This window comes from Diceros bicornis, chromosome 17, assembly GCF_020826845.1.
Source record: "Diceros bicornis minor isolate mBicDic1 chromosome 17, mDicBic1.mat.cur, whole genome shotgun sequence".
Lineage (NCBI taxonomy): Eukaryota > Metazoa > Chordata > Mammalia > Perissodactyla > Rhinocerotidae > Diceros > Diceros bicornis.
In genome coordinates this window covers 1,751,330-1,895,508 of record NC_080756.1, presented here as the reverse complement: position 1 = coordinate 1,895,508, position 144,179 = coordinate 1,751,330, and the positions used below count along the sequence as shown (strand labels likewise).

Below are 144,179 nucleotides of genomic sequence, written 5' to 3'. Positions count from 1 at the left end.
AATTAACAAAACTAATAATAATGCCTTCGTATCATGTAACAGACCACATTCAAATTCTCCCGATGTATTTTACAGCTGTTTTTTTCAAGACAGAATGCAATTAAAGACCACACGTTGCTCAGGTTGTTGTAGGGCTTAATTCTCTTTTGATTTCAAAAGTGCTCCCCGCCCTCTTTTTTATGTCATTGAATTGCTGAAGAAACCGAGCCCATGGTTCCTATTGAACGGCTCACCTTCTGGATTTGTCCAATTGTTTCTTTTTTGGTGTCATTTAATATATTCATCTACCCCTGTATTTCCTATAAACGGGAGATGAGCTATAAAGGCTGATTTCAATTCAAGTTAAGCATTTTTGTCGGACTATTCATAGCTGGTGCTGTGTGCTTTATACTGCATCAAATTTTAGGCACATTCCTTCTGATTGTCCTACTTTTCGTGATGCTAACATTAATTACTGAGTTAAAGAGGCAATAGCCAGATCTCCCCACTGTTCAGTTACATTTTTTTTCACTTGCAACCAGCAAATAACCCATGGCCTGATACTTTGGTATCATGTAATGCCAAGAATTTTTTTAAGACTCGTATTGCTGCCTCTTATCCCATTCCCTAATTCTTCTTCTTCCCCCACTAGAGTGAAACTCTTCCGTAGAAGGTCACTAGTGACTTCTTTATCATTAAAACCAAGAGCCTTTGGCTTTTCATGAAGATGGTGCTGAAAGCACAGAAGCAAGTTCCTGCTCCTCACCCTCTCAAAGCCAAAGCCAAAGCAAATGCTCTGAAGGCCAAGAAGGCAGTGCGTCCACAGCCGCAAAAAAGAGGACACCTGAATGTTGTCCACCTTCCAATGGCCCAAGACACTGCAGTTCAGAAAGCAGCCCAAATATCCTCGGAAGAGTGCCCCCAGGAGAAACAAGCTTGACCATTGTGCCATCATCAAGGTCACCCTGACCACTGAGTCTCCATGAAGGTGATAGAGGATAACAACACACTTGAGTTTGTTGTGGATGTCAAGCACCAGATCAAACAGGCTGTGAAGAAGCTCTGTGACATTGACGTGGCCGAGGTCACCACCCTCATCAGGCCTGATGGACAGAAGTAGGCACATGTTCCACTTGCTCCTGACTACAATGCTTTGAATGTTGCTAACAAAATCGAGGTCATCTAAACTGTGTCCAGCTGGCTAATTCTAGATATAATTTTTTCACCATATTAAGAAAATAAAACTAAGAGCCTTTGCTCATCTTCCTCGAGCTTTCCGAAACATTTTATATTATTACATCTTTTTTGAGAATCTCTTTTCCTGTCTTCCATGAAGTTTTCTATTTCAAGTAGTTCTTCCTCCTCTAACTACTTATTTATATCTTTATCGAATGTTTTCCTTCATCTGACCCTAAAGGGTCAAAGTTCTATTCTCGGTCTTCAACTTGGTGTCTACACTGCCCTTTAGTAATCTCACCCACTTCCACAGCTTGAGCAGATCGCTCAAAAAATGTGTCTCTCTAGCTTGACATTCTGTAGCTTGTGGCATTTCTACCTGGAGTCCCCTCAGGTATAACGCAAACTCAACCAGCATAAAAGTCAAGCCATCTTTCTCCGTACCTCCGTCCTCCCAATAAGGGAGTTTTGATTAATTCAGTGTTCATGTTTACATTGTTTTGCTCTTGTAAATATTGTTCACTGCTGAGACATACAGTGTATTATGATCACACTTCCTTTTAGATAAGAATGATTATGATAGTAATTGCCTTGTTTTTCTTTTTGCTTTGTTTTCTACGTACTTGTCATGATTTATCCTTTTCCTCTCCCCACAGCTGTAAAACTCCTCTCTATATGGTAAAACACATCAGGTAATGGACCAGTTTCAGGGTTTTTGTCCTCCTTACAGCTAGCCCTTCTGGAGGCCTCCATCCTCCTGTTCCACCCATGACTGGCTGCCCTCTAGGCCTGCTGCACGGCGGCCACCTGGACTTCTGGTAATTCCTTCTCCTTTCTCGCATAGGATCTTCCTTTCCTGGATTCACGGTGACTCTTTCCTGGTTCCTTCCTCTGTTTTGGTGGAATACTTTCTCCAATAGCTTCCTAAGAAGGGGTGCCTGGAGGTAAATCTTTTGAGATCCTGCATATCTGAAGTGTTTTTATTCTACCCTTACACATGATTGAGAGTTTGTATAGACTTCTAGATTGGAAATCCACTTTGCTGACCATTTTGGAGTCACTGTTTCATTATCTTCTAGCTTCTAGTATTGCTATGAGAAGTCCAACACCATTCTGTCTCTCCTTCCTGTATGATCTATTTTATTTCTCTAGAATATTTTAAAATCTCATGTTAATTCTTGTAAATTTTCTTTAATTATGTGTTTGATTTTTACTCTCAGTTTTTCTCTATTTTCCTTCTGAAATTCCTTTTAGCTGGATGCTCAATTTCCTCTGTTGATTTTCTAATTTTATTATCCATTCTTTCCTCTTTTCTCCCTTTAAGACATATTTTCAACGTTATTTTCCACCCCTATTGAATTTTCTATTTCTGCCATCACATTCTTAATATTTGCAAACTTTTATATTTCTATGAATATTCTGTTTTGATAGCATCATATTCTTGTTTCAAAGATGCAATATTTTCTCTTACCTTTCTATGAATATTAATTGTAATTATAACATTTATGCTTTCTTTTGCTCCATGTATTGTTTCTATTTCTCGTGAATTACTTTTTTTAATGTTCAGGAATTTTCTATCTTTTGTGTTAGAATCTGCCAATGTCTGGTGACCCTTGGTGGTTCCTTGATGTTTAAGAGTGAGGCAATAAGAACCCTTTTGGTGCCTCTGTATGTGGGTGGGTTGATTAGGCTCTGGATGTGTACTGCTCTCTTCCTACAGGCTTTTCTCCTGGGAAGTCAGTGGCTCCAATACCCTAATCTTCAACCTGAGGATGAGGTCCTATAAGCCCGTCAGCCTCTGTCTAGAGCCAATGCTATGAAAGGGCCAGGACCTTGTTGTTCAATATGTAGACTGTCACCAAATCCCAAGTAGTCTTGGGTTCAGAGTCTTTCTGGTTCAACCTCTCCAGATAGTTGAAAGGATGAGTAATAGCACTCATCGTTCATTAAAGGAAACAGAAGCCAATCTAGATGTTTTTTATCAGAAATAAATTTAACTCAAGTAATGAAGAGTTTCCAAATTCATTGGAAAGGCAGACTAAAGTACCTGGGTTCCCAGGCTCATGAAGCCACCACTGCCCTTCTGTAGCTGCAGCTCCACATCCTCACGTCTAGAACCTAGAATTTAGCAGAAAACCTCGTTGTCTCCATACTCATGCTGGCCAGAGCAACAGTCAAAGGAACAATAAGATGGCCTCCACCCAGCTTCTACCTTCCAGATCGAATGCAAGTGCATTTCATTCTTGGAACCTAGTTCATATCCCCAAACCCTAGATGTAAAGGAGTCTGGAATTGTTTGTTTGTGTAACTTTCTAGCCAGCCTCTGCACACCAGAAGGATGAGAATGGTTGTTGATCAATACAATCCAGGAAATCTGCCACAGTAGGTGAGGGGAGCAAGGGGAGCTGGAGTGCTAGCCGTTCTGTATACCTGGGACTCTGGGGTTCTGGGGCAGGAGTCAGAATGCTTCTCCTAGGCCCCCCTCAGCAGGCCCACTGCAGGATGAAGAAGGGGAAACCCAACTCCTCTGTATGTTTCTATCTCTTAAGATTTTGTTGATATCTCTCATCTGTTACCTCGTTTTATATTTTGGTGTACGGATCGGTGTGTAATTTTTTTTCAAAGAGTCTGATAGCATTTTTTTTTTTTTTTGAGGAAGGTTGGCCCTGAGCTAAAATCTGTTGCCAATCTTCCTCCTTTTATCCTTTTTTCTCCCCAAAGCCCCAGTAGATAGTTGTATGTCATAGTTGTAGGTCTTTCTAGTTGCTCTATGTGGGACACCGCCTCAGCATGGCTTGATGAGTGGTGTGTAGGTCTGTGCCCAGGATCCAAACTGGTGAACCCCAGGCTGCCAGAGTGGAGTGCACAAACTTAACCACTACGCCACCAGGCTGGCCCCGGTGTTTAATTTTTTTAATTCTCATTTTTATTCGAGTTTTGGGAGGAAGAAGAAATAAAGACCTTTTCAAATCTCTTAGATGACTCTCAAACTTTGTTCCACAGACACATCTGAGTGATGGGATATTCTCCTACGTCCCTGTGTGGAGGGTTAGGGTGACACTGAGGTAGACTAGCGAACCAGAGTTCAGGTACTCATAATATTTAAAACTCCCCTAGATAATTCTGATAAACTCACCAACACCAGCATTGTCGTATTAGTTATCCATTGCTGTATACCACATTACTCTAAAACTTGGTGGCTGGAAACAACAAACATTATCTCACAAACAACAAATATTATCTCATAGTTCTGCAGATCAGCAATCTGGAAGCGGATTACCTGGTGCCTCTGGCTCAGGGTCTCCCACGAAGCTATAGTCGAGTTGTTGGGTAGGGCTACAGTCTCAAGGCGTGACTGGGGAAGAATCTGCTTTCAAGCTCACTCACGTGGCTGTTAGCAAGCTTCGGTCCTCACTAGCTGTTGGCCTGAGAGGTCAGTTCCTTGTCACGTGGATCTCTCAATGGGGATGCTCACAACATCACAGCTAAAGATCCAAGAGAGAGAAAGCTTGAGTGAGTCCCAAGATGGAAGCCACAGTCTTTTGATAACCCAGTCTTGGAGGTGACAGCCCATCACCTCTGCAGTGTTCTCTATTCACTAGAAGAGAGTCACTAAATCCAGTCCACACTCAAGGGAGGAGATTACACAAGGACGCGAGTACCAGGAAGCAGGGATGGTTGAGTCATCTTAGAAGCTGCCCACCACATCCATATGCATCAATACTTTACTCCAGTTGAAAAATCACCATTTTCAATGTCTGCTTTTGCCCTTTCTGAAGTAGTACTCCTGGCCTCAACCACCTCAGATCAGATGCAAATCGTCTCCTCCTTGGCAGTATTATAGTTGAGGCAGTAGAGCAGAGTTGCAGTCCAGTCTTTGGAGAAAGGGAGACCTGGATTTGGAGGGTGGTGCTGGCTTTTCTCTGCTGCATGACTCTGTGAAATGATATACTCTCTCTGCACTTCAGTTTTCTCTCCTAAAAAATTAGGATAATAAGACCTACCATATAGAGTTATCGTAAGGATTAAATGAAATGGTGCATATGAAGCAGTTCACATAATCTCTCTTTTTGTTTTTTCTCCCCAAAGCCCCAGTACATAGTTGTATATTCTAGTTGTAAATCCTTCTAGTTCTTCTATGTGAGCTGCCGCCACAGCATGGCTACTGACAGACTAGTGGTGTGGTTCTGCGACAGGGAAAAAACCGAGGCCACCGAAGCAGTGAGAGCACCAAACTTTAACCGCTAAGCCATCAGGGCTGGCTCCATAATCTCTTTTTCTTAGTAAGTAGACATCGTTTTCCAAGATAATCTGCATCACCACTACCACTTTATTTCTCTGTAACATTTTTTGACCAAATTATTCCCATATCAAAACCTATTAATTGGAAGTTAAAACTTCTTAGCATCTGTTTCAAGATTCTTCTGTCTCTAATCTCAGCCTCCCTATGTTCCTCCCTTTCCCTGTTCTTCCTGCATTTTTCCTGTGCTTCAATCTACTTCTACTGGATGCCCTTTTCTGAACCTCTCCGACACTCTCTGCCATCATGACTGATTATTTGTCAGCTCTTCTCTAGGTATGCCTGCAGAAACTTTACCATCTTCTAAAATAGAGTTGAAATTCTACTTTTGCTGGAAATCTCCTTGTCTACTCAGTGAGAAGCAATTGGTTCTGGCCTGGTTCCCCAGGGTGCTTAGTATACTAGCTTATGATAGTTTTTTCTTAATGAGCAAATGAATATAGCACTTTGCCATTAATAAGTATTGTCCTTGAAACTAGCTTCCAAACTTGCAAACACAGAGTCCACGTCTTACACTTCCTTCTATCCTCTGTAGCACCTAATACACTACCTGATAAATGAAGGAATGATCAGTGGAGTGGGGGAAAAGAGAGAGAAAAGAGTGACAGGGAAATATATTGTAGAATGACAAACAGTTTAATCCAAAAATGATTCCAGGAGCTCATTCTGGATGGTCTGGACCCCCTGGCCCTTCCATCTCCCCATAGAGGAGCTGCATTCAAACCCAACTTCCTGGTGTTCCTGTCAATGTCCTGTTTGCTCTCAAAACCGTCCCTACCCTTTCCCTGCTCTGTGCTGTATCACAGAGAACTACACCTTGCCCTTTGGCTTTCAGGTAGTTCCATATAGCTTTCGTGTTGTTGGGCTGTGGTAAACAGCCATTAAAATATTTTCATTGCTGTAAAATATTCCATTGTATGCATGTACCAAATTTATGTACTTATTCTACTATTAATGGATGTTTGAGTTTCCAGTTTGGGGCTATTACTAACAATACTGACGTGAACATTCTCTTACATCTCTTGTAAAAAGACATATTAGTACTTCTTTTTTGGGTTTATATCTAGGACTAGCAATCCTGGGTGAAGGGTACGTGTAGTTCTAGTATTTACTAGATATTTCAAATCTCCAAAGTTGTACCAGCTGTGTATGAGAGTTCCTGATGCTCTACGTCCTCGTCAATGCTTGGTATTGTCAGGCTTTTAAAATTTGTGCCAATCCAATGGTTATGTAAAGATGTCTCATTCTGCTTAAATCACCGATTACTAGTGAGGTTGAGTTCCTTTTCTTAGGTTTATTGATTGTATGTTTCTTCTGTGAAGTCATTATTCATATCCTTGGCTAATTTTTCAGTTGGCTGTCTCTATGTTTCCTTTGACATGTCAGTGTACTTTATATATTCTGGATGTTACACTTTGTTAGTTATACTGATTCTCTCAACAACATATATGCTCAGAGGATATGGCAGCGAAGAAGACAGACCAAAAAAACTCTTCGTTCATGAAGCTTACTTTCTAGTATAGGCAGAGAAACAATAGACACAATAAATATGGAAAGTTGGTGGTGTGTTAAATGTTACATGCTCCGTGATAAATGCTTTAGAGAGAGACAAAGCACGGACGAGGGGTAGGGAGTTCTGGGGAAGGGCTGCCATTTAAAATAGGATGGTCAGGAAGGTGTCACTGAGAAGGTGATATCTGAGTAAGACCCTGAAGGAGGTCGGGAGCCAACCGAGAGATATTTGCTGGAAGAGCATCTTCGACAGAACAACAGACGCAAAAGCCCTGACGTGGGAGCATAAATGGTGAGTGCAAGGAACAGCAAGGAGGCCGGTGTGGCCAAAGTTGAGTGAGAAAAGTGAGTCATAAGAGACGAGATCTGGGCAGTAAGGTGGAGAAGGTGTGTGTGCTCAATGTACAGGATGTTGTAGACCATCATAAGTGCTTGACTGTTACTCTCAGTGAGGTGGGAAGCCACTGGAGGAAAGGAAAGATTTGGGCAAAGGAGCGACATGATCTGACTTACTGTTTTAGAAGGCCCATTCTAGCCAGCCCCGTGGCTTAGCGGTTAAGTGCGCGCGCTCAGCTACTGGCGGCCCGGTTCGGATCCATGCGCGCACAGACGCACCGCTTCTCCAGCCATGCTGAGGCCACGTCCCACATACAGCAACTAGAGGCATGTGCAACTATGACATACAACTATCTACCGGGGCTTTGGGGAGAAAGAGGGGGAAAAAAGGAGGAGGATGGGCAATAGATGTTAGCTCAGAACCGGTCTTCCTCAGCAAAAAGAGGAGGATTAGCACGGATGTTAGCTCAGGGCTGATCTTCCTCACAAAAAAAAAAAAAAAAGAAGGCCCATTCTAGCGGACAGGGCAGGGGTAAACTGAGTGGCTTCCAAAATAATCCAGGTGAAAGATAATGGTGGCTTGCACTACGGTGATTCTGAGGTGGTAAAAAGTAATCAGAGAAAATTAAAAGATAACCCGTGAGTAACTGTGACCCAGCTGAGGTTGAATGGCATTTGTAGGGTAGTTATTGATTAATTTTTGTTTTCCTACTCTGGAAGAACTTTCTCTAGTAATGTTTAGCAGCTGAGACTGTGGACGGAGAATGTAAAGGTGACCAGCCCATCGCTGGGAATTGGAATGGCTATAACAGTAAATAGGCAAAAACGATAATGGCTTGGGCCAAGGTGGTACCAGTGAAGGTGGGGAGAAGTTTTCAGAACCTGGAATTATTTTGATAGTAGAACTAACAAGATTTGTTGATAAATTGGGTGTGGAATATAAGCAAAAATGAGAAATCAGGGGTGATTGTAGGGTTTTTTGTTTTAGAAGGTTAGAGTTTCTGTTAGTTGATAACGGAAAAACTTCAGGAAGACCAGATTTGGTAGAGAGAATCAGGAGCTCATTTTTGGACCTAGTGAGTTTGAATTGCCTTTTAGGCATTCATGGGGAGGTGCCCAGTTGACAACTGGATATATGAGCCTGGCATTCAGGAGAATTTAAAGGGAGTTGATTAGTCAACATCGTTGATGTAACAGACAACCCACAAATCTCAGCAAGAAACATTTATTTCTTGTTCTTGTTACTTGTGGGCCACAGGTTGATTACAGCTCTGCCTTAGGCTGTGGGCCAGCTCTGTGTCTGATCCACCTGTTTTCTGATTTGGGGCCTAGGCTGAAGAAACAGCCACTGTCTGGCACATGGCGCCCTCACAGTAAAGGGCAGGAGCGAGAGGCCAAACTCAACAACGCAATCCAATGTCAGGCTTCTCCTTGCATGGCGCACATACCACATGCTTGCACGCCATTCCGTTCCATTGGCAAAGAAAGTCACAGGGCCCAGTCCTTATGTTTTCTTCTAAAAGTGTTATAGATTTGCTTTCCACATTTAAGTTTCTAATTCCTCTTAAAGTTATTTTTATGTATGGTATGAGATAGAAAACAAATTTTATTTTTTCCACGTAACCTATCTTCTTTTTTTTTTTTTAAAGATTTTATTTATTTATTTTTTCCCCCCAAAGCCCCAGTAGATAGTTGTATGTCATAGGTTCACATCCTTCTAGTTGCTGTACGTGGGACCCGGCCTCGCGTTGGACGGAGAAGTGGTGCCCTGGGGTGTGCCCGGGATCCGAACCCGGGCCGCCAGCATCAGAGCGCGTGCACTTAACCGCCAAGCCACGGAGCTGGCCCGTCCACATAACCTATCTTCTAAAGCACAACTTGTTGAAGTCACTGTTTCTCATACTGTTACCACCATCGTATTAATTTCTCTAATAGCTTTTGAAATTAGCTCTTTATCCCAGATGATTTTCATTTTATTATAATGTATATAGTTGCAGACTTACACCAATTTATCCTGCTTAGTACTTAGTGTGTGTGTTTCAATTCTATAATTACTTGGTCATTATTTCTTCAAATATTGTTTCTCCACCATTCCCTCCATACTTCTGGAACTCTTGTTGAATGTGGGTTGGAGCCTCTCAATCTGTTTTCCATGTTTCCTAATTAACTACTCTTTCATATATATATATATTCACCTCTTTGGCTCTCGGTGCTGTATTCTAGATGAATCTCTCAGCACTGTCTTCCAATTCAGTAAAGTCACTCTTCAACTGTATCTAGTCTAGAGTTTATCCCAACTATTAAGTTTTTAATTGCTATAAAAATTTATAAATTCTAATGGTCACTAGTTGCTTCTTTTTTATATCCAGATGTTTTTTATTTTATTTATGCTTATTTTTTCATAAATTCTTATTCATTTTAATGGAAGTTATTTCTTTCTTTACATCTTTGAACATCCTAAAATATTTATTTTAAAATGATTGTCAGGGGGCCAGCCCTGTGGCTTAGTGGTTAAGTACACGTGCTCCGCTGCTGGTGGCCCAGGTTCGGATCCCGGGTGCGCACCGACGCACCACTTGCCCGGCCATGCTGAGGCTGCGTCCCACATACAGCAACTAGAAGGATGTGCAACTATGACGTACAACTATCTACTGGGCCTTCGGGGAGAAAAATGGAAAAAAAGGAGGAGGATTGGCAATAGATGTTAGCTCAGGGCTGATCTTCCTCACAAAAAAATAAATAAATAAAATAAAATGATTGTCAGACTGTTCCATAAAATTAATTTCAGGGGCTGGCCCAGTGGCGTAGTGGTTAAGTTAGGCACACTCCACTTTGGCGGCCCAGGTTTGTGGGTTTGCATCCTGGGCTCAGACCTACACCACTCATCAAGCCATGCTGTGGTGGCGTCCCACACACAAAACAATAGAGGAAAGATTGGCACAGATGTTAGCTCAGGGCCAACCTCCCTTAGCCTTACTTTTGTTTTCATGTGTTTCAGAATTCAGGTTTTCAGACTCATTGTGAGTAAGAGATTTCTTTGTTTGTCTGCTTATGTTCTTCCTGTACTTCCTACCTATGCTCACTCCTCCTTATGTGTCAGTTTTGTGGCTGCCGCCACTCAGACTGTTCCCTCAATCCAAAATCAGGTCCTGTAGGGGCACTTCAGAGTTCCTGTGATAGCTTTGGGATATCAGGGACATTGCTGATCCAGTCACTGAGACAGTGGTCACCTCTGTTCAGTGCCCAGCTTCTGTGTCTCTGGCCGTCTACCTCCTCAGGGTCACTGCTGTCTATAATGCCATAGCCCCAGGGAGAGGGTTGCCATCAGCTTTGTTTTTTAGCCTCCTATCATAAGTGGGTGGACTACAGATTTGGAAGAGAGGGAGTATATCAAAGTGTCATCTTAACCAGAAATCTTCTGATAGTTTTATAATGTCATTTTATAAAAACATTTAAATCTTTATTGATCTAGAGTTAATTTTGACATAGGTTTGAAGTAAGGATCTAACTCCTTTCCTCCAAATGGCTAACCATTTGTTCCCACATCATTTATCAAATTATTTAAGGAATTGCTAATTTTGGCCACTGCTACCTTTTAAAAAGCCTTCAAATCTGTCCCATTCTTTATATTCCCATTGTTATTTCCCTAGTTTAGGTCACTATCATCTTGCCAACTTTCACATAGATTGCTGCCATAGCCTCCTAACCCTGTCTTGGTCTTCAATCCCTTACACTCACTGCAGACAAAATGACCTTTGTATAACAGAACTGATCGTGTTACTCCCACATAAAACCTTCCAATGAGCATCCCATTCCCTCAAGACAAAGTACAAACTGTTCCGTAAGGTTGACCATACATCAGCTTATTTCTGTAGCTTCATCTCTTGCCATGCTTCCTCCTCACCCTCATCTCTACTTTCCTACCTCAGGCTCTTAGACCCCTCAATATGCCACGCTCTGCCTCATTTCCAGGCACACGCTGTTCTTTGCCTCTGCCCTACCGTACTACGTCTTTGAGGACTAACTCATCTATCCTGCAGGTGTCACTACGATGTCACATCCTCCAATAAGTCTTGTGTGAGCTTCCTTGAGCCCAGATTAGGCGTTTGTCCTATATGACACTTTCCCCATGACAGCACTCATCGTGCAGAATGGCAATTTCTTGTTTACTTCCCTTCGAGATTATAAGCCATTTGAGGGGATTGTGTGTTCTCTTTCTGAATCCCTAGCACCTAACATATAGTGGATTTCTACAAATATACTTTGAATTCTGTAAGAATTTGTCACCTACATGGTACTTAGCAGGCACTGTGCTAGGCTGAGGGAATACACGAGAAGACAGGAAAGACAGGCTCACTCCTCTCCACACCTTACACTCTAGTGAGAGAGACAGACAATAAACTGGGCAAGTAAAGGGAACAATAGCAGCTCGTGTTAGGAAGAAGAGAAACGGTTGGCTCTGATAAGGTGTAACAGAGAGTCCTATTTAGATGATGGGATGGCTGAGAAATTCTTCTTTGAAGAGTTGACATTTAAGCTAAGAACTAAAGAATGAGAAGGAGCAAATCATGTGGAAAGTGGAAAGAAGAGCAAGTGCAAAAGTCCTGAGGCAGGAAAAAGCTCTGTGTGTTCTAGGGACCTTGACTACAGAGTTGTAACTGGTGGGGTAAGGGGTATGGTGTGAAGTTGGAGGCCTTAGGCAGGTGGCCAGGTCATGCAGGGTCTTTTTGGTCATAGCCAGGCACTTGGATTTGTTCTAACAGACTGGAAAATCATAGAATAAGGGTTTTAAGGAGGAGAATGGCATGCTCCAGTTACATTCTAAGAGTTCACTCTGGCTGTGTTGATAATGGAATGCAAGGAGGCTACTGTGGAAGTGGAGGAACCCCTTAGAAAGCTATTGCAGTAATCCAGGAGAGAGAGAATAGTGGCTTAAACTAGCATGTCACGAGTGGAGATGGGGACCAGTGAATGAATCCAAGATCTATTTTGGAGGTAAAACAATTTGGACTTGCTCATGAATTGACTCTGAAGGATAAGGGAGAGGGAGGAGACTAGGATGATTCCCCAGCTTCTGACTGAGTGAATAGTGTCACCATTGGACAGGGGACAACGGGGAGGGATGTTGGGGAGGATAAACATGCTATTTTGACTCTGTTAAGTTTGAAATGTTTGTGAGATGACAAAGTAGAACTGTCAGACCAGCAGTTTGAATATATTAATCTGGGGTTTAGAGGAAAGGTCTAGTCTTGACATACAAATGTAGGCGTCATCAGCATGAAGCCTTAGGAAACAGAGGAGTTCCCCAAAGAACAAAATCCATGTGGAGAAGAGAAGATGGTATTTAGAAACCAAGATCTAGGCACTGGGTCAGTCACTAGGGTGTCCCTGCTCCCAGTCCTTCTCATTGGACAGAGCTAGGAAATATATGTGTGCATATACATACACACATAGATATGTATTTTCATGCATGTATACATACACACATTTACACCAATGTTCATTTCTGTATCTACCTGCCTATATTGAAAACCATGGGTTCACACTGGCACGTTCCATTCCAATCCATTTCCCCAGCTCCTGCCAGCTTTCCTCCATCCATATTTACACCTGTCTTCCCTCACAGTGAGAAACTTGACTGTCATTGTCCTCAATATTCTACTAATTTGCTTGTTCTCCCAGTGTGTAGCCAATCTTCTGACACTGCAAGTCTCCCACCAGGCCATAAGACCCTCCCTGCCCAGGCCCTGGCCCTCACGAGGCTCTTCTGGCCAGGAAGGAAGGAAAGTTCATTTTCTTTATTTAGGTTCTGCACATGTCTTATTATGTATATTCTTTGGTATTTTATTTGTTTTGTTGCTATTTTGAAAAAATGCTTTTAAAAAATTACATTTTCTCTTTATTGCTACCATTTTAAAAGGTTACAATATATAGTTTCATTTTTTCATATTTGCCAATCTGAAGTGAAAAAAATTGTTTCTATTTCATTGCTTTTATTGATTATTAGTAACATTGAACATTTTTCAAATGTTTACTAGCCATTTTAATTTATGTTCCTGTGAATTGTAAGAATGCTTTGTTTTTTCTATGGGAATCTTAGTGCTTTTTTTTTTAAAAAAAAATCAACTTTCTTGAGTTCTTTAAAAATTCAGGAGAATAATTGCCTGTTTGTTGCAACTACTTTCCAATATGTTTTGAAATTTTTTTTAATTTATGGAATTTAAAAAGGTTTATATGGCCAAATATGTTGATTTTTTTCCTAGTTATTTTTAAGCTTCAAATTCCCTTCCCTCTCCAGAGATCAGATATTCACCTATACTTTATTTTTGTTAAAGATTTTCAGAAATTCTACAGTTTTAGAAATTTTGTTACATATTTCTTTCTTTATCTGGAATTTATTTTGTTATATTTTAGCCGATCTGTAGAAAATTCTAATACTAAGAATATTAATCTTTTACCTGTCAAAGTTGTCATTAATATTTTCCCGGGCTTTTCATTTGCCATTTAAATCTATCTTATTTTGATTTTTGACACGTAGAAGTTTTCATTTTTTTGTAGTTAAATTTACTAATCTTTACTCTAGTGACTGTTCCCCTTGCTTTTAAGCTTAGAAAGAGACCTCCCCTACGCAGACAAGCAATAAACTACACTTGTATTTCCTTTCTTCTCTTCCTCTCCCTCCTCCTCCCTCCCCTTCCTCCTCTTTTTCTCCTCCTTCTCCTCTTTTTCCCTGGAGTTTGCTTCAAGGCCAGTTTTAAGTAAAATGAACCACTAAGCTAGCCCCAGTCACTGTGGTCTCTCGGGGATCTTGTAGACCAAGAAAAACGTGGGATTGGGATGGATTTCTCTACAACACAACCCCCCCCCCCCCCCCCCCCCCGCCTTCCTTCCTATAACAAGCAGTTCAGTGTCGAGCTCCCCAATGTGTGTGTACATCTGACAATTCATAGACTGCTGAAGTGAAAGGTGGCCTTTAGATATTCTGTCTATAAATTTAGCCATTTATACAGAGAGAATGAAAAAAATATGGCCTGATTCTGATCAGATGCTGCTTGTTGCTCCTTACACCGTGGATTCTGTTCTACGTCATTTCCTTTGAAGTCAGTGGGAGCTCTGTGCAAGACGGCGGCGTGAACACCAGCCTCTGCACAGGAAGGTGAGAAGTGCCCTTACGATAAACTATCCGGCAGTGTGGTGGAGGGAACACTGGTCTAACACACTTGGTGGCTGCACTGCCGATCCCACTGTCTGTGAGAGCTTTGTTCCACCCGAGCAAACAAGACCTGCTTGAATCTGGACACACAAGGGCTCATTCAGCAGAGCGTCCCCTGTATGAGAGGAGGCACAGTGCTGGCAGACACTGCAGCCTTCAGCCAGCACACTGAGGGCATTTCTCTCACATTCTCTCCATCTGAAACGAGACTGTTCCCAAGACCCCAAAACGGTTTTCTACAGATTGGAGAGATGTATAAATATTTTTACCTGTTTGTACTCACATATAATGGGGGACAAACTACAGTCGTATCAAGGTAACCAGACCTTTTCAATACGGAAAGAAAGAATTCTTTGCAAATTTTAGCTGAGGGTGTTCTTTGGTGAAAAACAGAGCTTGTAATAGAAGCAGTGTAAGAAACTTTGACATGGAGAAGGTATTGGGAATTCAGAATCATATAGGTTTGCTTTCTCTCTCAGGAGCAGTATTTTGTTAATTAGCCCACAGAGACTTTCTCCCCTCCCCACTTTCACAATAAGTTTTGTAGCATTTTTTAGGAACCCAAATCAAATGATGGTTTCAGGTTGTTATTCTACAAACATCAAAATAAATAGAAGTCAAAGACCAAATTGCCCAAATTGCTGGGTGACTTTTTCCACCCATCCCATCCCCTGACTTTGAAAGAGTGATGTCCTATCATTCTGCTCCTGTCTCCAGGCCCTTCCTTAAGCTGTAGCATACACCCAACTTCAAGGCCCTTCACTGCCAACAAGCCCTCCCAGAGCAGGACACCAGCGTTTTGTATTTGTAATTTCTCCTACTGGATAGCATTGGAGTGGAGCAGGGATTTTTTTTTAGTTACAATTTTAATTCTTTTTCAGAAAACTCGTATCCACGGCTGCATATAGAATACCCTCTCTGTCCACAGGCCATCAGGGGGTTGACATGTAGACAATATTTAAATCCTTGGGCCTGGATGAGATCATCAAGGCAGGAAACGTAGATGGAGGAGAAGAGGACTGAGTCCCGGAGCACTCCAAATTTAGAGATTGGGGAAAAGAGAAAATACATCTGGGAGATCACCCCATAATAGTTCACAGGGGCCAGCATCATTCTTTGAAATAATAGTTATTTTGTAATATGGTAGTTATAAACAGTTCCAGTGTGTAAAGATGCCCTAGTTTATATAAGCAATGTCAATGCCAGCTTCCTGACTCCTCCTCCTGCTCTCAGTTTATTCTGACTCCAATCTACCCTACATATTGCTACATAACCTGGGATTAATTTTAGTTATTTGTGCCTGGATGAAAAATGGGAAATTAGGTAAGTACAATATATTACATTTATATGATGAAGTACAACGCAGTTATGATTTTTAACAAGAAAATACTTGCAAAATAATGTTGAGTAAATAAAACATAATTGCAATTTATGTACAAACACACAAAAATATATGACTGGAAAAAAATGCTATAAGTTATCCACCAAAAGTGTAACAGATCTGGATGGTGGGTTTCCAGGTGACTTTTATTTTATTTTTTATGCTTTTCTGTGTTTTGCAAATTTCCTTCATGTAAGGAAAAGTTTTTTTAAAGCGCACTTGAATTAGTTGCTCCACAGGCAGGAAACCAGCTTTGATTATTTATTGCCTAAAAAGATAATGTCCAAATATCTTAACTTAGTAGTCAAGACCTCTCAGACTAGAAGCCCAGCCGGCTTACCCAAACCCCTTGTTTCAGTAAAAGGATCTGCTCAAGGTCTTCTGGACGTGCTCTGTACTCCCTACTTCTGTACCTTTCCGAAAGCTGGGGTTCTTTGTATTTCCCTCCTTGTCCTATAATTTCTACAAATCCTTTAAGACACTATTTAAGTCCCACCTCTTACTTGGCCCTAAGACCACGAATGATGGCAGAGGTCTCCAAAGATCAGGGGCCTCTTGTTCATTCAGCATTTACCACTGGATGCTTGGCATTATTGGGGCTCTCTTTCCATGGTCCATAACTATCTCCCCAACTGGCATTTTGATTCTTAGAAGGCAGGCTCTGTGACTTAGAGTTCTTGTATCCCTGATCCCTGTGTCTGTTCACAGTAAGTGTGTAATAACATTTGCCGTAGTTTAGATCCAGGATTATTTTATAAAATCTGAAATAACTCTGGATCTCACTCTCTCTCTCTTTTTTTTTTTTGTGAGGAAGATCAGCCCTGAGCTAACATCCATGCTAATCCTCCTCTTTTTTTGCTGAGGAAGACTGGCTCTGAGCTAACATCTATTGCCAATCCTCCTCCTTTTTTTCCCCAAAGCCCCAGTAGATAGTTGTATGTCATAGTTGCACATCCGTCTAGTTGCTGTATGTGGGACGTGGCCTCAGCATGGCCAGAGAAGCGGTGCGTCGGTGCGCGCCTGGGATCCGAACCTGGGCCGCCAGTAGCGGAGTGCACACACTTAACCGGCTAAGCCACGGGGCCGGCCCTGGATCTCCCACTCTTTACAAAGGTGTTTATATCTTCTAAGTGCATTGAGCTTATTGAAGGAATAATAAAATTTCAGCAGTTAATTTACTAGAAGGGAAACATTTTAAATACATGTAGCTATAAACTATTGCTTAAGCATTCTTTCTTCCTTCACAAAAGGTCGTTGGTCTTCTCCTCAGGGAATGTTCTCTTCTTACACTCTCCTGAAATACAGTGTAGCTTTACTTTCCTTCTTTATCCCCTGGTCCCAAATATAATCTCCACATGTGCTGTATCTCTGTAGGTGAAACACTTCCTGCCTCTGTGAAATCCAGCTCCCAGACGAATTTCTGTTGGTTTAGAGGGCAACTTGAGGATTCTGCATTTGGCACCTTCGATTTCCTTGGCATCTCTCCACAGTCACCATTTAGAAAGCTCCTGCTCAGCAGCATTTTGCTCCATCATACCCTCCATGGAGATTAAGAAAGGGTTGTATTACATTAGCTTGAAAACGTGATGGAAAATGAAATTTGCTTTACCAAGAAAGGAAGCCTTTGAATCGCAGATTGTTCTAATAGGTCCTTACACAGGGAGCGTTCTTAATGGGGTAAAATGGAAGATATGGTGCAAGTTCCTTCTTACTTAGATTGCCACTAAGTAAATATCACTACGTTTAAAATCACTCACACAAATAAAGCAAGTTGCAAAACAATATGATTATATTTATGGTCCAAAAAATATGGGTGTATATATACTTATAAAGCAAGCTTGGATTAAGATCTTAAGAAAGGTCCTAAGCATTGAAGAGTTTATGGTGCATATGAAATAATATCCTATTATTTACTTTAAGATTAAAATCATGTTAAAATTAAATAAGGATAAGGAAGTCCCAACAAGTTCTGATTTTTTATTTCTATGCATTTGTAAAAACTTGAAATTCTTTACAAAAATTTTTTTTGGTCCTGGCTAGCTGGTGCCTTAAGCACATACTTCATCTGCCTATTGGGTAGTTCTGTTTTGTTTATATGAATGTAAATGCACAGAAAAAGGTCTGGAAAGGAGCACATTAAATCATTAACAGTGGTTACATCTGCGGAAAGGATTGGCCTGGGGAATGGGGAGCGTTGTACCTTTCCATTTTACTCTTTATTTTTTTCCCTAATCATCTATACCCAAATTGTAGTCATTTATTACATGCACAATCATTAAAAATGAATGAATAAATAAATATGGATACACACACACTGAGAAAGTATAATGCCTCATTTTTCCTTTTTTTATCGAAGTTTAAGTTTAAAGTGCTCATACTATTTGATAAAAGTTAACATAATCTAAGGGGCAGCTCAAATCATCCTCCAAATGGAGTGTATTGCTTTTCGTTTCCCTTTCATCCAATGAGACGTTTAGACAGCTGTCCACTATTAGTTGTTTTTCAGATATTGCTGCTAGTCATCATCGCTAACGTTCGTGAGCTCTTACAGTCTGCCAGGCTCTACGTGGACTAATTAGTAGAACTCTCGCAGCAATCCTGTGAGGTGGTATTATTATTACTGTGATTTTACAGTTGAAGACACAGAGGCTGGAGAGGTTTAACTACCTTGCGCCAGCTGGGTCACACAGCTAGCAAGTGATGGAACTGAGACACGTCTCGAGCCAACTGACTTCAGAGTCAGCAAAGGAAAGAGGAAGGGAGTAGAACTAGTCTGTAGTTTAAGATTTTTACTTTATTTCATAGTTGGCATATACACTTTTGTCTAATTGGGAGGAGACTAAAGGCATCTGGGTCTGGTTGATGTGTTGGCTGAAAATTACTATTATTATGAGGATGATTATTATAGTATTTAGTAATTATGCAGTGCTTTCTACTTCAAAGAACTGTGCTTTATAATCATTTATTAGCTATGCCTCACAACAGCTCTATGATATAAAGATGCACTTATCATGCATATTTTGCAGAAAGAGAAACTGAGGCAGAGTAAGGTGGGCCACATTTTCATAAGAAAGAGTGAAGGTGGAATGTAACCTCTTAAATTCCTGAGACTCATAAACAGCTCAATCTGGACAACAACAGACGTTTAGTTCTTTAAACCTTTTAAAGGAAGGTGTCAGTTCCAATATTTTTTCTCGATATTTAATTAAAAATTGAATATAAAATTGCTAAAAATTGATGACCATTCCCTCTTGGGTCCTCTGTTTTTGAGCTTTTACTGCATTTTTGTCAATGTGACATTTTTGCTCAAATTCCACCTTGCTATCTCCCATTTCTCCATACAAGCACAATTTGACTACAGATATTGGTTTCCAGTGTCAATATTATATTGCTTCAGATTGCTCCCATTGTCTTTAAAAGGTGCCTTTTGCTCACCACATGTATAGGACTCTTCACGATAACTTGCAATAAAAACAAACTTCGTGCAAGAATTATATTGGAATTAAAGTCTCAGATGTCCGGCAGTTTGTACACTTCAAAAATGAAGGCTATTAACATGTCAGTATGAGTTGGGGTGGGAGGGGAGGGGAGGGAGATGAGGAGGATCTGTGTAGTTTATTCCAGCACCCCATAAAAGGCCTGGAAGAGATACTCGCATTCGTCTACACTGTGGGCGATCCTTCAGCGGGGAGGCAGTCATGGCTCTAGCACACTGGAAAGGTTCAATAAACGTTAGTTCAGTGGTTAAGACCATGTCTCCAGAGACAGACTGCCTCGGCCCTAATCCTGGCTCCATCACTTACTAGCTACCTCACCTAGCTGTGCTCGTGTTTTCTCCAATCAGGAAAAAAAAAAAACCAGAAAGAAAAAGAGATCAAGATCACTCTATAGAGTTAGTTATCATGAAATTTATTCACGTATTTGCTATTATCTATCTTTTCTATTTCCAAGGTAGTTGACGAATAACATTAGCTACAACTCCGTTAAAATATTGGTGGTACTGATATTTATAATTTGATGTCTGCACTTGCGAGGCTTGTTTAGAAATGATACATGGTATCTCACAATTTTCTACCCCAGAAAAACGATTTAAAATTAGCTTGAAATACATTGGAATAAATAGTTATGAGCACATGTAAAATCTATAAGGCAAAATTCTATACTTGTTTCTCCAAAACACCCACATGGTCCCCTACCCTAGGGGATCCAGGCTTGGTGCTGCCATGGAGAGTCCACACGTGAGTGAGGCCAGCTCCCCCTGAAGCAGAAGCTGCATCGCAGCCGAGACGCTGACGCCCGGGGGAGGCACGCCCACTCTGCCAGCGTCTAACTTTGCAAGAAGTGCCAGAAATTGGGATTTTTTCACATGACATTTCCCAATTTTAAAATTTTGGCTCAGTTTATTTCTTGGTACGAACCTCTGTGGGTCAAACAACACATTGGAGGGCCATTTGTCAAATCTCTGCCAATTACACTAGCACAGAAAGAGGAGTACACTGTGCTGGTTTTCAAATCAGCAAATGCTTTTCAAGCACCTGGGCCAAGGCAGGAGTAAAAGGTGAGGAAGACGAAATATGACAAAGTCCTCACGAAGCTCACAAGTCTAGTGGGGAGGTGGGCAATGATGTCACAGAAGAAAGTGGAAAATGCCATGGCAGAGTGTGGGACCCAGGACCCAAGCCTGGTGGTTTAAGTATTGGATCAGGGCCACGTTAAAACAAACAAAAACAAAGAACCCCATTATTGGAGAGCTTGGGAAATGGTGGACACCCAAGTAGATGGCTCTTTTGTTTAACAAAACACCTTAAGGGATTTTTGGGGTGGGAGCTATGCATAGACAGGGCCTCAGCCTTGCACACTTCCAGGCGGACCTCTCCTGTTGTGGCCGGTGCAATGGGCACCTCCTGGACCACCATTCAGGTTGTATCCTTTGTGAACGTTGCCCCCTGGAACTGTGCAACCTGCGATTCTGTTAACAAAGATAGGCCTGGAGTCAGGCCTGAGAGGAGGATTGAGAGCTAAATCCTTCTACATAATAAAGTCAGAGGAATTGAACTCTTCGCCCAGTGGGTGGAGGCAGGAGGGTGGAGGGGCGCCTGTAATAGGGAGAAGGGAAGGGTTTGGAGGAAAGATCTCTAGGATGAGGATGCGCCAGCAGTTTGGCAACAACCTGGAGCCTATGAACCCGGTGAGAGATTCCCTGTAACTTTTAAAAGAAACCCATAAAATCCTCTGTCATCTTCTTTAACCTACAGAAGACACTGACAAATGAAGTCAAACAACTTTTTTTCCCGGCATCAAGTATAGCCTTTGAACCTCTTCTGTATGAATCAGGAGATAACCAGGAAAGATTCAATGCTCAGGCTCACATAGCAACACTCGGCTGAACATAAAATACTACAATAACTTGCCTTTTTACTATTTTAATTCAAAAAGCTCAAAGCACTTACACTTTTATTTCCTCATTTGTTCCAACATTCCAGCGTGGGAGGGGCAGATTTATAATAACATTATTTATAGACGGAGAAACAGAAACAGAGATTAAATCGCTGACTCAGTGTTGCACAGTTGGGGTGGTAGGGCCCACTCTGGAATTGGGTTCTCCAGCTCCTGCCACGAAGTGGAGAGATTGTGAGTTTTGGAATTAGAAAGATCTTTGTTTGACCCTGATTTCTGCCCCTGAATAAGAATGTGGCCTTAAATCAATTATTTCACCTAAGTCTCAGTTTTTCTCTTCTGTAAAATTAAGACCATAAAACCTCATAGTAGTGTAATGAAGATTAACGTAGAAAATGCATGAAAGTCCTGGCACAGAGCGGTTCCCAAATAAGATTAGTTCCACCCCCAACCCAGAATTATCTTGTTAAATTTCAACACAAAGTAATCAAAAAAGAATCCTCCATTAATACTAAGTTTTTTCTAGCCTTATCTCCCACTGAGAGCAAAACATGAGTAAAGATGCTTCAGTCTGTCATTTAGTTCAATGGGAAGAACTCTGCTTCAGTAGAGTGATTCCTGTTGGGGATAATTCGAGAGAAAGAAGACTCTGGGAGGCGAGAGTAGAGGCAGTGGTTCTCACACGAGCATGACTGAGTCACCCGGAAGGCCTGTTAAAGCAGAGTTTCTGATTCACAGGTGTGCAGTGGGGCCTAATAATTTGCATTTGTGACAAGTTCACAGATGACGTTAACTCTGCTGGTCCAGGGACTACATGTCAGAGAAGCACGAGAGTGGTTTAGTGAAATTCTGGGGGTGGGCCCAGCCATCTGTGTTTGACCAAGACCTCCAGGTGATTCTGCTGACTCTCAGGTCTGAGAACTACGGGCACAGCGGTGAAAAGCATCCGAGGAGACAGACCCACATTCAGATCCTGGCTGCACCATCTACCAGTTAGATAACCAGTTTTAGTGACAAACTTCTAGCACTTCTGCGTCCCGCAGGGAGCCTGACAACATCTGCCATTCACGGTTCCTCTCATTATCCCTCCGAGCCCGTGGTGGAAAGAGAAGTTAGTGAGTCTTGCCGACCCAGGCTCTGTTTTTTACCTCTTCACACTCTGAGGCACGAAAGGCTGCTTAAATTGGGGTATTAGGGAAGTATTTACAAACACTTCTGTAATCACAAAAATAAACAAGACAGTGCTGTAAATAAAGCCAATAGCAAAGGCATTGTTTACGTCTTAAAAGCGTAATAAAGCATTCTGAATTATTTCCATTTCCCCTGCCTTTCTTAGCAGAAAATTTAAAAACCTTCCTCCCCTACAGTTTTAAGAGATGCTTGTAAATTTGTTTTGCAGATAGTATGAGTGCTAAGAGGCTCCCCCAACCCCCGCAACTCCCACCCCCAGTAGCTGGCCTCAGTTACAGAATCTGCCTCAGTCGTTCAGTGCCTTCTTGGTTTTGTGGCTGAGAAATTCCTTTTTCTTTTTTCTCCTCCTTTCCCTGCCTCTGACAGGGATCTGTCAGACTCTGTGGGCCCTCATACTGTCTCAGCTCACAGAGTCACAAGTATCCAGGCTGGCCCTACGACATTCTTTTTTCCCATTGCAAAAATGTCTACTCTTTCCTTATTTCCTTAGCTAACCTTTCTATTGCTCTTGCTGGCCCACCTTACCATCTGCTAGAGTGACTCCACTGGAGGAGAAATAGTTTCCTATTGTTGATGAGGTATGAGAACTGGTGACTTTTACCCAGTGCTGCGTTGGTACTAGGTATACTGGAGGCTCATCATGCATTTTCATTTTGAATTCCTACAATGATACACAGATGATTATATATGTACCTGTACACACACACACATTCATCAAATATACTACAAATGAGGAATCTGAGGCTTAGAGGTCAAGCAACTTGCCTAGGGTGAAAAAGTAAATGTAAATACAGGATCCAGACAATAAAATTCCAGAGCCCCCAGCTCTTGGCCTCTGCTGAAATTCCAAGTGATGATAGAATACATACAGGAGTATAATTTGGTTCCTGCCCTTCAAAAATTTAAGACTCTTGTTAGGGGTAGATGAGATTTATACACACGACACGAGTTAAAATAAAATCGGGAGCCGACCTTTGTGGTGGCATTGGGCTTGGTACCTTTGACAGGTTTCCTTCTCCCAAGATGTAGAGACCAGGCCAATGTCAGAGGATTTGGGACGGTTCCTTATACAGCGCCTACCCGTAGGAAGCGCTCAGTAAATGTAACTCATGATTCTTAGAGCAGGTGGACTGGAGCGGAGGGACACTGGAGTCAGGAGGCCGGGGTACGCGCAGGGCCCCGCACCTCAATTCTCTGAGCCTGGGTTTCCTCGTCTGTCAAATCAGGCGGCCGGGTAGATGGGACAGGCCCAGGGGCAGGGGCGGGGCCGCCGCGGCCGGGGGCGGGGCCTCGGGGTTGACGGGCAGCCGGGGGCGGGGCCGCGGGACAGCCGGGGGCGGGGGGACTCGGGGCAGCCTGGGGCGGGGCCGCGGGGTTTGACGAGCAGCCGGGGGCGGGGCCGCGGGGCAGTCGGGGGCGGGGACTCGGGGTAGCCGGGGGCGGGGCCGCGGGAGTGTCAACGAGCAGTCGGGGGCGGGGCCTCCGGGCAGCCTGGGGCGGGGCCGCGGGGGTGTCGGCGAGCAGTCGGGGGCTGGGCCGCGGGCGCCGCGCGGAGAGGCCCCGCCCCCGGGAGGCCCTGTCAGCCCCAGCCCGCGAGCAGTTCCGGTGCCAAACCCTCCCTGCCCCGCGCCCCCGGAAGTGCTTTTCCAAGGTTCGGGCCGGAGAGGCCTTGCGGGCACAGCGGGGGAGGCTGGATCGGCTCCGAGCGGGGTTCCTGCCGGGTCGGAGCCCGGGGGCCCGCGCGCGCCCGCCCTCCGCGCCCGGGCCGACGGTGAGTGGCCGGGGAGCCGACTGCGCCGGCCGGGGCCGCGTCGGGCGGGCGCCCTGGGGCCCCGCTGCCCCTCCGGGCTGCGGGCTCGGCTGTCGGGTTCGGGCAGGAAGGGGCGCGGGCCGCCGCGGTCGTCGCGGACCCGGGGCGGGAGGAGCCGGCGGCGGGCCGCGGGTGGGCGGGGCGGGCCGGGGAGGGGGCTCCGGGCGCCTTGTGGCTGTGGGACTCGGGGTGGGTGGCTGGGCCTCCGTCCCTCCGACCCCTCTTCTGCGCCCGGGTCCTCGCGCCGCCTCCGGGGTCTGGTGTCTGGGTTGCCCTGGGCTGGGCGCCGGAACAGCGGACTCTGCCCGGGCCCAGGTCCGGCTTTCGCGCGCCGCGCGCTGTCGGGGGCTCGGGGCTGAGCCGGGGTCCCGGGGTCGCCGCTCAGCCCGGGGCGGGGCGATGCGGGGAGGAGGCCGGGATCTTCGGCAGGCTCTTCGTCCATACTCGCTTCGGGGTTGCCCGGGATCGGTTTGGACTGCGCTGGGGGCCGGTTCTGGATACGTGGGTCGCTGTGGCACCAGCGTGCCTCCTGCTGTCTTTACTCCTTGGGAAGCTCGCTCAAGCTGTTGTTGAAGTCGCTTCTTAAGAAAACAACTTGCTAGAGGAAAATCAGTAGTTCAGGTAGGTTCCCTTATTTTCTTGCAGATTTAAAAGAATGATGCTGTTCTGTAATCTGCTAATCTCCAAATTCCTGTGGCTCTCTGAGGTCATGCTGGTTTGATGAGTTCAATCTGCGGTTGTTGCACGAATGGGTTGTAGATTGTTGGAGAATTATACTCTCTGTGCCCTGAAGTTTGTATACTTTCATAGTTAGATCTGTCATTTTCCTTAACTTTTAAAGAAACATTGTTCTCGGTAACCCCTAAGAGGCCCCGTGTACTGTTACAGCTGTTGCTGCAATGCAGAGGTTCACATAGGTGGGCAGAGGTGTTTTGTTTTATGTTGTTGTTGTTGTTTTAACTTATGAAGTGTTTACCTTGGGTAAATTGAACATTTCCTAGTGGAAAAAGTGGCGTGTAGTTATTTTTAGTGAACAGATTTTAGGTAATAAACTGCTCCTGAAAGGTTTGTAGAAATGAGAGTTTTCCGCTTTTAATAGTGATTTTTTGTGGGGAAGATCAGCCCTGAGCTAACATCCATGCCAATCCTCCTCTTTTTTTGCTGAGGAAGACTGGTCCTGGGCTAACATCCGTGCCCATCTTCCTCCACTTTTTTTTTTCTTATATGGGACACCGCCACAGCATGGCTTGACAAGTGGTGCGTCCATGCGCGCTTGGGATCCGAACCCCAGGCCGCCAATGGCGGAGCGCGAGCACTTAACTGCTACCCCTCCGGGCCGGTCCAAATAGTGATTTTTAGGATCCTAAGGGAATGCAGTCCCTGCAGGTGGTGACTCTGGGCAGGTGACCATTGTTTTCGCGTGTATAAAGTACACACAATCACCGTTGTGAAACCAGTGACATGTTCCTGCACTTCTCATCTGGTGCTTATATTAGGATTCATACTGTAGTTTTTTGAGTACTTATCTCATTCTCTCTCCTCCCACCACTGGAAGGGGAGGTAATACGGTGAATTAGGGAAAATAGACTGAAGTGACAAGTTCAGTGAGCTGCCTATGCAAAAGAACATTTATTTCAGGGTTGTTGATCTTCAGCAGGCAAAGGGTGGATGATTTTTAAAGTCTCTGGAAAAAGTTGTGGAGGAAGATTAGTTGCCCAACTTTTAGATTTAGGAAGAAAATTTAGATTCTTAGCTGTTTGAAGTGCTTCATTGTTTAGAGCATAAGGTTGGAATATTGGAATTTAGAGAATCTGGAAAAGGAGTCAAGTTAGATATGGTTATAGATCCATTACTGAAAGTATGGTGTAACAGTGGTTTTGAAGGAAAACATTTCAAGAATTGTAAGAACAGAAAAGGTACTTGGGGAAAATCGGATATGCTTGGGCATTGTATATTTTATTATGTTCATGTCAATTCAACAGATATTGGACATTTGCTTTCTTCGGCATCAAGCTACGTTAGGCAACCATGTAGGAGCGTATAAAGATACAGCCATAGCATGTTTTGGCAGTAATTTTCTAAGTTGTGTCAGAAATCATGAAGAGGTGAATTGTATTTAAGCATATTAAAATTTTTTTCTAATTGGAAGGTGGTGTGTGCTTCATGAAAAGCACTGTTAGGCATTAGGGGATACAAAGATTAAGTCTTTGGTCTTTAGAAATTTGAAATCTAGAAGGGGATGTAAGATGTTTACATAAAAATTTACAACATAAATATATGTAAATACTTAATATGTGAAGGTTTGACCTAAAGTTTGGAGTTGTAGGAAAGGAAAGTGGGTTTATTTTTAGCTGGAGTGATCATGGAAAGTGGTGGAGGTATAGTAATCCATATGAAGGTGGCTCTGAAGCTATTATTTATTGAGCACCTAGCACTACGCTCTATGCTAGTTGCTTTGCATACATTTTCTAAGCTTCACAACAACATATAAGCGTCTTAATAATGAGGACACTGATGCTCAAATATGTTAAGTAGCTTGCCCGGACTATGTAGCTAGCCGGTAACTGAGCCCCAATTTGAATCCAGATCTGCCTGGTACCAAAGTCTGTGCATTTCCACTACATCATGCTACCTCCCAATAAACTGGTAACCTGCATTCAGCATTGCAGAGGGTAAGACTTTTCTAAGACAAAAATTTGCGCGTTGGGAGTAGGTGGATGAAGGTTTTTCAAATAAAGGAAATGATGTGTGCACCAGTGTGGAGGTGGGAAAGTTCACTGTGTACTCAGAGAAAAGTTAGTGGACCAGATTACCTAGACTATAGGTGCATTTGGGGAATAAGAGATGAGGTTTGAAAGGTAAGTTGGGGCTGGATCGTGGAACATGTTTGAAAGCTGTCTTTAGGAATTCAGCATTTGAGAGGTAATGAGAAACTACCAAGGTCTAATGGTGTAGTGTGTAGAATGATTTGTTGTAGAAAGCTGACTTTCGATATAGTTTAGATACTGGCCAAGGCAAGGCACTGGAATGATTTAATAGGTGGATGGGAGGAAGGGTTATTGGGGAAGGTTTGAAGGAAGTGGAAGTTGAAGATGACACTTCAAGTGTGGGTGATGGTGGTGGTGGTACTATTACTAGAAGTATGGGCAGGGAGGTACGTGATGAGATCAGTTTTGAAAATGTTGAGTTTTTATATACTTGCTAAACATGGGAAATGCTCAGAGGCTTTTAGAAATGTGGGTTTGTAGTTCATGAGAGAGGTCGGTTCTAGGCATACATTAAACATGGGGGGCCGGCCCGTTGGTGTAGTGATTAAGTTCATGTGCTCCGCTTAGACGGCCCAGGGTTTTCGGGTTTGGATCCTGGGCATGGACATGGACCTATGTGCTGCTCATCAAGCCATTGTGCGGCGGTGTCCCATATACAAAATAGAGGAAGATGGGCACCGATGTTAGCTCAGGGCCAATCTTCCACAGCAAAAAGAGAAAGATTGGCAATGGATGTTAGCTCAGGGCCGATCTTCCTCACCAAAAAAAAAATAAATAAATAAAAAATAAACATGGGTGTAGGGAATAATACAGATAGGTGGACTAGTTGAATCTGTATACAAGGAGATGAAAGAGCCAAGGGAGAGGTTAGAGGAGAAAGAAAAAAAAACAACCTTTTATTTTAAATGGCATCTGTTTACAACAGAAGGAAAAGACACTAAATAGATAATTTTATACAGAGGGTAAAAAAAGTTTGATAGTGTGCATACTGCTCCCTCACGTCGCAGATTCAGATGGAGCAGGAATAGTCTGATCATTGAAAATCCGCTTGGGAAGTAGATTTTCCTGCCATTGCTAGCAAGAACACTGTGCTGTCATTACTCTGGGTCAGGGCGGACGGGCTGTCGCAGAGTCATTGGGTCCAGAGTGTCAGACTTTGGTTACTTAAGAGCTGTTCCGTCGCTTCTTTTGGCTATTTGTTGGCAAGTGGTATGTGAGGATTTGGAAGCAAATCTGTATACAGTATTCTATTTATTTGTATGTATGACTTTCAATTTTGGTTTTAATATCAAGAACCTCTGAATATTCAAAGATAATTTTTGTGCCTCCTATTACTGCTGGCTGTGAATATTGCCTTTCATAGAAAATGGTATTTAATTACATATTTTCTTCCAACTCTTTTTTATAAGTACATTGATTAGCATGAGTAGTTTTGTTTTTTTTTATTTTTTAATTTTTTTTCCCCAAAGCCCCAGTAGATAGTTGTATGTCATAGTTGCACATCCTTCTAGTTGCTGTATGTGGGACTCGGCCTCAGCATGGCCGGAGAAGCGGCACGTGGGTGCGCACCAGGGATCCGAACCCAGGCTGCCAGTAGTGGAGCGTGCGCACTTAACCGCTACGCCACCGAGCCGGCCCAGCATGAGTAGTTTTGTCTCTAATGTTCTGATTATGCTAGAGGGACAGAATGATAAGATACTTTTATCCATCATATAATGATACATATATAAAAACTATATATTTTAATTGGAAACTATTTAAAAACTAGTAGATTTATGGAATTTCATGTGGTTTTCTGTTGAGATATTTAAATAGGGGGAACCTGTGTTTTAATATGTAAAAGATTGTAGTATGCAGAATGAGGTTTAGAATTGTAACTTTTTGAGAGCAAGTTTATTATTTTTAGACCGAGTTACCATGGAAGTGTTTATTACCTTCTTGAGAATTAACACATTCCTTTTGTTTTTCAGGAATATGTTTTTTGCTGTATCACAGGCACTTGGGAATGTCCTAAGACCCCTGCATCAGTGTTGTTGGAGGCGGGGATTTTGTTGTGCTTTGTCTGGGCTGGTTGGCTGAGTTGCAGTGAGCCTGGTATTAATGAGGCAAAGGTCAGGAGTTCCATTTAGCTTCAGTCTGAGTGACGGCCAGGGAGTACACCTCTCACTCCCACCAGCTGTCTTGGAAACTCCTTGGTTGTCATTGGTCGCAAAGGTGACGGAATTAGGATGGATCTTTATACCAGTGGAAGAATATTAGAGGAAATTTAGCAAAATGGTTAGGAACTCTGACTCTGGAATTAGACAGACCCATGTCACAATTCTTGCTCTGTGACCTTGGGAGAATCCCTAAAACCCCCCAGGCCTCTGTTTCCTCATTGCTGAAGAGGTTACTGTTTGGTTTGGGCGTGTCCTACCCTTGCTTTTTTTTCCCAAGTGGGAGTTAGCCACTTAGACCTGTGGTTCCCAAATGCTGGACCCTAGAGTGGCGTCAGCCCATGACAAAGTTTTCACTTGTCTGAAGTGAAATGGGAATGAGTTAGCTTCTCGTAAAGTTAAATCTATTGAATTTACAGGATAGTATTTTTTTCTAAAATTATCTTTTACCCACTTTTGGTGTATTTAGTTCTTTTATGAAATAATGGTGATGGTAATTGGTAGTCATTTTCTTTTTAAATGTCCTTGGCCAAATAAAAGTTGGCAACTCTGCCTGTCCTCCCATTTTTTTTTTTTTTAAGGTTATGGTTCTGTGAAATCTGAAAATCTTGGCTTAAACAGAACCAGAGGATTGGGGGAGAGTACTCATCCAATACATTTACGCATATTCAAGTTTGGTTTGTGGTACCCTGTACCCTTCAGGGACTATATTGTGATTCTCACCACCATTGAATTGAATTTTGTCACGTTTTACTTACAGCACATTTCAAGCAGCAGTTCAGATTGTTTTCAGTTGAATTCGAATAAATTGCTTCAAATTATTTGTTTAAGGTTGTGTTTCTCAACCAGAATCCCAGGAGGAAACTGGGAAACTGGGGGCTGTCTGGGGGTGCTGCTGTAAGTCATTGTTTTGTTGATTAGCCAACAAGATAAATAATTCGCCTCTAACATAGTGAAGTAGTAGAAATTGGCTTTCCTTTTCTGCAGAAAAGATCGTTGAAGCTACAGCAAGAAAAGCTTTTTTATTTAATATAGCAAATAAACCTTGTACAAATATCAGTATTCATAATGCTTTATACAGAAAGAATAGTTCAGCACTTTGCATAATGGGTTGTGTAAGTGGAGCCACAGAAGTCCTCCTGGGGACACAGACCAGTTATTAGCAAGAGCGCTTAATGAAATTGCTTTCAGTTGTCTAGATGAGAAGCTTGTTGACAACCTGGTTCACTTAGAGGTGGGGACGGAACTTAAGATGCAACCTAGCCTAAGTGGCTGTAAATTAAGGCTTAACATTGTTTTCTTTGAGTGTTTTTAGTTAGGTAATTTAAAAAAATTGGGAGTGCTATAGAAATCCTTAACATATATTAAGATGCCGAAAGCAAAGTGTTCAGGTTAAGTTGAAATAGCTTAGGCCCTCTGTCCTTTAATTTTAAAGAAAACTGGACGTTTGCTGCTTTAGATATTAAGGATGTTATTGTTTCATAGAGTTTTGTTGTACATCATTGTTTCTGGTAAATAAAAAAGTCACATAGAATTCATTTATTTTAACAATGCTTAAATTTTTCCTCTGAAGTACCCCTAATGGCAGAAATTAATGGTATGCTCAGAAGTCTAGAGATGCACCCAAAGTATCCTGCTGTAAGTAGAAAATTTTATGATGCCTGTACGGTTTCATTTTTAAACATTCATATGAATTTTGCATTTTGCTATTATATATGTATGTAAACAGTTTTAAAGTGCTGTTAACTAAGAAAGGGTAATAGGTTCATCCTGGGGATTTTTGTATCTCTGTGACGTGGCTTCTATTACAGTTTAGTAACACTGTACTTGACTATTTAATTGTGCCTCATTTTTTAAAAAAGATCCTGTGTTCTGATGGTTTTTGGTGGGACACGGGGTGGTGAACAATTCCTGACACTTTCTATATATTTTTAATAAACAGTAAACTGTTTTAAATGCTACTGTGGAGCTGTAGTTTCATAAAAGTAAAATGCCTTTAAAAGGAGATTTAATCAATTTTAAGATGTTCTTTTATATTTAAGATTTTTCAGTTGTCAGTATATTTCTAGTGTTCTAAAAATATAGCAACACTGTCTAATAGAACTTTCTCCAATGATGCACATGTTCTTTATCTGTGCTCTTCACTGTGGTGGCCCTCATGGCTACTGAGCATTAAAATGTGTCTAGTGTTACAGAGGAACTACATTTTAAATTTAATGTTACTTCGTTTAAATGTGAACAGGCACTTGTGGCCAGTGGCTGGCTGCTGTACTAGTGCATCTCTAGGGTTAGGAGGACAAGAGGAAGAGAGGTTAGAAATCTTCATGCTACCCCTCAGCTTAGTTAGAGGCAAACATTAGGTACTTAGTAAGTATTTGTTGAATGAAATAATGAATCTTTTTATTGTTTCAATTTTAAAGACGAAGGTTTGTAAAGTAGTCTGGATTTTTAGGGAGTGATCACTAGTCTTTTGATTCTTCTGTGTTGATTTTGAAAATTTACTTTTATTACAAGAGCATACAGTATAATAAATGTACAATTTAAATAATTATAAAATGAACTACCATGTCCCACTAACTAGCTTAAAAAAATAGAACGCTGCCCACATCTTTGAAGCCCCTCAGTGCTCCTCACTGCTTGTGGTCTCTGACGTGCTTCCTATGTAACTGCCACTGAATTTTGTGTCCCTTGCGTTTCTTTTTAGTTTTTTTTTTCTTTTTATGTGAAAAATATAATCTTGTTTTATTCCTTTCTTTTTTTTTTATTGATGTTTTAATAGTTTTTAACATTGTGAAATTTTGGGTTGTACATTTTTGTTTGTCCATCACCATATATATGTCTCCCTTCACCCCTTGTGCCCACCCCCCACCCCCATTGCCCCTGGTAACCACAATACAGTTCTCTGTCCATGTGTTGGTTTATATTCCACATATGAGTGAGATCATACAGTGTTTGTCTTTCTCTTTCTGGTTTACTTCACTTAACATAATACCCTCCAGGCCCATCCATGTTGTTGCAAATGGGACGATTTTGTCTTTTTTTATGGCTAAGTAGTATTCCATTGTATATATACACCACATCTTCTTGATCCAGTCATCAGTTGAGGGACACTTAGGTTGCTTCTGCTTCTTGGCTATAGTGAATAATGCTGCAATGAACATAGGGGTGCATAAGCCTCTTTGGATTGTTGATTTCTGGTTCATTGGATAGATTCCCAGTAGTGGGATAGCTGGATCATAGGGCATTTCTATTTTTAATTCTTTGAGGAATCTCCATACTGTTTTCCATAGAGGCTGCACCAGTTTGCATTCCCACCAGCAGTGGATTAGGGTTCCCCTTTCTCCACATCCTCTCTAGCATTTGTTGTTTTTTGTCTTGGTGATTATAGCCATGCTAATGGGCGTGAGGTGATATCTTAGTGTTGTTTTGATTTGCATTTCCCTGATGATTAGTGGTGTTGAACATCTTTCATGTGCCTATTGGCCATCTGTATATCTTCTTTGGAGAAGTGTCTGTTCATTTCCTCTGCCCATTTTTTGATCGGGTTGTTTGTTTTTTTTGTTGTTCAGTTGTGTGAGTTCTTTATATATTATGGAGATCAACCCCTTGTCAGATGTATGTTTTGCAAATATTCTCTCCTAGCTGGTGGGTTGTCTGTTCATCTTGATTCTGGTTTCATTTGTCTTGTAGAAGCTCTTTAATCTAAAGTCCCACTTGTTTATTTTTTCTTTAGTTTCCCTAGTCTGGGTAAGCATGTCATCCGAAAAGATTCCTTTAAACCCAATGTCAAATAGTGTTTTGCCTATATTTTCTTCTGTGAGTTTTATAGTTTCAGGTCTCACCTTCAGGTCTTTGATCCGTTTTGAGTTAATTTTTGTGAATGGCGATAGCAGATGGTCCACTTGCATTCTTTTGCATGTGGCTGTCAAGTTTTCCCAACACCATTTATTGAAGAGACTTTCCTTTCTCCATTGTAGGTTCTTAGCTCCTTTGTCGAAAATTAGCTATCCGTATATGTGTGGTTTTATTTCTGGGCTTTCAGTTCTGTTCCATTGATCTGTGTGTCTGTTTTTGTACCAGTACCATGCTGTTTTGATTACTATTGCTTTGTAGTATGTTTTGAAGTCAGGGATTATGATGCCTTCTGTTTTGTTCTTTTTTCTTAGGATTGCTTTAGCTATTCAGGGTCTTTTGTTGCCCCATGTGAATTTTAGTATTTTTTTTTCTATTTCCGTGAAGAATGTCATTGGGATTCTGATTGGGATTGCATTGAATCTGTAGATTGCTTTAGGTAATATAGACATTTTAACTATGTTTATTCTTCCAATCCATGTGCATGGGATGTCTTTCTATTTCTTTATGTCATCATGGATTTCTTTCAATAATGTCTTGTAGTTTTCATTGTATAGGTCTTTCACCTCCTTGGTAAGATTTATTCCTAGATATTTTATTCTTTTTGATGCAGTTGTAAATGGTATTATCTTTTTGAGCTCTCTTTCTGTTAGTTTGTTATTAGCATACAGAAATGCAACTGATTTTTGTAGATTGATTTTGTACCCTGTGACTTTGCTGTAGTTGTTGATTATTTCTAATAGTTTTCCAACGGATTCTTTCGGGTTTTCTATATATAAAATCATGTCATCTGCACATAATGAGAGTTTCACTTCTTCGTTACCTGTTTGGATTCCTTTTATTCCTTTTTCTTGCCTAATTGCTCTGGCCAAAACCTCCAGTACTGTGTTGAAGAAGAGTTGCGAGAGTGGGCAGCCCTGCCTTGTTCCTGTTCTCAGAGGAATGGCTTTCAGTCTTTCCCCGTCGAGTATGATGTTGGCTGTGGGTTTGTCATAAGTAGCCTTTATTATGTTGAGGTACTTTCCTTCTATTCCCATTTTGTTGAGAGTTTTTATCATAAATGGATGTTGTATCTTGTCAAATGCCTTCTCTGCATCTATTGAGATGACCGTGTGGTTTTTATTCTTTGTTTTGTTGGTGTGTTGTATCACGTTGATTGATTTGCTGATGTTGAACCATCCCTGCGTGCCTGGTATAAATCCCACTTGATCATGGTGTATGATCTTTTTAATGTATTGCTGTATTCGGTTTGCCAATATTTTGTTGAGGATTTTTGCATCTATATTCATGAGCGATATTGGCCTGTAATTTTCCTTCTTTGTACTGTCTTTGTCTGGCTTTGGTATCAGGGTGATGTTGGCCTCGTAGAATGATTTAGGAAGTGTTCCATCTTCCTCTATTTTGTGGAATAGTTTGAGAAGGATGGGTATTAAATCTTCTTTGAATGTTTGGTAAAATTCACCGGAGAAGCCATTTGGTCCTGGACTTTTATTTTTTGGGAGGTTTTGGATTACTATCTCAATCTCTTTACTTGTGATTGGTCTATTCAGATTCTCCATTTCTTCTTGGTTCAGTTTTGGGAGGTTGTATGAGTCTAAGAATTTATCCATTTCTTCTAGATTGTCCAATTTGTTGGCATATAATTTCTCATAGTATTCTCTTATAATCCTCTGTATTTCCGTGGTATCTGTTGTAATTTCTCCTCTTTCATTTCTAATTTTATTTACTTGAACCTTTTCTCTTTTTTTCTTAGTAAGCCCTGGCTAAGGGTTTGTCGATTTTGTTTATCATCTCAAAGAACCAACTCTCTGTTTCATTAATCCTTTCTACTGTTTTTTTGGTCTCAATTTCATTTATTTCTGCTCTGATTTTCATTATTTCTCTCCTTCTGCTGACTTTGGGCTTTGTTCTTCTTTTTCTAGTTCTGTTAGGTGTAATTCAAGGTTGGTTATTAGGGCTTTTTCTTGTTTGTTAAGGTGGGCTTGTATCGCTATGAGTTTCCCTCTCAGGACCGCTTTTGCTGCATCCCATATGGTTTGGTATGGCATATTTTCATTTTCGTTTGTTTCCAGATAGTTTTTGATTTCTCCTTTAATTTCATCAATGATCCATTGGTTGTTCAGTAGTGTGTTGTTTAATCTCCACATTTTTGTCACTTTCCCAGTTTTTTTTTCATGGTTGATTTCCAGTTTCGTAGCATTATATGGTCTGAAAAGATGCTTGTTATGATTTCAATCTTCTTAAATTTATTGAGGCTTGCTTTGTTTCCCAACATATGGTCCATCCTTGAGAATGTTCCATGCGCGCTTGCGAAGAATGTATAGTCAGCTGTTTTTGGATGGAGTGCTCTGTATATGTCTACTAGGTCCATCTCATCCAGTTTTTCATTTAAGACTACTATTTCTTTATTGACTTTTTGTCTGGATGATCTATCCATTGATGTAAGTGGGGTATTAAGATCCCCTACTATTATTGTGTTGTTGTTAATGTCTCCTTTTAGGTTTGTTAATAGTTGCTTTATGTACATTGGTGCTCCTATGTTGGGTGCATATATATTTATAAGTGATATGTCTTCTTGGTGGAGTGTTCCTTTTATCATTACATATTTCCCTTCTTTGTCTCTCTTAACTTGTGTTATCTTGAAGTCTACTTTGTCTAATATGAGTATGGCAACACCTTTCATTTGCCATTAACTTGGAGTATTGTCTTCCATCCTTTCAGTCTGAGCTTGTGCTTGTCTTTAGAACTGAGATGTGTTTCCTGGAGGCAGCATATTGTTGGGTCTTGCTTTTTAATTCATCCTGCCACTCGGTATCTTTTGATTGGAGAGTTCAATCCATTTACATTTAGGGTAATTATTGATATATGAGGGTTTAATGTTGCTGTTTTGTCAGGTTCTTTTGCATTTCCTTTGTTTCTTGTCCCATTTGTTTCGGACTGCCAATTCAGTTTGGTTGTTCTGTCTTATGACTTTTCTAGTTTTCTCTTTGTTTATCATATGTGATTTTATTTTGATTATTTGTTTAGTGGTTACCTTGAGGTTTGTGTAAAAAATCGTGTATGAGATAGTCCATTATCTGATGGCCTCCTGTTTCCTTATACTAAGTCAATTCAGTCACTTTCCTCTTCTCCTTCTAAGTCGTTCTTGTTATACCTTATTCTATCTTGTGTTGTAGGTGTGTGTTTACAGTGATGAGGTTAAATTTATTTTTGGTGAATTCCTTCCTTTGATCTTTGATTTTGGTATTTAAGTGGTTGCTAACCTATTCCAGTAAAGATCTACTATTTTTCTGAGGTTGTCCAACTATTTTTCTCCTTGCTCCAAGCTTTGTATTCCCTTTCTCTTCTTTTTTCAGGCCTGAGGGCCTTCTTGAGTATTTCTTGTAGTGGGGGTCTCGTGGCCATGAAGTCCCTTAGCTTTTGTTTATCTGGGAAAGTTACTGTTTCTCCATCATATTTGAAGGATATTTTTGCTGGATAGAGTATTCTTGGCTGAAAGTTTTTGTCTTTCAGTATTTTGAATATATCATTCCAGTCTCTCCTAGCCTGTAAAGCTTCTGTTGAGAAATCCGCTGAGAGCCTGATGGGAGTTCCTTTGTACGTTATTTTTTGTTTTTGACTAGCTGCCCTTAATATTGTTTCTTTGTCATTGACTCTGGCTAGCCTTACCACTAGGTGTCGTGGAGAGGGCCTTTGCCTGTTGACGTATTTAGGTGATCTCTTGGCTTCGCTTACTGGTATTTCCTGCTCCTTCCGCAGATTTGGGAAGTTCTCAGCTATTATTTCCTTGAATATGCTCTCTGTTCTCGTTCCCTCTCTTCTCCCTCAGGAATACCTATAATTCTTATGTTACATTTCTTAATGGAGTCAGATATTTCTCGGAGACTTTCTTCATTTCTTTTTAGTCTTACTTCTCTCTCCTCTTCCTTCTGGAGCATATCGGTATTCTTATCCTCTATAATGCTACTTTTTTCCTCCATATTGTCAGCTCTGTTCTTTAAAGATTCCGGATTCTCCTTTATCTCCTCCATTGTGTTCTTCATCTCCATCAGCATGGATTGGTTTTTCTTTATGATTTCAATGTCTTTTGTGAAGAAACTCCTAATCTCATTGATTTGTTTGTCTGTGTTGTCTCGTATTTCATTGAGTTTTTTTATGATAGCTATTTCCAAATCTCTGTCGTTTAGGTTATGGATTTCTGTGTCTTCAGGGTTGGTTTCTGGGTGCTTGTCATTTTCCTTCTGGTCTGGTGATTTCATGTACCTTTGCATTGTGGTTCTTGTATTCGCTTTGTTTTTCCTCATCCTGGAAATACCTGGTTGCAATTTCCACTCGCCACCACTGTGTGGGGGTAAAGGGCTGTGTAATCTGAGCCCCCTGCACTCTGTCCTGGCTGTTTGCTGCGATTCGCCGGCTGGCTGGTCTGGTCTGGTCGTCTGAGCTGCAGGGCCTGGCTTGTGGGGGGTGAGGGGGGGAGGGCTCTTTCTTTTGCCTGCTGGGTCCCTGGTGTGGGGGGCTTCTCGCTCGCTTCTCGTTATCTGCTCTCCTGGGGTGCTCAGATGTTGATGGTACCCCTGTAGCAGTCCTGAGTCCTCTGTGTGGGAGTTTCCCACTGGCTGAGAGAGCCCGAAGAGCTACGGTTTCCCCACAGAGGGCGGCCCCTCCCTCCTCTCCGGGAGCTGCGTGGACTGGGATCACTGATCTGATGGGGAGGGAGAGGAGTTCTCCTTACCTCTCCCCACTTCCTCCTGGGGCCCAGCACGTTCCACTCTCAGATGTGCAGCAGTGTGGATCTTTCCGATCTGCTTTTCGCTGTCTAGGGTTCCGTTGTTGGTCTGTGACTGTTCCTTTTGTTGTATCTTATCTGGGGAAGAGTTTACGGGAAAGCTCACTCCGCCAGGACGCTGATGTCACTCTGTTTTATTCGTGTCTTAAGTGTAAATTTCGGAATTCTGGTAGTTTTTGTCCTCAGATAATGTATGTCCCTCAGTCCTCACCATAGAGTCGTGTCTTGTCCTCACAGTACTGGAGGCAATCAAATAGAGCTGTCATTCAAGGGTTGTGTCACAGGAAGGACCACCCACCAGTTCTCCCTGCATGAATTTTCTTGTCCCGTGGATCCAAGATGGCGACATATCCACCCTCTTTTTAGTTTTAATAAATCTACTTTAAAAATTCCATTTTCCTCTGTCTTCCAATTTGGGAGTTAAACGCTATGTAGTTTTGCTTTATTTTAGTCCTCCCTGACTCACAACAAATTAGGTATCGTTGTTTTAAACACTGTTGCTTTGATTTGCCTATATATTTACAAGAGTTTTTGCTTATCATTTCTATTTGCATTTCAGACCTCCTGTCTGGGATCTGAGATCTTTTTCTCTCTGCCTGAAATACGTCCTTTAGAATTTTCTCTAGTGAGAGTCTGTTGTTGCAAAACTTTTTATTTGTTTGAAAATATCTTTATCTTAGTCTCATTCCTGAAGATGGTTTTTCTGAGCGTGCATTCTATGCTAGCAGTTATTTTTTTCTTTGTTCATTAAAAATCTTATTCTATTCTTTTCTGGCTTTTATTGCTGTTGAAAAATCTGCAGTCCATGTAATTGTCATTCCCTTACAGGTATCTATTGTTTCCTTCCAGTTAGTTTTAGAATCTTTTCTGTGTCCTTGGTGGTCTGCACTTTCATTTTGATATATCTGGAAGTTGATTTCTTTTTATTTATCATGCTTGGAATTCACTAGGCTTTGCAATCTGAAGATTGATGTCTTTCACCAATTTTGGAGAACTTTTGGCCATTTTCTCCTCAAATTTGATTTTTCTTATTTTCTATCTGGAACTTGTATTTGAAGTTTGTTAGATCTTCTTACTCTATCCTCCATGCCTCTTAACCAATCTTTCGTATTTTCCATTTCTTTATCTTTCTGTGTGGTGTTCTGGATAATTAGTGTCTTTCCTTCCAGTTAGCTAATTCTCACTTCAGCTGTGTTCAACCAGTTTATTGAAATTTTTAAATTTTTTTTCACTTTATTTTAATTATTATATCTATTTTTTTATTGTGGTAAAATATACATAAGTAGAATTTACCATTTTAAGCATTTTAAAGTGTACAATTCAGTGACATTAAATATATTCACATTGTTGTACAATCATCACCACTCTCTGTCTCCGAAACTCTTTTTCATCATCACAAACTGAAATCTGTACACATTAAACAATAATTCCCCATTCCTCCCTCTAGTCAGCCCCTGACAACAATTTTACTTTCTATTTCTATGAATTTGACTGTTCTAGGTACTTTATATAAGTGGATTATATGATATCTGTCCTTTTGTGTCTGGCTTATTTCACTTAGCGTAATGTCTTAAAGGTTCATCCATGTTGTAACAGGTTTATTGAGTTTTTAAAAATTTCTTTTACTGTATTCATTCCTAGATGTTTCATTTAGTTCCTTTTTAGGATTGCTTTATATCTTTTTTTTGGTAGTGGTATTCTTTTTCTTGGTCATGTTCTTAAGATATCTTTTACTTATTAAAAACCTATTAAATCTATTTTATATTTTGTGTCTGATAATTCCAATATCTGAAGTCTGCAGATGTGATTCTGCTGTTTGTTTTCCTGGCTGTTGCTCATGGTGCCATGCTTTCTTGTCTGTTTTGTGATTTGTGAAGTTCTTTAGAACTTTCTCTGTATTAATTTTGCAGTGAGTTTTTTTTTTTTTTTTGCTGAGGGAGATTAGCCCTGAGCTAACATCTGTGCCAGTCTTCCTCCATTTTGTGTGTGGTTTACTGCCACAACATGGCTAAGGAGTAGAGTAGGTCCATGCCTGGGAGCCAAACCTGTGAACCTGGGCCGCCGAAGCAGAGTGTGCCAAACTTAACCACTACGCCATGGGGCTGACCCCACAGTGATTTTTAATAGTACTTTAAAATTGTATAACTTAGAGCTTATAAGTAAATCTCTGGGGGTTAGTATCCTGTTTTCTGAAACTTTATTTTGAAATAATCAAATTTATAGAAAAGTTGCAACAGTAGACTCTTGTATACCCTTTACTCATATTCACCCATTTTTAACATTTTGCCGTATTTGTCTTATGGCATACACACACATTTATTTTTGTGAACCATTGAAGAGTAGGTTGCATGCCTTTTTACCTCTTAATACCTCAGGGTGTATTTGCTAAGAATAAGGATATTCTCTTATGTAATCATAGTGCCATTATCACATTCCAGAACTTTAACATTGATAAATACCGTAGTCTACACTTTATATTCTGTCAGTGTGATTACATATTGTATTTGGTTGTCATTTCCCTTTAGTCTCCTTTAATTTGGAAGAGTTCCTTAGCCTTTCTTTGTCTTTCATGCAATTGAAGAATACAGGTCAGTTATTTTATAGAGTTTTTCAATTTGGGTTTGTCTGATTTAGTGTGATTTGCCTCGTGATTTGATTCGGGTTATTTATTTATCTTCAGTGAGACTACTATGAAAGTGATGTGTCCCTCTCAGGATATCACGTCTGGATATACATAATGTCCATTTGCCCATCATTGGGGATTTTAGTTTTGGTCAAGGTGTTGTCTGGTTTATTCACTGTATGGTTACTATTTTTTCCCTCGCAACTGATGTCTCTTAGTGTGTTGTTTTTTCTTAGTGAAAAGCTAAGTATGGTAATAATATACCTTACATTTGTATAAAATGCTTTCAAGCATTTTTATATTTTATGATTTTGTTTTAATTTTTATGACGGTAGTACCTGCTTTATAGTACTGGAAATTAAGACTCAGAGACATAGCTAATAAGAGGTAGTATTTCAAACCCTGGTTTTCTTAAGATTCTTTTTTTTTTTTTTCTGTGAGGAAGATCAGCCCTGAGCTAACATCTGCCAATCCTCCTCTTTTTGCTGAGGAAGACTGGCCCTGGGCTAACATCCGTGCCCATCTTCCTCTACTTTATATGGGATGCCGCCGCAGCATGGCTTAACAATTGGTGCATCAGTGCGCGCCCGGGATCCGAACTGGCGAACCCTGGGCCACTGCAGCGGAGCACACGCACTTAACTGCTTGCGCCACCGGGCCGGCCCCCTTAAGATTCTTTTTACTAGCTGTAGCTGCCTTTGAAGTCACAAGGTAGGCTGTAAACTTAGGGCATGATCCTTAACATTATGTTAAGTATTTGCTGTGTCACCATCATACTTAATTTTCACTGCTACAGGAAATGTTGCAGAAAACACCTTTGAGCATATAGATTTCTTTATGTCTTCTTGTTCTTTGTCATATTGTCAGTACCTTGGACTGTTGAATGAATAAATAACATACAGACATGAGTCGCTATCTGACCTAACTGTCTTACAAGGTAGTATTTCTATTGTAATTGTATGATTTCTGTATTTTATATTTATATACGAATATAGATATATAATATATGGTGTATGAGTATATATATTATATATATAAAATATATAGCTGCTGAGAGCTTAAAGCTTGTGAGGATGGGGTTTTTGATGCTTTGCATAACTCTAGCTAAGCCTTTTCAGATCAGAAAGTTAATGGATTTGCACATAGCAAAGAAAATTTGGCTTTTTCGAAAGCATTAGGTAATAAAGATTAGTGAGGCAGATTTTCTGACACTAGTTCAGTTCTTTTTCTAGTTATTGAACAAGTCCTTAAGATTTGGGTGATCAGAGGAAACGATTTAAAGTTTTCCTAAGCTCAACTTTTGTACTGATACTAGGATGTAGTGTTGGTTAATGTCATCTTTTCACCTGGTGAATTAGTAGAAGCTAGGCCCTATCCACATTCATCTCTTTGTTCTCTTACCTCCTACCTTTTACCTGCCATTCTCAGTTAAAGCTGGAGGGACTTGGACATTGAATCTTTGCTAGAACATGAATTCATCCATTGGTTCATTGATTCAGTAAATAGTTATTGGGGGCCTGCTAGGTATCAAGAACCATGCTGAGCATTGAGGTTAAAATGGTGAATTAGGAGAGATGTGGTTGTTGTCATGTAGCACAGTCCAGAGGTGCTGAATTTTATATCCTTTGTGTGTATTAGTCATTTATATATTTAAATTGAATGTATGTAAGAAAATCTTATTTATATCTGTTGAAACTTTTCTGGCAAGGCAGAAAATTCTGAGGGCTATTGCTTAATGGATTATGTAAGTAATCCATTAAGGGTTTGAGATTTAAAACTGTTCAGTTTAGCAAATTCTGAAAATTGACTGGTGCTTTCATTTAAATTGAACCCTTTTATTAAAGCTTGACCTAAGTAAATTACGTTCAATCTAAAGACTACCATTTGCCTCTTACAGGGTTTTGTGAAGTGAGTAGATCGTAGTGCCTTTCAAGTTATATATTACATGGCTCCTTTTACATTCCCTTATCTCCAATCTCCCACCCCCTCAGGAAAAAAAAGTTTAATATTATACATAAAAGCACGTGTATTTTTTTTTTTTTAATTTATTTGGAGGTCGCAGAAATAGCAGGGTCTTATCTACTCTGCACTCAGTTCCGCCATGGTGACATCTTACATGGCTGTCCTGCGATATGAAAACCGGGAAATAGATATTGGTACATTACTGTTAACTAGACTACAGAATGTATACAGATGTCACCATTTCTTAAAACTGCGTTTGTGTGTGTGGGTGTGTGTGTGTGGGTGTGTGGTTCTGAGCAATTTTATCTCGTGTATAGTTTTGTGGAAGCACCCACAGTCAAGATACAGAACTGTTCCATCCCCGTAGAACTCTCTAGTGCTACCTCTATGTATTTACAACCTTCCCCAACTAGTTTTGTCATTTTGCGAGTGTTATATGAATGAAACCATACAGTATGTAACCTTTTTAAAAGGTTTTAAAAATATAATTGGTTTTAATTCTAGAAGTAAAGTAACATTTCAGAAAGGTTAGACAATGGAAAAAACATTTTGAATCCACCACTTTAATACAGTCATCATTTTGGAGTTTTTTTGCAACCTTTTTAATATGATGTTTTATGTCATATTTATAGTATATGCTTTTTTTGCTGCTTTTTTTAAACTTAATATTATGTATTTTCTGTGTCACCATCATACTTAATTTCAGCTATTATAGGAAATGTTGCAGAAAACACCTTTGAGCATATAGATTTCTTCATATTTTTAGTTATTTCCTTAGGGCAGGTTCCCAGATGTGTGATATTGAACCAGAGGATATGAGAATTTATTAGTCTTGAAACATTTCGTCAAATTACTTCTCAAAAGGATGGTATTATTAGTATTATTTCACTGTGTCCTTGTTAGATTGGATATTAGTGTTACTTTTCCCCCTAACTTAATAGATGAAAAGATATTTCATCGTTCTAATTTAGAGTGCATTTCTTCATGTAACAGTTTTTCCATGAAGAGGAAAATTGATTGTAGTGTCAAAATGACATGAAATTTTTAAAATGTGATTTTGCTTTTTTAAGTAGTTTGGAAAAGCACTGTAATATCTGTGCCAGTGTTGAGAGTTCTGAGCAAGAAGTTGAATCACCAGATCCTTCTCTTTACCTGTCACCTCTTTAGTTTGCAGGTTTGTTACCTACAAGATGATTGCCAGTTTCTGCATTGCATCTCTCTTGGTCTCTGCTATTACCTCCCACTCACGCTCCTCAGTCTTTTCCCTTGTCTCTTCCCTCTTCAGAGAGCGGCTGCTCCCTCCTCCCGTGCCACACCAGCACTGCCTTCAGTTTTCCTGTGTTCCTATCAGCTGTTAGTGCCAGGGCATGCTGACGTGTTTATGCATTATCGTAATGCTATCCTTGTCATTAAGTATAACCCTGGGAGACTCCAGTCTCCTGGGGCTCTCAGGAGCGTTGGACATCTTCGCTTTTTTGATGGCCGCCTCACAAGTTATATGGCTAATAATGTACATGAATACAAAAAATAACAGAATAAGAAGGAAATTGTGTACCTTTTACTTTTCTGTATGTTTTAGAAGACAGCAGTAGTGTATTCTTAGAGCAGTACACCTTCAGGGTAATAACAAAACCTTTATAGTAAAACAGAAGATTTTAATTGAGTATTACTAAGTGCCAGGCACTGTGCTGAAGTAGTTTATTTTATTTGGTCTTTGCAACATTCCTATAAATTTTTGAGGTAGCTACATATGAAGATCTCTTATGTGATGTTTAGTAGATAGTTCAAAAAGGTGGTTAACAGGGAATCACAAAAAAAGGATACATATTTTTAAATTTTAACTCAAATATACATTTCTTCACCATTTTTTCCCCCATAGGGTCAAGGTTTTTCTTTGTGGATGGGTCCTTTGATTAGAGTTCTGGATTGTCTTTTTAGCATAATCCACACCCATGAGGCATTATCTATTAAATATTCTAACAGTATTCCTTTCTTATAGAAGAGAGGATTTAAAGGCACTTTCAGTGTATTATATAAAATCCTTCTACAGTTTTATGCTTTTCCCCCCATTCTTTTAAAGCTGTTTTACATATACCTAATTCCACAGTAACTTCTTAAAAAATAGTTAGCTTTTGAATCTTTTTGAACTTTTCAGCATAATTTTCAGAGAAACAACCCCTTTCATACTCATAATTCATCAGTTTACATAGTCTTAAATTACATAGTTACAATAACAAGTACAGTTGGCATGCACTGGTTTGGGAACAACAGCTGGCTCTTGTTAAGTGTCCAGCTCATTTGGTGAGAGCAGAGGGTGGGGATGTATTAAGAAAGTGGTCTCCTTAGCAGACTCTCCTGGGTGCAAGTGGTCAACCTGTGGTGGGCCTCAGGGGGTGACTGATGGAGGGATTGAGAGCTTTATTTCTGTGAACTGATAAAGTAGGGGTCTGTTAAAAGAGGTTCTACTGCATTATTATTCTTTTTTCCATTTTCTAGGTGAGGAAACTGAGGCTTTAGAGAGTTAAGGAGCATTCCCCAAGTCAGGCAGGTAGTACGTGAGGGAGCCTCAGGGTTTGTCCCTGGAGCTGTGACGGTTCACATAGAGATTCCTCTCTCCTGCTGTGCAGGTGCTTTACCTGGTCCTGAAGTGCTCTTGAGTGGTCTTCAGGTCATGTTTGGGGGTGGTGTTCTTGAGTTATCTCACGTCGTGGGTCCTAGTTTCATTTGGCTCCTTATTGTTTCTTTTGTACTAACTCTGTCAGAAATGAGGGGGCATTCCAAGGTGAAGACTAGGCTTGTCGTTATTTGCTTTATTTCATCTTGGATATGTATGTGTGAGAACGGTGGCTAAGATGTTGCAGTGTCGTAACTGCTGAGGCAGTTGGGAAATGAGAGACTGTAAACGGGAGTGATGGGGTGGAGAGCACAGACATAGACTTTGCTCTCCCTCCTGTTCAGTTGCCCTCACAGTTGGGGTTCTGATCAGTCATCTGTTTCCATGTCATTACTTGTTATTTCATGAAGCGTCAACTGAGCCATTAGGATTTAAAGAAAAGGATTTTTTTTTTTGTAATTCATAGGTGTCTTTCTGTCCTTACCCAGAATACATGAATCTTTTCCTGATAAACGTTTTGTCGATATTTAGAGTCTGGTATGTATTTTTAGTTTGTATTTTGCTTTTCTAGAACCTTAAAAAAAACCCTGCGAACCTCGGGCCGCCAAAGCGGAGCGCTGGAACTTAACCACTACGCCACTGGGCCGGCCCCTAGGCTATTTTGAATCTTGAAAATAGCTTAAGAAACTCTCAGTTCTACCTTAGGTGGTCCTCAACTCGGGATTGGAAACCATTGATGTGAATTTAAATGTTCATTTGTGTAGTTGTTAATCCCTGACTTTGATATGATTATAATTAATATTATGACTAGTAGTACTCTTTAATTGAGTGTATCAAGTACCTCAGACGCTCTTGAGCCATAGTAGTTTACTAATAAATATGAAATCATCATATTTAAAAATGAAAATTATCAGTTGATATCATTCTTGTCCTTTTACTCTGTAAATGTCGAGATATGTAAACTCCACATATTAATTCTGAGGCGCTTTTGACCTCCTGCTGTCTTAAGTACACCTTTATTTCATACGTTTTTTCTTTTGGCATTAGTCTGAGTGTTTGTATCTGGCAAAGGATTTTTTGATATGCCAGCTAGCATCTTTCATTTACTGAGATATATTCTAGATGTCATAAGACAATTGGTTACAAACCTTTGGGCTATATAGTTTGATTTTTTTTTTTTTAACCAGGTCATTAAATCTGTAAAATTTAAAATTGTATATAGTGATATAGCTGTGTGCTTAGATGGCCAAGTCATAATGTTGTTAACAAGAGGCCCAATAAAAGGATTTTTTTTTTTTTAACAAAAAACAAATACAGTCCTCTTTCTAAAGGTTACCATGTTACATGCTTTCCCCTCCTTTCAAGATTTTTTTCCTAGTTTTCTGATTTTATAATTGGTCAGATTGTAATAAACTTTTGAATCAGAGGAAGAAGAGGAGACCAGATTAGTATTAGCTGCTGTTGTATTCATTGTTCTCCTTATCTACTAGCAAAACAAAAAATCATATTAAATAGTAACATTTAAAAATTAGCTTGAAAAAGAGATTGAATTCTTTCAATTTTTTGAGTTTTAATTAGTAAGGAACGACTTTGTTCAATCTTACTTGGAATGTAAGAGATAAAGAGAAAAATTCTGTTAGAAATATGGTATCTTGAAAGTTTGTTCTTTTAGCATTTGGAATTTATTGCCCATGACTTTGTCCTTCCCTTTCCCCTTGTTTTTAACTACCTTTTGGATTCGCATGACTTGGGCATGCGAAGAACTCTTCGGTTCTTTACAGAATATTTCTGGTGCATGTAGCCATTTGACATCTAGACCCTAACCAGAAACTCCAGCCAGATAGTTTTTTCCCTTTTGTTGAAGTATGGTTTTTAGAGTGCTGACAAAATTACATTGCATCCAATTTTATTTCTGTAATAAAGATTGCTTTGGGTAAGATAAATTTTTCACCTGTTATACTTTGTTTTGGTTGATACAGAGTTGCTGCAGCTGTTCTCACGAAGGAGGAAGTGAGCCCTCTACTCCGGTGTGTTGGTTATTGGTAACCTGTGGTGGCCTAGATTCTCAGTCCTAATTAGTATTGCTGGCAGATGAGGACGTAGAACTATTTGTTCCTCAGAGGATTGGAGAGAATGGTCTAAAAACTTTGACAAATTTTTAACTTATTCATTTTTAACAGAAGGTAATATGTCTACATGATCCAAAATGTAAAGGTACAAAAGAGTTTATTGTGAAAAACAAGTCTCTTTTCCCACCTCCTTGTCTGCTATGTCCCTCCCCTCAGGGAACTGCTGTTTGTAGCAATTTTTTTGTGGTTTTCTTCTTACATTTACAACCATATCCACTCTTTTTATTGGCTGCATAGTATCCATTGTATTGAATATACTATAAATTCCCTTTGGAGTGGACATTAAGCTTGTTTCCTATCTTTTGCTTTTATAAATAATGCGGCAATGAGTATTGTATGCGTATTTCACACTTGTGCAAATATATCCGTACTTTAAATCTTAGAAGTGGAATTTCTTTGCCAATAGATACGTGCATTAAAAATTTTGATAGATATTGCCAAATTGTTCTAGGTGTATTCATTTCTAAAGTTAGAGTATTAGTTTTATAAGGTACTTTTTGTGAGAGTGTGTTCACTGGTTGGTTATATGCTATTTATAACTAGGTTTATTTCTTTGTTTTTACTAATTGTGGTGTTGCAATCGTGGATTATTTATGTCGCACAAGCTATGGCATTCACTTATTTACTTTGTCAAAATGTATTGTTTTAATTACTAGCGGTCACTATAATTTTAATCTTTTATATAGGTAGCCTCTATCTCGGAAATGAATTATTTAAAAAGGATTTTGGCTAGGGGCTGGGAATAGGGGAAGTGAGGAGTTAAAAAAAATGAATTTGGAATTAGGAGCCTATTTTTCCAGTAAGTCATATAAAAATGGTGTAACCCATTATATTGCAATATATTCAAACTGCCGTTTATAACACTGGTGGAAATTTGTTCATCCTGCTGCATTCCTATCTTAGGGAACTGGGTCTACCCAAAATCTAGGCCCTTGATTGTGACTTCTGTTCCCCTGGCAGGGAAGTAGGTGTTAGACAGAGTGATACCCGAATAGCTGAATGCGTAGAGGGAGCAGGGAACAGTGAATGAGTTTGGGGTAAAAGAGTGAAAAGTAGCAATAGAATGCACTTAACGGTGGTTTATTCCTTCCCTTGGTTGCTACTTGGCAGTGCACAGTGGCAGTGCGTGGACAGGGTAGGGAGGGAGCAGCCTAGTGGGGAGATGGGCTTTCCTTCCTAGCGAATTGCCTCTTTTCCTGGTCCCATTCAGAGGTCCTGATAGCTGGGGTTCAGGTGAGCTGAGATGTAGTAGGGCTTGAGAGAGGTGATGGAGGGCGTGAAGAGTGAAAACGTCTGTAATTGTCAGGAAGGATTATAGTCTAGGAACAGGGAGTAGAATGGAAGAGAAGATGTCTCGAGACAAAGACAAAGAACCAGGTGTATGGTAAGCATTTATAGTGCTTTTTAAAAAAATTTTTATGTTTTTTTGGAGGCAAGTGGGTGGGCATTGTTGAGGGCATTTTAAGCATTGTTTTAGGGGGGGAGGATAGAAATGTGGCTCCCCGTGGATTTTTTAAGGGTATTCTAACCATTCTTCCCTGAGGTGAAAACATATACAAAAGCTGACTTAAAGAGAATGTTCTGTCTGTTATAGCCCAGTTGGTTTAATGGGGTCTGTGCTGGTCTCACTTAAGTGGTAGCAATAATTCTCTTTCTGTTCGGTTCTGCGTGGAGCAAAACAGAGTTGACTGTACAGCTGTTGTCCTTCAGACGCGTCAGAATTTCTCAGTCTGTTTATGAGCATCAGCAAACACTTTGTGCATACTTCTGCCATGGGTTGAATGCGTCTATTTTCCTTTAATTTAGCTTAAAACTAGTAATGGAATTCCTGAGGTTTTGAGAGGAATAGTGTTGGCAAGCTTAGTTTTGAAACTAAAGGCAAATTAAGATACCAAGCAAAACAGAAGGAGACTATTACTTTAGAAAGGGATCTTAAAAGTCTGCTGACATTTGCAAACCCAGTGTCTTATATTTATATAAGCTTTAGATAGGAACTGCTATTTTTCTAAAATTGTTGGTTTAAAAATAATGGTTACATTTGTGCATTTTCAAAGTTGCTTCTAACACACTTTGGCTATGCTTGAGCTCCTCCTTTTCAGCAAAGTATTCAGACATTTGGGCATCAGCCCTTTTGGTCTTATTCTGTCTCAGACCATTTAAGATAATTAAGATGGATTCTGGATGTCAGGAATTTGATAAGCTTCCATTAAAATCTAATGTGGTTTAAAAAATTCCTTAAAATGGCCTTTGAACCTGTTAAAGTATGCGACCATCATTTGAATTATCAAATTTAGCTGAGTACTACTAAAATGACAAAAGATAGCACTTGTCATTTTGATGTTTGTTCTTTAAGTGTGCTGTTTTATTGCCTTTGGAAGATACTAGCTGCATGTACTCTGAAGGATTATACTAATTAAAAATAGGCCTTTCCTTGATTAAATCTTTTTTACTTCTAATCTTTGTGTGCATCCCATTAGTATTCATTTGTGGCCTCAGCTATTTGTGTGAATTTTACCCATCAATCCATGAGCTTTTTCTGAGTGCCTGCCGTGTGTTAAACCTATCTGTATGTTTTGTTTTGTTGTTAGGTATCTCTTACTATTTTTTTTTATTGAGGTAACACTGGTTTATCGCATTATATAAATTTCAGGTGTACATCATTATATTTCGATTTCTGTGTAGACTGCATCATGTTCACCACCAAAGACTAATTACTATCCATCACCATACACATGTGTGAATCACCCCTTTTGCCCTCCTCCCTCCCCCTTCCCCTCTGGTAACCACCAGACTAATCTCTATATCTATGTGTTTGTTTATTGTTGTTGGGTGTTTTTTTTTTTGCTGAGGAAGATTCTCCCGGAGCTAACATCCATGCCAGTCTTCCTCTTTTGTATGTGGGTCACCCCCACACCATGTCTCCCACCGAGTGGTGTAGGTGTGCCCCTGGTAAGTGAACCTGGGCTGCTGAAGCAGAGCGGGCCGAAATTAACCACCAGGCCATGGGGCCAGCACTGTTGTTGTTGTTATCTTCTATTTACGAGTGAGATCATATCGTATTTGACTTTCTCCTTCTGAATTATTTCACTTAGCATAATACTGTCAAGGTCCATCCATGTTGTCGCAAATGTTAAGATTTCATCTTTTTTTTTTTTATATAGCTGAGTAATATTCCATTGTGTATGTATACCACATCTTCTTTATTCATTTGTCTCTTGATGGGTACTTTGGTTGTTTCCAAGTCTTGGCTTTTCTGAATAATCCCACAGTTACTATAGGGATGCATATCTTCACTCCTTCGTGTTTTCATGTTCTTTGGATAAATGCCCAGAAGTGGAAGCTAGATCATATGGTAGATCTACTCTTAATTTTTTGAGCAATCTCCATACTGTTTTCCGTAGTGGCTGTACCAGTTTGCGTTTCCACCAGCGGTGTATGAGAGTTCCCTCTTCTCCACATCCTCTCCAACACTTATTATTTCCTGTCTTGTTAATTATAGCCATTCTGATGGGCATGAGGTGATATCTCATTGTGGTTTTGATTTGCATTTCCCTAATAATTAGTGATGTTGAACATCTTTTCATGTGCCTGTTGGCCATCTGTATATCTTTGGAAAAATGTCTGTTCAGATCTTTTGCCCATTTTTTAATTGGGTTGTTTGTTTTTATGTTGTTGAGATGTATGAGTTCTTTGTATGTTTTGGATATTAACCTCTTATCAGATATATGGTTTGCAAATATCTTCTCCCAGTTGTAAGGTTGTCTTTTCATTTTGTTGATGGTTTCCTTTGCTCTGCAGAAGCTTTTTAGTTTGATACAGTCTCATTTGTTTATTTTTTCTGTTGTTTCCCTTGCCTGGTCAGACATGGTATTTGAAAATAGGCTGCTAAGACTGATGTTGAAGAGCATACTGCCTATGTTTTCTTCTAGAGGTTTCATGGTTTCAGGTCTTACATCAAGTCCTTAATCCATTTTGAGTTAATTTTTGTGTATGGTGTTAAGATAATGGTCTACTTTCATTGTTTTGCATGTGGCTCTCCAGTTTTCCCCACACCATTTGTTGAAGAGACTTTCTTTTTTCTCTTTTGTATGTTCTTGGCTCTATTGTTGCAGATTAGCTGTCCATAGATGTGTGGGTTTATTTCTGGGCTCTCGATTCCCTTCCATCGATCTGTGTGTCTGTTTTTGTGCCAGTACCATGCTGTTTTGATGACTATAGCTTTGTAGTATATTTTGAAATCAGAGATTGTGATACCTCCAGCTTTGTTCTTTTTTCACAGCATTGCTTTGGCTATTGGGAGTCTTTTGTTGCTCCATATACATTTTAAGATTCTTTGTTCTATTTCTGTGAAAAATGTTGTTGAAACTTTGATAGGGATTGCATTGAATCTGTAGATTGCTTTAGGAAGTATGGCTATTTTAACTACGTTAATTCTTCCAATCCAAGAGCATTTCCATTTCTTTGTGTCTTCTTCAGTTTCTTTCAGCGGTGTTTTATAGTTTTCAGCGTACAGGTCTTTCACCTCTTTGGTTAAATTTGTTTCTAGGTATTTTATTCTTTTTGTTGCAATTATAAATGGAATTATGTTCTTAATTTCTCTTTTTGCTACTTCGTTGTTAGTGTAAAGGAATGCAACTGATTTTTGTATGTTGATTTTGTATCCTGCAGCTTTACTGTATTCATTTATTATTTCTAAAAGTTTTATCATGGATTCTTTAGGCTTTTCTGTATATAAAATCATGTCATCTGCAAATAGTGACAGTTTCACTTCTTCCTTTTCAATTTGGATCCTTTTTATTTCTTTTTCTTGCCTGATTGCTCTGGCTGGACTTTCAATACTGTGTTAAATAAGAGTGGTAAAAGTGGGCATCCTTGTCTGGTTCCTGTTCTTAAAGGGATAGCTTTCAGTTTTTCTCCATTGATAATGATATTAGCTGTGGGTTTGTCATAGATGGCCTTTATTATGTTGAGGTACTTTCCTTCTATACGCATTTTATTCAGTTTTTGTCATAAATGGATGCTGTATCTTGTCAGATGCTTTCTCTGCATCTATTGAGATGATCATGTGATTTTTATTCTTCATTTTGTTAATGTGGTGTATCACATGGATTGATTTGCAGATGTGGAACTATCCCTGCATCCCTGGAATAAATCCCACTTGATCATGGGGTATAATCTTTTTACTGTATTGTTGTATTCAATTTGCTAGTATTTTGTTGAGGATTTTTGCATCAGTGTTCATCAGTGATATTGGCCTGTAATTTTCTCTTTTGTTTTTTGTTTTTTTTTAAAGATTTTATTTATTTATTTATTTTCCCCCCAAAGCCCCGGTAGATAGTTGTATGTCATAGCTGCACATCCTTCTAGTTGCTGTATGTGGGACGCGGCCTCAGCATGGCCGGAGAAGCGGTGCGTCGGTGCGCGCCCGGGATCTGAACCCTGGGCCGCCAGCAGCGGAGCGCGCGCACTTAACCGCCAAGCCATGGTGCCAGCCCTCTCTTTTGTTTTTTGCTGAGGAAGATTCGTTCTGAGCTAACATCCGCTGCCAGTCTTCCTCTTTTTTTGTGTGTGTGAGCTGCCACCACAGCACGGCCACTGACAGATGAGTGGTGTAGGTCCATGCCTGGGAACCTAACCTGGGCCGCCTAAGTGGAGCATGCCAAACTTAACCCCTAGGCCACTGGAGCTGGCGCTAATTTTCTTTTTTTGTGTTTTCCTTCCCTGGTTTTGGTATTAGGGTAATGTTGGCCTTGTAGAATGAGTTAGGAAGGTTCCTCTCCTTTTCAATTTTTGGAACAGTTTGAGAAGGATAGACAGTAAGTCTTCTTTGAATGTTTGTAGAATTCACCAGGGAAGCTGTCTGGTCCTGAACTTTTGTTTTTTGGGAGGTTTTTGATTACTGTTTCAATCTCCTTACTGGTGATTGGTCTATTCAAATTCTCTATTTTCTTCTTGTTTCCGTTTTAGAAGGTTGTATGATTCTAAGAATTTATCCATTTCTTCTAAATTATCCAATTTGATGGTATATAGCTTTTCATAATATTCTCTTATAATCATTTGTATTTCTGAGGTGTCTGTTGTAGTTTCGAAACTCTTTTGTTTCTGATTTTATTTGAGCCTTCTCTCTTTTCTTGGTGAGTCTAGCTAAAGAGTTTGTCAATTTGTTTATATTTTCAGAGAACCAGCTCTTTCTTTTACTGTTTTTTACTATGTTTTTTTTAGTTTCTATTTCATTTATTTCTTTTTTTTGTTAATAATTTTATTTATTTATTTATTTTTTCCCCCAAAGCCCCAGTAGATAATTGTGTGTCATAGTTGCACATCCTTCTAGTTGCTGTATGTGGGATGTGGCCTCAGCATGGCCGGAGAAGTGGTGCGTCGGTGCACGGCCGGGATCCGAACCCGGGCCGCCAGCAGCAGAGTGTGGGCACTTAACTGCCAAGCCACGGGGCCGGCCCTATTTCATTTATTTCTGCTCTGATTTTTATTATTTTCTTTCTTCTACTGATTTTGGGCTTTGTTCTTCTGTTTCCAGTTCCTTTAGGTGCATTGTTAGATTGTTTGTCTGAGATTTTTCTTGTTTGTTGAGGTAGGCCTGTATTGCTATAAACTTCCCTCTTAGAACTGCTTTTGCTGTATCCTATAAATTTGGCATGTCATATTTTCATTTGTCTCCAGGTATTTTTTGATTTCTCGTTTGATTTCTTCATTGATCCAATCGTTGTTCAGTAGCATTTTGTTTAATGTCCACATATTTGTGGCTTTTCTGGTTTTCTTCCTGTAGTTGATTTCTAGTTTCATACCATTGTGGTCAGAAAAGATGCTTGGTATTATTTCAGTCTTCTTAAGTTTATTGAGACTTGTTTTGTGGCCTAATATGTGATCTGTCCTGTAGAATGTCCCATGTGCATTAGAAAAGAATGTATATTCTGTGGTTTTTGGAATGGAATGTTCTGTATATATCTACTAAGTCCATCTAGTTGAGTGTGTCGTTTAAGGCCAATGTTTCCTTATTGATCTTCTGTTTGGATGATCTATCCATTGATGTAAGTGGAGTGTTAAAGTCCCCTACTTTTATTGTGTCACTGTCTATTTCTCTGTTTATGTCTGTTAATAATTGCTTTATATATTTAGGTCCTTCTATGTTGGGTGCATAGATATTTACAAGTATTATATCCTTTTGTTGGGTTGTTCCCTTTATCATTATTTAGTGCCCTTCTTTGTCTCTTGTTATAGTTTTTGTTTTCAAGTCTGTTTTGTCTTATACAGTATTACTTCCCCAGCTTTCTTTTCATTGCCTTTTGCATGGAGTATCTTTTTCCATCCGTTCACTTTCAGTTTGTGAGTGTCTTTAGGTCTGAAGTCTGTCTCTTGTATGTAGCATACATATGGGTGTTGTTTTTTTATCCGATTGGCCACCCTCTGTCTTTTGATTAGAGCATTTAGTCTGTTGACATTTAAAGTAGCTATTGATAAGTATGTACTTACTGCCATTTTGTTACTTTTTTTCTGGGTGTTTTAGTAGTTCTTCTCTTGCTCTCTTCCCTTGTGGTTTGATGGCTTTCTTTGGTATTATGTTTGGGTTCCTTTCTCTTAATTTTTTGTGTATTTATTATAGGTTTCTGGTTTGTGGTTACCATGAGGCTCATATATAATAATCTATGTAAATAGCAATCTATTTTAAGTTCATGGTCTCTTAAGTTTGACCTCTTGCTAAATGCTCTACTCTTTTACTCCCCTTCTCGCACATTTTGTGGGTTTTTTTGTGTGCGTGTGTGAGGAAGATTAGCCCTGAGCTAACATCTGTCTCCATTCCTCTTTCTTTGCTGAAGAAGACTGGCCCTGGGCTCACATCCATGCCCATCTTCCTCTGCTTTATATGGGTCGCCACCACAGCATGGCTTGACAATCGGTGCATGCCCCGGATCCAAACCCCAGGCCACCGCAGTGGAGCTCACGCCCCTAACTGCTCCACCACCAGCCGGCCCCACATTTTGTGTTTTTGACATCATATTTAACTTCTCTTTTTGTGCATGTATATCTGTTAACCTCTTATCTTGGAAATAGATAATTTTAGTACTTTTGTCTTTTGACCATCATATTAGCTTCATAGGTGGTTTATCTGCTACCTTTACTGTATAGTTGCCTTTACCAGTGATTTTTTTATTATTATTTTTGATAGTTTTCTTGTTCATATTTGTGGTCTTTTCTTTTCCACTTGAATAAGTCCCTTTAGCATTTCTTGGAAGGCTGGTTTATTGGTGATAAACTCCTTTAGTTTTTGCTTGTCTGGAAAATTCTTTATCTCCCCTTGCATTCTGAATGATAACCGTGCCAGGTAGAGTATTCTTGGCTGTAGGTTTTTTCCTTTCAGTGCTTTAAATATTTTGTGCCACCCCCTTCTAGCCTGTAAGGTTTCTGCTGAGAAGTCAGCTGATAGCCTTATGGGGTTTCCTTTGTGTGTAACTTGTTGCCTTTCTCTTGCAGCTTTTAGGATTCTCTCTGTCTTTAGTTCTTGACATTTTAATTATAATGTGTCTTCATGTGGCCCTCTTTGGGTTTATCTTGTTTGGTGCTCTCTGTGCTTCCTGTACCTGGATATTTGTTTCCTTCCTCAGGTTAGGGAAGTTTTCAGCTATTATTTCTTCGAATAGATTCTCTATCCCTTTGTCTCTTTTCTCCTTCTGGGACACCTGTAATATGGATGTTAGTAGCCTTGGTGTTGTCCCAGAGGTCCCTTAGACAGTCCTCGTTCTTTTTAATTCTTTTTTATTTCATCTGTTCAACTTGGGTGATTTCCTCTAGTCTTTCTTCCAGCCTGCTGATCTGTTCTTCTGTATCATCTACTTTACTATTGATTCTCTGTAGTGAATTTTTCATTTCCAGTATTGTGTTCTTCAGTTCTGATTGGGCCTTTTTAGTATTTTCTAGTTCTTTGTTGAAGTTCTGACTGAGTTCATCTATTCTTCTCCCAAGATCAGTGAGCATCCTTATGACTTTTAGTTTGTACTCTTTATCAGGTAGACTATTTATCTCTGTTTCATTTAGTTCTTCTTCTGAAGATTTGTCCTGTTCCTTTATTTGGAACATATTCCTTTATCTCCTCATTTTGCCTATTTTTCTGTGCTTATATCTCTGTTTTACGTAGATCAGCTACGCCTCCTGATCTTGGAGGAGTGGCCTTATGTAAGAGATGCTTTATGAGGCCCAGCCATGTACTTCCTTCTCATCACCAGTTCCAAATGTTCCAGAAGTGTTCCCTGTGTGGGCTACACGTGTCCTTCTGTTGTGGCGGGGTTACTCTTACTGTAGGTGGGCAGGAGAGCTAGGCTGTCCGCCTGGCCAGCTGCTTGTAAGGCTCAGCTGCATGTGGCTGCTGTGGTCCTACAGTCACTTTATCGGGTGTGGGGGGCCCCAGCACAGTTGGCTGCAAGGTCTAATAGCACATTCCTGCTGCAGTTTTTCTGTTAAGTGAGTAGGCCCCCAACATGGCTGATTGCTAGACTCGAGCTCACAGTGGCTGTAGGCCTCTGGCCTACAAGGGTGTTGTCAGCTCTCTCAGTAGAGCACCTGGGTGGGGCTGGCCCCAGGTGTGGCAGACAAGTTGTTTGAGGCGTTGGAAGGTGAGGCAGATCCCGTATGTGGCTGTTTGAGAAGCACACAGCTGCTGCAGCTGACAAGCCGCACTGCCTGCAGGCCCACACACCCTGTCCACGCAGTCCTGTCCCGTGCCCATGCCCCACCCAGCTGAAGCAGAGCTGCTTGGCCTGCTGCAGAGACCTCACACACTCTGTCAATGCAGGCCTGCCCATCCTGCACGCCCTGCCCCTCGAGCATGCCCTGCCCTGCAAAGGCAGGCCGAATCGCCCTGCTGCAGAGGGTCCCACACATCTCGCTTATGCAGACCCACAAGTTGCTGAGGGCTTGGTGGTGTAGGGCCTGTCCCTAGGTCGGGCTGTCTGCCGTGGCCACACTGGATTAAATTGGTGCTCTAGTGGGCAGGACAAACCTCTGCACTAACAGGCCAGAGGAAGAACTCCAATGGCATCTGCCAGTGTCTGGGTCAGCACGCCTGTACTAGGTCACAATAATGACTGCTGCCAATATCTCAGTCGCTGGGGAGGTGGTCCCAGCCACCTTCTGCCTCCCTGAGATGCGCCCAGAGCCTACCAGGTGAGTCTCTTTTCACCAAAGGACTGTGTACCTTTCTTTCTGTGATTTTGTGTTGCTTTCCGAAACAGGTAAATTTATGCCTGGGCCCTCTAAAAGCAGGCTTTTTTTTGTGTTATGTTCAACAGCTTTTCTGAGGGTATTCCCCGTTGTTGTAAATAGCCAGCAAAGCCAGATATTATGACGCTTGTCTCAGTTGTGCTGAGTTCAAAAGCTGCTTGTTGTGGCAAAGCTCTCCCGCTCAGATCCCCTGTTCCTCCAAGGAAAGCTTTGTGCCTTGAGATTGCTCCCAGCCATGGAGCGCCTTTTTTCTGGGTGGCACGCCTGTACTAGGTCACAATAATGTCTTTTTTCCTCTCCAGAAAGGAATTGCTGCCTCTTCCGCCTCAGCGCTGTCCCTTGTTGTGGGGGTTCTTTTTACCCGGTTCCAGTTCTCTCTCAGGGGTAATTGTTCCAAGGGTAGTTGTAAATTTGTAGTGTCCATGGGAGGAGGTGAGTTCCAAGTCCTCTTATGCCGCCTCTTTCCAGCAATCTCTCTTACTATTTTTAAATTTTTCCAGGAGAAGCATTATGTGTTCTTAGGTTCTTTGGTAATTCTCCACAATGCAGTGCAGTGAATGCTTTGTTGTAGTGGGTAGGCACTTAGAGCTTATTTGTCCATTTGACCGTTTAACAGATGTTTACCCAATGCTTACTTTGTTCTAGAGGCTGAGGATGCAAAGTTTGATAAAGTAGGGACTCTGCCTTAAGGCTGCTTAGACTTTGATAGGAGATTCAGAAAATAAACCAATTATAGAACCACGTGTCAATCATATTTTGAAATTATCTTTGAGAGCACCAGAATTCTATCTCTGATAGAGAAGATTTTTGTATTCACTCTGAGAATGGAAACTAACATTTGTAGAGTGTCTAAAGGCTTCTCTATCAATTTATCCTCCTTCAGCGTAATCCTTCAACATAAGCATGATAGTCATTTTATACATGAGGAAACTGTCTTAGGTTATATAATTTGCTGAAGATCACTTAGCTAATAAGTTGTAGAGCTGGGATTCTAACTGAGGTTCTTTCTTTTATACCAGGGTTTCTTATGTCTAGCACTATTGACATTTTGGGCCAGGTAATTCTTTGTTGTGGGGGACTGTCCTGTGCATTGTAGGATGTTTAGCAGTATTCCTGGCTCTACCCTGGGCCAGGAGTAGGATGAAGCAAGGCGGTACCTAGGGCACAAAATTTAAGGAGTCACTCACTTTCAGGGTCTTTCAAGTGCTGACCTGGCGTTTAATCCTCCCAACATCTGGGAAAGTTCTCCTGCACCAGCCTGTTGCTTCCAGGTTTTGCTTCAGTATTCTCTGGTAATGATAGGAGGACTAAGTCCCCTCGGCATTTAGATGTTCCTTGGGAGCTGAAGAGAGTGATGAGCAGGGGCTTTTTGCATCTTTTATCTCTTTCATCCTAGAACTCATACTCTTGGGCAAAAGTGACTAATAAGAAATGGTATTTATAAGTGCTAGGCAAATACTTTCTAAATATTACAGAGCTTAGGACCTTTAGGTGATAAGTTACAGAACAAAGAAACCAGTTGCTTCAGACTAATGAAAACTTAGAGCAAAAACTATACGTTGAATATACTCAGCTTAATTTATTCTGTGCCTGGTGGCCTAGCTCTTACCTGCTAGTATTGATTTTATACCATTAGAAATTCCCTTAATTATTTTCTCATGTCTCTGCTTCAGTATAGGTATATCCTTGTTGGATGGATACTTCCATTAATACCTTTGATTAATGGACTGTAACTTGCATGCTAAACACAATCTAGGTTGTTTGGGTAGTGCTCTAGAAGCGAGTTTGTCAAAAATGGAGTATATAATAAAAACCTGAATTTTAGGAATATTGAGAAATAGTGCTTAACAGAATTATTAATAGTATGCCAGATTTGGAGTCTTAAGTAGTTTTAACTTACATTTAACTTTATGATAAAGCATTAATATTTGACTCATGATAATACTGTTTTTTACCTTTTTTTTTTTTGTGAGGAAGATCAGCCGAGCTAACATCCATGCTAATCCTCCTCTTTTTTTTTTTTTTTTTTTTACTGAGGAAGACCAGCTCTGAGCTAACATCTATTGCCAATCCTCTTCCTTTTTTTCCCCCAAAGCCCCAGTAGATAGTTGTATGTCATAGTTGTACATCCTTTTAGTTGCTGTACATGGGACGCGGCCTCAGCATGGCCAGAGAAGCGGTGCGTCGGTGCGCGCCAGGGATCCGAACCTGGGCCACCAGTAGCGGAGCGCACGCACTTAACTGCTAAGCCACGGGGCCGGCCCTTTCCCTTATTTTTTTATTGGTAGGATTGAGGCTAGATGATAGAAGTCCCTGAAAAGCTGGTAGAGTAGACAACTCTTATTATTATAGGCAGTAGAGAGCCATTAAAGGTGGTTGAATAGAAGAGTAATTGAATAAAGTAACTTTTCAGAAATATTATTCTGGCAACTGGATATATAATGTATTGGGCAGCGACCTTCAAAAAGGTCAGTTTAGAGGCTGGCCTGGTGGCATAGTGGTTAAGTTTGCATGCTCCACTTTGCTGGCCTGGCGTTCCCAGGTTCGGATCCTGGGTGTGGACCTACACACTGCTTATCAAGCCATGCTGTGGCAGCGTCCCATATAAACTAGAGGAAGATGGGCACGGATGTTACTCCAGGGCCAATCTTCCTCAGCAAAAAAGAGGAGGATTGGCATTGGATGTTAGCTCAGGGCTAATCTTCCTCCAAAAAAAAAAAAAAAAACGGTCAGTTTAGAGGCCAGGCAGGAGGACATAATGAAAGTCTGAACTAGGATGCTTGAATAGGAATGGAGAAACGAGTCTGGATGGGAACGTTTTTTGGAATGTATTTTTCTTGGTTATGAAAGTACAGAAAAATGTGAAGAATATGGTACCTATTCTTATTTCTACCATTTAGGAATATAACCACTGTTAATATTCTTGAGCATTCCTTTTCAGGTCTGTCCCATCTTATGTTCCCTCACCTGCCCCCCTCCGCCCCCCCCCCCCCAATTTTGGAGAAAGAGTCCATAAGGCTACATGTCTTTTCTCATAGATTATGAAGTTTTTTTTTTTTTTTTTTTTTTAGATTTTATTTATTTTATTTTTTCCCCCCAAAGCCCCAGTGGATAGTTGTGTGTCGTAGCTGCACATCCTTCTAGTTGCTGTATGTGGGACTCGGCCTCAGGATGAACGGAGAAGTGGTGCCTCGATGCGCACCCGGGATCCGAACCCGGGCCACCAGCGTCGCAGCGCGCGCACTTAACCACCAAGCCACAGGGCCGGCCCTAGATTATGAAGTTTTTAAAGAAAGGGCTTTCTAAAATGACATGCTTTTATTCATATGCAGTAGGAACCCAACAAGTGTTTTTTAGAATGAATGAATTGTGGAATGAATGAATTGCTAACTGCTAGAATGCAGTGACTAGAGAGGGATGAGTCAAAGATAATGCCTAGGTTTTGAGGTTGTGTGAATGGTAGTAGAGGAGAATTTGGCTGGCTTTTGATGGTGAGGTTGGAAGTGGTGGAGGTGGTGATGGGGTGATCAGAAGAGAATGGGTTTTATTTGGAGGTGTTGAATTCGACGTGCTGGTACAATATCCTAGGTTGAAATCAGGAGCTTAGCTGAGAATTGGGGGTCAATAACATCACAAGAGAGAAAATGTGGAGAAAGTGTTGGGTTTAGAAAAACCCACAATTCTGGTCAGAGCAGTGTTTATGACACATCATTTTTTTGAGGACCACTCCAAAAAGCAATTATTTCCTTAATATCTTTCTTTAAATGACTCTTTTACTTAAATACATTTATTTTAAAGGGAAACTTTGTGTTGATACTATAAATGGCAAACTAGTATCACTTGCTTTAAATAGTTGGCAATGGAAAAATTAAAAGAGTGACAACAAAATGATGGTATTAAATTTTAGCTAGATACTGTTGCTTGCTAAATCCTCTGAGCCTGAGTCTACTCAGTTTAAATAAAAAACCAAAATGAAATAAAAAAACAGTGAGACTTTGTAATTAAAAGACCCGAGGGCTTGACAAGCCAATAGTTGCTCATGACATGACGTGACTCATCATTATATATGTGCCACCTAAAGTGGGTATACATTTCATGCTTTGGGAAATAACTGAGGCATGGCGGAGGAAGAGGAATCTGCTGTGGAAATAGAGGCAGCTAGTGATCAGACCAATGAGAACCAGGAGAGGGTAATAATGTCCTGAAAGTCTTAGGTGGGAGTTTGAAAAAGGTGTGTGGTGCTGTTGAAAATTCACGGGAAGGTTTGCGATTACTTGCATATCAAGATGTGATACTATTAATATACACCAAGAAGTCTCTGCGTTCTGGTGATTCTCATATATTTGGATTCAGCCCGTTCCCATTGATTGACATATAGGAATTGATAAAATACTTCCTTGGCATGTTAACAAGTTTTATCTGGAATATAAATGAGTGAATGAAAATGTGGAGAAGGCACAAGACGATGAGGAAAATAACATTCCTGGCTTTCAAAATAAGCTAACTATTAGAACATTCTTTTGGTCATGTTCTTATTCTTATGACTGAGACTTAACAGGACTATTTAATTCAATAATAATAATTCAATAAGTGAAATTGGTAGATCCAGGCATAAACATGAATTAGGCTGCCGTATATGGACAGATACACACACACAATTACTGTTTCTCTAAAGGAGTAGAATCCCACCCCACTCCCCCTTTTTTTACATTCTGCTTTGTGGAAGTTCGCTTGTAGGTCTTCACAGGGATAGGGAATAATTTTGAGGAATAGTTATTATGCAGAGTTTTTGTCTCTGAGTCATACACCAAGGTATGAACCAGCACTCTTCACAGATGTGAATTTCTTTTTACTTTTGGTGGGTAAGTAGGGGAGGAAATGAGTGTATTAACAGTTTACTTGTATTTTTGTTATCTTGAAAATGAAAATTTATTTGTCCCTGAACTCCGAACATATTTTAGAAGTTCTTTGAATTTAGCGTGATAAAAATCATTCTACTTTTCTGTGAATCACCCAAAATAGTACTTTGTTGTTCTCTGCATTATAAAATTCATTTAAAAAAATATCTGAGTAGAACATGTGCTTTTCATACCTTATTTTCAAGCTGAATTTAGGTGGTCTCAATTTAGGATTAATCTTTTTCAATTAAAAAAAAGACTTGTTTAGGAATTGCAGTACTTAAAAAACATCATTGAATTGCTACATATGATGATTCAGCCTCCATCCTTCCCCCCTTTTTAAAGAATGAGATAAAATATAAATAAATGAAACACATGGTAGTGGTTGCAGGCCACAAAACCCTGTAATGTACCTGAAGTCCCGTGCTGCATGACTTAGCCACCGTTTGTAACTGATTCTATGGGGCAGAAAGGCATTCGTGACTCCCAAGTAACCAGCCAACAAATCATGTTTGGAATGTACCATGTGTAAGTTGGGAACTGCTGTAGAAGTAATTGATTCTGGCAGAAAAGAGATGTGTTAAAAGAGAATTGGATGTCTTTCGCCGTTACCTTCTCTTGAAGGTGCATGAGACTCTAGTCTCTATCTAGTAGAGGTATAATTACTAATATCTTTTGTATTATATTAGGGATTTTAAACTTATTTTGAGCAACATTTGAGTTAGCACAACAAAGAAACTAGATGTAAATGTGATCTGCTCTATAGAAATAAGGTCCTGCTCATCTGGAGATTTTTCTGGATCTGAGTTTCTTCAAGCATGTTAGGATTCTTTAACTGTGGGTCTGCAGGGTGTGACGTAGTTGTGTGGAAAGAGGTGAGGACTTGAATTGTCTCCATCAACTGAAGGTAAATTCCTCATCTTAATCAGTTTTATGTTGTGATTTGATTATCATATTTACTAAAATTCCATTCTGTTATTGTTGATATGCTTACCAGGCTACAAGCATTCTTTAATGGGCGGCAGCATCAATGTAGGCATCTCTAAAAGCATGTATGAACAACTGTGGATGGAGAAACATAACATACAGGTTTCCCCAGCTATCTGAGTGTAGAGCGTTCCTGTGAAACATTTCATAAGCCGAAATGGTGTAAAGTGAAGAAGCAATTACTATTAATTTATATGGGGAAAATTTTTTAGTGTTCCCAGACCCAAAAAAGAACCCGCCAAAATCGAGAGAAAGCATAGATGCTCACAGACACAGTTGAAAGCTCCGGCGGCTGGGTGCTGAGATGCTGCGTTTAGTCCCCGGGAAGGAGAGGGAGGGTGCCACTCTCTGCTCCGGGTGCGCTACCTGTATAAATGGCTCACTCACTGCAAGAAAACGCTGAATGGTATTTTCACTTTTCACGTAAAAGTGAAAATCCTTCTTGGATTTCTTTCGGTTAGTGAAAACAGGTACATATAATACAGGTCTTTTCATAACAGCAAAGTGGTGTAAAGCGGACTTTCGGGTAGTGGGGAAACCTGTATTTGTTTTGTCTTAAAGGGAAATTATTTGTTAGGATGGACTGTGTTGGATGCAGCAAGTTCAATTGATAATGTAGTTATTTCAGTTCCTTATTCTAAGAAACCTCATATATAGCATAATTTACTGTTCTTGTTGGTTATTCAGGAAATAGTTATTGCATGCCTTTGTGCCTGGCATTTTTTAAGGTGCTGGGTATTCACTGGGAACTAAGAGACATATCCCTGTTCTGATGGAGCTTTCATTCTAGTGAATGAAATAGGCAGCAAACACATACAGTTTGGTAATGATAAAGGTGAAGGAAATGAAAACAGGGCAGTTTTCAAGCATGTTCCCCGTTATGGTGACCCTTCTTTAGTTTTCAGGGCAAATTTATGTTCTGTGTCAGGTCTTCCTGTTGTGGTGTTGCTATTGCTAAACGGAAACCTACTCCTGCGTTGCAGCCTCCATCCTTTACCTCCAAGGAGTCCCTGTGGCTATGTAACAAATTACCATAAACTCAGTGGCTTGAAACAACACCCACTGATTAGCTCACAGTTCTGTATGTCAGAAGCCTGGGCACATTTTGTCTGGGTTCTCTGCTCAGGATGTCACAAGGCAGAGATCAAGGAGTCACGTGGGCTGAGCTCTTGTCTGGAGGCTCTTCCAGAGCTCCCATTGTTGGCAGAACTCAGTGCTGTGCAACTGTAGGACTGAGATCTCAGTTCCTTGCTAGCTGTCAACTAGGAGCCACTCTCAGCTCATAGATACTGCCTGTGTTCTTTGCCACATGGCTCCCTTCGTCTTCAAAGCCAGCTGTGGAGAATATCCCTCATGTCCAGTCTCTTTCACCCTCCAATCTCCCTTGACTTCTTTGTCTCTTATTCCTAGACCCAGACTTAAAGGGTTTATGTGGTTAGTTCAGACCCCCCTGGATAATCTCCCTTTCTTTAAATTTTGTTTATTTTTTTCCTCCAAAGCCCCAGTAGAGAGTTGTATGTCATAGCTGCACATCCTTCTAGTTGCTGTATGTGGGATGCGGCCTCAGCATGACTGGAGAAGCGGTGCGTCAGTGCGCACCCCTGATCCGAACCCAGGCCGCCAGCAGCGGAGCACGCGCACTTAACCACTAAGCCACGGGGCCGACCCGATAATCTCCCTTTTTTCAAGTCAACTTTCTTAGAGTTAACCTAACATGAGGGAAATCCCGTCATATTCACAGTCCTAGGCGTTATGCAGGGCGTGTACATCAGGAAGCAGAGATCTTGGATTTGACAGTTCTGCCTGCCACATATGGTCCCCATGGCATGGCTGTCACTGAGTGGTGCAATTGTGTGTGAAGAGGAGCAACAGTAGCCCTCCTGAGTACATTGATGTGTGGCTTCTGCAGTGGTGGGAATGGGAGTCTGGGCAGAAGTAGTCAGTAGGAAGTGGCCACCGTGGTGGTGCAGCGTCTCTCTCTTTTCCTCCTTGGTGCTAGGATGAGGTGGGATGGGCGCTGGGGAGAAAGCAGGACGGAGCCTTAGGTTCTCAAGTCCAGCTTCCCCTCTGTGGCGCAGAGTTTAGGTGTTTTATAGAAATGAGAACGCCAAGGGCTTTTTGTCCCCCAAATGAAAATTAGTATCAGTTAAATGTTTTTACAGGTATTTTAAATACAAAGCTTTTAAGGGAATTTAAAGCATAGATCTAAAGCATATAAAAGCATAGAATTTAAAGCATAGATAAAGCTGGGAGAGTGGAATGAGAGTTTATTGAGGAAGACTAATGAAACAAAGTATAATTTATAGAGGAAGGTAACCTAAGTCTACTATGTTAGCAATTGCATCCCATTATAAAATATATTTTTTTCAGATAGAAAGATTCTTATAACGTAATAATGTCCTTTTTGTTTAATGCATATTATTATAACTGTAAAAACACACATGTAACTTTCCTTCGTCCTTAAAGTAGAATCACAGAGCCTGGTGGGATTAAATGGACAACTAGTTCCAATTCCACACTTCTTAAGTTGCTCACAGGGTGCATCTGGGTGTAGAAATCTGATTCTAAGCATGTTTCCACTTTCCATTCCTAAAAAGTACTGGATATCACGTGGTACCTAATATTACCAACGACGAAACAGAAGCAAAGGAAGCATCAACCTTCTCTTGTAGTAGACGGTTTTTGGCTTATTTATTGGGAGTATATTTCTGGAGGAGCATTTCTCTGCTTTTTCAGTGGTGGGAAAGGAGGATATACTGTGTAGCTAACCTTGGAAAACTAATTCCATAAAATGAAGGATATGCATAATATGAATTAATCTTTTTAATGGTAGGGGTTAGTGATAACTAAGTACTAAGACTGTAATCTCATACTAGGGAAAATTCAAATCTATTTTATCAGTGAACAAGGTATCCCATAAGTTTTGATTTCTATGCTAAAATACACAGGTGGTCTTAGTTACATATAAACAAGAATACCACTTAAAAGACTTGTAGTGGAGCACAAAAGTTCTGTTAGACATGGGGCTACGTTTCTGCCAATAACTCGACATTTTGAGGACAGATAGCATCCCATTTCCAATTTGAGACTGGCTACAAAAATATCTTAGGGCTGAGAATAGGCGTAGTAAATTGCACCAACAAAAACCTTTTGTGTATTTATGGTGAAGGAAAAGTCTTCATCCAGTGTGCATGCAAAAATGTGATATTTGCTTTAGCACAGTAGATGGGACCTCATATTTTATGATGATTACTCTGTATGATTAATTTTCAAAATTACAAAAACATTTCTGCGTTTCCTTGTCTTTTTTTCTGTTATTTTCATCTGTGGTTAATTAGAATCTGCCTCCTCCTTCTGTTCCCGAAGTGTTTCATTAATTTTTCTTCTCATTTTTATCTTCATATTTTCTTTAATTAATGTTTTATACTACTTTAACATAAAATTTTCTCCTAATGCTTTTAAAAATTATGAGACAGTAAAGTTGTCTTCAGATGTCTCTTATTTTCACCCTAACAGTGTTTGAGTTGGCTTTAAAGACATGCTTTTTTTTCATAAATTTCTCCTTGTGGAGAAGAGTCACTTCTAGCATTAACACTTTTGGGAATTGTTTCAAAATTTAGTTTATTGTCTTAATGTGTTAATAAGACTTCTAAAAATCTGGTTTTTGGTCCTGTATTCCCAAAGAATATATTTGATGATGATGTTTTAATTGGGTTCTATAATGTTTGGTTTGATCCCAGATCCTTCATAAAATTATAATTAACTTTTATTCTTCTTTCTAGTTTATCCAGTGTTTTAGAATGGTACTGCAAATACCGCTATGCTGATAAATTTGGGAAATACTGATATGTACTCTTTAGGGGAAATTATTTTAATAAGATATTAATACTGTTAATAACAAATATATTTAAGGAGACTTTAATAAATGTTAATGCTATATTCAGCTATTAGATAAAACTTTGTGGTGGCAGCAATAAAATGTTTTAATTTTTGGTAAGCTATGGAAATTTGTATAGACTTTTTTACAGTTACCAGTGAAATGTAACTAAAGTTAAATGGTGTCTAACTCGGTCCATTAGGGTATATTTGTTGGTTGAGTATTTAACTAGTCTGATTTATGATCGTTGAAAGAGAGTAATAATTTAATACATAGTAGTCCGTGTTTTGTGTGTTTGTGTGTTTGTGCACTTGTGCATGAACTGATACATTTTCAGAAAATTAAAAATACTAAATTCCTGAATGGCTAATAAAGTACTTTAGTGAATGTTACCGTTTATTATTGAGTTTCTGAATATAATTGATAAAACACTGATCCTAGTTTCTGATTTGCTCTTGATACCCACTACAATTATTTCCTTGCTGATAGGTTCAGATAATAACATTTTAAATGTTACTCTAAGACGGACATAATTAGGAAGATGTGTGCTAAAATTCACATGACATATCCAAAGGTAAGGAGACATAATGATCCATCCACAACTCCATGGCTGCTTAGTGGAGTAAGAACATGGATTTGGGAGTCAGATTACCTGAGTTTGAATCCTGGCTCCACTACTTACTTAGCTGTGTGACTTGGGTAAGTGATTTACTCTCTCTGTGCCTCAGTTTCTCCATCTAAAAAATGGGGATAGTATTGGCACCTATGTCATAAGGTTGTTATGAAGATTAAATAAGTTGTAAAGTGCTTAGAACAGTTACTGGCACACATAGTAAGCACTAGACAAATGTTGGTTAAATAACTAGGATTTTAAATTACAGTTTTTAGAACAATTCGTGTGTGTTTTTGGTCATTGACCAGAATCTCAGGAGCCTCCAACCTCTCCGTGTCGCAGGCTCCTTCAAAGTTTGCCAGTTCTGTGGGCTTACCACCCCCACCATCAGCTCCACCACCTCTGTTTCTGTTTCTGCTGGATCTGCCGCTCTGCTTCATCATCATCATCGTTATCAAAGATGCCAAGTGAAGGCAGTTTCCTAGAGATGCTTTTGGAACCTGAACATGGCAAGTTGAAGTGCTAGGTGAAGAAGGTCACCCAACTAGAAACAGAAACGTGGCAGAGCTGGGATTAAGACTCTGGTCCTGCATGCCAGGTACGTTGCTCTTTGTGTGTGCCACAGCTACCTTAGAAGGCTGAAGATTGTCTTTGGCTCTTTTGTGCCTCCGTTCAAAACTCCTTTTCCCTGCTCCTCCTAGTCACACATAAAAACAAGTGAAAATATTGGAAGGAAACTTAGTTACCCTCTTCTGTATACTAAGTAAGTGGGATCAGTTAATTCAGTAGTGGATCCCTATTGAAGGGGGGGAGCACCTGACTACTGCTCAGGGGTGTTTCAGGTGGGGTGTAATGGGAGAGCATGAGACTCTTCAGCCTTTGGGTGTGGGGAAACAGAGAAGGAAGGGAGAGAATCTAAGGGACCATGGTGCCCAGGGGCTGGACCAGTGGGTCTTTTTCAGTTTGTGATGAGTATTAATCTAGTTTGGGATAACTGGTAAACGTGGATACCATTTGTAGATGTGGAAAAGTTAATTATATCTTAATAATTTAGAGAAGGGAAAAATATAGGTGTAAAGAATAATAATAATTATAATTCTGAGAAAGCTTGTAACAAGTTTGTGACTAATATGGCATAACTGGTACATTTCATGAATGTGATTATAGTGTTTCACTTAGATATATTAAGCATTTTTCTTTGATTTTAAATCCCTATTTTTATGTAGCTGTCGGCTTACAACCAAAATAATTTAGATAAAACATTGAAAAAATTCTGTATCTGAATACCTTGGAGCTATGACTTTAGCTCTCAGGTTTGCTGCCTCAGCACCAGCCTCTGCCCTTTTCTGACCATTGGCATGGCCTTGTTGGCTAGAGGATGCCCTGGAATAGTAACATGTCTGGATTTACTGGAAAGGCCGTGATTCTGGTCATAAAAGTTTTGTGGTCCTAAGTGAGACTCATTCGGCTATTGTGTATTACAGCATACTTGCTCAAAAATGGGCCTTTTTATTTTTTTTATAGTGGCTATCGATAGCATCCTGATGTTTTTGGTTGTGGTAGGAGAGGGAGGTTGATAACAAAGTAACTCCAGTGTAAAATACTTCGCGCATCAAGTAGCGTGTAGTATAATGGATAGATTACAGGACTGGGAATCAGGAAATCTCAGCTGTACTTACGTAGTTTTATTGCTAAACAAAACTTGGTGAGTCTCATTGTGGAAATGGGATTATAATGCTCTTATTCTCCCTCAAATAATGGAATGAGGCTAATCAAAATAATGTGAACGTTTATTGATACACAAGATATATGATTGTTGGTTAAGTTTTTTTTTCTTTGTTTGTGGATAGTTCCCTCTCTGTTTACTACTTCATTTATTTTCCCTTTTCTGAGTCAATTTTCTTTCAGATTACTTTCCTTTTTTGATTTTGCATACATTTGCTCCCAGTATTTCATTATGGAAAATTTTAAGTATACAGCAGAAACTAGAGAGAGAGTGACATTGATCTTTCTCCCTTATTTCCTCAAATGCCTTTCTACTTCTTTGAGACCTAGTTCAGTGCCTACTTCCTCTTTCAAGGCAAGTGTTATCTTCTCTTGTCTAAATTTATAATTATCCTTTATATTTTGTAGTTTAGTACTGTGTCATTTCACTGCTTTATATTATTCATGAGTTGTTTTCATGTCTTAGTCTTGGCAGCCCCACCATGCACACTTCTTACCTCTTCTGCTGAATTTCAGACTTGAGTGCAGGAGTGTCATCTCAGATGCATTTCTCCCTCTCCTGTTCCCTGACATGTGGGCACTCCATGATAAATACTTGAGATTTTCTTCGGTTGCTGTATCTCTGGCTCTGTTTCTTATTTGATTACATGGGTGTGCAATGTAAATAATATAACATATGATTTTAAGCCTCTGCAGCCTTTGTAATAGTTGTTTAATTATTTGTAAATTTGTGTGTAGTCGATGTGTGAAATTGAGCAACTGTGTGTTGTAGATCAGCACAGTCCATTAGTACTGCTGGAAAAGCAAACCAGGTCTCATAGTTTTTATCTTTTACATGAAAAGAACTTCATTAATTAAAAAAAAAATCAATAGAGACCAGCCTGGTGGCGTAGTTAAGTTCGGCGCACTCTGCTTTGGCGGCCCGCGTTCGAGGGTTCAGATCCTGGACGTGGACCTACACCACTCATCAAGCCGTGCTGTGGCGGTGTCCCACATACAAGATAGAGGAAGATGGGCACAGACGTTAGCTCAGGAGCAGTCTTCCTCACACACATACAACACACACACACACACACACACACACACCCCAGTAGATTCTGAGGTAGTTGCTCATGGTTTTAATCTTGTACTTTGAAGCATTATTCTTTTTCTGGAATGAAGTTGTTGGTTTTGACTGTGTAGAAGAAATATGTTAATTAGATTATATTTAGTTGGTGAATTTGTGCCCACAAGAATGTGACTTTTAAAAAGTTGCAGGTTGCTACAGTTATTGCAGATAAGATTGTTTTCTGTTTTCTTTTGGGTATTTAGTACTTTGTGTATTTTTCCATGAGGTAGCCTTTCACTTTGTCCATTTGTATCATTTGACATTCAGACTTGAATATAAGTTCTACTCTACCATCACTGGTGCTTACAAATGCTAGCCATTCAAAGACCCAAGATATAATATAAGCTTTTATATAAATATATCTTTTTAGGGGGAAAGGAATAAATAAAATACTGTCTTTATAGAATGGTTTTAAACAGTTAGGCTTTACAGTTGCTGCATGCCCAAAGTATTTCTCCCGTGAATTGCATACTGTATCAGTTCATAGATTGTGCTCTAAGAAAGGTATTTAGTACTATTGACCTCAGTACTACTGAAAATTTTAAGAATTCACAGAAATCAGCATAATAGTTTGAAAACAAGGATACATACTCAATTTAGACAATTTTAGATCTTTTTAACATCATTACAAAATCTGCTTTTTTAAATTAAATTTTTATTTTAAAATTAAAGTGATATTTGTATATATGTACTTTTAAAAGTTGAATAATATTTCAAGGCTTATAAAAACTGCAGTTCCCTATTTCTCCCCTTTTCACCTCCAATTCCCAATCTTTAGAAGCAGTCAGTTTCAATTCTTTCAGCTGTTTGTTCTGATATTTGCCTTTGTTTTTCTAACTTGGTTCTACTCTGTGTTAGGTTTCCATTTTACACAGTAGCTACTGACTTCTAAGAAAAATGAGGATTAGTCATCTCTCCCTACCTCCTGCAAACATTTACATATACTTCCCTTTCTCTCCTTCTCCTTTTATAGGATATCAGATATTTTGGGTAAATTCTTTATTTAGTATTTAAATTATTATGGCCATGCAAATATTTTTCACAGCTGTCACAGAATTCGCTGTGATTGTATTTTCTATCTTGTCCAACTTAGCGTTTTCCCACATAATTATCCGAGTTTTAAATTTTGTGTACTTTGTGCCTATTGTTAATTCATTCGCAGTGCTGTGATAAATCTGAAACCTTTCACTCTCGTTGGACACATCAGGTTGTCTCTCTGTTCCGTTTTCTGTTGGAGACGCCCGTCTGCATCCTGTTCAGAGTGCAGACTCTCACCCAGTTCTCCCTGGTTTCCAGTAAGGCGTTTTGTCTTGCTTTCAGGTGTGACTTGTGTTCCTAAGATCAGGGTCTCTGCTCCACCCTCTCCAGAGATGCATCTCTAGACTTTCATCAGGGATGGGGAGAAGATTGGTTCTGGGGGTGAGGCTACTTAAATGAACTTTCACCCAGTCATCTCGTTTCAAGCCTCACCCTGCGTTTTTGTCTTCATCCTGCTTCCACTACCTGAATCTTTCCAGCATGAGTCAGCTTACTACTACTTTTCTTTATTGTGATAATGTGGTAAAAGAAACATAACATAAAATTTCCCATTGTAACCATTTTAAAGTGTCACAATTCAGTCGTATTAAGTATATTCACATTGTTTTGTAACCGTTCCGTCTGTCTATCAGTCTCCAGAACTTTTACATCATCCTAAACTGAAACTCTGTACCTATTAAACGATAACTCCCAGTGTCTTCCTCCTCCCCGGCCTCTGGAAACCATTATTCTACTCTCTGTCTTGATCAGCTTCCTTCCTGATGGCTTCTTCCTCTGAGGTTTCAGCTTTCTTGGTCTTGTTGGGTTATTTACCACTTTTTTTCCCTTTCTAGCTTCCAAAATATTATTGACTTCTCTCATTTGCTGTTGTGTCTTTCCCCATTCTCTTAATCTTTATGGGTTTTATACTTCTAAAAACTCCTTTAACTTTTTAAGGTAAGTTTCAGGAGGGAGTCAAGGTCAGTCAAGCCTAACCAGAGGTCTCCTTTCCCCCCTACATTCCTTATTATTATTTTTTAAATTTAAGGCTTTTTAAAGTTAGGAATTTATATACAGGTATTCCAAACAAAGGCAGTTTTATTGCTCTGTTGGCTATAAAATTAAGCTTGATTGATGGGCCCCTTCTTTATCACTGGTTCCTGTCGTGTTAGCAGGGTTTGCGCGGTCTTCTCCTCTCTCCCCAGCAAACCCAAGATGGTGTCACTGTGTGAGGACATGTTCTGCGCTACTGTTCTCATAGTAGTGAGAACCTGCCTTGTGTGTGGGTAATTTGGGGAGGCAGACTGTTTCCTAGAAATTTCTGTACAAGTCTGTTATTCAAGGTGCAGTGGAGGCCTTTCCTCCTCAGTGCAGCTTCTCTGAGGGCCCTAGGCAGGGCTGATTACTCCTTCTGTGCCATGACACCTGTGAGTAATTCTGTTTTATTCTCACTACATTAGATCTATCTGTCTACACTAGATACCTGCATTATACGATCTGTCTCTGTCTTTCTTTCTTAGACCTAGTGTTTTTCAAGGTTTGGAGAGCACTCCCACATTCTGAGACAGTTTTTGGTCTGCAATAGATAATTATTTACTAAATGAATAAATAATCCACCTGGATTGATTAAATTTCCTAATTTCTGTCAGGCATACTGTCATTGTGCGCTTCATCATCAGAGTCAATGGAAAACTACTCCAGAAACTTCAATGCTTTTTGCTTGTTACTGGGAGTCAATTCTGTGTAGTGATTAGAGGTGTGACCAGAATGCCTGGCTTCAAAGCAACAAGCAAGTTTCTTAACCTCTCTGTGCTTCAGTTTCTTTATCTATAAAATAGAGATTATAATAATAATACCTACCATGTAATATTTTGAGGATTAAATTATACATTTAACGTGCTAGATCAATGACTGGAACATTATTTTGTAGTGAATCTCTTTTTCATCTTTATGGGGACATTGTGTGCTATAATATCATTAGAACCTGATGATAATAGATGATGATTTTTGATAGAAAAAATAAAATGACAAATCTAGCTACTATTAAAATATTTAGCTCTTTGAATTTGGTATATGAACATGTTCTGAAATGATCTCCATGGACAATAACAGATTATAGCATTTAGATACTAACTTAAAATGGCAGAAATAATGTCTTCAGTGTGTTATATACCTGCTTAAATACTATATTCTTTAAATATACAATGAGATGTCCAAACTCTTTTAAACATATGGAAATGTATTTGAATGATTGTCAATATTCGTGCTCTTCTCTGCCTAAGAAGAGTTTTATGTAGCCCATGAATGAATTTGATATTTGGCCTGATTGTTGTCTTCTAATTTGGGAGCCTGCTCTATTTGATTCTCCCTTCAGCGACTGTATGCTAAGGGAAGAGAACCCTCTTCATTCATTCAGCAGTCGTTGAACACTTGCACATGTGCCTAGGCATTGTGGATACAAGAGAGAACAAGCCATCGTTGTTTTTCTCAAGAAACCATCGTCTCTTCATCATTTCAGTAATATTAAAATCAGATGTTCTGTCAGAATGTATTCACACTCTTTGACCCAGAATTCCATTTATAATACTTTATAAATAGAATAAAAATGTGCACAGAGATTCATGTACAAGATGTTCATTAAAATATTAATTATAAATGCAGTAATAAAGATGAATTTTGGTACATCCATTATATTTTCCAGACTTTCTGTTAGAAACATGCTATTACTTAAATAATTAAAATTTTATTTAAAAAAGTCTGTTTTGGTGGATTTGCATGAGAAGTGGATAGAGGGTTAGGTCAGTTGTTAAATTCCATGATTCATTGAAAGGAGTGGTAAAGTGCTCAGGTCTGTGTTAGAGCCTCAGTTCCACCATTTATTGTATGTATGACTCCGGCAAGTTGGTTGTTTAAAATTCCATAAACCTCATTTTTTTCTTATCTATAAAATGGGCATAATGTTAGTAGTTACGAAGTTTGTTGTGAGGATTAAATGAAACAGTATATGTAACCTAAAAATTAAAATATGAAATAGCTCGGTAAATATTTGTGGCTCGTACTGGTACTGTTTTTTCTTATACTCATTCCCTCCTTGATGGTTTTTCTCCATAACTTTCCTCCAGTCAGTCTAACCCAGGAATGGCAGTGTTTGGTGTGGTCTGACAAATTCCATTGCTTTGTAATAGCCATCTAGAGGTTTCTGAGGCCTTTGCCAAGCTCCACAGGGCTGTCACCCGTTCCCTGTGTGGGCCAGCCTTGAAGGGGGGAAACAGCAGTACCTGTGCTGAGTTTGCTATTCTTGCTGTAAACCTTGTTTGTCTCTGTATGCTCGTCTTCTCTCCCTGTTCTCTTTTGGGTTTCATGTAGTTTTTTGTTTTTTTTTTTTTGTGACGAGGATCAGCCCTGAGCTAACATCCATGCCAATCCTCCTCTTTTTGCTAGGGAAGACCAGCCCTGAGCTAACATATATTGCTAATCCTCCTCTTTTTTTCCCCTTTTTCTCCCCAAAGCCACCCAGTAGATGATTGTATGTCATAGTTGCACATCCTACTAGTTGCTGTATGTGGGACGCCGCCTCAGCATGGCCAGAGAAGCGGTGCATGTGTATGTGCCTGGGATCCGAACCTGGGCCGCTTGTAGCAGAGCGCGTGCACTTAACCACTAAGCCACGGGGCCGGCCCCTCATGTAATTTTTGTTCTTGCACCTGATTTTGGTAGGAGTCCGTTAGTTCCTTTTTTTCCTGATTGTTTGTTGTTTCATAGCATAAATGACTCTTCATAGTAGGGTGGTAATCCCAAGCTGGCCTGAGGCCCTTCTCAGCCCTGCTGCTTCTGGACCTCTCAGGAGGTGCAAGCATAGCTAGTTTGTAAGGCTGACTTGTACAAGCCTCGTTTAAAGAAGAGTTAGGTTTTGTGAGAACTTTTTCTTCTTACTCCCCTGAGTAGAAAGTTCCTGCTATGTTTAGTATAAGGTAACCAAATGCAAAGGAACTTTTCCATAAGAGATTATGGTGTCCTTTTAGGGCAGGTGGATTATGACCAGAAAAAAAAAAATTTTTTTTTTGGTTAAGTGGCATAAATTTAAATTCATGATGTTTAGGTATAAGTTGCTTTCTGAGGGCATGCAGTAAATAACAACCAATAGCTTATAATTGGTGATTAATGAAACAGCCCTTAGCACATAGGCAAAAATGATTTTACTTTATAACACATCTTGGGAGTTACATGGACATGAACTTATGGACACTATAAAAAGTTTTTACTTTTCCTGATGACTTTTTCTACATTGATAAGTCCAGGGTATTTATAAATGATCATAAATCAGAACTTTATATTGAAAAGAATATTAATAGTTGGGTTTTGAAATCACTTGCCTTGGATTTAGTATTTTTTTGTTACTTTAATTCCAGGAATTAATACCATCTGGTGTTCAATTAACTTTATTTTGACTCATTTTGAAGGAAAAGCAGAAGATGTTTTAATGACATCACTCAGCTAGAAATCAGATCGGTTCCTTGGGTGAGTTGCTTAACTCTCAAGGCCTCAGCAACTTCCGTCCTGTCACATAGTTCTAGCGCATGATTGTCATGAACCCTGAAATTCTCTGACCTTTTTTTTCTGCCAAAAGTCAGTTTTTTTCTACTGAATTTTTGGTATGTTAGGTATATATTAGATGTCAATATACATTTCCAAATATTTGATTCCTCTTTCTAAATTTTAATCTGAAAAGACTGTCACTTTTTTAAAAAAAGCTATGTTTAACTTTGTTTAGATTATTCTTTTATTGATTAAAACAGTTTCAACTCTATATAGTAACTGGCTCCTGGTATTAAAAAAAAAACCACGCACACATTTAGTCCCCCAGTTTCACCCTCCTGACAAACCTTGTATCACATTTATATTAACAGGTAATAAAATTAACAGATTTGAGCTTTAACATTCTAGACAGTGGAAAATGCATTGCTCAGCTATAAGATAGTCCTGCAGAGAAATCTGGCAGAGGAAGAGGAGTGTGCTTTACACACTGAAAACTCCGCCTGTGGCAATTGGGCACTGACTTGCTCTGTACTGTTTTAACAGAGAATTGAATAGTTTTGTTATATAGGTATTTCATGGAGTTATTTGTTAAAACGAAAGAAGAATATTTAAGTCCTTTTGATAATAACTTTTAAATTTTTGACCTTAAAATGACCCTTAAGAGGCAGAGGGAACTCTTTGGTTATAGAACCTCAGGTAAAAAGCCCCTGCTGGGAAGAAGGTTGTTGGGAATACATCGAGGGTGGTTTCAGGCACGTTAGAATAATTTCTCTGGGCCAGCCGGGTGGCGCAAGGTGGTTGGGTGCGCGTGCTCTGCTGCGGTGGCCCAGGGTCCGCCAGTTTGGATCCCGGGTGCGCACCGACACACCACTTCTTAAGCCATGCTGTGGCGGCGTCCCATGTAAAGTAGAGGAAGATGGGCATGGATGTTAGCCCAGGGCCAGTCTTCCTCGGCAAAAAAGAGGAGGATTGGCATCGGATGTTAGCTCAGGGCTAGTCTTCCTCACACACACACAAAAAAGAACAATTTCTATCTCACTGATAGTTACTCCTTGCATATAGGTATTTTACTGTGTCATCAGTTCTCCTTTACTGTGTTCCTTTGAAATAAATCTAAAATTGATTAGCTGATTCTCATATTCTAAATTAGGAGAATGATTATCTAAAATTTTTAAAAGTAAGATTTTCAAGACCTCACAGGATAAATCCATTGGTTGAAAGTGAACAATACTTTTATATTTCTTTGGAGAGACTAAAAATGGAATCTTTTTTCTCTGTGGGGGTGGGGCAGGTGGGAAAGGATGTTACCCCTAACTGATGTGTCAGTCAGAATTCTTGGTGGCAGTAAACACCAATTCAAACATATTGTGTATTTTAAAAGGATATTGGGTAGAGCTCAGTGGCTCATCGACTTGTTGGGAGGGTTAGAGAACCAGATTCAGGGCTAAGCAGCCAAAATCGATGCCCAAAATCACATTGCACAACGATTCCCATGAGGGTGCCAGTCCCATCTGCAGACAGACTGACAGCCGCCACGGCCTGCCCCAGTGACACTACTAGCTGTAGACGCCTCTGAGGGCTGCCGCCTCTGCCCCAGACTCGACCTTGCTGCAACTGCTCCGCTGTTAGTGTGCGAGTTCCTTCTGGTCCCTACCTCTCCTGCTCACGAATTGCCCATTTCCAGTCTGGCTGGACATGTGTGTTTGGCAGAGCTCATGTCCTAGAAGTACAGGACATGTGGGAAAGTGTTTAACCTTTTGAAATCATAAGATGGGGGGGAAGTTCTCAAATATAAGACATGGAAAACTCTTTGACCTTCTGAAATCATGAAGTGGGGACATTCCCAGATATAAGGGAAAGTTCAGCTGGTAGGCAGACAGAAAGAGCGATAGACGTGCCGCCTGCATCTGCTGTTCTAGGTGTGATATGTGCTGAGCCCTCCCTCTGTGCTGGGCACCGTGCTGAGTGTGGTACAGACGGTACCACAGCTCATCCTCACATTAAATTGAGGTGATAGGCCAAGAGAGAGTAAGTAACCTACCCAAGATCACAGTCACTGCAGAGCTGGGACGCAAACTCAGAGCTGTGATTCCAAACCTGTGCTCATGACCACTGCGTTAAACCGACTCTTTTAATCCTCCCCCCTCCCCCAAGTATTTGCTCAAAATCCTCTAAATAAATCTGTTAGATTGATTCTACTAAGTTTATTAAAATCTTATGTATGGCATGTATATGTATTTAGGCATTTTAAAGGAAATTGAAAATTTGTGGCTTTAATTTTATCTATTTTCAACAAATTGGATAATTTCTGGCTCTTTTTCTCCTTGTGTGACTGAGACACAGGCTCCAGCCTGATAAAATGCTTTCTTTCTGAGTATCAGCACTTGCAAGCCAGTTGTTGAGTGTGAGAGAGAGAGGTTGGCAAGAAGGAGAGGGGACCTAGAGTGACCAAGACTGAGGCAGGGAGGGAGAAGCACCGCACCCAGACAACCCCGGGAGAGGGAGAGACAGAGACAATACACATGGACGGAATGGGCGGCACACTCATGTTATCCTACAAGCAGCGTTCTCTATATCCTTTGTTATTTGTAATCGTAGGTTGAAAAACAAGGCAACCCACTTTGCCTTAGGAAAGTCATTGAGGCCTTTTTTTTTAAGTTAGGATCACTGCTTTCTCTAGAGTAAATAGTTAAGTTTTAAGCCTCTGTACCAGTTTGCATTTTAAATTGACTTATGTACTTCTATTTTAAAGCTAAAAAAAATATGTGATATCTAGGAGTAATAAACAGGAGCTGTTATTTAAGTTGGGACCTATCCAACTTGGTTTGTGGGGAGAAAACATAAAGACAAGCTCCCATAGTTCCTATGATGTCAGCTATGCTAGAGTATTTCTTCATAAACCACAGCTCTTGTTAATTATTCCTTTAGTACAAGTCTGTCTGTCCTGCAGATTTTTTTATGCTACCAAAACAGCACTTTATAATAATGTTATTTTATCCACTTGTGCCTTTGGGACTGAATGGGCAGCTGTAATTTTGTGAATGTTGGTTGATCAAGTGCCCTTCCCCACACGTACTCTTGTAGACGTTCTAAACGTGAGTTGGGTACTAGAGAAATACTTGATGTGAGGTAAATGTCCATGAAATTAAAAGTGATTTTTGTCCTCTTTGTGTTAGATTTTTAATATTGAATATACTGTGCTTTTTGTCCTGACCCCCATCTGATTTTTCCTAGGATATAAATTTTAATTTGAGAACTCATATTTCTCTATGAATTTTTTGTTTTTGGTCCGATGCAGGCTGTATACAATGGATTTTTGTATAAATGCAATTGATGTTATATACTCTGGTATTCCCCTACTTTCCTTTGAGATTTATGCCTCTTTTATGAACTGTTTTAGTGGCCCAGCAATCCTCAAATGGGCACTAGTCCTTTTTATTAAGCTACCAGGTTGAAAACAGGATGTTGGCGTATGCACAGTTTTTTATCTTTATGGACCTTAGCTAATGGTGAATTTAATTAGTCATCTATATAAGAAAGGCCATGCTGGGCCGGAGCAGTGCTCCCTCCAACTCAGGCTGTTCTAAAGAGCTGCAGCAAGGAAACAGCTTACTTATTGGAACTTTGTCATTCCTAAAAGACACATGGGCCATTTCTAATTTTCCTTAACTTATATACTGTACTCAGAATTCATGCATTTATTTAAACTCTTCAACGTGGCAATCTGTTCTGATTACATATGTTATATATGTATTACGCTAAAATACCAATTATAGATTTGTTGGAATGGGTAATTCTGGGAGAAAATACCATTTATAATGTGAACTTCAGTTCTTTTCTTGCTCATAAGCTGCTGCAGTTTCTTCACCTGTAAGATAAAAAATGATCTCACAGGGGTTTTTTTGCCCCACTCTCAAAGTCTGTTATTTTTACTATGGCCAATTGATGAGTTTTGTCTTTCTCAGCCTCCTTCCTAGCATTTTTTCCTACATTTGATTTAAATATAGACTCTTAAGCAAGTTATTTATGTATAGTGAAGGAGACACAGGTTATGGAGGACCACTGAATTCCTCTGAGTTATCTTAGGCTGTAACCGAAAGTTTTGTGTATTTTAGGAGAAACAGTATTTCATAGCTGTAGTGCAGAGAAAACAGCTATAGCTTGAATTGAGTGCTTTGGGATATGGATTCATTGAAGGTCCTTCGTGAGATGTGAATACTACTTTTCAGTTTGCTGGAAGCTGGCTGAAGACGTTGGCCATTCCTTCTTTCCTTGTCCCTTGTACAGTGCCCACCGTGAGAAATTGTCTTAGAGCTTGGTTGTGGGGAAAAATTGTCTCTATTACATGGCTGAAAATATTTAGAGCCTACCAGGACTACTAAAGAATGAAGATAGTATTTTCCTCCTAGCAGATAAAGGAGGAATTTAGGAAAAAATTGTAACTCTTGGTTGACTTTTATTTTTGAAGTTATAGACTATCCTTTAGAAAATAAATGGGCTGAAGTGAGCTTTACAAAAATGGTTTCCACTTTTGAGGAAGTTAATAGAGTTAGGTGACAGTCTGTGGGACACATACGTATAATGACAGCATCTTCAAGAAGAGGCTATCAAATACTGGTGTTGTTTGGTATTCAAGTAACACAACTCCCCGGAATAAGATCAGAGGAAACCTGCTTTAATACCAAGCTACTCTCTATAGTGAATATTTTATTGTGTTGTATTAAAATTCGTGAAGAATAGTAAAGCCACAGGCTCTGCGATGTCTAGATTTGTATATCTCTTCATTATGTTAAATGTTGAAGACATGGAAGAAAATTAACTCTGGAAATATTTACCTTCGTGTTCTACATAGAATCACATGTGAAGATGTCATGTTATTTCTTACTAAGTACATTTGATATCTTGGCCAGAATGTGAGTAGCATGTTTGTCTACAAAACAAAAGTTTTTAAACGTAATTATTCATACTGTGTGGGTGTGTGCAAGAGGAAGGGAGGGAGGGAGGGAGGGAGAGGGAGAGACAAACACTCACTGTAAGGAGAGATTGTATGTGTGGTGAAGTTTCAAGAAACAATACGTGCTCCGTATGCTGTGCACTTCCGTATTGTTGAACTACAAAGCAAAACAGCAAGTGCTATAGGTGATACCCCCCGAAATTGATTTCAAAACCATACAGACCATTTCATTATCTTTGTTTGGTCTTAGTGATAGGTCTGCTCACAAAGTGTTTTGTTGTTGAGGGAAAAAAACAAAAAAACAAAAATCCTAAGGTTTTTTAAAAATAAGTTTGTATTATTTATCATTAGTGTCCTGGGTGAGTGTGTCCTCTCCTTACCTCCCCTTCATCTTTCTTAACCGTCAGTGCAATGGATGAGATTGTGAGGGAGATTTTTTATTACGTGTTAATTTATGCTGAAAATTCCCAGGACACAATCAAGTATTTACAAGACTAGCATATGAATTCAGGTCTTTGGGAAGTTTAAATCATCAATCTGTTGAGTCTCTGCTCTGTGTAAAGCAGTAAGTTGTTTCAGTAGCATGTTTTTTAGTCAATGGGGATAATTTGTTCCAAGGAATTTTCACTTTCTCGGAATAGTTGAGGACATTCATGTAGCAAGGCCACATTTCCTGGGTAATGTGTCCTAATAGTTAAGTAATTGCTTTGATTTTTATTTTAGAATAGGAATGTTGCTTTTACTGTGTGAAAGCAGTGGGTGCATCAAATAACAAATTAAGTTTACAATTTAGAAAGAAAATATTTCTACAAAATATTTTCCAATTAATGACACATTAAAAATCAGATTCTGTTGAGTATAAAGAACTGAGACCAGTATGTGTTATCCCATAGTGTTGGGAATTAAAGTGTTCCACATGAGAGAATTTTCCAGAAAAGGAAAATTAGGAGTCATAACTCTAATAATTTTATTGTAAATTTTAAGAAATTAATGAAATACTTTAGTGTGTATGTGTTTGTATATGTCTATGTCTATATCGAGAGAGAAAGAGAGAGAAGTATTTCAAACATCCAGGAAAGTACAGAAACTATTTTGATAAACACCTATGTACCCACTCTATTAAATCTTAACATTTCTTCCCTGACTTCGCAGAACATATGGAATAGCCTCAGTCGCTTAGAAGTGGTTCAGATTAATCATTAGGAATGAATACTAATCAGTGAGCTAGGCTGTGCCTAGCTTACTCCTCCTCAGACCCTCAGGCCTAAATGCAGTGTATACTTCTGATTCATTCCTTAAAGCCCCAGGTGTCTTATTAGTGTATAGCAGTGAGCCTTCTCCTTTCTCCTCTTGTCTAAAACAACCTTGGAAGAATGGGACAGATTTCTCAAATGAGCAGCCTGGGTTTACGTGTTACTCCTTATGGGGTAAATGGGGTATTTGCGACTAATAATTTTATTCCAGTTTACTGAAGATTATAATAGCGAAAAGAGAAAGACTGGGATTTTGCATCCCGGACCTGTCTCTTTCTGGTTTGGACAAGCTATTGAACTACGCTGTGTGTTTTGTTAGGATCTTTCCTGTAGGGAGGGTCTGAGCATTGAGTGAGCTAATGTAAGTATCTGGCACAGAGAAGATGCTCGTAAAGGTTACTTTACTATCACTAGCCTTCTTTCAAGTGGTTGAACTTACTAAAGTCTGATTTCCAAGTGGGTGGAGACATTTCTGCACAAAAATATTCAAGAATTCTCCTCGCCCCCCACCCCAAAGCGGATTTTAACATTAAATTTGATCATTGAACTCTTAGAATCCCTACTGATTGTTTTCGTTATACTCTGGGTTTATTTTTGTACCTAAAGTCTGATAGGCACATAACAAATGCTTTGTGAACCTTAAACTAAGTGAAAATAGATTGTTCAGATGAAAGGTATGTGGATAAGTCAGTTTTTGGGCAATTCTAGAGAACTCTTGCCAGTACTGGTATCTTTGTTTTGGTCTTCAGAGACTATTAAATGTGATCACTGAGTCATACTTGCTGTTTTTTCTGTCCCCTGGCTATCTCTCTCTTAAGACCCTGAAGCTTGCCAGCCACAGGATGTTTCAAAGCAGAGTAGGCCTTAGCCCAGGGGGAGTTTGTTTGTTTAAAGAAAAATAATTAAGTTCAGACACCCCTACCATGCCGTAGCTAGTCTAGTCATGTTAGAGTTAGTGAGTTCTTTTGATTCTCTCTGGTGGTCATGGTGCCTAAAGGTAACAGATAAATTTGAAAGTAGTTAAAACTTTTCCTGAGATTACTTGGAACTTTATAATGTAATCCTAAACAGAGAGTCCTAAAGGAGTGGGAGGAAGGGGAATGCCATTTATTTTGCTAGTTGTTGTTTTTTAATGGGATTCATTTAATTCAAATTTTTCCACCATTCCTTTCTAGAGTTGTGGTATAGATGATTTAAAAACAAAACAACAACCAAAAATGTAAAACCACACTATGGTAGCTATATCTTCATTAATTTTTTGAAGTTGGGACCATAAGAATCTTTTAAAAGGGGCAGTATTGCTCTATAGATGTTTAGACACAAAGATATGAAAATTGATGTTTGTGTTTCAAATGATTATCATCTCCAAAATTTATGACTTATTTCTCCTTACATATTCTCTGCCAAATAAGGAAATCCGAGGCAGATATTTTGGGCTTGCCTAGGGTACTGGGCCATATCTCTTTGATGAGATAACTTGTAAAAACCAAGTCCTAAAGGAAGGGGAGGAAGCATAAGCCAGAGCGATATCTGGTGTTCCCGGCAGAGCGAACCCATGTCCTGAGGCCTGAAGTGAGAATATGCTTGATGTGTTTGAGGAAAGGAAAGAGAGCTGTGTGGCTAGAATGGGGCGAACAAGGGGGAGACTGGTAGGTTAGGGAGATGGGGAAGGGAAATGTCAGATTATAGTGCTTCTGGCCTTTGTAAGGACTTTGGCTTTTAGCCTAGTGAGATGGACTCAATTAGAGGGTTTGAACAGAAGAAGGACGTGATCTGACTGTCTTGAAAAGGAGTAACTGACTTGTTGAGGTGGGCAAGGGGAGAGGCTGGAGATCAAATAGATGAGAAATGAGTGGCTGGGGCCGTGGTGGTCGGAGTGAAAGTGGTAATATTATGGATATCTTTTGAAACTGGAGCTCTCAGGATGAACACTTAGTGGATAGTGATGAAGACTTCTGCACATAATGTCTCATTGACCCATTTCTAATGATGTTAAGATTAATTACTGGGTTCAAGTTTGTTTTTTTTGTGTGTGTGTGAGAAAGATCAGCCCTGAGCTAACATTCATGCCAATCCTCTTCTTTTTTTGCCGAGGAAGACTGGCCCTGGGCTAACATCTGTGCCCATCTTCCTCCACTTTATATGGGACGCCGCCACAGCATGGCCTGACAAGTGGTGCATCGGTGCGCGCCAGGGATCCGAACCTGGGCCGTCAGCAGCAGAGCGCGCGCACTTAACTGCTGCGCCACGGGGTCGGCCCTGGGTTCAAGTTGTATGACCCTAATTTATCCATTAGAAAGTTTCCCATCAACCTTTTACGTAATGGTTTTAGCAACCATTGATCACTTTTTGGATCTGTTATTTCATTAGGGGTACAAAATGGTGATTTTCTAATCATATCATTCCTTCTGCATTTATTATTTGGAATCCTATAAAAAAGAGTTTTCACTAATTGACTTCTTGGGTACTCTGAGGGTACCTTCCATATAAGAAAGGCAGGATAAATGTTTGATTCCTTTTATCAACTTTCAGAATAATAAATTAGTGCCCTAGCAACTTCCAAAGATGACCATAAATTTTTTTAATATATTTAATGTTTCAATCAATGGTAGTCGTTATCATTTTGCTGTTCAAAATGTCGTTATCATTTGATGTTCGTTAGATCCGAAAACATGTCTCCAAAGGAAAAACTATAAAACAAGGTATATTCTGAGAAGTCTAACTTCCATCCCTCTCCCTTCTGCTGTGCTTTCTCTTTTCTGTATAGATAACCGTTTAGAAATGGTTTTGGTTTATCCTCCCATTGCTTCTTTTTGAAAGAAAAAAAAGCAAGTCTCTATTAATATTTGTATTCCTCAGTTTTTTACAAAAAGAGTAGCATTTTGTGGAACACTAATTCAGCTGCAGGATAGAAGTACGGAAATACTGGGCTCCTTCAGGGTTATTCTTGAGACCTGTCAGCTTTTCACTCCTTATGAAACGTTTTCTGTCATATTCCTAGCTGTCTCCACAACAGGCACCTCAAAGAACATACGTGTTTGAAAAAGAAAAAGACCGCCACCCACACCGTTTGGCAATATTTAGCAAAATTGCAGATCCAGCAATTCCCCTTCTAGGAGTCTTTCCCAAAGGTTGCACTAACAAAGTTACAAACTGGTATATGCCTTTGTTCTGTTTCTTCAAGGTTGGGACCATGTCTTGATTGTCTTTTAGTTATGGGCTTTGTTTACTGAGGAACAAAACAACAACGATGATGTAGTTGGCATCAACATCAATGGTGTATGGTGTATGTGTGGAAGAAATGGCATTTTGAGACTTTGCCATTTTGAAATAGGTTAAATATTTCATCAAAGTTAAATCGTTCCTCAGTTTATTCATTCTTTCAATAAATATTTACTGAGCACTTGCTGCATGACAGTCATTGTCTTAGGTGCTCGAAAGATCAGTAAATGAAACCAACAAACATCTCCTCTGGAGCTTACTTTCTGTAAGCGTGAGGGGGAAGTAGACTAGTGTCATAAAGAAGCAATGAATTTATTGTTTTCAAATGTGCAGTTCTAGGGCTCCTCTTTTACGTCTTTTATTTTCTTTTTCTAGTCTATAAATGGCATTCATAGGAATTGCAAGACCCCGGTAAGTGAAAAGGATTGAGGACCCAAGAGGTTGTAGGTTTTTACACTCAGTCCGAGTCACATCACTGTGTAGTTCCGAGCCTGGGGGATGCAGCCTGTGTTCTGTCCTTCTCACCTCACCCTCAGCCTGTGAATGACTTTATTAGAAGATTGCTCAAGAACTGTTTTGATAGTTCCCTCAAGTAACTAAAATTTAGATAATTGTCCTTAAAGGTTTTATGTTTTTGTTATAATATATTCTTAATTACTGCGTCTTTATTTCAGAAATGACCATTAAGAAGTAGATCCCCAGATGCAAAAGTGATGAAACAGTCAATTTGTCCTAAAGTAAGATGCAGCTGTGGCTTTTCCACCAGATTAGTAAGTGTGGCCAAATTCTCTTTAACTTTATACTTATTTTATCTACTTTGAAAAACATTTAATAAAAAATATAGTGGACATTTTATAAAGTGTCAACTTGTATTTCTGTTTTTACTTTGGATTGTAGTACAAATTCTAGCATATAGCTCTAGAAAATGTATGTCTGTGCTGCACCTTTTTAAGAACCATAAAGGCAATATTATAAAATCCTAGCTTTAGAGGAAATCTATGAAAAAGAGTCACTATAATACCACTGTCCAAATAGAGCTACTCTTATAATTTTTGGATATTTGTTTTCCTTGCTAGTCTTTGTTCTACACATTTAAAAAAAAAACATAGTTTTGATCATGGTATTGTAAAGAGTATGCTGCTGGTATATCTTTTAAAATTAAATTTAAGATGTTTCTTCCTGGGAATAAAAATGTACCCTTCAATACGGGGTTTCAGTTGGGATGATGAATATATTCTGGAATTAGATGGTTACTGAACTTTGTGAATATAGTAAAAACCACCGAATTTTACACGTTAAAGGGGTGAATTTTATGACATGTGGATCATACCTAAAAAAAAAATATCCTTCAGAATGTCAAATCTCAGCCAGAGTAAAACCCGATTGAATACTGATGGTTTTGAATGTGAAAATGTGCCACTCATCATTATGTACGTATCAAAAATGATTTGATATTCAGTAGAACAAATATTTTTGTAATAATAAGGATAATTTTTGTAGTAAATATTTTTATAAAAATTAAGTACTTTTATTATTAGAGACTTACTATCTCTTAAGCTTTGGTAATACCAAATGTCATAATATTCTGAATATACTATGTTAGCATTTTGTAATTTTCATTTTCAAGAGACTAACATTTCAACTTTTCTACCTGAAATTTTTTTAGGAACAAAATTGTATCTATTTTTCTCAGAAGAGAATTCCACAAGGTAAGAAATTGTTCATACAGTAATAAAACAAATAGAGTTGAATACAGGCTTAATTGCTCTTGATTTTTTTTATCCTTTCCCCCATATTTATTTCATATCTTTTCTTGATTATTAGAAGATTCTCACCAATTTGAGCAGGACACTGCTCAGAGGCAGTACTTCACATGTTGCTGTACCACCTCTGAATGTGCTAGCGAGACCTGGCTCATCTTATCTGAAGTTAGGAGTGAAGGCTGTGGTAAGAGTAGTCACCGCTGATACTCAGATACTGCCTTCACGGGCAGAGCCAGTTCCTAGCATCCTTAGGATGCTTTTTAAAAAAAAAAAGTCCTGAACGATCACCTTTACAATGGATTTTAAATCATCATTGATTTACATTGTTGTGCCCTTGAGACTTCTGGAGGGTGAAGCGTTCCCAGGCAGACAGTCAAGTCTCTTCATCAGTGAGCTCACTGTTTGCCACCAGCTTCAAGTCAGGTGCTTGGCAGCCTGAGGAAGTTACCTTGGTTGAATTTTCTCAGGGACTTGGTGGGGTAGGTAGTGGTGATCACTACAGATTAATTCAATCTGTCAGCTGGAGATGCTCGTAAAGTGAATTATTCAGATCAATAACTCTTTCTCATTTATTCTTCTTTTCCAGTTTCCTGTGTCCTGAGAGGAATGTGCCCTCTCAAACACATCTTTTCCACTTGGTTTTGAAACTGCCACAGATTTAGTTAATCAGTCAGTTTTTGTCCTGATAACTGAAAACAAAGGGTTAAATAAAGGGCCCACCAGCGATGAGGAGAGGAGAGCAAGTCACCAGAGGTTTTCATTTCCAAGTTTCTTGTGAAACTCTTTTTCTCTGTTGTTTTCTTCTGCCTCTAGGGGGTCAAGGGAGGGGTCTTGGGGCATCTTCCAGGGCACTGCTCAAAGGCAGTACTTGAGGAGAAATCCAGATCCTTCTTTTCCTGGACCACAGTGTTTAAAGCAAAAACAGAAACTTCAAAAGATTTCATCCTTGCAAACTTGATCTGTTACGTCTTTGTCGCTGTTCTTTTGGCAAATGAAGTTTAGATCTTCGACCTTAGTACAATGTATGATACAATGATGATGGATCATAGTGTCTGGTACCCTTAGGGCTCCCCTGTAAGTGTTCAGTAAATATTTATTTTTATAAATACCAGATGCTTTCATAATTTTTTTAGAGTGGAAAATAATCAAAAGAAGATTATTGACATTTATATAGTATCACCCTGCTACACAGTCAAAGATGTTAAAGGACAATGACAACTTAAAAAAATTCTTGTTAACTGTACACTTAAAAATGGTTGAAATGGGCCGGCCCTGTGGCTTAGCGGTTAAGCGTGCGTGCTCCGCTGCCAGCGGCCCGGGTTCGGATCCCGGGCGACGCACCGCTTCTCCGGCCATGCTGAGGCCGCGTCCCACGTACAGCAACTAGAAGGATGTGCAGCTATGACATACAACTATCTACTGGGGCTTTGGGGGGAAAAAATGGTTGAAATGGTAAATTTTGTTATGTATATTTTACCACAATTAAAAAAATTATTGTTTAATTTTTGGGCAACTCTGTTTATTATGAAAGAAGATGGCTTTGCCTGAAGTATCAGTTTCTAACCTCAAGTGCAGGAGTATTAGTAATGCTGTTCCTCAGTTTTGTATCATTCCCATTGTCACTGGTTCATTAAAGGACTGCTCTTCTGTTTTCTTTTAAAACTTGTCCCCATGTCAGTGACCTTGTAATGTGTTTGATATGTATCCTTTTGTTTGTGTCTTTTAAAAGGTTTTATTATTTTATGTGCCTGTATTTTAGTTGTACATTAGGTCTTAATCTAACTCTTGTAGTCCCCTCCTTGCTCCTCTGTCGTCTTTCTTTCCTAAGATTTGGACATGTTGCTGGGTGTTTATCTAATTTGTTTTGTCCAACTGGTACATTGTATTCCAGGTTGTTGTTTATTAAAGTGAAGCTGTTATATGTAAAATTCCTTAAATGTATAAGGCACATTAAAATTAAGAAAAGGCCAATTTGTGCTCATTTCTTTATGTGAGAACTGAAGTTAAAGAATGTGAGTTAGATGCTGTGGAAGGTTAGAGGAAATGAAAACATCTGTGTAGAAGGCTGTCTGTTAGAACAAAGGAAAGAATTGCAGGGCCTAACAAAAACATGTATTTTTTCTTCTAGAAACAGTGTATTAAAATGCTTAAGTCTCAGTGTTAGCCCATAAAAGCTTAATAGTTGAAAGATAATACCAGTAATATTATAGAACCTCCCCATTATCTATTACTTATTAATCTCTACATTGTATTGTATTTGAACATTCATCTTGTTTTTTCCGTTACTTCCTTGAAGCAGAACCATGTTCTGTGAATTGCCATCACTGAATCTAACACAGAGTAAGACCAGTACAAATACAGGATTCCAAATTTGGGATGCAGAAACACAGTTTCATCTATAGTGGCACAGTATCAGCAGAAGCAACTTCGCTTGGATCCCCTAACTAGAAACTGTCAGAGTGGGAACTTCAGAAGCTCCAAGTCCATGGTGGTGGTATGCTTCATAGTAGTGAGGAGGGGAGAGAGAGAGAGAGACTCCTATGAGAGGGTGGGGTGGGCCCTCATGTTAGGAGGAGGATCATGACAGCAGTGATCAGATCAGGGAGGGCTTCCATCTGGTGGAAAAAGCTGAAGGTACCTTGTTGGGAGCAGTTTCTTTGTGTGGGAGGAGGATCTTAGGGGTGCTTAGTTCTAGAGGCTAGGAACTGAGTCAGTAGTGGAATGGAAAAGGGTAAAGGAATTCATGTCTGCTAAAAGTGAAGCCAAGGTTGAGGCTTTTTGAAAGTAGTAGTTCTTGATATGTCAGTGCTTAAGTATTTGTAAGATCTTTGGTGGGAAGACCAGGAACTTGTGAGGTTGATACTGATTTGGTATCCCATGCATTGTTGAATACTCCCCCCACTATTTTTAAAATAATTCAGAGAATTAGACATTAGTCCCTTTCTCTAGTTTCTTTAATTTTTGAGTATTTTGTATGGCATAGTAATTTCCTTTTTCTCACTTTGTCATGTTAATGCATGGCATAAGTAGAACAGATAGTATTCTCATTTTACAGATGAGGAAACCATTAGTGGATGTAGCTTTAGGTTTTTACTAATCTATACTGCCACTCCGTCAACTGATATTTTACTCTTTATAGAAGGTGTCATTACTAGGATAGTTTTAACTTGAAAGAAATGCTTCTAACCAGAAAGAACCTCATAGCCTGACAAGTTTAAAAAACACACATAAACAAACAAAAATATAACCAATGAAGAATGTAGAATGGTAGTCACTTAACTTTAAGGTTTACTAAAACAGCATTTAATAAATTAATATGGATTTTGTTCACCACAGTTATACAAAATTATTTCATAAATATTTCCAATTTAGGATTAATACCATAAATTTTTACTTTTTTAGTTTTGAACATGCCTGTTTACTTTCCTTAAAGATTAGCTGTCTAATTTTGAGGGGTGGAAGATTGGAAACTCTGTGCGTATGGAGCAAGCAATTTGATCTCACAGATTTCAGAATATGGTAATCCTCTCTCCCCAAATTATTTGTTTATAGTATGAAAATCAGGCAAACTATGTTCTAAACCTGTATCTTTTATCCTGAGAGACTTAATTTGGTTCAGACCCAGCGTTAGTGGTACAGGCATAGACGAAGATTGGTTTTGAGCAATCTAGTGCTATCTAGGTCATTCTAGATCTGGAGGTCCCTTGGATTAGTTTACATTTGAGCCTGTGGAAAGATCTCACATGTAGGTAGTGAGATAAAGGAATACAGGTTGACTTAGAGTCTAAGGAATACATTGGAGTTACAGAACTTTGAAGTTTAGCAATGTTTTTTTGTTCAGAAATAGGCTATGATATTAAAAAGACAGGTCTTCTGACTCTTATTGTATATTAAGATTTCAGATGTTACAGTTCAATTTAAGTAAATTTGAACTTTAAAAAATTTGGGTAGCTTTGTTTTTATAAAAGAATACAATTATATCAGATAACCTTTTTTGTTTCATGTTCTACTCTTCCTTAGAATTCCATGAGCTGCCTTGATTTTATTTTAGCCACTTGCTTTTAGGTTGGGAAAAAAAAAAAACCCAAAAAACAAAACTCAGAATCGGTTGAAACTTGACACAAATTACTGCCGCAGAACAAAAGTGCTGATCAAGTTAAATCAACCCCTGTAATGTGTATTGAAAGGAAAACCTCTCCTCTCTCCCCCAATTTGAAGAACAAGCGTTTTCCCTGCCAAGAAGGGCTGACTTTAAATGGACCAGCTGTCCATATTGGGAGCATAGGGTTGCTAGGGTGACCATGGCTGTTTGGAGAAGAATGCAGCTGAGAGGGCAAGTTCTGGATGTGTGAGCTGAGGGAAGGAATGTGGTGTGATTGTGCATCGTGCCTCCTAATCACGTGCTCACAAAGTGCTGTGTGGGCAGCACGTTGAAACGCCCAGTCTGAGTGCTGGAGCTTGTGTGTGTTAGAATCGTGCTGTTTTCATGTGAGCCGGAGGCTTACAGTTTAGATTGAAAACGTTGACCTTGTATGTGTGTGTGTGTTTTGGGTGAAGAGGAGAGTATTTTGATGAAATGGGAATGGATTTATTTTGCTTGATGGACACATACTTTCATATTGTGAAAAAAATGATCTTGGGGTAAATGTTCTTTCCAAATCATCCCTTTCAATCATATATACAGTGTTAATAGCTCCCCGAGTGAATGATGTGTTCCTTGTAATTATGCTTATTTCTTTGGCACTTTTAATTTCAGAATTATTTGAAAGTCCTAAGAATATGTTGTGTCTTTGCTCCATTTCTTCTTTTTTTAAAAGAAAGTTCTTATTCTTTCCAAGGGAAATCTTATCTTAATACATTAAGTGTTTCTTCCCTGAAACGTCCAAATATAGGTTCTGGCATTTGGTAAAAAGTATGATTCAAGGAGCAGTGGGAAAGGTCAGAGTAACACCCCACGTACCTGAAACACTATTTAGATCTTACCATGGGCATCATTGCTAATATTTGAAATGAAATGTAGACACAGACATTGATATAGACACTTACTGAACCATGAGTTTTTTTTTTTGTTTTTTTAAATCCTTGTTTCTCTCTACAATAATGTGTTGATCTTAAATGAGGGCAAAGTTGTGTAATATATTTGAGATGTAAAGTGGTTGGAACATTGGCAGCGCTGTATTACATTAGATCATATTATTTTTTTCTTAATCAGATAGTTTACTTGCTTTGACATGATTGTTCTTTAATTGATTAATTTATAAAATATGGAGGGAAATTACAAGATTAAAATAATTTGATCTTTGAATTTAGTTGGTTATTTGGCATTGCTCATGTATGCCCTGATAACTTTTAATGGCATTCTGTATAACCTGTCCCTACACTCCCAACACAACAGTGTATAATCAGTTTACATATGTCCCTCACAACAGTCCTTCATTTTAATATAGTTAAATATATGGAGTTTTTTCCTTTATAGTTTATTTTAATCTTTTCCTACCCAGAGGTCATAAAGATATTCTTTCCTACTTTATCAACTAAAAGCTCTATGGTTTTGCCTTTCATATATAATTCTTAAATCTCCTAGTCATTGATTATTGTGTGAGGTACGGATATGAATTTATTCTTTCCATATGGATAATTGGTTATCCTAGCACTAAATAGTCCTTCATTTCGTCCCCAATATGCAAAATTTCCTGTGCCATAAATCAAGTTTTCATATATGGGTAGTTCTGTTTCTGTATCATTGGTCTGTCTGTCTACTCTGAACCATTACTGTCCTCTCTTAGAGAGCTGCAGATACTCACAGTTTTGTTTCTTGTCTTGTTCCTGATCTCAAAGGAAATGCGTTCAAATATCACCATTTAAAATGATATTTGTAGTTCTTTTTTTCTTTCTTTCTTTTTTTTTTTTTTTTGTGAGGAAGATTCGCCCTAAGCTAACATCCATTGCCAATCTTCCTCTTTTTGCTGAGGAAGATTAATCCGGAGCTAACATCTGTGCCCATCCTCCTCTATTTGGTATGTGGGATGCTGCCACAGAATGGCTTGATGAGTGGTGCATAGGTCCGCAATCGGGATCAGAACCTGCCAACCCCGGGCCGCCAAAGCGGAGCGCATGAACTTAACCACTATGCCACTGGGCCGGTCCCTGTAGTTTTTTTTTTTTAAATGGCCTTTATCAAGTTAAGGAAGTTTCTTTCTATTCCTAGCTTGCTACGAGTTGTGTTTTATTTGTTTTAAATCATGAATAGATGTTGAGCTGTATTGAAAGGCTTTTCTATAACTCTAGAGAAGATCAGAATTTTTTCTCTTTCATTTGTTAATGTGGTCAGTTACACTGATTTTCCAGTTAGGCTAACTAAGCATTCCTGGCATAAACCCAATTTAGTCATGATGGATTACCCCCCCCCAATAAATTATTGGATTTAGTTTGCTTACTTTTTGTTTAGGATTTTTATATCAGAGTCCAAGAGTCAAATTGGCCTATAATTTTCTTTTCTCATTTTGTCATAGTTGGATTTTTTTTTTAATCTCTTTTTTAATGATTAAAAGAATTTTTAAATTTGTGGTAAAATATACCTAACATAAAATTTACCTTTTTAACCATTTTTGAGTGTACAAGTTCAGCAGTGTTAAATATATTCACATTGTTGTATAACCAATCTCTAGAACTTTTTCTTGCAAAACTGAAACTCTATAGTCATTACACAACTCTCCCTCATTTGCCCCCTCCCCATAGCACCTGGCAGGCACTGCCCATTCTACTTTCTGTTTTTATGAGTTTGACGACTCGGGGTACCTCATATAAGTGAAATCATACAGTATTTATCTTTTTGTGCCTGGCTTATTTCACTTAGCATAATGTTTTCAGAGTTCATCCATGTTATAGCATGTGTCAAAATTTCCTATTTAAGGCTGAATAATATACCATTATATGTATAAACATTTTATTATTCATTCTTCTGTCAGTAGATAGTTATGTTGCTTCCACCTTTTGGCTATTGTGCCTAATGCTGCTGCGAATGTGGATGTACAAATATCTCTTTGCTACTTTCTTTTGATACTCTTTGCTGCTTTCAATTTTTTTGGATATATACCCAGAAGTGGTATTGCTGGTTATATGGTAATTCTGTTTTTCATTTTTTGAGGAACCACCATCCTGTTTTCCACAGCAGCTGCACAGTGTATGTTGCCACCAGCAATGCACAGGGGTTCCAATTTCTCCACATCGTTGCCAACACTTATTTTGTGTTTTTTTGATAGTAGTCATCCTAATGGGTGTGAGATAACATCCCATTGTAGTTTTGATTTACATTTTTCTAATGACTAATGCTGTACCTGTTGGCCATTTGTATATTTTCTTTGGAGAAATATCTATTCAAGTCCTTTGCCCATTTTTTAATCAGGTTTTTAGTTTTTTTTGTTGCTGAGTTGTAGGAGTGCTTTATATATTCTGGATATAACCCCTTATCAAATACATAATTTGCAAATGTTTTCTCCCACTCCGTAGGTTGACTTGTCACTCTAATTGTTTCCTTTGATGCACAGATGTTTTTAATTTTATGTAGTCCAGTTTATCTGTTTTTACTTTTGTTGCCTGTGGTTTTGGTGTTATATCCAAGAAATCATTGCCAAATCCAGTGTCCTGAAGCTTTTCCCCTGTGTTTTCTTCGAAGAGCTTTATGGTTTTAGATCTTTAATCCATTTTGAGTTAATTCTTGTATATGGTGTAAGATGAAGGTCCAAGTTCATGCTTTTTTGCATGTGAGTGTCCAGTTTTCCCAGCACCATTTGTTGGAAAGACTCTTTTCCCCCATTGAATGGTCTTGGCACCCTCTGTCCTGGTTGGATTTTGATATGAATTAGAAAGTGTTTCCCTTCTTTACTATTTTCTAGAAGAATTTGTTTAAGGTTGTAATTATTTGTTGTTGCTTGACTGGTAGGACTTACCGGTAAGAAAATATGGGCTTGATGCTTTTTTAGTGGAAAGATTTTAAACTGATGCTGTTCACTTTCTTCTTTAGATTATTCATCTATTCAGATTATTTATTTCTTTTAAGTGATCAATTGATTTGTCTTTTAAAAATTGGTATATAATTCACATACCATAAAATTCACCCCTTTAAAGTGTAAAATTTGGTGTTTTTTCTTTTTGTTTTTCCTAGAATGTTCACAAAGTTGTATAACTATCTAATTCTGGAACATTTTCATCATCCCAAAAGGAAACCCCATACCCGTTAACAGTCACTTCCCATTCTTCCTTCCCCCATCCCCTGGCAACCAGTAATCAATCTACTCTGTCTCTATAGATTTGGCAAATCTGGGCATTTCCTATAAATAGAATCATATAATATGTGGCCTTTTTTTATCTGGCATCTTTCACTTAGTGTAATGTTTTCAGAGTTCATTCGTGTTGTAGCTAGTGTCAGTGCTTCATTCCTTTTTATGGTGGAATGTTGTTCCTTTGTGTGGCTATACCACGTTTTGTCTCTGTGTTAGTTGATGCACATTTGGATTGTTTTCATTTTTTGGCTAGCATGAAGAATGCTGCTGTGAACCTCCGTGTACAAGTTTCTGTGTGCAATTATGTCTTCAGTTCTCTTGGGTATATACCTCAGAGTGGAATTGCTGGGTCATATGGTAACGCTATGTTTAACATTTTTAGGATCTGCCAAACTGTTTTCCAAAGCAGTTACACTATTTTACAGTCCCACGAGCAGTGTGTGAGGGTTCCAGTTTCTCCACGTCCTTTCTAACACTTGGCTGTTGTCTTTTTGATGATAGCCATCCTAGTGGGTGTGAGGTGGAATCTCATTGTGGTTTTGATTTGCATTTCCCTAATGACTAGTGATGTTGAGCATCTTTTCAGTTGTTTGTTGGGCGTTTGTATGTCTTCTTTGGAGAAATATCTATCCAAATCTTCTGTCCATTTTAAAATTGGGTTGTCTTTTTCTTATTGAGTTGTAAGATTTCTTTATATATTCTGGATACTAGACTTTTCAGATATATGGTTCCAAATATTTTCTCCCATTCTTTGGATTGTCTTTTCACTTTTTTGATAGTGTTCTTTGAAGCACAAAAGCTTTTTATTTTGGTGAAGTCCAGTTTATCTATTTTCTTTTGTTGCTTGTGATTTTGGTATTATATCAAAGAAACTTTTGCATAATTCAAAGTCATGAAGATTTATGTTTTCTTCTAAGAGTTTTATAGTTTTAGCTCTTACATTTAGGTCTTTGATCCATTTTGAATTAATTTTTGTATATATTGTGAGGTAGAGGTCCCACTTCATTATTTTGCGGTTGGAAATCCAGTTGTGGCAGCACCATTTGTTGAGGAGACTGTTATTTCCACGTTGAGTTGTTCAGGCACCCTTGTTGAGAATCAGTTGATTATAAGTATATGCATTTTTTCATGGATTTTCAGTTCTATTCCATTTGATCTCTTTGTCTCTCGTAATGCCAGTACCATACTTGTTGATCTCACGCTTCATGACTGCAGCTCTGTAGTAAGTTTTGAAATCAGAAAGTGTGAGTCTTATTTCCTTTTGAATCGTTTTTGATAGGTTGCATTTTCTAAAAATTGTTTCAAAATCTTTCTAAATTTTCAAATTTATTGTCATGAAATTTTCCATAATATCCTCTTATCAATTGAATCTCTACAGTGTCTGTAATGATGTTCCCTTTTCATTTCTATTAGTTTGTCTGTTTTTTCTTTTTCTCAATTAGTTTTTCCAGAGGTGTATCATTTTAGTTCTTTTTCAAAGGATGAACTTTTTTTTTTTTTTTTTTGTAAGGATGAACTTTTGACTCTGTTGCTCATCTCTGTCGTAAATGTTTTCTGTCCTTTTAAGTCCTGCTATGTATTATTTCTTTCTACTTTCTCAGAATTTTTAGGGGTTTGGGTTTTTTTTGCTGTACTTCTGAAAGAAAGCTTTTAAATTTGATTTTCAGTCTTTAAATTTGACTCTCAGTGCCATCTTGCTGCCTCCGCACGAGTGTTGATATATAATATTCTTGGTTTTGTTCATTAAAAAAAAAAATTCTTATTTGCCCCCGGAATTGTTTAGAAGTGTATACTTAATTTCAAAATGTTTAACTTTTTAATATAATTTTTTATTATACAGTTCCAATTGATTTTATTATGATCAGAGACCATAATATTGTAATTTGAGAGACTAACTTTCAGACCTAGCATATAACTAGTCTTCATAAATGTTCCATGTGCATTTGTAAATAATGTGAATTCTCCAGTTTTTTAGTACAGTGCTACATATATGCCCATTCAGATGTGTTCTATTCAGATCTTCCATGTTGGTCTAGGTTTTGTTTTGGATTTGGGTTTGGTTTTATTTTGGAACTTCCCTATCAGTTTCTCTACTGAGAAAGACATGTTAGTGTCTCCCACCTGACAGTAGTTTGCCAGTTTCTCCTTGTAGCTGTGTTAATTTTTATTTATTTTGAGTCTAAGTTATTAAGTACTTATAAATTTAGAATTGTTTTATCTTTCTGTTGAATTGAACTTTTTATCATTATGAAAAGGCTCTCTAACTAAAAACATTTTTATTAGCTTTATAGTTTTGTTGTTGTTGGCTATTTTCTTGGATTAATATAGCTATTCTAGCCTTCTTTCAGTTAATAGTATTTTCCATCCTTTAGCTTTTCATTGGTCCTGTATTTTGGTTTGTGTCTTGTAAACAGGGTATGGTTGAGTTGTGCTTTTTTCTGAATGGCTATCTTTGTTTTTTAACTGGAAAATTTTAGTCAATTGTGATTACTGGTAGATTTAGATTTATTTCTGTCTTCATCTGTGGTCTGTTTGTCCCCCCCACCCCCAGTCTTTTGTGTTGAGTTATATGTGTGAAGCCTTCATGTAAGCCTGTTTTTTTCTCATTCCATGCCCCCAACATCTTGCACACATGCACACTTGTTTATAAGTTAATATATTCTTTATTCTTTTAGTGGTTACTCTAGCTATTTTAACATATGTCCTTTTTTTAAGAAAAAGTCTTAATCAATCAGTATCTTTAACCTGTTCTTGAGTAATGTAATAACTTAAAATGCTCTGATTGTCCTTCTCCCAACCTATAACACCATTATCTGTTATTTTAGTTTTAGCATATTTCTTTTCTGCATACATAAAGATTTTTAGACAAATTATTGCTTTCGGTAGTCAGTTTTTGTTTAAATTTATTTTCTGTTTTCTTGGCTCATTGTCCCTTTTTGCATCTGAGACCTTCCATATGATATAATTTTTTTCTACCTGAAGTACATCCTTTAGAATTTTCTTTAGTGAAAGTCTTTTGGTGAAAAAGACATTTTTTTTGTTTGTTTATCTGAAGATATCTTTATTTCATCCCCATTCTTGAAAGATAATTTCTCTGTATATAGAATTCTAAGTTTTCTCATCACATTGAAGCCATTATTCCAGTTTTGGCTGCTGCTGTTGCTGTTGAGAAGTATAGTTACCCTTCCTTTACAAATAAACTATCTTTTATTTGACTCTTTTCAGGCCATTTCCCCCGCCTTTGGTGTTCTACAGTTTTATATAATGTGTTGAGGTGTTCTTTTTTTTTTCACTTCATTTTATTTTATTATTTGTAATCCTACTTGGGATTCTTTGGGCTTCCTGGATCTGAGGATTTCTTTGAATAATTATGTTAAATTCTTGACCATTATTTCTCTGAATAATGCCTATTTTTTATTTTCTCCTTCTATAACTTTTTTTTAAGTATATCCGTTTTATTTTTTTCCAGAGGACGGTTTGTGTTCGATCCTTAAGGACTCAGCTCCTCCCATGGGTTTTGGGGGAGGTCATGGGAGCACCTGCAGATCTAAGTCAGGGTAGGGGTTTGGTCCTTGTAGACTTGAGGAGAATGGTCTGGATTTCCTTGGAAATGGTACAGCTCACACTGCAGTGCAGTTTCGCATGCAGTTTTCGGACCACATAGGCATTGAAGACACTTGTTTAGAAATGTCTCGGACACCTCGACTGCGGTCCCAGTGACGCACTTCCCAGTGGCCTTGTCCGTGGGCATCCATCAGGTGCAGTTAGTGCGGTGGACAGGCTGTGCGTGGCTGCAGCCCGTCTTGGAAGCGAAGACTTTGTAACTCTAATTAGACATATATTAGGCCTTCTTAATCTATTTTCCATGTTTCTCACCCCTTTTCATCTTTTTCGTTCTCCACAAACTCATTTAAGAGCTGGCTTGTAGTTACAAATTCTCACAGGAGATTTTTTTTCTTCCTTCTGCCAGCACCAGGGTCAAGCAGGCAAGTTTGCTTGCTGTCATCTTCTGCTGGGTGCGTTTACTGCCCACTCAGCTGTACTTTGCAGGTGTAGCTTTTTAGATTTTAGCCAAATACAAGAATGTTTGATTCCATCCCCCATATTGGGGAGTCTCAGAATACGTAGCCTGTTGTCAGCACTCTGTAGTTGTCAGAGCAGTGTTGTGAGATAGCCTTAAAGTCAAGAGCCACCTTCCATAGCTTCTGTTCATTTGTGCCAAATTATGAAGTTTAAAAATATTTTTTAAAAATTTATACAGCATTTTAGATTCAGGCAGTAGAGCCAGTCTGGGCATCTAACCTACCATATTGCCAGGAATGGAAATCCTTGATCCATTTCAAATAGACATACATTTTAGGTAAGGTTTATGTAAGAAATAGGCACAAAATTCCAACCAGCAGGTCTCCGTTAAAAAAAAAGTCCTTGGCTCTAAGTTTGGATAATTCATTCCTTTTTATATGTTTAAGCTAAAATAAAATGTCTAAGGTATATATATATATAAAAATATATGTATATTTATATAATATAAAATAATATGTATATTTAATTTCCTGATTTAACCAGCTAACTTCAGGTCTGTTTTGAATTGGATAAGATAGTTTCTACTGAACTTGCTTAATACCTGTGCCAGTGGAAACGTAGTGCTTGCTTTAGGCAGGGAGCCCTGGCGGGAACAGGAGGGCGGGGAGAGGTCACTACACCCAGCACTCTGAAGAGTGTGGAAGAGTGGCTGTACCACTCATCTGCCCTTTAAGGCGGGTGGTTAGTAGTGAGGTGGGGGCAACACCGGAGGCCATCGTGTCTTACAGTTGATTTGTCTTACCGCTGGTTGTTGTAAGAAGCTTGTTAGTAGACTGCCAGAACAAATGGGTAGGCAGGCACCAGGCACGACTGCGTTTAACATGAGACAGAAAGGGAAGACCTGGTTAGGAGTCTTGACCCTAATTTTTCCTCTTGGGAAAGTGACCCTGGTGGCACCTTTGTTGTAGCTACGTCTGGCTTGGAACTGCAGCTTGCTCCCTCCTTGAACCCAGGGAGCTAAGTCTTTTAGGCTGCTTGGATCTCCAAAACCAGACTTACGGCTTCACTTTGCCGTTGAGAGAAATCTCTGAGAAGATTTCTCTTCTCTGAATCTATTAATAATGATATGGTATTTTTCTTCTTTCCTTTATTAATATGGAGAATTATTTTGGCTTTTATAATGTTAGACTAACTTTTGAAACATCTTCTATGTTACTGGACTCAGTAAGAATTTTACACAGTATTCATGAAGGACATCAGCCTATAATTTACTTTTTTTTTCATGAGGAAGACCAGCCCTGAGCTAACATCCATGCCAATCTTCCTCTTTTTTGCGGAGGAAGACTGGCCCTGGGCTACCATCTGTGCCCATCTTCCTCTACTTTATATGGAATGCCGTCACAGCATGGCTTGACAAGCGGTGCGTCGATGCGCACTTGGGATCCGAACCTGCGAACCCTGGGCTGCGGAACTGGAGCGCACACACTTAACCACCGTGCCACCGGGCAGCCCCCTATAATTTTCTTTTGTTGTGCTGTGCTATCCTTTTTGGGTTTTGTTATCAAGGTTATACTCTTCTCAAAATGAGTCAGAGAGAGTATCTTGAACTGTTCTCTGGAATACGTTGTGTAAAACTATTTCTTTCTTGTGTGTTTGACAGAATTAATCTGTGAAGCCATCTGGGCTCAGAATTTCTTTATGGGAGGAGTTTTTGATTCCTGATTGAATTTTTTAAGATTATAAGACTATTTATATTTTTGTTTCTTCTTGAATCACATTTGGTAAGTTAGTTTTTTGTAGGAATTTATCTTGTTTCATCTAAAATCTCTAATCTTTTGCTATGGTATTGTTGTAATATTATCTTATCTTTGGAATATCTAATTTTGAGCAGTTTTCAAAGTATGTTCTGTGGACCTGTGTGGATCCCTGAGACCAGGTGGTCTGGGAGGTCAAATCTATTTTCATAATACAGATTTTTTTTTGTCTTTTTTCACTTTGCTGACATTTGCAGTGATGCTGCAAAAGCAATGGTAGGTAAAACTCCTGACACCTTAGCACAAATTAGGGCAGTGGTACCAAACTGAACTATTATATTCTTCATTGCCACGCCTTCCTAGGTTTTAATAAAAAAAATCCTGTTTCATTTAAGAATGTCCTTGATAAAGTGGTAAAAATATTAGTTTCATTAGATCTTGACTTTGATTACAGGTCTTTTTACTATCTGTGTGAGGAATGGGAAGGATTCATAAAGCACTTTTGCCGCATACTGAAGTGTGGAAGTCATCATCAGAAAAAGTACCTATTCAGTTGAGTTGTGAGCTGAACCAGCTGCTTTTTTCTGTAACACTCCTTTTTTTCTTGAAAGAACAGGATAGGCAAATTTTGGCTGTTTGAACTTATATATTTGACATTTGTTTTTCTCAAAAATGAACTAAATGAGGGCCTGGCCCTGTGGCCAAGTGGTTAAAGTTCCACATGGTCCACTTTGGCGGCCCGGGTTTGCGGGTTCAGATCCCAGGCACGGACCTGCTCCACTCACCAGCCATACTGTGGTGGTGTCCCACCTACAAAATAGGGGAAGCCTGGCACAGATGTTAGCTGAGGGCTAATCTTCCTCAAGCAAAAAAAAAAAAAGAGGAGGATTGGCAATAGATGTTAGCTTGAGGCGAATCTTACTCAGCGAACCAAAAAAAAAATGAACTAAATGAGCCTAAGACTTCAAGAAAAACAGCTTTATTAGTAGCCAATGATGAAAAATATTAAACTTTCAAGTGAAATTTAGAATTTTAGAAAACTTGTATCTAATACCATGAGGCTGACAGATTCCCAGATCTTCTGGTGAGATGGGTAATGATACTAAAGAATGATTTTTTGGAGGGCCAGCCCAGTGTTGTAGTGGTTAAGTTCGCATGCTCTGCTTCAGTGGCCTGGGTTCACGGGTTTGGATCCCAGGTGCAGACCTACACACTGCTCATCAAGCCATGCTGTGGAGGCGTCCTACATACAAAATAGAGGAAGATTGGCACAGATGTTAGCTCAGGGCCACTCTTCCTCCCCCCCAAAAAATGTGATTTTTTTTTCCTTAATATTCTGAATTGTGTCAATTTGGAACATCTGCATAACTCAGTGAACCAGTATTTTCCAGGTGACCAGTGTATGATGATACAAAATCATATATGGGTGAAAGATCCATTCAAAGTACAAGATAAACCAATGGATTTTAATGTAATAGAGTGTGAAAAGTTAAATTGATAGGGTTTTTAGAATCCACATTGTAACTAACCTTCAAGAAACTGCCTTTTGTTGAGTTTAGGTACAGTTTCAAGAATATCAACAGTTATTTGAAATGATTATTAAAATATTCTCTTTTCCAACTATGTGTCTGTGTGAGGCTGGATTTTCTTCCTATGCTTATATAATTTAACCAAAACAACATATCACAGAATCAGTGATAAGAATTCAGCCGTCTTCTATAAAGCCAGACATTCAAGATATTTGCAAAAATATAAAATAATGTCACTTTTCTCACTAAGTTTTTTGGAAAATAGGTTTTTTAACAGTTAATTTTTCTTAAAAATATTACTTATGTTAATGTGTAATAGGCTTATTATTCTTTTAAATAAATTAATAAATATGTTAAATATTTTCTCAGATTTAACTTCTAATTTGCTAAATATTAATAGATATAATCCAGTTAAATAAAAGCTCTTTGAAAAATACTAAAATAATTTTTTAAGATTTTATTTATTTTCCCCCAAAGCCCCAGTAGATAGTTGTATGTCATAGCTGCACATCCTTCCAGTTGCTGTATGTGGGACGTGGCCTCAGCATGGCCGGAGAAGCGGTGCGTCGGTGCGCGCCCAGGATCCGAACCCGGGCCGCCAGCAGCGGAGCGCGCGCACTTAACCGATAAGCCTCGGGGCTGGCCCTAAAATAATTTTTAAAGTGTGAAATTGTTTTTAAAATAATTTTAAAAAGGAGAGGGAGCGTATCCCAATTTCATATTTTAAAAAATTCAGTCTCCCTCGTAGTTTTTAGATTAATTATTTTCAAAACACACTTGTAAAAAGCAGTGATAAATACATCTACAATTGCATTAATTAGTTGTAAAACTTCAAGGCCTAGTCTAGTTTCTACATGAGTTTATTTCTATATTTTGTTATGCAAATTCCCTGCAAGATATCACAAAATTCTGTTAAAAACTGAGGCCCTCCCAGAAGCAATGACACCCCAGGAGCAGGAGCACACCTGATGCCCAGATCTTGGTTTCTGATACAATCCTCCAATAAAAAGAACCAGGGCTCCTTGGAGAAATTGCTGATTCTAGGATTGGGGCAAGAAATATATAAGATCAGTCTGGAGCATCTTGTAGTGCCAAAAGTTAGGAAAGTACTTAAACAGACAAACCCACAATGATGGGAATATGTCGAAGGGACATAGGAGCCAACTGAAGGAGCTCCCAATGGCTGAAGTTGGAACAATTTGCGCAAGAAAGTAAATGTAAAGTAGTAATGGATTATAACCCAAAGTATAAAATAAATATCCATGGTTCCATACTGGTATAAATAAATGATTGAATAAATAAATAAATGGAGAAGAGACAAATCTCTTGTGCAGAAGAACTCTGAGTAATTTATGTCAGTACTCTGTCTTCAATAAGGTAGAGCGTAACTCCCCACTCCTTAAGTGTGGGCTGTGCGTGATGACTTCCTTTCAGAGAGTACACTGGTGAGAGGAGGTTGGGAGGTGAGGAAGCTGACAAACACTGCCTCAGCCCGGTGATCAGCATGAGCTTCAACAGTGATTAAGTCGTGTTGATAGTATCTTCAAGGGATATGATGGCATGAAAATGGCACTTTATCTCTGTGATCTTCCTCCCAAAAACCCGTAACCCCAGTCCTATCACGAGAAAAATATCAGACGAATGCAGACACCGGGGCGTTCTACAAAATACTTGTCCAGTAGTCCCCAAAACTGTCAGGGTTGTCAAAAATAAGGAAAATCTGAGAAACTGGATAGCCAAGAGGAGCCTAAGGAAATGTAATATAGTATCCTGGATAGGATCCTGGAACAGTGAAAGGACGTTATGTAAAAACTAAGGAAATTTGAATAAAGTATGGACTTTAGTTAATAATGTATCTCTATTAGTTTATTAATTGTAGCAAATGTACCATACTAATGTAAGATGTTAATAATAGATAACACTGGATGTGGAGTATTTGGGAACTCTGTACTATCTTCTCAGTTTTTCACTAAATCTAGAATCATTCTAAACAATAAGATTTATTTTAAAAAAATAGTTGAGGGACTCAACTTATGTACTTCGCAACTTTACCAGATTTTTGCTTATATTCCGCTCTTAAATACACATTAATCCTGGAGCAACCCAGGTTTTTAAAAATCTAGTAAAAGAGGAATTTGCTTGAGGGTATTGCATAACTGGTTCTCGCAAACAGGCCCACCATTTATTATGCTGCATTTGCTGCCAGCTGAAGGCCCACTCACAAATGGTAGGAAGTTTTGTTTATTATAATCTTAAGTCTTCTACTATCATTTTAAATTTTTTATTTTCAGATCAACCGAAATTCTTGTAAAAAATATTGACTGTACTTTTGAATGTATTATTTGTTACCTAAAAGTCCTTACATGTTCTTTGATATAATCTTCACACATTTTTAATAATTTAAAGAGAGATATTGGTTTCAAATAAGTAATTTACTTCTCTATTTGTCAGAATTATTTTGACTTAGGCACTTGAATGATGATTTAGTTATCTTTTTATTTCTAAAGCAAGTATCACCAGGGCCATGTATTAGGAAAGCAGCATTTATTGCTTCCAGCCCAGATATTGTCTTCGTGGCAGGTGGGGCAGAGTATATTCTGGATATTTTCTCTTACTAGCAGACATACTTAGTTTTGACAAAATAAACATACTAATTTGTAGCATTTTAATTAAAAAGTGAAAATGTGTGTGGGCCAGCACGGTAGCGCAAGTGGTTAGGTGCGCGTGGTCCGCTGCAGCGGCCCGGGGTTCGCCGGTTCAGATCCCAGGCGCGCACCGATGCACTGCTTGGCAAGCCATGCTGTGGCGACGTCCTGTATAAAGTGGAGGAAGACGAGCACAGATGTTAGCCCAGGGCCTGTCTTCCTCCGCAAAAAAAGAGGAGGATTGGCAGATGTTAGCACAGGGCTGATCTCCTCACAGGAAAAAAAAAAAAAAAGTGAAAATGTGCATGCTAGTAATCTTAAACAATTCCAGCCTTATTAACAAGAGGAATTTAAAGCCTTACTTTGGTTTATTTTTAGATAAAAGAAGAAAAGATGAACTCTTTTACTCTGTGAATTTTTAAACAGATTTTTGAGGGAGTTAGTGTAAAGAGAGAAAATATTTGAAGAAACTAATATTGTTAATAGCTAAACCGTTATTTCAATAGCCTGTGATGTTCTAAACTTGTGCTTTCCACTTACATAGCCATGTTCCTCTTTTAGCTGAAATAATTACCAAATACTTAGACCAAAGAAATATCAAATAATTAGACCAAAGATGTTGGTGTTGGAATTACTCATGGCAGGTAGTTCGAGTGATACTCAAAGAAAATACAGGTTAATATTAGGCATCTTTTAAGGTTAAAAGTTAAAAGAGCTTGGGGAGAGGGTTAGGATCAGAAATCTAACGTAAACAGTAATTTCAATCCTAGAGTCTGTTCATCTCCATCTAGGCCCATCCCAAGACTGCAGGAATTTCAAGGAGTGACTTAGCTTGGAGGAAGTGATGCGGCTTGGATAATGGCTTAGGCAGTTGCCTTGCCCAGGTAGACTCTTCAGGCATCACGTCTGCTATGATAACTGCAATCCAGTGACAGCCGTTGACTCTGTAGTGTGGAAAGGAGGACATCTGGTGCCGCCGGAGTCTTGTGAGTGTACTTGCTCACGTTGACAGCCACCTGAAAGCATTGCTTCTAAGAGAAATTTTGTGGTCCAGTATGCTAAATCGCAAAGCATTTTTCATGAAACAGCTGTCAGTGTTAAGGCAAATCTAAGTTATAATTTTGAGCTCCATTTTAACAAGTGATCTTAATGAATAACTATTAAGTAACATGTTAGTTAGTAAAAATGTGAGATTATTTGGTTGTAGTTTTATTGATATGTTCTCATGTTGCAAAAATTCAGGGGCAAAATTTATCAATAAGTATGTTGCTATCTTGAAACATTATCCAGTACTAGAGTATTTCTTCCTTCACTAAACTTACTGAGCATTTAATATGTGTCTGCCCTCTCTGGGCACTGGAGATATAGCAGTGAAGAAAACAGCATCTTTGCCCCTGTGGAGTTTACTTTTTGTGGTGGCTGTGGCGTAGAAAGACAGGGGATCAGAAAAGAAAGACGTCAATATATAGTATGCCAGTTGGCAGTAAGTCATTTGGAGAACAAGAGAGTAGTGTGAGAGGAAAAGGGAGTACCATTGTGGACTGAGGGGTTACCTCTTTTTTATAGGGTGCTCAGGGAAGTCCTCTCACAAATTGATTTGTGAGCAAAGATCTGAAGCAAGTGAGGGAGCAAGCTAGGTGGGTATCTGGCGGAAGAGGTAGAGAGAACAACAGTTGCCAAAGCCCTGAGGTAGGAGGATGCTAAGTGTATTCAGAACGCGCCAGGAGGCCAGCATGGCAGAAGCAGAGGGTGGAGGGGAGAGTTGTAAAGTATATGAGATCAGTAGTGTAGCTGGAGGGCAGGAAATGATACCAAAATATCAAAATATTTAGGACCTTGTAGTCCAGGCCATTAAAGAGTCTTTAATTCTTAGTTTCAGGGGAATAGAGAGAGCCATGCAAGATTTATGTCAGGAAAAATTGTGAACAACTTTGAAATGGGCAAAACATGATGAGTAGGTGTCCTGTCTTGCTCATCCATTGGGTTTATCCCTGTCTCATTTTCTTTGAGTTATTTTACAGTTCTGTAATTTGTAGAAAACTGTTAAAAATGTAGTAGTCTTATCCATAAAAGTGCAAGTTAATTGTGTCCCTTGGAATGCAATTGATTATTGCCCTGGTAATAGACCTGTTTTACATCTGTTTGTAAATTCATTTCAGAATTCCTATTCTCTATATGTGTGTGGTTCTTGGAGTTTTCCTTTGAACCAGTTGTAACATTTTCATGGTTCACTCATTAATTAATGAGTTAAATAATAACTTTCACATATGTTCGTTATACTTTGTTTATGACAGTCATGATTTTTACTATTTAAAAAAATGTATCCATAACACTTTAACAGAATTACTGTGGTTGCTCTGTTGAGAAAAGGCTGGAGCAGGACAAGAGCAGGGGCAGAGATTAATTAGAAGGCTGTTGAAAAATTCAGGCAAGAAATGGTGGCTTGCACCAGAGGAGTGGTGGAGAAGGTAAGCGTGTGAGAGAGTGAGGTGTCAAGGATGACTGGAAGATTTGGAGTATTAATCTTAGTAAGATTTACAAATAATTCCTTCTTCTTTTTAACCATTTTTAAGTAGGTAATTTTTATTTTCCATTCTTAGAAATTTATTTGGCTTGACTGAGAAATGTAAAAGCTGGTGATCGTGGCTCTTTTCTCATCAGGTATTTTCTCCAGTGGTTAGAGTGAATATATAATGACTGTGTTGAAAACATCAGTAACAGCTGCATCAGTCAGGCTTCTGGCAGGAAAGAGGACACTGACAAGTGTAATAGAAAAGAATTTAATGAAGGGATTATTTGCGGAGTGCAGGCAGGTTAAAGCCAGGCCTGGCGGTCTCATGGTTAAGATTTGGCGCTGCCACCGCTGTGGCCCGGGTTTGTTTCCCAGTGAGGGAACCACACCACCAGTCTGTCATTTGTCGTACTGTAGCGACTTCGTGGGCAGGGTTCAGCTCTGCTGCCACAGGGTCACTGGGAGTCAGGATCCACCCCATGGCACTAACAACAAAGGCAGGTTAAAAGGAAGCCAGCAAGCAGTGATGCGGAGGTTTGGCTGAGAACAGCAGGAAGCTGTGTCCCTCTAGGTCTAAGAGGGACAGGGCAGGGAGTGATTACCTGAACTGGCACCAGCTGTAGGTATAGGAGAGGGTTGGCTGATAGGATTCATCAGTAAAGAAACTTCAGTAAGAAACAGGCCACAGCCAACCTAGTCTGCTAGTGCTCCATGCAGGTCAGTCGCCTAGGGCACAGAGTAGGGTGGCTCTGGAGGATCAATGGAAAATAATGGTTTAAACTCTGCCTTAAAAATAAGCAGACAAACTGATGTGCCTGAGCTTTAAAAAGAAGAAAAGAAAAAGGATAATTTTTAGTAGTAGAAAGTTACACAAATTCAGTTGGATAGGTTTTAATGACATTAAACAGAGTTATAACAGCTAAAAATCAACCATAAAATTTGGTGAAGACTTAAAAGTTTTATATCATGTTAAATGTTTTTGCCATACTTAACCAGTAGGCCACCGGGGCTGGCCCTTTTCTTTTCTGTCTTTACCTTCGTTCATTTTAAATGCAAAGTATTTTTAGATTTAGGTTAGTCCTTAAAATTTACTTCAATTGAAAGAAAGCTCAGGTCGTCTCATCTAGCTTCCTAAACCAGTAGTGGAATCTTCTGAAACATTGCTAGTGATGGGGGACTCAACATTTAAAGGGAACTCAACTCTTTGTTAGATGGATGGAAGTCTGTTTTATTCTCATAGACTTCTATGGTTTGGTCCAACTTCTGTTTCAGGAGCAAGGCAAGTCTATTATTCCATTAAACAGAAATTTGACAACAGCTGTCTCTGCTGTACTCTTCCTTACTGCTAAATATTCTTTACTCCAAACTAACTTTCCATGGTTTCTGCAATCTTACCTTACTGGTTAGATGCTGGTCTTCTTATCCCGTCTCTCCTTGAATCCTTCTATTCCCTAGGCTTCTGTGAAACCGCACTGTTGGGGATGTTTTTCCTGCGTCTTGGACAGTGCCTGTCTAGTCTCGCTGGTGGGCTTCACTTCTATTGCAGTTTCCTTAAATATTGGTATTTCTGAGTTTCTGTAGCTCTTACTCTTCTTCTCTCTGGGCAATCTCGTCTTGTCCCATGCCTTGCAGGCATAAGCTGATGACTCCTAGATCCCTGTGACCAGCTCAGATCTTTCACCTGCATACCTGTATTTCTCTTTGCCTGTTGAGCATTTCCACGTGGATATCTCACAGGCATCACAGTACATTCAGAACTGGGCTTATCGGCTTCTCTGAACCTTGTGTCCTTCCTGTGTTCCCTAGCTCAGTGAGTGTACTGTCACCTAAATGGAAAATGTGGGTATGTTCCTTGACTCCTGCTTTCCTGCCCAGTCTAATGAATCATCAGGCGTTACTGATGCTAACTTCTAAGTATCGCTCTCATCTGTCCTCCTTCATCTTCGTGGTTCGCTAGCCTGATTCTGACCCCCCATTGTTGTTACTGCAGCAGCCTCCAAACCTGTAACAACCATGTGAGGTAGGTAGTGGCGGTGGTGTTTTTAACACATCAGTGAGGAAATTTAGATTCAGAGAGGTTCAGTAAGAACTCATCTCTTCAGCCATAAAGCCCACGATATTTTCACTGTATCATGCTGCCTTGCTGGCGTTATCAGAGACTGATACTGCCTTCTACTGGAGGAATTTAGAATGCTAAAAAGAAAGCCTTTGGTTTTAGATTCTCATGTGGTGTTTTAAAATATGTTTAGGTAGCAGAGCTGTTGTAGGCCATTTATCAATTATATGAGAATTAAAATCTTAGCCACATTCCACCTTCTATTTAGCAGGGTTAATAGTTTCAGGGAATTCAGATTTGGAATTTACATGTGGAAAATTAAAAATTTTAAGGCTTTGACAAGAATATTTTATGTACATAATTATATGAGACTAATATTCTTTATAGCTAACTGTTGAATTAAGTTCACAGGATTTTTTTAAAAAGAGGATTTAAAGTGGGTAGCTCTTCAGCCAGTACTGGTGAAAAACCATTTTGGAAGTGGGATGGAGTAAAACATCTTAGAAGTTCTGGCAGTTTTCTGTAGAGATTGTTTTCTCCACATTTGTCTTAAAAAAAAAAAAAAAAGGAAAGGAAATATTCTCACTGTTGCTTTCAAATTATGTTTTATCATAAGTTGTGATTCGAGGGGATAGCTCCAGTGACCTTAGCTGTGCTTTTGAATATAGCTCTTCAGAATTAGCTTCACCATGCATGATTGATACCCTGAGTTTAAGATCAAGAAAAATACGAAGGAAAACAAACCATGAAACCTTTAGGGGAAGCATGCATTTTGTCTTTGTTAAAGTGGTAGACAAGGAAACTAAAAATTCTAAATGTAGTTTCTAGTAAAATTGTAGTTAATTTTTTTTGCCGAGGAATATCATCCCTGAGCTTACATCTGTTGCCCGTCTTCCTCTTTTTTTTTTTTTTGCTGAGGAAGATTATCCCTGAGCTAACATCTGTGCTAATCTTCCTCTGTTTTGTATGTGGGTCACTGCCACAGCACGGCTGATGCGGGGTGTAGGTCTGCACCTGGGATCCGAACCTGTGAACCCAGGCTGCCAAAGTGGAACTCGCAGAATTTCAACCACTCGGCCACAGGGTCCCTGTAATTAATTTTTTCACTTCATTTCCCCAATTGAACAATGGAGAAAATAGTTCCCAGCAGTCTGCACTGCAAGATTGTTCTCTAGATGGATATTTATCACGACTCAAAAGAGCATTGGGTCTGGTATGCTCTGAAGTCCTTCTGCTTGATTGTAACTGTCTTCTAGCATTGGGGAGGAGTAAAGAAAAAATATTTTAAATATCCTTTCATTAGTGTTGTTTGTAATGAGTTGATAATTTTCATTGACTGTGTACTTTATGTCATTGATTCTGAGACATTTTCCAATTTTATTCACTGTATCTTACAGTCAGGGGCATGTCACAGTTTAACTGACAACTTTTTTTTCTTAGTGGTAAATATCAGTCAAAGTCAATTGTGTCTGAGTTTTGATGAAAAACAGCGTATATTTCCATTAGTATTCAAAATAGTAACAGCAACGATAACAATATAGTGGCCTCCATACCTGAGGATCACTTTTTGGTAGCCTGTATTTTCTTAAACATGACCAAGAACTGGAAAATAAGCAAAAAAAAGGCGTCTGATGCCTAAAATTGCTGTTATGAAACTCATGAAGTAAAGACCATGCACTTGAACATAAAATATTCCTTAGTCTATGAGCATGGGGCCTTATTTTGTATCTCTTCTTAATAGGCTTGGGTATCTGATTACAGAGTCCATGAGGATTCAAAAGAGTAAACTAAAAAAAAAAATGCACATACATGTTTATTAAGTGACAGTTCAAGAACCTGCCCTACTATCAGTTGAGAATGAGGGTGATCATAAACAAAGTAAGAATTAAAATCTATTTAAAAAAAAATACAAAACCCAGAACTGGCCACAATAGTGCTATTTCAGGAGGGGCAGCCAGCCTGACACACATAAATTACCCTGATTGCAGCCTGGAAGAGATTCTTCATCAAAATGCAGTCTGTCTGATTCTACTGGCACTTTCTGTAAGGGACAAAATGTATTTTATTTTTTCATTTTGATTGGGGAACATTTGATTAAGTTTTCCCCTTTATGGCTTAATGGAGTATGTAATAGAACATATTTTGCCCTAATGAAAGTATCAGAAAAAAAACTTCTGTCATACCTGTCACACATCTGAAATAGGAGTTGCTTCTGTAATCCCAGTGGTCCCCAGACCTTGATAATTCTAGCCATGCTGCTGAATGGCAGCAGAATGCCATTTTTAGGCCCTGGGGCTGAGGACTGGGCATAAATATTAGGAAGGTGTCAGAGACGAAAGAAGTAGAGGAGAAAAACTTAGAGAACACACCATGGTGCTGAAGAGTGTTTCTAGAAGCTCTCAGTGGGCAGTTGTGCACCAGAGGTCCAACTGCATTATTTTTGTTTGGAATCCACCCAGGCTATGTATCTTTATAAATTCTTAGTATTAGGGGGCCTTTGGGGACATTCCTCTAAGGCATGAGTTCTGAGCATAACTTGACTGGCTGCACGCACCTTGAGCCTGAGAGTGGATGTTAAGTTCTGTGTGTTGGCGGGTTTCCAGCATTTACTAATTAGGTTTTGCCTACTTAAATTCTCCTGGCAATTTCCCTTGGCCACTGTGTTCCTCACACTCAGCCCTAACCTGTTTTGTATGGAGTCTGCCTTTTGGCTCTGCTTAGACATTACAGCTTTTCTTTCTAAAGATGCTTTTTAATAAAGTATTGATTTGTATATTCCTTAGTTAATAGGGGCCGGCCCCGTGGCTTAGCGGTTAAGTGCGAGCGCTCCGCTACTGGCGGCCTGGGTTCAGATCCCGGGCACATGCGAAGCCACCGCTTGTCTGGCCATGCTGAGGTGGCGTCCCACATACAGCAACTAGAAGGATATGCGACTATGACATCTAACTATCTACTGGGGCTTTGGCGAGAAACAGGAGGAGGATTGGCAATAGATGTTAGCTCAGAGCCGGTCTTCCTCAGCAAAAAGAGGAGGATTGGCATGGATGTTAGCTCAGGGCTGATCTTCCTCACACACAAAAAAAATAATGATAATTTATTGTTGATTATAAAGGGGAAAATATAAAGAGAAAAATGCTTTTCATCCTACCGGCTAGTGAAGCAATGTTAACAGTTTAGTGTGTTTTAGTCAAGTCTTTTTTCCTGGGTTTATCTATGTTATGTAGGGATGGGAGAGAGAAAAGTAAGTGTGCATGTTATTTTTTTTAATGAGAATTCTCTCAAATTTGCTACTGGGTGTAGAGAGCAATTTTTAAAATAAACTTTTTATTGAAAACAATTTTAGAATCACAGAAAAGTTGGAAAGATTGTACAGAAATTCTGATACACTGTTTACCCAGCTTGCTTTAATGTTAATCTTATATAACTCTGGTACATTTGTCAAAACTAAGAAATTAACAGTGGTACAATACTATAAACTGTAGACTTTATTTGGATTTCCCCAGTTTTTCCACTAACGTCCTTTTTCTGTTCCAGGATCCAATCTAGGATACCATATGACATTAAAAAAAAACAGTTTTGTCCTTTTTTTCTGCTTAACTTTTTACCATGAGCGTTTTTCTTTGTCATTAAATATTCTTTAAATAATGCTTATTAATGGCTCCATAAAAGTTCATCAAATGGGTAGATGTACTCTGATGTAAATATTTCTCGTTAACTTTTTTTTTTTTTTTAAGCATTTTGTGAGGGTGGGGAGTGTTAGAAAATATACACACATCAAACATTTACATTAGTGGTGTATTTGAGTCAGGTGAATTTAGTGCTAGATTGTAACAGTAATTTTGAATGCATTGCTGTAAAAGCAGGAAATAAATAATCGCATTTATTTTCCTTTGAGAATATGTTTAAGAGCATTTTAGATTGAGTTAAATGCAGAAACTGATCAACTATTCATGAAACAATTTGTTTTGAGGGTTATTTAGAGTTGCTTGGCATTTGACTTAACTTATTTTGAGCAGATTGTGTGTGTGTGTGTACATTTTATATACATACAGTAAATATTTAGGCTTTTAATATGAGTCTAGCAACTAGCATGATAACCACTTGAGTCTGGAAATAAAGATTTATGTACAGTATATTCTACTCATACAGTTGTATATTCAATTTTGAAAATGACACTTTGATTTACTTTCCTGTTATCCTTCATTAATGTTTATTTAGTTCTAGGTTAAGCATATTATATAAAAAGTGAAGATGCCTAGAGATTTTCTTGCATGTCTTGTATTGTTTTGTTGATGTTTATAGCTTGACTGATATTGAATCAGTCGTATATTTATTTAACGTGAAGTGTGAAGTTTGGTTTGTATTTAGTGTTTTGTTGTTTTAAAGAATAAAGCCATAAAGTCAGATGCTCTTTAAGAACTGTTAGGTGTGCCATACTAAGGAAAATGTTGTGAAATTCACTTTTGGCTTTTACCTTTTACTGTTGCTCAGTTTAGTAAAACTTAATAAATTGAATATTTATTATGCTAGCGTTCAGTCTTTGCTAGCAGACTACTATCTGTTAGTAAATTGATAAACTAGAGGTTTATTATGAGGGGTAAGCAATCATTTGTTAATTTGACAGTGTTATATATAGAAATGATAATAAATTGAAGAATACCAACATAAAATTCTGATGTACAGTACTTAGAGAAAGTTGAATGCACTATTTCCATAAGATCAAATATATTCATTCCAGTTTTCAGAGTTAATGATAAATGCTTTTTGGAGAATGTCTGTGCTTTCTTATTATTTTACAGTCACATGTCTTCTTTCTGTGGTGCAATCTGAAGTTTTAGTGGAGAGGGCTGTGTGATCTGTCATACAGAATGTTCATCACTGTGGTGTTGCTGTAGGACAGGATCTGATTTCTTTGTACATATTTTTATATTACAACATAAAGCACTCAACTAAGAGTGTCTTTGAGAGTTCCCAAGGCCAATGGTATTTTTCCTGTGATTGAATGTGCTGGGATTGTTGCCCTTGGTGCTGATGACATTGTTGAGTTAGCTAGGGCAGAGTGACTCATCTGCTGGGTCTACACATCTGTAGCTGGTTTTTATATCTTATGGCAGAGATTATGGGCACCCAGACTTAATTGTGTAAATTCCATCACCAGTGTGTCTGAGTATAAGTATGTTCCAAAGTTATAGATGATTCCAGGATTGAATTATGAACAGTATCATTAAAGGGAGAGTTGTGTTTTGGAATGGAATCATCTTCCATTTTAGCTTTCTCATTTTATTTTTAGCAAGCCATTTTAGTACCATTTTCTCAAGTACCCACACATAATTCTTGATTGATTGATAGATAGTTGGTGAAGATATATAGATTCTTGTATTTCTGTTCCTAAAAGCCAAAGTACATGATTGAAAGTGACTTTCTCAAATTCAGTGTGCAATATGAGGTTAAAGTGGGTGACTTTTTCTAGGTTTGGAAGGGATATTGAAGGTTCAGTCATCATCCTGTAATGACAGTCACTGCAGGTCCAGATGCTGTTGGGAGAACGGTTATACTTATACTGGATGCTGTGATTTATAGGTTAGACTTCCGGCATTATAGACAGGAAAATATCATTAATTTTGTTCCTAGGAGTTAGAAGTTCTCCTGGTATGTTGTACTCTAGATTGTCTGCCTCCATAGGAAAGTATTTTGGTAGGACATTAGTAGTGTCTTTGAGATTGTAAGGGAAAATGTGAACTGCCCTCAGTATTGCATACTGGCCCTTCATGAAATGCCACAAGCCAGGCTTCCCTCCTCTCTCCTAATATTTTCTCATGCACACCCTACATGCCAGCTGTAAGGAACGACTTGCTGCTTCTGGAGCGGGCCATGTTCCTCAGGCTCTGCTTTTGCATGCACTCTTCTTGATGTGGATTGCCCTGGCCCTAGCAAATTCCCATCTGTCTTTCAGGACTTGACCTAGTAGTCCCTTTCCCAGGAAGCCTGCCTTGTTACTTCTCTCATTCCTTCTGCTCTGAGTTCAATGCTCTGATGGCGTTGGCGCATACATAGGGCTGCAACTCTGCCGTGTATTCATTTTCTTGTCTGTCTGTCACTAAACATTAAGCTCCTTGAAATCAGAGAATGTGTCTGTTATCTTTATTTCTAGCACTTAACTCAGTGCCTGGCAAAGAGAGTTGGTGCTCAGAAAATACTTGTTGAATGCTTCAATGTGTAGATGGATGAATGAATGAACTCATTTTTTATTGTTTTCTTAATATTGATAGCTGTTTACAAATCATTTTTATCTACTAAGTAACCTTTTGTTAGTTTAATTCAAACAACTATGTCTGAAATAAAGAAATGTTACTTTATTAATATTTAGATTTATCCATAGGAAAATGAATTGATGTAAGTTCAAATATACATGAGCATGTGCTTAATCTTTCTTCATCATCCTGGTTTTACTTGTCTCTTACAGAGAAAACAGAAATGAGAGGAATCTGGTTTAAATTGCAGTACAAGGAATTTAGATTAGACATAAAGAGTTTCCAGAAAATAAAGTACCAGATATTGAAGTGATTTGTAAGTAATGTAATTGATTTTTTGGAGAGTCAAAAAAGGGAGGGGGGGGGGTCAATGGAGGGTTATGAATTACAAAGTGGTTCACCTACGATGCCCTTAGTAGAATAAAAAACCTAAAGGAAGAAAAATCTATTTAGGAATATGCAGGTACAACCATATTCATGGATAGATGTTTAAAAATACTTGGGTACTTTTTGGTTTATGTGTACATATGTACTTTTAAGTTTTCAGCTAACAAGGAAACTATGTTGCAAGTGTCCACTTTTCAAAGAATGGCTTTTGTTTAGGTACCAACAGAATGTCCTGAGAAGTCTCCCTCCTTAGCTTTTTTTTTTTCAACTTCTATTCCTGAGAGTAATATAAATAATAAAAAATGCTTACCAGTGTTAAGAATAAACAGAAAACTAATGCATATCAATAAAAAAGAAAAAGACCTACAATAGTTTAAAAACAAGCAGCCAGACCCTTGACACAAAGAACAAGGTTTTGAATCCCACTTTCTTTATTGTTTTAATGTAATTAAATATAGCAGTTAGCTGTGCCCAAAATATAGAGTTGTATTGCTATGCTTCTAACTATAGGTACTCTGTCCTGCCTGTATTTGAACAGAACTACTATAGTATTAGCCAAGTTCATCCTCAGTGCTAGTGAACTGAAAGGGCAAATATACCTTCCTCAGCACCAAATTTATAATCATGCTCGTGAATAGAGTTCAGTGTTCTCTTTGCTTGTCATTCTGCAAGAATCATATTGGAATAATTTAGTACAGTTTTACTAAATTTATTAATGTGACTTGTTATGAGGATGGTGCTTAAGTTCTAGGCTTCTGTGCTAACAGTGCAAAAGGCTCCTTTGTGATACAAGAGACAGGATTTTACCTGTAGTGGTGACATAATAATGCCTTGTCTTTTTAAACACTGTGTATTTTCTATATGCCTTTATAGCCAGAATTTATTTGGTTTTTCACAATGACTGTGAAATAAGTGTGCTAACCTTATAAATGAGGAAATTTAGGCACAGAAAGATTGACCAACTGCCAAAGGCATACAACATGGTTTTAAAATAAATTTTTGTTATTATTTCAATAGCTGACATTTACTAAGTGCTTACTATATGCTAGGCTAGACGCTATTTTAAGCTTTTTACGTGTATTAATTACTAAGAGCTTGGACTTTGCAGTCAGATCTGGATTTGATTCTAGCTTTTCCTCTTGTTGGCTGTTGACCTTGGAAAAGCTACTAACGTCTGCAACCTTTATTTTCTCATTTGGAACACAGAAATAACGATAGTACCTATCTCATAGAATGGTTGTATGGATCGAGATAATCCAAATAAATTTATATGTAGCATACAGTAAGGGCTTTAAAATCAATTTGCTGTAGAAAAATAGGGTGTTAGTTAACAGTATTTAGTGTAATTTTTAGCTTCTTGATAATTTTCCTGGTCAAATCATTGTAGTCTTCTTGAATATAGAATCATAGTTGATGCTGACATAGATACCTATTTTATAGAAAACATCCCTGTCACAACAAGGTTACAGCTCTGCAGAGAGGCTATAACTATCTCTTCTCTCTCACTATGTCACCTTTCGGTTCTAAGCCTTTCACCAGTGGGAAGAAACGGAAGAGAGTTAAGTCATGGAGAGTATCTAAGGCATGTGGGTTCCAAAGTCAAAGACAGGACACCTGCAGTCCTTTGGGTTATGTTCATTTCAGGAGTGCTGTGGCATATCAATTATGTGGAACTCAGAATGTGTTTTCTTGTAGAAAGTATCCTTTTTAAATGAGGCATATAATGTTGTTTAATCCCTGATACAACTGACATGCTGGATATTTGCACTGAAAAACAGTAAAAGCAAGCAAACACTCCACAGTCCTTTGGCAGTGCTAAGAATCAACGTAATTAAAACAATAAAACTGAATATATATTGAATCCTCAAAAAGAGGTCTGGAGAGGATTCTGGGGAGATGGCAGAGTAGGAAGCCTCAGGAACCTGTCTCCCCAACTAGACAACACTTACACTGGCAGAATCTGATGTAACTATTTTGGAACTTTGGAGTTATGGAAGATTTGCAGCTGCCAGGAGAAGGCCTGGATGTAAATTGCAGTTAATTTTGGTCAACTTCAGCTCTTAGCCCGGTAGCAGCTACCCATCCCCGCCTCCCAGCCTGGTGCAGCTTACACACAGCTTGGGAGCCAGGGTAGGCAATAAGGACCCTGTCCTCTAAATGTCAGGAATCTGTGCTTGGGTCACTGACTGCCCCTTCTGATCACAGAGGTCAGCCACTGTGGTTGCCCCTCCCCCACTGTTGCAGGCTTCATCTCCAGCTGAAGTGACTTCCTGGAGATTTAAAGGGCTAGCACCCTTTTTTGCTCCATTCATTTTTCTCTTTTTCCCCTTTTGGGAGCCTGACATTAAAGACTAGGACAGAGGCCGGCCCCGTGGTTTAGTGGTTGGGTGTGTGCACTCTGCTACTGGTGGCCCAGGTTCAGATCCTGGTCGCGCACCCATGCACTGCTTCTCCGGCCATGCTGAGGCCACGTCCCACATACAGCAACTAGAAGGATGTGCAACTATGACATACAACTATCTACTGGGGCTTTGGGGAGAAAAAGGGAAAAAAAAAGGAGGAGGATTGGCAATAGATGTTAGCTCAGGGCTGATCTTCCTCACAGAAAAACAAAATAAAGACTAGGACATTCAAAAACAACTGTATATACAGGGGAAGTTGGAAAGTGACTGTGCATGCCCAGAGAAGGCTCAGAAAAGACCTGAGAAGACCTGAAGTTTACACCTGAGGCTGGCCATTGGCACAGCCTATAGCAATCAAGACACTAAAAACAATAATAAAAACAGCAAACCCTGGGGATGGGAGAGAATCTGATTTCCAGAGGTACCACATTATGTGATTCAAATGTCCAGTGTGCAACAAGAAATCACAAGGCAAAGAAATAGGAAAGTATGGACCATTCAAAGGAAAAAAATAAATCAACAGAAACTGCCTCTGAGAAAGACCTAAAGGCGGATATATTAGGCAAAGACTTTAAAACAACTGTCTTAAAGGTGCTCAAAGACCTAAAGGAAGATGTGGAAAAAGTCAAGAAAACAATGTATGAACAAAAGAAATATCCATAAAGAGATAGAAAAGATAAAAAGATACCAAATAGAAATTCTGGAGCTGAAAAATAAAATAACTAAAATGAAAAATTCAGTAGAAGGATTCATAGGCAGATGTGAGCAGGCAGAACAAAGAATCAGCAAACTTGCAGATAGGACAATGGAAATTATCAAGTCTGAGGAACAGAAAGAAAACAGATTGAAGAAAAATGAACAGAGCCTGAAGGACCAGTAGGACACCGTCAAGTGGACCAACATAGATATGGAGAGAGTGCTAGAAGAAGAGAGAGAAAAAGGCAGAGAGAATATTTGAAGAAATAATGGCTACAACTTTCCAAATTTGATGAAAGATGTAAACATAAATATCCAAGGAGCTCATTGCACTCCAAGTAAGATTAACTCAAAGAGATACACACCAAGGCACCTTATAATCAAACTTCCAAAAACCAAAGACAAGGAATCTTGAAAGCAGCAGGAGAGAAGGGAATCATCACATATGAAGGATCCTCGATAAGATTACTAACAGATTGCTCATCAGAAACTTTGTAGGCCAGATGGCAATGGGCTGATGTATTCAAAATGCTAAAAGAAAACAACTGTCAACCAAGAATTCTATATCTGGCAAAACTGCCCTTCAAAAGTGAGGGAGGAATTAAGACATTCCCAGATAAACAAAAGCTGAGAGAGTTCCTGACCACTAGACCTAGCCTGTGAGAAATGCTCATAGGAGTCCTGCAGGGTGAGATGGAAGGACACTAGACAGTATCTTGAAGCCGAATGGAGAAATAAAGATCTCTATAAAGGTAAATACAAGGGGCATTATAAAAGCTAGTACTGTTGTAACAAAGATTTGTAACTGTACTTTTTGTTTTCTAATTGATTTAAGAGACTAATACATATAAAGGAAAAAAAATAACTATTAGTCTAAAAGCTAATATTATTGTAACTTTGGTTTGTAACTCGTTTTCTATATAATTTAGGAGACTAATGCATTTAAAAGAATTATTAGTTTGTATTTCTGGGTATACAGTGTATAAAGATGTAATTTTGTGACATCAGTAACTGAAAGAGGTGGGGATGGAGCTGTAAAGGAGCAGAGTTTTTGTATGTTACTGAAGTTAAGCTGATATAAATTCAACTTAGAGTGTTATAACTTTAGGATGTTAAATGTCATCCCCATGATCACCACAAAGAAAATAGCTATAGAATATACACAAAAGGGAATGAGAAAGGAATTTAAACATTTCACTACAAAAAATCAACTAAACAAAAAAGAAAACGGTAATGCAAGAAATGAGGGACAAAAAACTTAAGGCATGTAGAAAACAACTAGCACAATGACAGAAGTAAGTCACTCCTTGTTAGTAATTACTTTCAATGTAAATAGATTAAATTCTCCAATCAAAAGACAGAATTTGGCAGAATGGATAAAAATACGTGATCCAACTATATGGTATCTACAAGAGATTCACTTGAGATCCAAAGATACAAATAAATTGAAAGTCAAAAGATGGAAATAGATTTTCCATGCAAATAGTAGCCAAAAGAGGGCAGGGATGGTTATACTAATACCAGACAAAATAGACTTTAAATTAAAAAAGGTTACAAGAGACAAGGAAGAACATTATATATTAATAAAATGTTCAATAGAGCAAGAAGATATGACAATTAAACATTTATGTATCTAATGACAGACCGTCAAAATATACAAAGCAAAAACCAACAGAATTGAAGGGAGAAACAGACGGTTCTACAATGATAGTCAGAACTTCAATACCCTAATCACAATAATGGCTAGAACAACCAGACAGAAGATAAGTGAGGGAATAGAGGACTTAACACAATAGACCAACTAGGTCTAACAGACGTATACAAAACACTTTACCCAACAATAATGGCATAAGCATTTTTCTCAAGTGCACATGGGACATTTTCATATTAGACCGCATGTTAGCCACAAATTAAGTCTTAACAGATTTAAAAAGATAGATATCATACAAAGTATCTTCTCCAACCAGAAGGGAATGAAGTTAGAAATCAACAACAGAAGGAAAACTGGAAAATTCACAAAGTTGTGGAAATTAAACAATGCACTTTAAACAACCAATGGATCAAAGAAGAAATCACAAGAGAAATTAGGTGAAACCTAGTGATAAATTAAAATGGAAACATAATATGTCAAAACTTATAGGAAACAGAGAAAGCAGTGCTAAGGGAGAAATTTATAGCTATAAATACTTATATTAAAAAACATAAAAGGAGGGCTGGCCTTGTGGTGTAGTGGATAAGTTCACGTGCTCTGCTTTGGCAGCCTGGGGTTCACAGGTTCGGATCCTGGGCACGGACCTATGCACCACTCATCAAGCCATGCTGTGGTGGCATCCCACATACAAGATAGATAGAAGAAGATGGGCACAGGTGTTAGCTCAGAGCTAATCTTCCTCAGCAAAAAGAGGAGGATTGGCAATATATGTTAGCTCAGAGCTAGATTTCCTCACAAAAAAACAAAAAACAAGAAAGATCTCAAATCAACAACCTAACTTTATAACTTAAGGAACTAGACAAAGAAGAACAAACCAAAACCAGAGTTAGAAGGAAGGAAATAATAAAGTTCGGAGCACAAGTGAATGAAAAGAGAATAGAAAAACAAGAGAAAAATCAATGAAACCAAAGTTGATTATTCAGAAAGATCAACACAGTTGACAAATGTTTAGCTAGGTGGACTAAGGAAGAAAAGAGGGTAGATTCAAATTACTGAAGCCAGAAGTGAAAGTGGGGACATCACTATTGATTCTACCAAAATAAAAAGGATTACAAGAGAGTACTGTGAAAAGCTGGATGCAAACAAATTGGATAACCTCGATGAAGTGGACAAATTCCTAGAAACACAAAACCTACCAAGACTCAATCACAAAGAAATAGAAAATCTGAATATACCTATAACTACCAAGGAGACTGAATTGCTAATCAGAAATCTCCCAATAAAGAAAAGCCCTGGACCCGATGGCTTCACTGGTAAATTCTACCAAACATTTAAAGAAGAACTAATATCAGTCCTTCTCAAACTCTTCCAAAAAACTGAAGAAGAAGGAGCACTTCCTAATTTATTCTGTGAGGGCAGCATAGCCCTGATGCCAAAGCCAGACAGGGACACTACAAGAAAAGAAAACTACAGACCAATTTCCTATATGAACATCGATTCAAAAATCCTCAACAAAATACCAGCAAACCAAATTCAGCCACATATTAAAAGGATTATACACCCTGACAAAGTGGGATTTATTCTTGGAATGCAAGGGTGGTACAATATATTGATCACTATAATATACCACATTAACAGAATAATGGAAAAAAACTACATTATCATTTAATTGATGCAGAAAAAGCATTTGACAAAATTCGACACATTTTCATCATAAAAATACTCAAAAAACTAGGAATAGAAGGAAACTACCTCAATATAATAAGCCATAAATGAAGAACCCACAGGGAAATATCATACTCAATAGCGAAAGACTGACCCTCTAAGATCAGGAACAAGACAAGGATGCCTGCTTTCACCACTTTTATTCAACATGGTCCTGGAAGTTCTAGCCAGAGCAGTTAGGCAAGAAAAAGAAATAAAAGGCATCCAGATTGGAAAGGAAAAAGTAAAATTATCTCTGTTTGCAGATGATATGATCGTATACGTAGAAAACCGTAAAGATTCCACAAAAAAATTTTAAGAACTAATAAATAAATTCAGCAGATTAGGAGGATACGAAGTCAACATGCAAAAATCAGTTGCATTTCTATACACAAACAATGAACAATCTGAAAGGAAATGGCAAAAACAATTCCACTTACAGTAGCATCAGAAAGAATAAAATACTTAGGAGTTAAGTTAACCAAGGAGATGAAAGACTTGCATAATGAAAACTATAAAACATTACTGAAAGAAATTAAAGAACATGTAAATACATCCCATGTTCATGGATTAGAAGACATAATATTGTTAAAATATCAGTGCAATCCAGAGAGATCTACAGATGCAATGCAATCCCGATCAAAATCCCAGTGATTTTTTTCAAAAGTAAAAAAACCCATCCTAAAATTCATATGGAATCTCAAGGGACACTGAATAGCCAAAACAGTCTTGAAAAAGAAGAGCAAAACTGGAGGACTCACACTTCCTGATTTTAAAACTTACTACAAGCCACAGTAATCAAAACAGTGTGCTCCTGACATACAGACAGATTTACAGACCAATGGAATAGAATAGAGAGCCCAGAAATAAACCCTCACATATATGGTCAAATAAGTTTTGACAAGGGTGCCAAGACCATTCAATGGGAAAAAGACAGTCTTTCCAACAAATGGTGCTGGGAAAACTGGACACTCACATGCAAAAGAATGCACTTGGACCCTTACCTAACACCATATACAAAAATTAACTCAAAATGGATCAAAGACCTAAATATAAAATATAAAACAATAATAATTCTTAGAAGAAAACGTAGGACAAAGGCTTCATGACATACTTTCTTGGATGTGACAGCAAAAGCACAGGCAACAAAAGCATAGATGGACAAATTGGACTTCATGAAAAATAAAAAATTTCATTCATCAAAAGACACTATCAAGAGAGTGAAAAATGCAACCCACAAAATAGGAGAAAATGTTAGCAAATCATATCTTTGATAAGGGATTAATATCCAGAATATATAGAGAACTTCTAAAACTCAACAACATAAAAACAAACAACCTGATTCAAAAATGGGCAGAGAACTTGAATAGACATTTCTCCAAAGAAGATATACAAACGGCCAATGAGTACATGAAAAGGTGCTCAACATTGCTAATCATTAAGGAAACGCAAATCAAAACTATGAGATACCACCTCACACCCATTAGGATGGCTAATACCAAAGAAACAGAAAACAACAAGTGTTGGAGGATGTAAAGAAATGGGAACCTTTGTGCGTTGCTAGTGGGAACATAAATGGTGTAGCTGCTGTGGAAAACAAGATGGAAAACAAAAAATTAAAAATAGAATTACTGTATGATCCAGCAATCCCACTTCTGATTCTGTATCCAAAAGAATTGAAAGCAAGGTCTTGAAGAGATTTGTACATCCACGTTTGTAGCAGTAGCATTCACAGCAGCCAAAAGGTAGATAAATGTCCATCAACAGGTGAATGGATAAGCAAAATCTGGTATATACATACAATGTAATAGTATTCAGCCTTAAAAAGGAAAGAAATTCTGACATATGTTACAACATGGTGAACTTTGAGGACTTTATGCTAAGTAAAATAAGCCAGGCACAAAAAGATAAATACTGTATGATTTCACTTATATGAACTTTGACCCTTACCTAACACCATATACAAAAATTGGCATCTAGAATAGTCAAACTTTTAAAAACAGAAAGTAGAATGGTGCTTGCCAAGGTTTGAGGAGAGGGGAAATGAGTTGTTTAATAGGTATAGAGGTTCAGTTTTACAAGATGAAAAAGTTCTGGAGATTGGCTGCACAACAGTATTGAATATATTTAACACTGCTAAACTGTATACTAAAAATGAGTTAGATGGTAAGTTTTATGTGTTTTACTACAAAAAAAGAAACCGGAAAAGGAAAAAAAAAAGATCCCTAGGTGGGACAGAATAAAAACTTTCTAGAGATTCTAACGGAGGCTTTTTAATATTTTTAAGAGCTTTGTATGTTGGTACACTGATTCTTTAATAAGTTTAATGTTATTTCAAACTTACATTTCCTTTATGTGTGGTTACAGATAGACCAGTCTCACTTCTCTTAATTGTATTTACTGTGATTACACTCATTTCAGGAGGGGGTTGTGGGATGCTTATAAGTGGAATGAACAAAGAGAGAAAGAGAGATTTTCCTGAGTTGTAATTGGCTAAAATCTCATAGAAGAGAGAGATGGACAAACAGAATATGATTCATGTAAGAGAAATGGTTTATGGTAGAATTAGCTGGGCAGTCTTACAAGCCAGAGACAAAGCACGGTGAAAGCTTCTGGAGAAAAGAAGAGTGTGCTAAGGAAGAGGCACTGGGTGCTGCCCAGCGTAATGTGGGGTGTAGCAACGGCTTGTGAGGTGCACAAGCAAACACCTGGCTGAACCACTGATTTTATATGTAGATTTGAAGTCCAGAATTGAAAATTTTGATTGTAATTGGGTTTATGGTTTTAGAAATGTTCATTTTGGATATCAGTCATCTTTGTGAACTCTAGTTAATATGTAGATTAAAATGAGACTATTTGCAAAACCCCTAACAATTCCTGATATAGTGTAGCGGTTCAGTAAATGTTACTGCCCGTGTTTGAGTGAGTTTGATTTTTTTCTGTGCTGTAAAAAGTGAATAAGTTGTCCAGAAAGTTTCTAAAAGTATATTGAAATCTTTTGAAACTCTACGTTGTAATTTATTACCCTAATTTATATCATTTTCCTGTGACTCTACAGCATGCTTGTTCATACGGACTGTTTTCTGATGGCTGACTCCTCTGATTTGGTTCTGGGGGGTCTGTGGAATAGGAAGATACAGAGGGTGGGTTCTAAAGAGAGTTAGCTCTTTGGGAGGGATGATGGTGAGGTTTAAGAAAAGTGATTGGAGGTGGAGAATTAGCCTGCCACTCGCTAAAATGAGGTTTCAGAGCTGGAAAGGAGCCTTTCAGGTAGTTTAGTTTACCCTCCCATTTATGGCTGAGGAGATAAGCATAGAGAAGTTGAGTTGTCCAGTGTCATAGCTGTGGTGGAGAAGCCAGAACCAGTGACTTCTTAAAGGTCCTGATATCCAAACATCATAGAACTTTAGACTGTTGCATTTTTACTTTTTCTTTTGAAAAGGCTGTGCTAATGATAACATGTACATATCATATTAATTTAAAAAATAGATCTTATATATTAAATAATTTTAAATCAAATTTTTAGACTTTTGAGTTTGCTTAAATAAATTAACTGAACTAACAGTGCTGCCAGAATTCTCATAAGGAAAATTATTATTTTAAAGGAAATAAGAAATTCTCAACTTTTTTCTTCTATCTCTAGGTTAAGTCAGCAAACAAATAAAACATGGTATTTTGAAGTATGATTAAACTCCTGATGCTGCAGCAGAGGCTAAGAATATTAATGGCCAGATCTAGGTAAGTTGAAGTTTACTTAAAAAAAAAATCAAGTCCACAAATTATATTTTTTAAACAAGAAATTTTGATAATGTTTTCTTGAATGCAATCATTTTGCCTCCTGATTTGCTGTCATCTCCCACCCCTGGAGAAATAAGGACAAATGGCTTTAATTAAATGAAGATAGTGTTTACTAATTTAAAATAGGCACGCGTCAACTAACAACAGCGATAGTTCTGAGGCATGCGTCATCAGGTGATTTCGTCGTTGTGTGAACATCATAGAGTGCACTGAAGGGGAACAAAATTTGCCACCCCAAAATGTGTCTCTCTAACATGAGGATTGCTTTAGGCTGATTATTTTTAACAAACAAAAGACTCAGAATGTTTTTCTTGTTACTTCCCCCTTAACTGCCTAAAAGAATTCAGCCTGTCTCAGGAAGCGGGCTCTCACCTTAGCATAACGTGAACTAGGTGGTGGACAGGGAGGGACTAGAAAAGCCTGTTTGTTGGGCTCCCCTCTGTGTTCCTCTGTTTCTGTGTGGCTAAGCACTTGTTTTCCAAACATTTGCTCCTTTTCACCTACCTGTGAATTACCTTCCTTCCCTTTGAAGTCCCTGACTCTCCCCACCCCCAACATCCTTGTCTTTAGCTGAGGATGGTATTTAAGGTGAGGGCTTTGGCCATTTTGTCTAGTTACTCGGTTTTCCTGGGTGTCTCTGATGTATACATGTTATTAAACTTTTGTTTTTCTCCTGTTAATCTGTCTCATGTCAGTTTAATTCTTAGATCAGCCAGAAGAACCTAGAAGGGTAGAGGAAAGTTTCTTCCTCCCCTGCAGTACTTAACACAAACCTAGATGGTGTAGCCTATAGCCTACTACACACCTAGGCTATATGGTACTAGTCTTATGGGTCCACTGTCATATATATGGTCTCTTGTTGACTGAAACATCGTTATGCAGTGCATGACTGTATTCAGCAAACTTGCTGCAGTATTGGTCTTCCCAAACAGTAGCTCCCTTTTGTTCTTAGGATGCACCCTAGTTCCTTTCCTGTGTTGCTTTCGTGAGGGAGCGTAGTGAGTCTCTGTTTTTGCTGAGTTATGAACTTGGCGGGGTGAGACAATGAGATCGCATGGTCTCTCATCAAGTGTTTACGGTATTAGTGCATATTATTCAGTCTAACTAACCCAGACGTGGTCCCCAGTTAGTAATATCTAGTGTCTGCCTTTCCCCTGGTCTAGGAGTGTGTGGCGCAGGAGGACGTGTCAGAGATGTGGGTGGGAATTTCACATTAAACAACTCTCCTGGGTTGGAAGACAGGCCACAACTGCCTGTTGTTCCAGCTGTCTCAGTCTCTCACTCCTGCTGACCTTACTGAGGCCTCCTGTTCCTTTTTGCCTCCATTTTCGCCCATTTTGTCAGCCCTCTTCTTTCTTTGCTTCTTTCGTGACCAGCCCTGATGATCCATCACTTCAAACCCCTGTATTGCCAATACCCTATAGTTTCCGTGTCCGCTTACCCTCTGACCCTGGGTCAGTTGAACTGTGTCCCCCCTGGACTGCTGAGCACAGCTAGAAACGCAGCGTAGCCTGGCTCTCGGCCTCTGCTGAGCTCTCAGCACAGAATCCTCAGTAATCCAGTAACTCACTTGGGTAGCTCCCCAGTGAGCCATGCTGCTGTCACTCAAGTCCTTCATTCTGCAGACTTGCCTTCTGTTTTGTGAAGGAAATGTTGGGTGACCCCCGTTGTCTGCTTCAGCTCCTCTGCGGTGCTCCACCTGTTCTGGTTTGTTCCCTCTCTCCTCGTTGGGCAGACTTCCGAGTCTGGCCCTGGAGCTCATCTTCCCCAACTCCCCCTGTCTTGACCCATCATTAGCCCTTCTCTTTCCTCTGTTGTTTCCTCTATTTTTTCACCTTTCCTGACCTACTGATTACAAACCTGCACAAATTGATGTCATCTTAACACCATAAATAACTGAAGCAACATATTTTCTTTTGAAATTGTGTCTGTCCACACCCTCCGCTCTACTCTTTCTCAGCCTGTGCTTGGAGAGCAGTTCTGTTCTCTGGGGGCTGCTTCCTTGTCTCCCGTGTGCTCACTGCAGTTGGGCTTCTGCCTCTACCCCACACCATGGATGGAACCCTCCCTCTTGACATTTTCTCTTCTTAGTTTGGGCTACTTTGATCTTTTTCTTCTCCTTCACTTGATTCTCTCTACTCCAGTACTTACACATGTGTTTCCCCCAGAATACACTCTCCATACTGTTCCTGAGCAGTGTCTTCGATTTTATAACGTCACATCCCACGTGTCTTCCAATGTTGTACCTCCTCCCTCCCACCCACACTCGTGGACTTAACTCCCTGTTTCATGCCTCCATTTGGTTTTCTCTGGAGTCTCAATGTGACATGTCTAAAACTGAACCAATTGCGAACACTTCCACTTGAAGATACCAGCTTTTTCTGTCTCAGGTGACGGAACCAGCACCCTTCATCAGCCCCACTGGAGACTGCCTCTTCCCTCCTGGATACCAGCCAGCCACTCAGTGCTGCTGACTTGTCCTCCTCAATAGTTCTCAGATTCATCTTTTTCTTCTTTATTCCTACTTTGCTGCTCTGGTTTTAGGTCTTTAGCATATTTCATTTTTCAGTACTCTCTAACTGGTTTCCCCTCGTCTGAGCTAAACCCCTATTTAAATTTATCCTGCAGATGGATGAGTTTAAAATGAGGTCCTGACCCCCGCAGTTTCTTGCTTAACGTTCTTCAGTGCCTTTCTGTCATGTGTAGGATAAAATTCATTCTCCTTGGTGTGGCATACAAGGCTTTTGTGTCACATGTTAGGCTTTTCATTAATTATTATTGTACTGAACTGAAACATTCAATGAGGTAGGAGTCCCTACCTGGGTGGCACCACCACTCGTGTGTCCCTGCCAGCAGGGAAGTGCTGCCTTCACAGGTGACCTCTGAAGGAGGCAAGGGGAGGGATGATTTTTCTATCCCTTTTGAGAAACAAATTAAAAACATTCCTTTGAGGCACCATCCTTGGAGGCAAAAGCTACGCTGTAGGAATCTTTTAGCTCTTCATATTTGTGAGGAGGTCAGCAGTGAGGGTGGATATTTAATTTCAAGAAGGTTTTTTTTTATGTTTCTATCAATTATCCCTTTGCTTTAAAATTTTTTTTAAATATTCTTTTGCCTCCTTCTCATCCTGTAATTTATTAAACATTTATGGAGCATGTGCTATGTCAAGCAGTATGCTTAGTGCCCTGGAAAATTAAGGAGACAAGGTTCCTGTCTTCAGGGAGATCACAGTGAAGTGGGTGGGGAGACAGAAACATTGCAATAGAAAGGGATCAGCGCCGTGACAGAGTCTTGTCCACTGGACTGTGGGGACTCTGGGGACATGCCGGCCCCAGGTTGGTCGGAGCCCCAGATCCTACCTCGACACGTCATGGTTTGGCCCCTGCTTGTGTTGCAGTCTGCCCCGTGCTCTAGCCACAGCGATGCCCCACTCTCCCCTGAATGCAGCGCCGCCTTCCACGCCCTCTGTTCTTGCACATCCTCTTTTATCTGTCTCAAGGCCTGTTTCTGGTTTTTGCCCAGCACATTGTTTCTACTCACCTTTCTAGGTGAGGTGGTCCTCCCTGCCCTGCCTAACCCAGACAGTTGGTTGCTCCCTTCTCTTGCCCACGAACTCTCCTCATGTTCTGATGTGAGGGTTAGCATAGTGCCTCATCTGTTTGTATCTCTCTCTCTCCCTCTAGACTCATGACTCTTCAGAGGCACATGCTATGACTTTGTCATCTTTACACCTCAATACTTAGCTGGCATGTTCGTTAGAGCAGAATACCAAATATGAGTCTTAATTAACTTGGCTATTTTATTTATCACTTCTTTTGGTTTATACACTAATATGCTTTTTCATCTTCTTAATACTTATATCTGCCAGGCTTTCTTTACCTTTGTTTAGTGCAGTTCATTCAGCTCACAGGAGACTTAGAGCACCTACTGTGTGCTAGGTATTGTGTTAGTCATGGGGAATGCAAAAGTGAATAAGGTCCATCCCTGTGGGCAAGGAGCTCACAGTGGAGGGAAGAAGATAGATAAGTAGACAGACAGTCTGTCACAATTTCTACTAAGTAAACGGTGTGAAAGATGCTGTGATCCTGGGAGGCCCAGGATGCTTTGGTGGGTACATAAGGAGAATAACTTGCCCAGTTGGTTGGAGTCGGAGAAGGCACTAAAGGCACGGCTCTCTGAGTTGAATCTTGAGAAGGAAGCAGAAGCGGAGCAGCATGAAAGGGTATGAGAGAACCAGATGCTCTGGGAAACTGTTTAGTGTGACTGGGTAGGGCTTGGGCAGAGAGAAGGGAGTCTAGACTTCATCTGTACACAGGGACCAGGTTTTGGAGGACCTCATATTATAGTGACGAGCTTTGAATTTTTTCCTGAAGGTCATGAAGAACCACTGAAGAATTTTAAGCAAGTTCTAATCAGATTCATTTTTATTTTTATTTGCTGAGAAAGATTTGCCCTGAGCTAACATCTGTTGCCAATCTTCCTCTATTTTGTATGTGAGCCGCCACCACAGCGTGGCCACTGACAGACGAGTGGTGTAGGTCTGTGCCCAGAAACCGAACTTAACCACTAAGCTACTGGAGCTGGCCCTCAGATTTATTTTTTTATTGTTTAATAGCTTCTTGTGCTTCCTTGCCTGCTCCTTTTTCAAATATTGTCACATTCATTCTTATTCTTTCCCTGGTTTGTAAGTGATATTTTGAATTCTTCCTTTGTTTGTTCATTTGGAGTGTTCTTGAACGCTTCAAGTTACCTATAACCTCTGCCCTCTACCCCTCTTTGGGGAAGAGGGATTAGATGGACATGCTCTGTCAGTGTTGCCAGTATTCTGTGTGTAAGTTCCTGCTTGAATTTTGAGTTGTCTTTCGCCCCTAATGAACTATTCCAAATTTGTTTTTGTGTCTTACTTACCAATGAACTCTTGTCTGGTGGGGTACCTAAAGGATACTACAATGAATGATAAGAATCAACATACCTACCAGCCCAGAAGTCTAGCATCCCTTTGGAAATTTTTAAAAGAGGGACATGAAATTCCTGTTAAATCATAATTAATTCCATGAATGCCTTTATTTAAATAGTATTAAAGACCTTATATGGGACCTTATGAGATCTGTGAGACCTTAATGTTACATATGAGACCTTAAATTGTTTTTTTTTCCAAATAATTTAAAAACAGGCAGACCTTTGCAAATTAAACTGGAAATTTGAGATTTCTGTGAAGTCTGCCTCACAAAATTATTCTCATTGTTACTGAGCAAAACTTACCAGCTAGTTGTGTGAAATCTAGCTCCAGCTGTATACCTTCTTGGGCTTAATATTCCTCGTCAAAATAATGCAGGGCTTGTGTTAGATGATTTCTTAAGTCTTTTTCTGTTTTATGATTTTTGTGTCCTCCATCTAATAATTTTTTCCACATTATCTTTCATGTAGCGCTCACATGGTCTTCTGAAGAAGCCATGGGTAGCTGTTGTAGCTGTCCAGATAAAGACACTGTCCCAGATAACCATCGGAACAAGTTTAAGGTCAGTAAGACTGGTTGAGTCCTTCTCTCGCTGCCTGCGTGGCTGTTGTCCTTTCACTTCACTTGATATGTCTTACTCCTCACTTCTGTCTCCAGACTTTTTCGTGTCCCTTTTTGTCCACTCTGCTTTTCGAGTTTTGACAAATGAGGATGATGTTTTCTTGCTGACAGTGTGGCATCCTCTTTTACTTTCCCTTCGGCCCTCTCTGTCCAATCAGCCACGTAGTTCTGGTGACACTTTCTTTACAGCACCGCTCTGTGGGTGCTCTTCAGTCCCCTCGCCACCTCGCCGTCCTTGCTTTGTGCCTGGACCCTTTCTTAGTGGGCTCCGCCTCCCATCACCTCTGGTCCACCTGCAGTTGACATCAAGTTAGTCTTCCTCTTTTATCATTCTAAAACTTCTATTTTGGAACCAAACGCTCCCTTCCTTCCTCATCCATAGCCATGTGGTGTCTCTGGTAGTCTGACCTCAGTCTGCTGTAAGTCATGGCCTCTGGATCACACACACCTCGGTGTGAGTCACAGCCCTGTCGCTTCATGGCCTTGTGACCTTGGGCAGGTTACGTTATCACGAAGTCTTTGTTCTGTTTTTGTACAGTGGAGAAAATAGTATTACCTGCAGTTTAGGATTGTTAAGAGGATTAAATGGGAAAAATACATGTGAAGTGCTTTTGCCCAGTCCCGGGGGATAGATCATAAGTTTTCCCCATGTGTAATCTAGTCTTCCTAGTCCCTGGCCATTTTCCAAAACTCAGCAGTGGAAGGCCTTCCCTTACGTGAGCTCTGCCAGTCTTGTCTTGGTCTCCGAAATACCTTGTTTGCCTCTGCTGTAGCGCTGCATCTTCAGGATGTAGCCCACAGCTCCTGACCCACCAGCTCTCTCTCTCAACTTCCTTTCCTCTCTAAATTTCATTCTGCCTGAGGCCCCTCGACCTCCCTCCTCTTTTTAGATGAAGGCTTCTCCAATAGCCCTCGGCCACAGTTCCTGCCTTTTGCAGCCTCTGCTGCTCATGCTTGTTACTTAATCACATCCAGTTCTGTGGTGTTGGCTTGGTGTGGGGCTCTGTCTTGTCTCCCCAGTGGGAACGTGAGTTCCTTGCTGACATGAAGCGGCATCACACTGCTGCATTGTCCATGCCCTGCACACATTAGTTGACGAATGAACTAACAAAGGAGTGAATAACTGACCCAATCAGCAGCAGTGCATTTTCCTGACAAACTGGTTAGATATGTGTATGAGTGTCAAGTGGGAGCATTAGGTTTGCACTAATTTAAACTTTCTTTTTTAGGTCATTAATGTGGATGATGATGGGAATGAGCTAGGTTCTGGCATAATGGAGCTTACAGACACAGAACTGATTTTATACACTCGCAAGCGAGACTCGGTGAAATGGCACTACCTCTGCCTGCGACGCTATGGCTATGATTCGAATCTCTTTTCTTTTGAAAGTGGTCGAAGGTGTCAAACTGGACAAGGTATGTGGAACCTTTGGTCTTTTTTTCTCCAAACAATATCACATTTGAAATATTGTTCTTTCAGTTATTCTATATATAATGTTTAAGTTAATATTTTACTTTTCTCCTGAGAGAAAAAAATTCCCCAAATAAGTGGATTGTTAAGAAAAGAGATGTAGGAAACTATGTATTCATTTGTCAAGCATTTAAGCACATTCTCTACGTCCAGAATTTTGACTCATATTAACTTTAAGATTTTCAGTAAATGATTTGTCCCAGTAAATTGACTATGTGTCTTTACTGTTATAACTTGTTGGGGAAAGAACCTAAACTTTGGAGTCAGACAAACAGTTTGATTTTTTTTGCTACCTACAACTCGAATGGCCTTGGGCAAGTTATATGACCCCTGTTGAGCATCAAATGTCTTCTCTATCAGAGGAGAATAGTAATCCCTCCCTTACAGAATTATCATCCTAATTAAACAAGGTAATGATTGTAAACCTGCAGCCAGGGCCTGTGGAGTGGTAAGGGACCACGTTGGTGATGGTGAGTTGGCCCCTGCTGATAATAGCAGACTAGAGTACCTGTGCAAATCTTGTTTTTGTCTGCCTTGTTTGGGGCCAGGTTGTTTAGACAAATGAAAATTACTCTCTCAACTTTCTTTTGGGGTTACGTTTTGAAACAGAGAATATCATTAGTTTATCAGACATTTATTTAAAAGGCCTTTCTTGCTATTGATGCACAGATGCTGACTTTCCAGTTCTGTTCTTTGACAGGTGTTCCTGTATCTTTGTTCAAGATGTGGTAACCGTTTTCCCTTCTGGTTTTTGTTTGCAGGAATCTTTGCCTTTAAGTGTGCCCGTGCAGAAGAATTATTTAACATGTTGCAAGAGATTATGCAAAATAATAGTATAAATGTGGTGGAAGAGCCGGTCGTAGAGAGGAGTAATCATCAGACAGAACTGGAGGCCCCCAGGACACCTCGAACACCTACAAGTAAGGACCCATTTCCTGCTTGTATTTTGAATAATGGACATTTATAAACCATAGGTTGTGGATACTTAATCTATAGCATAGTAGACGTCACCTTTGGCTAATATAAGTATGACGATTGTCAGTTTTTTAAAACTGTTAGCTATAAGTATAAACATTTTTAGTATTTAAATATGAAGACATTACATGTTCCATATTATCTAAAATGTGAATGGAAAGTTGGAGTGGAGGTGCACTGTTTCTGCTCTGACTTCTGCTGTGTCTTGCCAGAAAACACCTTCCTTTATCTTCTCAGTGCAGGTTGGATTCTAATCTATTTTTATTCTCTCTGCCCTACCCCTGTTTCCTGCTTTTCTTCTTAACCAACCAACAAATGAAAACTCAGCTCCAGGGTTTGCTGCTCAGAACCTACCTAATGGATATCCCCGATATCCCTCCTTTGGAGATGCTTCGTCCCATCCTTCCAGCAGACATCCTTCCGTGGGAAGTGCACGCTTGCCTTCAGTAGGTGAAGAATCTACACATCCTTTGCTTGTGGCTGAGGAACAAGTAAGCATGTGCTCCTGTCTAACAGGGTCATGGGTTGTGTGGAGTTCAAGTGTTACTGTGCTAAAAACTTGCCGATTTTATTTTATTTTTTTTTGAGGAAGATCTGCCCTGAGCTAACATCTGCCAGTCCTCCTCTTTTTGCTGAGGAAGACTGGCCCTAGGCTAACATCCATGCCCATCTTCCTCCACTTTATGTGGGACGACGCCACAGCATGGCTTGACAAGTGGTGCATCGGTGCGTGCCCGGGATCCGAACCAGTGAACCCTGGGCCACCACAGCGGAGCGCGCGCACTTAACCGCTTGCGCCACCAGGCCGGCCCCAAAACTTGCTGATTTTAGTCGGTTTGAATTTTAGTTTTCACTGTTTGTATATGACTTTTGTAGTGAAGAATCAGGGGAAATAGCATATATTTGCTGACATATGCCCAAAGAAGTACAGGTATTGCAGGAAGCTTAGCATTACAGTAGTTTGTGGATTCACAGGAGAGGTGCATCTATAGATAAAGATCTATATCTATAGATAAAGAAAGACAGGCCCGGCCCCATGGCTTAGCAGTTAAGTGCGTGCGCTCCACTACTGGTGGCCCGGGTTCGGATCCCGGGCGCGCACCGATGCACCGCTTCTCCGGCCATGCTGAGGCCGCGTCCCACATACAGCAACTAGAAGGATGTGCAGCTATGACATACAACTGTCTACTGGGGCTTTGGGGGAGAAAAAGGAGGAGGATTGGCAATAGATGTTAGCTCATAGCCAGTCTTCCTCAGCAAAAAGAGGAGGATTAGCATGGATGTTAGCTCAGGGCTGATCTTCCTCACACACAAAAAAAATAAAATACAATAAATAACATTGATAAAGAAAGACATAACTAATGCCAGTTCCTATTGTAAGAACTCCAATGGATTTGGAATTTATGCTGCTTTTTATATTACACTTTTTATAATTAGTGGACTACTAGCAGGAAGGCAGATTTTGTTGTCACTGTTTTTATAGAGCTATTTAATGTTCCTGACTATTCTGTTTTTCATTTAAGGAATGAAGTATCTGGTTGAGCTTTGTTTATGTAGTAATTAGTTATACTTATCTTTTGTAAGCCATATGGTTATTTATCATTAAGAAATTTTTACTGTTTTAAAATTCATTTCTTTGTGTTCTTTACGTAGTAAATGAGTTCTTAATATTATTTACTGTAATTACATTTCCTCCAGTCTTGCTTTTTATTTTTGAGTTTTTCAAATTTTATGTATAGACTTCTAAACGTTTTTATATTGTGCCCCCCCAGAATACCATTGAGCTTTTCTAAGTAGTGATAATTTCTTAGTAGGCGGTATGTATTTTATATCTATGCATTTTACAGAATTCTTTCTGAATCTAGTAGAGTTTACATCTTTATGTAGTCAGATCATGTGTAAATAATGATAAATTTGTCTCTTCCTTTTTAATACTTGTTATTTCTTATTTCTGAATTATGTTTTAATGCATTGACAAGAATTTCTAGAACAAAATCAAAATGATAGTCCCTATTTGTTCCTGATTTTATTTTTACAAAAGGCTTCTCATGTTTCACTTTCAAGTACAATGTTGCATGTTATTTTGGAGTAGTTTTTTTTATCAAGTTAGGAAGACCTTTCTACATTCCTCCCCATCTTCCTACCTTTTTTATTAGTAAAAAACAGGTACAGAAGCTTTGAAGTAAAAGTATGTTTAGAGAGAAAGTTAATCAATAAAATTAACTAATGTGGTCAGACTTTTTTTCTTTTATTTTGTTTTCTAAGCAAGTTTACTGATTCACCTTCCTGTTTTGTTTTAGGTGCATACCTATGTCAACACCACAGGTGTGCAGGAAGAGCGGAAAAACCGCACAAGCGTGCATGTCCCATTGGAGGCAAGGATTTCTAATGCTGAAAGCAATACACCAAAAGAAGAACCAAGTAGTATTGAGGACAGGGACCCTCAGATTCTCCTTGAACCCGAAGGAGTCAAATTTGTCTTAGGACCAACCCCTGTTCAAAAGCAGTTAATGGAGAAAGAGAAACTGGGGCACCTCGGCAGAGACGTAGTCAGTGGAGGAGGCGCCAGTAGCACGGACTGGGACACTGGATACGACAGTGACGAGCGAAGAGACGCACCTGCGGTCAGCAAGCTGGTGTACGAAAATATAAACGGGCTATCCATCCCTAGTGCCTCAGGGGTCAGGAGGGGTCGTCTGACATCCGCCAGTACCTCAGATACCCAGAATATCAACAACTCGGCTCAGAGAAGAACTGCGTTGTTAAACTATGAAAATCTGCCATCTTTGCCTCCTGTTTGGGAAGCCCGCAAGCTAAGTAGGGATGAAGACGATAATTTAGGACCAAAGACCCCATCTCTAAATGGCTACCATAGTAACCTAGATCCGATGCATAATTATGTAAATACAGAGAATGTAACAGTGCCGGCAAGTGCTCACAAGATAGAGTATTCACGGCGTCGGGACTGTACACCAACAGTCTTTAACTTTGATATTAGACGCCCAAGTTTAGAACATAGGCAGCTGAACTACATACAGGTTGATTTGGAAGGCGGCAGTGACTCTGACAACCCTCAGACTCCAAAGACACCCACCACTCCCCTTCCGCAAACCCCTACCAGGCGCACAGAGCTGTACGCGGTGATTGACATTGAGAGAACTGCTGCCATGTCGAATTTGCAGAAAGCACTGCCCCGAGATGATGGTACATCTAGGAAAACTAGACACAATAGTACTGATCTGCCCATGTGAGCCTGGAAAGCATTACATTGTTTGCACCTTTGTGAAGTTTTTAAAAATGAAGATGCAAGTGCTTCATTTTCATTTCTAAACACTAACTCCTTTTATAAACCTGATAAAATTTTTTTCTGAATCTTTCATGTGCTTCTTTAAAGGGAATTAATGTAGAGCAGGTACTCATTAAAGAACACTAATTGCATTATCTACTACTCATTGTACAGCAGCATTCCCATTTTCACAGTGCCTATTTAAAATGAGAGTTGAAGTGAGTGACATGCTGGTTGATTTTTATCAATATTATGGACTTACGCATATCATTCATGTCGAAGTCATGGTTGGCATTTAAAACATTTTGTAAAGCCTCTTGATAATGTGCATTGCTAACAGATAACTCTAGGCTTTGAAAGTAATATTTGTAGATTCACTCTTTATGGTATGTGGCCTCCAGATGTAAAACGAGGAATCCTTTATTTCATTAATTGTAGGCTTTTTGACTTGAGCCAAAACAGGTGGAAAGGAAGTAGAAGTACCACACCTCCTTGGATACCAGTTAGTTCCTTTGCCTTCAGCGTTACTAGAAAGAGTCCTGTGTCTGTGAATGTGGTTTGCTGTTGGTGTGTTGAAAGGCAGGAAGGAGACAAGATTTTCTGTTTACTCATCTCTTGATGTCATTTGAAGGACATGCCCAGATATCTTAATCAGAATTACAACAGGCTCTAGAATCAGTCTCAGGTCACTTTATCCGAAAGCATTTGAAATCTGAACCACAATCTCTTGCAAGTTCCTCTCTTGTAGATTAACAGAAACATTGTTTTCCAGAGGCATTTTTGCCACTAGGTTGCCATTTACCTTCTGTTTTTTCCTTTGGTGTTGGGATGTCTTATTTTGTTGCTTAATGTCTTTTTCAATTTGAAATATTTGCGTTTGTATTTAGTTTTGAAATTGGATTGTGTGTTCGTGGTTGTTGAGTTTGCATTTTTGTCCAGTTGTGGTTTTGAAGGTTCACTTGGAACTTGCTGTGATCTACAACAGGGTTGCCCTTGTCCAGTATTTATTTATATGCTATTTACTTTTCAAGTTGATAAAACCATTCTCTCAATTCTGAATTTCACTGTGTCCATAGGTGATCTCTTTGGCAGCTGAGGAAAAAAAAGGAAGCTGCTTGTAACAGCAGAGTCCCTGAAGGTACTGTGTTTCCTTGGTGGGCGCCTTACCCACACCTTAAGAGTGCGTCCCTTAGCCCCACACTGCAGCTGTGTCGTGCCCACCGCAGTGCTCCTGGCTCTGTGTCCTTGCACTCACAGCTGGAGATTTGATAATCCCTTGATTTCAGGAGGATGTTAAGATAGCTGCCAGCATAGCAGGTACAGTGGACGTCTTGTAGCAATGGGATTGTGTCATAATTTAAGATTTAAAAAATGAACTGAAGTTTATATAAACTGATGTGAGTCCGTATGTCTAACTCTTAGAAAATCAAAGTGTTCCAGTTTCCCAAACACTAGAGAAGACAAGAGAAAGTAGAGTGGAAAGAAGGTTACATAACCTTGCAAAATATTTTACTGTTTTCTCTAAATATGAGGAAGTTTAAGAGTAGGATCTGGATCTACAGGTGTAACTAAGGTTAATTTCGCACGAAAAGGTTTCAGTCATGCAGCATCCAGCCTGTTCAGTAAAGAACCTAATTATAGGACATTGAATGGATTAGCAGAATAATAGAATGGGACCATTATAAAGAAGGTAAATTATTAAAGGTGTCTTCATCCTTTTCAGTGCTGTTCATTTATGTGCGTAGCAGAATCTTTTCTTTCTATGAACTTGGTGCTTACTAAAGTGTTCACTCTTCTGTAAAAAGAGAGCAGTGGTATAGGTGAGCCATTTCCACTTTTAATGTTCCGTTTATGCTTTCTTCGGAGCAGATTGCTAATCGTGCCAAATTTATGTGACGATTTTTGTAATGTGGAATAAGAGTTATGATGGAACCAGTACACATGGTTTTCTCCAAAACAAGCAGTCAAGACAGAAAATTAACCTCCAAATGAAAGGGCTGACCTATGTATTCATTTTGGAGGTTGGATACTTTATTTTCTTTCTTTTCCGCATCCTTTTCATTTTTCCCTCCAGATTCTAGTTGGTTTTTATATTTTTTAGGTAACTCCAATATAATCACTACAGTTTATGCTTTAAATACTGTGCGCTTTAAAAATGAAAATGGGACCAATTTGTCTGCTAAGAATTTGATTTTAGGTACTATGAGTATTAGGAATATGTATACAACTGGTGTTAATTTCTAGAGGTCTCTGGAAATCACCTGTGTTCCTATTTATTAAAAAGCAATGTGGAACACTACTTGTCCTTTGCAGTAGTCTAGTAATGGGCATTAAGCTCTGTCTTGAAAGAAGGTACCTATTACTAGGTGCATTTTAGAATGAGATATTTTATTGGGATATAATTGTGGCCGTATGTTTCAGATTTTCTGAGACAGACCTAATTTTAGATATTCTGTTCTGTTGATAGACGGTGTGATCCCACTTTTTGGTTTTGGAAACATAGTCATTGTTCATATGTCTTTCCCCAGACAGAACCCTCTTTTATTCAGATAGATCATAACAGCTTTTATTCCAGACCAGGGTTGGAAACTCACATGGGTATTACCTGTGTTTTTTCTTAGTGTGTGTTATTTCCCAGTTTCATCTTCCTTTAAAAATGACAATATGGTGCCTTCCCTCTCTCCAGGAAGATTGGCAAATAGTTCCTTTTATTTACTGCTGCTGCGAAGTGATGAGATATGCACTTTACTCGTGAAGACTCAGCAGAAAGCTTTTCACTTCCCAGTATGTCCAGAAGAGATCGTGTTTGGGACTTAGGAAGAACTTGCCAAGCAATCTTTGTTTCTGTAGATGTTAGTGTTAACCCCACAGTTCAGTGTTATAAGTCAGGCTAGTGTTTGTTTATTCCTCCCCCCCAAATCTGTGGCACAACATATAAAAATGTACCTCAGTAATGTTCTATTAAAAATGGGACAGGGGCCTTATGTTTTCATAATTTCCCAATAATGTGCCACATATTTTTGCCTCAAGGTAACAACCTAAAAAGTACTTCCCACTCCCCCTCCCCCCGCCGCTGTTCCTAACTTTTAATGCCCAAGTGTTTTGTGCAATGTGTAGTCAATACATATGTGTGTGTGTATACATATACGTATGTATAAACACGTCCTTGAAACAGACATACTGTCAGAGACGACATTCAGAAGTACCTGATGTACTGGCATCTCATTCATATTTCTGATGTGTGAGCTGTATGGTACCAATTACCTTTTCCCTGATGTTTGCCAAATTTGAATAAAGGCATTGGTACGAAATTACAGTATGTATAGAAGATGTTTTTGGCTTGAAAAACTAACAAATATTTTATGACATACCACAATATACTCTGCCCAGACCAGCACCCTGTCTATCTTTCCTGTTCTTTACATCCCTTTCCCCATCCCTATTCCCTCATATTTTGGGGGTATAACACAATTCTTTTGTAGCATCATTACAATTGCAATTCTATGACAATTGGACAATAATAGCATGGAAATGGACTGGTATTAATAGTACAGTAGTCACCGGTGTGCCACATTTGCATTAGTAAATGCAAAATATGCATTCTATAAAGGACAAATTTTGTGTTATGTTTTTATTTTCATTACATTGTATAATATTGTAAGATTATTGTTATGTCCTAATTTGCATTATAAATGTTTTTTTCCTACATAAAGGCATAAATATAGCAACTTTGTATAAAGGTAGCTTATTAGATTTTTAATTTTTCTTTTATAAAAAATTGTCTTAACAGTGGGACTACCATTGCCAAATTGTATATGAAATATGAATTTTACCCCCGTGGTTAATTTCTTTTATAAACATTCCATATTTCTCTAATAAAAGACATAAGTGATGCTGTACTATACACAGATTGTATTTTAATGCCGTTTCATATCAGCATTTTTAATTTGGGTTTGCATTTTTAATATTGGCAAAATTTACCACTGTTGACTAAAACCTTGTTGTGTATGTAACATCTGTTGTCCTCTATCCCTCTGCCCTCCACCCTTTGTTCTCTGTTTCTCCCCATTGGTGCCAACTTCATACGTTTTGTAGCATGGCAATAAAAGAACTGTTAACACCGAGGCCGAGCGTGGCTTTTTGGAGGAGGTGGAGATGGGAGGGTCACCTTCCCATCGTCCTGTGCATTTGACGTTTTGCTATATAAACTCTGTCTCCAGGCATGAGAATTATCTCAGATGATGTCAACATGCTTTTAAGGACAAGTGTGAATGTGCTTTTCAGCTTAATTTTTGTCATAACAAATAACTAATTTTTTATCTTTGGAGAAGTCAGAGTTCTTGAAGTACAATCAAACCTTTATTAACTGGAGTACTTAAAGAATAAGCTAATAATTGAATTTAGTTCAACAAGGGCTAAGCAACACATTTAAAAAATCTTTATTTATTGTAGAGTATTGGTATACAGTCCTAAAAGTTATATGTAAAATATGGTTTAATCTTAGATGATTTAGGATCTTGCAATGCCTTACTGTTGTCATTCTGGCATAAATTTCCATGATGAGGTACTCGAGTTGATATTGGAACCTGAGCTGACTATACACTGACCTTAAGGATTCGTGAAAAACTGCTTTGTTGAATAAAATCTGATCGGAGTTCTTATGGTTACTTTCCCCTTATTCCTGAAAGTAGATTGCAATAAAACCCCAATAAAAGTTTGGTTGGATACCTATTTAAAGTTTTACTGTATTTATATTTCACACATTTCTCGAAACTTGATGATAAGAGGTTTTATTTCTTAGTCTCATATCACTGCCTCCATTTTCAAAGTGAACATATAATTGGTTCAGGATTATGTTTCATCAAAGCGAAATGAAATTGTAAGTATTGGACAGACTCTCACAGTTTTATCTGCGAGGTCATTCAAACTAGTAGTTCTCAGCTCTGGGACTCCAAACCTGTTTTTAGTCACTGAGTGACACTGCAAAGCCTGTTTGGGTATAGCTCAAGATGGAGATCCTTTAAACCATGAAGGGGACAGACATGGCCACAAATGATTGGGTGCTTACTATGTGACAGACACCATGGAACATGTAAATCAGAAACCACATCTTGGAAAACTTGCATATTCGTTCTCAGAAATTGAAAACTTCTTTGGATTATTTCTGTATTTTTCCTTTGAAGACAGTAGCTATTCATGTTCTTATTGAATGAAGGAGCACGAACTAGGCTCTATGCTAGTAATAAATATAGCAGTCCTTGTCCTCAAAAGAATTTGTAGTTTGGAATAGTCCTAACAGGGGCAATGCCCTTCCTACCCCCAGAGAACTAAGCCCTAGCACATAAATTGTATATAAGAAATTGACTTCTCTCTGCTACCTCTAGAATGGTACTAGCTATATACCTTAGGAGACTTGAAAAACTTGTCACTCCAATCCTTAATGTAAGTGGTGTGATAAAGGCACACACAAAGGAAGGGCATCTAACTGAACCTGAGAACGGAGGTTTTTGAGACAAGGTTGGAGGAAGTAATCCCTGAGGTGTTTGATGAGACACTTCATAGATTAGAGGAGGGGAGAGGGTGTCTTAGGGAGAAGGAACAGTTACAAAGGCACAGAAGTGTAGAAAGATCATGAGGTTCAGTGGGGCAAGGGTTCCTTATGACTGGAGCACAGGGTGCAAAGGCAGGTTGGGGGATACAGAAGAAGGGAAGTGATCGACATCACACAGGTGTGGAATGCTAAGGAGTTTTAATCTAAATGAGGTGAGAGAATGTGAAGGATTTTAAACACTGGAGAAATAATAGTTTAGA

General features: G+C 39.1%; 1 protein-coding gene and 1 pseudogene across 12 annotated transcripts; both read left to right on the top strand.

Annotated features, from left to right (window-relative positions):
* The first annotated feature begins 700 nt into the window (after positions 1-700).
* LOC131415613 (large ribosomal subunit protein uL23-like) lies at positions 701-1,165 on the top strand (annotated as a pseudogene).
* Positions 1,166-24,176: 23,011 nt separating this feature from the next.
* FRS2 (fibroblast growth factor receptor substrate 2) lies at positions 24,177-143,099 on the top strand. 12 transcript variants are annotated; one of them, XM_058557649.1, is made up of 13 exons: positions 24,177-24,256; positions 68,133-68,388; positions 85,981-86,016; positions 86,280-86,375; positions 87,272-87,314; positions 107,972-108,069; positions 116,633-116,736; positions 126,904-126,998; positions 132,486-132,577; positions 133,866-134,052; positions 134,869-135,027; positions 135,410-135,573; positions 137,383-143,099. In XM_058557649.1, exons 9-13 carry the CDS (start codon positions 132,512-132,514, stop codon positions 138,331-138,333), a joined length of 1,527 nt encoding a protein of 508 aa, XP_058413632.1. In that variant the 5' UTR covers positions 24,177-24,256; positions 68,133-68,388; positions 85,981-86,016; positions 86,280-86,375; positions 87,272-87,314; positions 107,972-108,069; positions 116,633-116,736; positions 126,904-126,998; positions 132,486-132,511; the 3' UTR covers positions 138,334-143,099. The 12 variants fall into 12 exon arrangements, with proteins under 12 accessions (XP_058413632.1, XP_058413631.1, XP_058413625.1 ...); XM_058557648.1 differs by having other exon boundaries at positions 107,943-108,069; XM_058557642.1 differs by lacking the exon at positions 107,972-108,069.
* The last annotated feature ends 1,080 nt before the right edge of the window (positions 143,100-144,179 follow it).

Coding starts and splice junctions, on each gene's coding strand:
- FRS2 (XM_058557651.1), top strand. CDS start 132,512: ATGGGTAGCTGTTGTAGCTGTCCAGATAAAGACACTGTCCCAGATAAC. Junction 132,578..133,865: donor ACCATCGGAACAAGTTTAAG/GTCAGTAAGACT, acceptor TTTCTTTTTTAG/GTCATTAATGTGGATGATGA. Junction 135,028..135,409: donor GACACCTCGAACACCTACAA/GTAAGGACCCAT, acceptor ATGAAAACTCAG/CTCCAGGGTTTGCTGCTCAG.